Here is a 123,021-nt window from a genome sequence, read left to right on the forward strand (position 1 = left end):
AACACTGGAGTATTTAAAGGATCTCCTCACACAATGCAGCAGCACCAATTTTTAAACAATCTCTGCTCAAAAATTTTTAAACTGAATGCTCATTCAGTTTAGGTCTGCTGATTCTTAATTGCCAAGAATGCTTTCAAACAAACCATCCCTGGCACTGCCAAACCAACACAGCATGAGAGAGGTTTTTTTTTAATGGTATGAAAAGGAAAGGAAAGGGAAATAGAAAACATAGCTAGGTTATAAATGCTACATGACAATGCTTGGAGTCTGATTGGGTTCTCTAAATGAGTCAAGGAGAATTGTAACTCATCTGGAGACCATCTGTGATACCTTTGTTTGGGAAACAGATTCTTTGCATTGGCATCTTTAAGTGAAGTTTAAGAGTTGGAAATTGTAAGAGTTGGAAAAGGAAGATAAAATTCATATTTTCGTTCTATTCTTTTTTGGTTATTTGAGAATAGAATATAACAAGAAAGAGAAGGAAGACAAGGAGAAGTCTTACATTTATGCATTAAGAGACACAAGCAGAATTCAAATTGGCTGGGAATTTCACAAAACTGGTTATGTGAGTTATCTTTGGATTGCCTATGGCCAGTAACTCAAGCAGCAACTTGAACCTGAGTTGGGTAATTTGAAGTTACCGCTTGCTAATTACTTTGCTGTACCCAAGACAGAAAACAGAGGAAAAATACATCAATTTGCCTATCAACATTTTTCTGAGTAAGTAAATAAACTTTGCATGCTTTTTTTCTGAAGTTATATATACAAAGAGCCCAATATTAATGAACAACAAGAAAATGATTTCTGGTGCGGTATCTGATTATGGAAATGAAACATTAAATCCACAATTTGGTCAAAGATCTGCAGTTCTTTCTAGATTTTCCTATCTAGTGTTTGTGAATATAAAATAATAAAATGCAATTTAGGATAATAATATCATTTAGCAGATTACCAGAAGATCTAGGCTGGAAGAATCCTAATAACTACTAGATGACAGAAAAGAACTAGTATTCTATGTAACTTTGTTGACATCTGGTAGTCATGTGGATTTTTCTAGCCCAGATTCAGTAGCCCTACTGAAATTTATGTAACGGATTAATTTTACAAAAATGACAAGGCAGTATTGCTGGAGAGGGAGGGACAGAGGAAGAAGAAAGAGGGAGGAGTACATAGATACATACACTGTATTTCTTTGGAAATATATCACACTTTATTAAATGAATTATATTATATAAAGACTTGGCTCTCTGGAAAATGCTGCAATTTGGCGAAAGGTGGAAAGAAAGACCAGCAACAAGGTGGATGGATTGGGTTACAGTAGTGATGAATGCAACATTGGAAGATCCAGGTTAAGGGTAGACCATCATAGCAAATGTTTATCTATGATTTCTAGGAGCTGAAAATGATTTTTATGACAATAACCAATCAACTCTATTAAACAAATATAGAATTGCAGCCACAACATTTGATAGACAACTACCACAAATGAGTTATTGATCTGGATTATTTTCTGGTTTTTATTCACCATGTTTCCTGGTCTCCTGAAACCATGGTACTTCTGGAGCTGTTGTCTAAGACCAGTTCAAAGGATTGATCCAAGATCCAGTTGAACAAGTGAAACCACCTGCCTCTTCTGAGCTAGGAGACCTATCCCAACAAGCAATTTTGGTTTGGTTTAACTCTTGTAAGGTTAGCAACTTCTTAAGAGCTGAATTGCAAGTTTTAACTCAGTAGAGGGCCTTGATGGGCTTCTTAAGATCACAGTGGCTGGGCTCCAGTTCAGTTTGGGGGATCAGAGGATTTGGCTTCAGAGGGGTTCAAAAGGTTTCTCTTTGAGATAAGCAAAAAGCTGTCAAGTGATAAATAAAGCTGAGGACTCTGTCTCTCTCTAGTCCTCCAGTCTGAGGACTCTCAACTCTCTACAGTTGAGTGACTTCAGCCGTAGATGAAATGAACTGACAATTGAAATTTTCCTTCTTTTATGAGAATTTCTTCCCTGAGGCTGAAATATTACTAGGACAGGTAGCTCAGGTTGGAAACTGAAAACAGATCTCAAAATTTGCTGCAAAACAAGCCACACCCACAGTGATGTCTGCAGATGGGGGGGGGAATAAAACATCTGCCTCTTTTGTACGTACTTTCTGACATTGCACACACAGACAAAAGGGGGAGAGCTTGTGGTGTGAAGCCACAATAGTGCTTTTGTTATTTTGTTAAAAACAACAAGCGGCTGAAGATACTCGATCTGCCCATATATGTCATACAGCCCTACCAGTCAACTGTTGTCCACAAAATGCTTACAGCTTGAATCAGCTGCTTCAGACAAGCAGGTTCGGGGAAGCATAGACCTTGTGTTCTAGGTAAGCTTTTTTGCATTCCAAAACAATGGAGGAGGATGTTCTAGCCGCAGAATATTTAAATGATTCTGCTCAATTTTTAACAGGAAATTGGGAAGAGAGAGATGCCCTATATTATCCTTTTTTTCCCCTGAATTCATATAGTTTCATGCTAGGCTTGTGGGATTCAGTTCGGTAATCAAGCCAAATCAGAAATGCTTCTCCAAAGAATTTTGAAAATTACTGCCTGGAAGATCCTATTGTGCATACGTGTGTATGCCTTTACATAAGAAAGGATTTATTCAGCATTGCACATGTTTTATTGTGCCTGGATATTGTAGCCAATGAAGATAAGCATAATTCAAGCCAAGCCAGCACATGTTTGGGGCTAGGCTTTCCCACATGATGCATTGAGTGAGTTGGGCTGGTTGGGAATGAATTCAAAAGATAGGAATGTGACTCACAAGTAGTACAATTTTATTCCGTTGGATAAATGAAGTCCTGGTTAGGCCGTATAATATGCTCTTACTAACCTGATTCCCCTTGGGTAGATAAGACTGGGAACCTCACTGTTCCCAATTAAAACTGTAGGTCAACCATCTAGGGAAGGCTGGGCAGGGAGAGACCAAATCTACCACATTTCTAGCCTTCAAAGGTAGCTTTTGAATTAACCATTCACTTGGAAGCTCTTCACTCGCAGCTGGAGAGCAAAGTATCAACCAATCCTTTTCTTTAATTACTTGTCTTATGAGAGACAAGAAAACATATATTCTTCTCAGTATGTGCAGACTGTCTTCCTGTCAACCCTATCCAAGCTGGCTCTCTAGTAAAGAAAGGATGAGGGTCACTCTGGAGAATCCTTTCATCCCATTCTTCTTTCCGGCTGATGCCCATCTACCACATAGGTCTCACCTCTGCCTCTCCTGCCTACTCCAAGGGCTCTGTCCAGCCATGGAGTCTGGGAGCCTCCTCTCTCCAGGTGTCAGCCTCCTCTTGGTCACTCTCGTGAGACAATATCTGTAATGCGGTAGCTTGGTGGCTCCGGGTTGACCAGTTTTGCAGACATTAGGCCTAATGTCAGCCCTGTCCCAGCTGGCTCTCTAGGAAAGAAATACGCTTGACTCCATCTGAAGGTTACAAGGATATTTTTACTAGAAACAACTGGATGCAGCAAAAGCAAAGCCAGTTCTGAAGAAAATCCATGCAAATTGTTACCTTGTTTCAAACCCTTAGTGGTCTCCCCTTCATTAGTCCATCATGGTAGGATGGCAGCTGGCTGTTTTGAGAACAGGACACTTTGAGAAGCAGTTAAGATTTCATTCCCAGGTCCTGAGTGCCCCAAAGTCCTTGAAGTGACCAGATTAAACTGGCTCACACCTCTGCTTCCTGTTTGTCTGGTCTCCCCCCCCCTCAGTTTCCCCTTTTTTTCAACAAGTACTCTTACCCCTCCCCACCACCACCACCACCATCCCTCTCCCTCTCAGGATTGTGGCAGGCTGCAGAACAAGTGCAGCTTGACGTTTCTTTTACCCATAAAAGGCTATAGCAAGCTTGTGCAGATCCAGAATAGATGGTCTACATCACAGCACTTGGTCTTCTTGATGAACATGTTCTAGAATTTATTTCTGCTAGAAAGGAAAATTCTGTTGCTTCACCACAGCTGATAAATCCTGAAAGCGTGTCTTTTTTATACTATTGTAAGAGTTAGGTTTTTTTTAAAAAAAAATCAGTACTACTGCTAATAAACTCTATTAAATGAAATGAATTGCCGGAGTACAAATGTGAAATTAAGCACTTAAATAATCTTAGATGAGCAAGATTTATGTTCTTTCTCTAGACACATGCACACACACAAATACACACAATCTTTCTTTTTTTGAAAATAATTTTTTATTTTAAAACAAAAACAAAACAATTACAAACAATTACAGACAGTGTGTCGATCGGTTAACATTCTTTTGTGCTTAATCCCATTTCCAAAGTACCAATTTGTGATAAAAGCTTATTTCTCATAAAAAAGAACTTCACATATTTTAACTTTACATCAACCTCATATTTCATATTTCATCTCCATGTTTTATTGTCTATCCATTGATAAGACAAATCCCATATCAAATAATATTATCTTCCTGTTCTCTAATTTCAAATGTCAATTTACTCATTTCAGCACATTCCATAATTTTCTTAATAACCTCTTCCTCAGTAGGTAACTTCTCTCCTTTCCAATTTTTAGCAAATACGATTCTAGCCGCTGTTAGAACATTCACAATTAAATATTGCAATTCTCTATTATATAGTTCTGGTATAATCCCTAATAAAAATATTTCTGGTTTAAAGTCAATGTGTTTGTTTATCATTTTTTCCAACCACGTGTGTATCTTCGTCCAATATCTCTTAGCTTCTACACATGTCCACCACATATGGTAGTATGATCCTGGAGTTTGATGACACTTCCAACATTTCTCCGATTTATTCTTGAACATTCTGGCTATCCTCGTCGGGGGTAAATGGCACCTGTAAAACATCTTATACAAATTCTCCTTATCCTACAATGTTGTAGACATTGTCATTTTATAATTTTGCGACCACAATTTTTGCCATTTCTCTAAATCAATACCATGACCAAAATTTTCCCCATTGCTATCATTGGTTCTTTAACTTGTTCTTCTTCCAATTTTACCTCTAGCAAATATCCATATAATGTTTTAATTACATAGTCATCAGAACTCATTAAAATCTTATCTAAGTTAGTCATAACATTGTAAAAACCTTCTTGCTTAAGATCTTCTTCATGTCTAGAACGTATTTGCCAGTAAGAAAACCAATCCATTTTAAGACCTTGTTCCTCCAATTCTTGCTTCGATTTAAGTTCACCCTTTTCATCCATTAATTCATTATATCTAACAATTTGTTCCCTTCTAAATACTACTGAATATGAAAATGCTTCTATTGTAGATATCCAGACTGGAATTTTCAAATAATGTTGCTTTTTAATCTTCTCCCAATTCAGTAAAAAAGCTTCATGTAACTGATGTCTTCTAAAATACCCCTGTATTTTTGTTCCTTTATACCACAAGAAAGCATCCCACCCTGTTCTGTCCCCGTCCCCACACACACACAAACAGCCAGCCGGGGGTTAAAGAAGTACTCGGCACACACAAGGTTCGTTATCAGGAACTTGGCAGCAATACGATAACCGTCTGCCAAGTGCTTTACTACAAGAAGAGGGAGTGTTCCTCCACCAGATAACACCAACTAATACACACAGTTTTCAAAACAGTCCAGCTCAAACATGAAACCTTCAGCAGATCAGGCGTTGTACAAAGTGACTAGCCAGAAGTTAGCTTTGTCCATCACAGAGTCTAAATGGCCACCACACTCTCTTATATAGCCTGTGGGGTGTGGTCCAGTGACTCAGCTTAATCCCTGGCACGCCTCCTCATCTGCTGCAAACGTTTATCTCGCCTTCGTTGGCGTGGATCCAGGAACAACTTATCCCCCTCATCGCTGTCATCGGAGACACCTGGCTCCTGGTCAATCTCCTCTCCCTCGGCAGACACCTGAGGCATTGCCAGAGAGGAGGGGCCTGGAGAGGGAGGCCTGGCCGGCTCCTCTCCTTCATGTTCGGAGCCTTCTTCCTCCGATAAGATGGGCTCGGGGATCGGAGCCACAACACACCCCATCAACAAATCATGCCCTTCTAAATTCAATAATCTAGTATTTCTCAAAGTTATACATTCTTTAATCCACATCAAACTTGTTGCTTGATAGTAAAGTTCCCAATTAGGCAAACCAAAGCCTCCCCTCATTCTAGCATTTTGTATCAACTTTAATTTTAATCTCGCCTTCTTTCGCTGCCACAAATACACACAATCTTATTCATTTTTAACAATGCAAATAAAGGTCATATCTTTAATCTAACCTCACTGCATAGACAATCCTAACCTTTCATTATAAAATGGGACTTCAAATATTGCCTTTTTCTTCCTACCATTGATTGTCCTGCCCTCTAATTTTCCTAATGAGCACCAACATTTATTTCCTGGCACTGATATTCTTAATTTCTATCCACATCGGAACAAGAAAGCTTTTTATAACAAGACTGAGAACCTAATATCTATGTTATTGAGAGGCACCTTATGCAAGATGTTCCCTTGACCCTTGATGACCCATGTTTGACTACTTACCTGGTGTACTGATTTTCAATGAGAACACATGCAAAAAAAAAAAAAATCAGGTACTCAACTTTCCGCTCATTTTTCTTCCACAATGTCCCTTAAAACAAAATTCTGAAGATACATAAGAGCCCCGAAGAAATATGAAATATTGTATGCATATCTCCAAGCTTCAACTGAAAATGTGAAAACACATTAATACGACACATTTACCCTACAACCCATCTCAAGCTTGCAATCCAATTGCTGTAAATGCTGTTATGCCTAGAAGGCAATCTTTTTTCAGAAGCTGCAATAATTTCACAGGCTATAACTGATTTAGTTCCTTTTCTGTAACATAACAGCCTGGTTTATAATGTTATTGCTATCTGTTTGATCATAAAGTGTGCGACATTATTTTCTTACTTCAGACAACATGGCTCCAATTTTGATACAGCATTATTTAAGCTGCCAAAACCAAAAGATTAAAGAATTAAATTCATTTTATTTGTTTATTTTTATCTTGCCTTTATTATTTTTTATAAATAACTCAGGTAGGCAACATGCCTAATATGCCTTCCTCCTATTTTCTCATTGAAGACATCATTTTTAAGAGTTCGAAAAAGCATAAATCAATAACAGTCTTTGGATTTCACTTCTGATGTAGAGTTTTGTAAAATTTTATCCCCAGCAACTTTCATCTGTCACACAGAGTTGGTTTTCAGTTCTCTAACACTAGCAATTTCACTGTTTACGAAGCAGCAGCACAATAGCTGTTAGACCAGAGATCTAATATGGTTACTCTGGACACCAGAATTTATTTATTTGTTTTATATTTCAAATTTCTAGGCCAGCCATCCCCAACCTCTGAGCAGTTAACATGCAGTATAAAAAGAATAAAACAAAAGTGAAACAAAACCTAAAAACAACATTTGGAGGGGCCCATAGTGCTAAAAACAGATATAACGCTTCCAATCGTTCTAATCCAGTGGTTCCCAACCTTTTTTTGGTCATGCCCCACCTAAGCATCTCTAAAATCATGATGCCCACACACACACACCCCGTGACATATAATTCTTACTATTCAAAAAGTGAACTCCTACTCATGCGGAGGAAGCCTAAAAGGCCATTTACTTGGCTTAAACAAGTTTCCAAATTGCCCCCGTGGGGCGTGGGCCCCACATTGGGAACCATTGCTTTAATCTTAGGCTTGGGAAAATACCTGTGTTTTTAATGCTGTTTTAAAGGCTAATAATGTGGGGGGTTATGCAAGAGGTGTGGTGGCCTAGTGATGAAGATGTTCATCTTCCACTCAGAAGGTTGAGAGTTCAATCCTGGGTAATGGCAGATGTTTCTCTCCTAAGGTGCAAAGAAAATAACTGCTGTGAACTCCGTGTAACATCAGGAAGGGCATCCAGCTAGTAAATGCTCAGCTCCATCCAGTTGCCCCGATTCTACCCTGAATTAAGAGATTACAGGGTTGTGAAAAGTTTTTTTTTAATGGGGGGGCTATGCAAATCTCCAGGGAGATGCTAGTCAGAGATTAAGTGCTGTAACAGAGAAGGTCTACCTTCTGGGTTGTCCTAGATGGCATTACTTAATTGACAAAACAAAAAGAAAGCCAATTCTATCAGATCTTACAGACACAGGCAGAAACCATCATTCAGGGATCCCTTTCAGGAACGATAAGAATCAAATACTGATCAAGTTAACAGCATAAAGAATCCTGATCTTTTTAAAGAACAATATAATATAAATGGAACAATAAACTATTGTTTTCATTTGTAATCATAAATAATTAAAATGTAACAATAGGCAATTAATAAGTTCAATTCTACAACAAAATTTTCTATATAATCTGCCTACATGGCAGATGGACCATGTACTTGTGTATTATGTAGATTGAAGGTAGATAAAAATAGTGAGCAATGAGCTCTAATTATTACATGACAGAGGGCAGTGGTTAATTTAACAGAATTTTGTAATCTTTTGGAAATCATCATCAAGTGTCAAATAAGAGGAAAACAATAATTTCCTTTTCTGAATTCTCATGGAATTAATTAATATTAGAGCATGTTTAAATTCTTGTAGAAATATATATATAAACCTGGCAGGGAGGAAAAACACAGATAATGGATTCTATTTTCTCCATCAGGCAGCACCAAAATACTGGAATATTGAAAAGGAATATTATTAAATCTTCCAATTGTGATGTTGGTAAAACATCAGCTAAAATAAAGACTGGTGAGTAGAACATAAAATGATAACTGACATAACAATAACTTAAATTTTCCTCTAGATCTGCATAAAAAGTTTGCTGTTTCAGCTTAGAAAGGTTTACTTGACCCCCATGAAGGTCAGATATTGGGTGGGTAAAGTGCACAATTCTAGCTTCAAATTAGCACCTGTCATTTATGATCCATCTTTCTAAGACTACATAATATCTATATGAATATTCTATGATTTTGAATAATGAAGACAACATTTCTTCATTCCTTAAAAGAAATTGATCAATACTACATATATACTGCCCTCCCACATATTAAAAGCTGAAGTCTGTTTAAGCCAGAGTAAAGATAAGAGTAAGAAAGGTGTTTGTTCCCTATATTGGCTCTGAATAGTAAGTTTTGATTGGACAAAGAAAGGCTGAATGAGAAATGAAAATTGCAACATGGAAAAGACTTTAAACTTCTACAAGGTCCCATGATTTGAGGCCTCTGTTTAGGGAAGTAGTAGAGAGACAAACCTGCTCAAATTGGAATTCTCATTTGTGTGGAAAAATAATGAACATGGCAGAGGATGCGAATCACTGCAAATACTGAAATGCCTAAAAACCTTGCTTTCACCTTCTCCTGCTTCTTCTTTCCCAGCCAGAAGAGAAAACTAAAGCACAACCAGGTTATAACTTTTTTTTCTTGCTTCTTAGGAAGAAATAATGAATGAGAGAAAAATAGAAGAAAAAAAAAAACAGAAACTGTTCTAAGAAGTCATTAATTGTTTATAAGTAATTTGGTTCATGTTACTTTTTGTTCACATAGTTTTCTCTGTCAGTTGTTTTGATTCTAGTTGTTGCAATTGTTTATCTTGCTGCCAGTAACACATATTGTGTGCATGCTAGCTGGAAAATTTTGTGAGTTGAAGTCCACACATCTTAAAATTGCCAAGTTTGAAAAACATTGTACTAAGTAAAAATAATTCTCAATACATTAGTCTTGTTTTATAGTGTATGTTAATTCTAATATAGAAGGATTTATTACTCTAGGCTGCTGTTAAAGTTATATGGGAAAGACAAAGTAGTACAGGCCTAATAGGTATGTTTTTAATAAGAGTAATAAATTATATTGTACAAGGATGAGTTTATTGTGATTCTATGTTGTATTTTCTATGTTGTATATTCATATTTTATCTCATTTTCAGTAAAAAATAAATTTAATGGATTCAGCACAGGAGAAAACACGATCAATGGGAGGCATGCAAAGTAATTGAGAGAAATATTTGGAACATACGGTATTATTTGATTCATGAATGGTACTCAAATTATAGAGGACAATAGCAGATCTAGCTACCTTAACTTTTGTTTTTTCTCCGTTCTGCTAGTTTAGGAGGCAATGAAGAAGGGACTCATTTGGCTAAATTAGTCAGGAATCAGAATTTCTGCAACCGCTTTTATTTTTATTCATGAAATAAAACTAGTCAACACACAAAACTAGTCAAATATTAAGCAAAACAAAACCACAATATTTTACAGCACTATAGCACTTTTTTCTTGTAATTTTAATTTTTTTAGATATTTTCTTTGCTATTCCCATTTTTCCTCTTTTCCCTGTTACTTTTTTATTTCTGTTTTAATTTTTATTTTATACTTTACTTTTTAAGTAGGTAGGTTTCTTAATAAAATTTAAATGAAATGAAATGCATTAACTTTGTGAACAATTATTATTGTATACTTTTACTATCACTTGTATTGGTTGAAAATTTTTTACGTTATCTAATTTATTTAGTTTAAAAAAAACTTAAGCATTATCTCAGCTTCTTAAGGGCATATTTTATGCACTTTGAAAAGCAAAATAATAGAGGAATAAAATTCATTTTAAATCATGGCCTCAATTAATGAAGCCAATCAATATAGAAGATTGCATTTTTTACAAGTAAAAGCCTTAATACTGCATATGGCAGACAGAACTACATAAGCCAATAAATATTTGTTCCCTTGTTTACACCCTGATTTTTAAAATTCTGCACTAGAAAACCTTACCTCAGCAAATGTTTAATCTATCATGAATTCTGGCTTCTGTCCAGAATGTAACATTTTGCCTTGCCTGAAGTGATTCAGTCAAGCTGTTGTATTTGAATATGGAGTTACAAGCATTGCTTGCATTTAAAAAGACACCCTTGTTGTATTTTGCTGTATTTATAGAATAAGAAGAAATAAGAATACTGACTCATGTAGACGCACTGAAAAACATGAGCTCATGCTTCTGAACTCCCATTTTAATTACCTTGCTAATTTGTGTTTAAATGGTGTAATTCATGCTATCAGAACAGCCACCCATTAAGATCATTTTTAGAGCTGCTGCCAGAGCAAGCCCACTCCTGTTACTCTTCTACCAGCAGGGCTCTCGTTGCCCCCTCACGGCATGGCAGAAGGGAAGCCGCATAAAGGGGCGTTATGAAAGCTGCTAAGCTTTGAAATGGGGACAAGGCATTCAATATCAAAGACACATTACAAGTCAGGGGACAGACAGCTTATCCCTTACCTGTTCTTCAGCAAACTAAAGTGAAAACAAATAAGCAGGATAAAAAAAAACCACACCACAAATTCTATTGCTATTATACTTATACAGGTAGTGCTTCGACTTATGAACCCAATTGAGGCCAAAATTTCTGTTGCTAAGCAAGTCAGTTGTTAAGTGAGTTTTGCCCCAGTTTACGACCTTTCTTGCCACAGTTGTTAAGTGAATCACCACACTTGATAAGTTAGTGACCCAGTTGTTTTTTTTTTTTTATTTGATTTATATGCCCCCCTTCTCCGAAGACTCAGGGCGGCTTACAATGCTTTAAGCAATAGCCTTCATACTTTTGTATATTTATACAAAGTCAGCTTATTGCCCCCACAATCTGGGTCCTCATTTTACCTACCTTAGAAAGGATGGAAGGCTGAGTCAACCTTGAGCCTGGTGAGATTTGAACTTTGCAGTACTTGCAGGCAGCTGATGCAGTAATTGCAGGCAACTGATGTTAATAACAGTGCTTTAGTCTGCTGCGCTACCAGGGCTCTTCAAAAGTTAAAGTGAATCTAGCTTCCCCATTGACTTTGCTTGCCAGAAGGTCACAAAAGGAAATCACGTGATCCTGAGAAACTGCAACCATCATAAATACATGCCAGTTGCCAAGCATCTGAATTTTGATCATCTGACATGGGGATGCTGCAACTGACATAAGTGTGAAAAATGGTCACTTTTTTCAGTCTCATTGTAACTTCAAACAGTAACTAAACAAATGGTAATGTCAAGGACTAGCTGTACGTTAGCAGAATTACTTGCCAACTTTCTCAAGAAATAAAGATTCATTTAAGTTACCCTGGCTATATTAGAATTAACATTGTTGTAGCAAAGATCCAGCCTTGAGTGAAAGGCTGGAAGTTTTAAACTCTAGAAATGCTCTATACCAGGGATGTCAAACTGGCAGCCCACGAGCCAGATGCGCCACACATAGGCCACATCCACCCCGTGAAACATCACATGACAACATCATGATGCCGTGAGTTTGACACCCGTGCTCTATGCCATAGCTCCAATGCTTGCCTTGCTAGGAGCCTTAGTAGTTATTGCTGCCACCACCCATATTTCAGAGAGATGCCTTACTTAGTGTCTCTCTCCCTATCCCTGGCATATGATAAAGAGAATTTGTTATTCGTTATCTGCCAATAAAACAAAAAAGATAAATTTATAGGCCACTTCAGGTGGGTGACTAGGGAAATCAGCCACTTTTCCTTACCTCCTGGGCCTGAAAACAATTTACACAAAATTCCAAAAGATTAGCTTATATAGAGACAAATAATTAAAACTAAAAGTCAAGAAGTTAAACTTTAGCTAACTTTTTCCTATTTTTCTAGAGACCAAACAACTCTTGAAATGGAAATTATCTCTGTGCCAATTCGTTACCTGAAAAATAACTTTGCCCTAAAACTCCCAACGTTCATCAGAGGTTGGAGAAGAACCATGGCTCACTCATTCTCCCCCACCTCGGTGCACTACTTCTTATTCTTTTTTCCCCACAGAATTCTTCTTCAGTTGTTTTGAAGACAAAACTCATTCACCTCTAGCAAAAAAAAAGATTATCAGTCCATACACGACCTAGGCATTCAACTATTCTTCTTGCAGTTGTAGGATATGTGAATGAGATGAATGAATGTAGATTGAAACTAAGAAGCGAGAGGCTGTCAGCGTATATGAGGTAGTAGCAGCTTGCTTGCTCATTCACTATAAGTACCGTAAATTATTAAGTCATCCTTTCTGTTATGAATATCAGGTACAAGAAATCAGGAAGCAACCAATGAATACAGGTATATTGCTTCAGTGGTGGGTTGCCCCTGGTTCGCACCAGTTCTATAGAACCGGTAGTAAAACCAGCAGGAGGCCCCACCCACTGACCCTGGCATCATGAAAATGCTTCTGCGCTTGTGCAGAAGCACATGCGCGTGCGGCCCCATTGAGTACCAGTATAAAGGTAACTAGAACCCACCCCTGTATTGCTTGCTAACACTCCCTAAAAGTATTTAAACTACCAATGGTCAAAGCAAATTGGCAGTAGATAAGAGTCAGATATATGAGTAAGATCGAACAGGGAAGAGTCAAAACACAAATAAGAACATACATTACTGTTGTTTATTTGACAATATATATTTGACAAAATGTATATTTGAAATCTTTGTTTACATGTTTTGTTCTGTATGTTTTGTTGTCACTAGTTCTGTTTTGTTTGTACTTTTAAACAAATAAAAATTTATTTATTTTTTTAAAAAAAGAGTCAACAGAATTCAAGGTAGGCTGGACTTAAGTTCTGTTACAGGCACAAGGGACTTGAGACTGATGAAGCACTTATACTTATATTCACCCAAGGACACGCTTCTGGAAGAATTTTAGGAACTTAGTAATAATTCAGATGAATGATTTCCTTATGTTCTCTTCCTTTTCTCCATACATTAAATAATAATATTTACAACAATATTTTGCAAACACCTTGCAAATTTTAGGTCATGCAAGTTATCTTGCTGGTTATCTCAGGACAGAAGCCTATAGATTTTCCTATGGATTACTTTCAAAGCCACTTCAAATAGGCCATTCATTATGCTATGCATTCTTGGTGGTATCAGAATGTGTATTTTGCTTGCTGGAATGTAACAAACAATGATAGCCAACTAATCTAAAGCATCCATTCTATTTGCACTTACCTGGGAGGAAAACTGATTGAAGGCAAAATAGGATTCCCAAACATTGAAATTAGAACATAACCGTTAGCCAGAACTATATCACATCACCAGCAAATACATTTAGGTAATAGGAAAAAGAAAATAAAATAATGGGCACTGCTTTCTTTATTTCACATTAATATTTTAATATTCATAATAAACCTCAAAGACAGATGAACAAATTGCATAAAAAGCAAAATGAAGCTTTTTTCCAACTCCTGCTGTCATTATGTTCAGCATTGTTTCTCAGCAAGGAGTCTCTTCTACCGCGGAGACTCCTCAGACAATTTAGAGCCACCTTCTGTGGAGAATATGCAAATATGGAAAATCTCTCTCCTTGTTTCAGCAGTTATAAGAGCACAGAGAAAGTGAGAAGCAGGATATAACTTTCAAAGTAAGGTTAAATGTAGAGCCTCCCTGACCCTTTCACCACTGATACCAGGTTCATGTGAATCTGGTTGTGACTATAAAATTTCACATGACTAGAAATGTGGGAGCATCTATGAAAATCAGTCTCCCCAAAAAAACATCCTAATGAAATAGTGAGTGAGATGAAGCAGTAATGTAGAGGTGGAATATGAAAACAGACTAGAAAGTAAATCTGGGATGAACAAAACAGATCAAAATCAGTCTCAAAAAGCCAAGATGAATGAAGAATGAATGAATGAATGAATGAATGAACGAACGAACGAATGAATGAATGAATGAATATGAAGTAGCAATGGAGAGATGGAGTGTGAGAATAAATTAAACTAAGGATGAGCAAAAATAATTCAAAATCAAAACAATTCAAACTCAAAACAGCTGGCTCCAATCTAACAAAGTCTTTTAAAATTATTCCAAAATGATTGGAACAGCATCAGAATATACCCAGTCATTTCAGTGTTCTGAATATGAAATGTTTAACTGAGAAGTACTCTTTTCCTGAGGTATATTTGTTAATCAGATTGGCCTTAGTTTTAGTGGACTCTCTAGAAGGGCCTGAAAATGTGGCTTTGTCATCTGACCTGGGGATCTGGTAATGTGGCCATGGAGCTGGAAAAATAGCTGTCTTGCTAGGGACACTGAGTGCGCTCTCCCATAGATTTTTTTTTCATGTTTTTTAATTGCTTTTCATGTTTTTACTTATTTTTGCTGCTATGTTTTTAGTTATTTTGTTGTATTGTTTTTGTTTTTAATTTTGCACACTACCCACAATCATATATGTGGGATAGCACTATACAAATTTATGGAGTAAATATCCTGTTTCCCCCAAAATAAGACATCCCCTGATAATAAGCCCAATCGGGCTTTTGAGTACATGGTAATAAGGCTAAGCGCTTATTTCAGGGTTCAAAAAAATATAAGACAAGGTCTTATTTTTGGGGAAACACAGTAGATAAATAATCCCACCAAAATGTCCCTACCACATGTTTATTATAAGGTAATAATGCCATGGGAGAACTATGTGACATCTGGTGAGCCACAAAATACCCATATTATTAGATGGGGTGGAGGGACATCCTAAGTGGTCATTTGGGAACTTGGGATATGAAGACTTAAAGAGTTTAGCCAAAAGTCCAGCTTTAATTGTGTTACAATTGAAAATACCTAACTTGTTCTCTGTAAATATGTATATTTGTATATATGTTATTGTGTGATGTCATTATGATCCTTTTCATTGGTTCCTACTTACCTTTTGCCCTGCCTCCTCTGTATATAAGTCGTTGCTCCTGTCAGAACCTCAGCTGTCCAAATGTAATCCTGAGAAAGACAAGAAATAAATACCTTTGTTATAAGAAAGGCTTCAGTCTTTTATATTGGGTCTGACCTGAATAATTAAACAAGTAACAAATTGGTAGCAAGAGGATAGTTTGGTAGGCCCAACCAAAAATAAAAATGCAAGAATCACAAAAAGACAAAGAAGACGTGCCACTAGATATATAACAAAAAGAATGGCAGCCCAGCTGACTCCTGACAAAAACACACTAATTGAAGACATGAAGAAACACATACCATTACAAGAAAATGAACTGCTAACACAATACAAACAGCCACTAGCTGGAACAGAAGAAACCCCCTCAACCTCAAACAAAGAAGGTGAAGTAAAAAGAAAAATACTAGAATTAATAGAAACAACTACAGATAAATCAAATCTGCTTGTGAAAATCCGCAGCATGATAAACAATCACGGAACAGCAGCAGATAACGAACATAATAAACAAGAAAAATCCAAGGTAAGAAAGTCAACCCCTGACTACAAAAACAACACTGAAGATGGCGATAGTTTCCCGCCTTTTTCATGGCGGCCATCTTATCCACCTAATACTCCCAAATGGCCGACCAATCATTAAAGGAATCCCAAATTTTAAACTACAAAACAGGAAACAAAACCTACCAAGAAGATGCCTACCCGAGTCCAGAAATAAATAAAAAACAACTATTTAACCAATACAATACTCAACCTACTGAACTTGAAATAGATAATGCCATGCAGGTGTTAACTGCAGCATTCGGGACTAAACTAAAAATACCAAACAAACAATCAGAAAATGAAAAAGAAAATTCTAAACTAATACCTACCAAAAGTCAAAAAGAAATAAACTATCTAAAAGAAGAACTAGTCACCCGAGAAAAGACGCACTGGCAACCATACTTACCTGCTGAAGAACACCTTGCTGAGCGACCCGACTTCATCGCCAATAACGGCCTGCTTCGAGCTCCGCTTCCTGACCGCATCGAAGATCATGGCCGACAAGCCTCCGGTGGATTTTTCTTCAATCGCTGCAACTTCGGAGACTTCCCGACCAGCAGGACAGCATCCCGGGCATTCTTCAGTCACCAGAGGCCCTCCGGAAACAAAGCCAAAGAACAGAAGGCCGACTGGGACTTCATCCCGGGAGCTGCAGGCACAGGATCCTCCCTCGTCGACTGCTGGGGAAGAATGAGGACTGAGCATGCGCAGAACGAACCTGCAAAGAAAAAAGAAGAAGACATAAATACAAGTCAGCACAGATCCAGCCAGAACATAGAGATAAGTAAATACAGACATGCATCTACCATACCTAAGCCTTATTGCGAGTATGCTAAGGTCTTAAACCATGGACAGCTCCTGAACATAAATAACTTCTCACAACACTCAGGAACACTATCTACAGACTTTATAAAATTAAAATTAGATGGAAGCAACTTAATGGAATGGAGCCAGTGTTTACAAATTATATATTTGAGAGAAAATATTTTATTCTTTATTGATAATCCACCTGACAAGCCTTGGATTTATGTAATAGACTGCCGCCATCATAAGGCTTATTATTTATTAATTGCTTCTATTTCCCCAAGTATCCTTCCTAGTATTGAGCATAATCTAACCGTATCTGAAACATATCAAAAATTATTTAATTTGTTTTATAGCAAAAGTGTAGCCACAACCATTAAAATTTCAAGAGATTTCTATTCTGCCAGACTAAAACATGATACATCTATGAGCAAACATATCCTAAATCTGAATGCAACCAGAGCAGATCTCATCCAAAGGGGAGAAAATATTTCTGATAACACTATGAAAAGCATTATAATCAATTCATTAGACCACAGCTGGGATAACTATATTACTTTAATTGATAACTTAAGTTTAGAACAAATTACCTTAGAAAACCTTACCAATAAACTTATTGCTGAAGACAGACTTAGAAAGGAACGATTTGTACATCAAAGGGAAGGTAGAAATCAAAAAAGAACAGATTTTAGAGTCAGAAACAGATACCCACATGAATGCTCAATATGTGGATCTGAAAGACATCAAAAAAGAGACTGCCCCAAGAATGCAGAATATAGTGATACATACCATCACAAAGATAGAAGAATACATTTCCTAGATAGAACTTCTCCTGACTACAGATATAAATGCAGGGAATCACCACATTCTAAAGAAAAACAAATATACAGAAACAACCCTAGGGAAAACAAAAAAGGATCACTATATGGAATAAATGACAGTGATACATCAACATCAGATTCACTCAACACATGGCTCTTTGATTCTGGAGCCACATGTCACACAACTCACAATAGAAAAATATTAAACAACTTCACAGAAAAGGAATATTACATAAAAGTAGCAAACCAAAACGAAGTCCTAGTAAGAGGAGTAGGTGACACGCATATAAAAGGTATAGGAAAAATAGAGGGGGTGCTATTTATACCCGAAATTCCAAATAATATATTGGCAACTCTAAAACTAAGCATAGAAAATGAAGTAGAGACCACATTCAAAAGTGGAAAAGTATTTATGACTAAAAACAACAGAAACATTGGCAAACTATTCACAAATGAAGGACTAACATATCTATTACCACAAAATAACGAATTAATCTACGCAAACTATCAATTAAAAAACAAAGAGGCAGAGCCAGATAGTCATGAAGGGGGTAATAATAATATACCAACTGTTGAAACTAATATATCAGAAAATTTACACAATGGTAAACCTATACACGACAACTGTACCCATTTACTCCACAAAAAGCTAGGACATGCAAGTTTTCCTGTCATACGGAAAATGTTAGAATGTTCCGAAGACTTAAAAATAAAAAATTGTAAAAATTATTTGGAATGCTCCGTATGCAATTCATCCAAACTCAAAAACAAACCTAAGCCCAAAAAAGCCACTCGCACCACACATTCAATTTTTCAGCTAGTTCATATGGATATTGTAGGCCCAATGAAACCTTCAATTAAATATAGGAAAAGATACTTGCTCACCATAGTCGATGATTACAGCAGGTTTGGGTTTGTGTACACCCTTAATCATAAAAGTGAAGTTTTCAAAAAATTTAAGGAATTCTTTAAAATGGTAGAAACACTACATAATATTAAAATTAAACAAATAATGACCGACAGAGGGTCGGAATTTTTATCCAACGAATTTTCAAATTGGCTAAAATTACAAGGAATATTACACTTTAAATCTTGTCCCTTCTCCCCCTTTCAAAATGGAGTCTCAGAGAGAAAAAATGGTTTGCTACAAACCATGGTTAAATGTGTGTTAGACGATGCTGGTTTAAGCCAATCATTCTGGGCTGAAGCCCTTACTTATTCCAATTATACTCTAAACCGCTTATGGTCAAGTACACTCAACAAAACTCCATATGAACTCATGTATGGCAAAAAACCAAAAATTGGACATTTACACATATTTGGCGTAACTGCTGATGTATATATACCCACACAATTGAGGCGCAAAGGAAAGAAAGTATCCAAAAAACTAATATTTATGGGGTACGAATCAGGAACCAAGGGATATCGCTTCATTGATAAAAATAACCATTTCATTGTATCCAGATCTGCAGTGTTTCATGAACATGCGAATTGGTCAAAAATACACCTCAACGAGATATATCCAGAATCAAAAAACACTACACACACACACACAGAACATTATTCAAAAGATACCAACCCCAAAATTATAACAACAAACAAACTCAAATACCCAAAAATAATTAATGATGAATGGAAAAAAGGACATCCCACGTTGAAAGTAGACCAATTAACTGAAAAAGAAACTAAATATATGCATAGCAATGAACAACCTCCAAATAGACCCATTAGATCTAATAGGGGTACAATTCCTAAAAGATTAGATGATTACGTACTGTCTATCCATGCAAAATATCTGACTCCCAATACATATGATGATATACTCAAATTACCTCTAGAAGAAAAAAATAAGTGGGAGGAAGCAATGAAAAAGGAGATGGATAGTTTGAAGGAACTAAATGTATACTCACCAACAGATCTACCCACAGAAAAGTCCCCCATTGGCAGTAAATGGATATTTAAAATCAAAGAGCTAGAAGATGATAAATTCCTATATAAAGCTAGGTTAGTAGCTCAAGGGTTTGCCCAAAGATTTCCTGATGACTATGGGGACACATACTCTCCAACCGTTAGATCAGAAAGTGTGAAAACAGCATTGGTACTAGCTTCCATCTTAAATTTAGACGTATATCAGTTTGATGTACAAACTGCTTATCTACATGCTGATCCTGATAAAGAAATTTATGTAAAAGCACCCCCAGAAAAGAATACAAAAAAAGGAGAGATTTGGCTATTGAATAAGAGTCTTTACGGATTGATACAGTCTGGCAAACGGTGGTATGAATGTCTATCAAAAATACTTAAAGATAGGGGTTTTATAGCTACTTCATCTGATTTATGTTTTTTCACTAAAAGAAATAATAATTCTATTGAATATGTTTTGATTTATGTTGATGACATATTATATTTTGGACATGATAAAATTAAATGTGATGAATTTGCTGAACAATTGGGTAAACATTTCAACTTAAAAATATTAGGAAAGGTAAACAAATATTTAGGAGTCCAAATTGATAAAACCGATAAGGGGTTCAAATTGTCCCAAAAAGATAAAATTATAGAACTCATACAAAAGTGCAATATGATAAACTCAAAAATTTGTGAAACTCCCATGTCAACCGACTTCCATAGAAACATGCACAATGAACACGAGCCATTCAAAGAAAACACTTTATATCGATCAATTATTGGGTCATTATTATACATATCTAATTGGACCAGACCTGATATCACCCTTGCCGTTAATTTGTTGTCAAGACATGTAAGCAATCCTAACTTATACCATTGGGAAGGAATCAAGAGAATTCTGAGATATCTGAAATCTAGCGTTGATGTATGTCTATACTTAGAACCATTCATTTCTGAAAAGCCAACTTTGACCTGCTACGCTGATGCAGACTGGGCTGGTGACCCAAAGAGCCGAAAAAGCACCTCTGGATATGTTTTTCTTATAAATGGTTGTACGGTGCATTGGTACACTGGCAAACAAAATTTAATTGCCACCTCTACAGCAGAAGCCGAATATGTTTGCCTATTTAAAGCAGTCAATAACCTAACCTGGTTTGATGATTTGTTATCTAATATATGGGATGAACCTATTTATCCAATTATCATCAATGAAGATAATAAAGCAGCAATAGATATATCAGCTTCCGAGGCAATAGGCCAAAGATCTTGACATATCGATATCAAATACAAACATGTGAGACAATTATCGAGTATAGGATTTATTAAAGCTGTTCATTGCGATACTAGTGAACAAATTGCTGACATTCTCACTAAACCATTAGCAACCAAACAACATGTATATTTAACTTCTAAACTTAATGTACATATATAATATTAATAATTTACTATTGGTTAGGTATTTTAGAGGGGGATTTGTTACAATTGAAAATACCTAACTTGTTCTCTGTAAATATGTATATTTGTATATATGTTATTGTGTGATGTCATTATGATCCTTTTCATTGGTTCCTACTTACCTTTTGCCCCGCCTCCTCTGTATATAAGTCGTTGCTCCTGTCAGAACCTCAGCTGTCCAAATGTAATCCTGAGGAAGACAAGAAATAAATACCTTTGTTATAAGAAAGGCTTCAGTCTTTTATATTGGGCCTGACCTGAATAATTAAACAAGTAACAAATTGTACTGAAAACTTCATAGGGTGAATGGCCCAACTCACTGTGTATGACTGGCATCAGACCAAGAGTATCAACCATAAATTTAATACCTATGTCTCAAATATTTACTCCTAAGAGTTCATTGTTTGTGTCCCCACATGTCACTTCCTCACCTCTTTAATATACTTATTCATGCTGTCTATATCAGTATGATATAAGGTTAGGTGGGATTTAATATTTCTAGTGACATAATGGGCATGAGAGGATTACAGTATGAGTCTCACAAGTCAAAACTGAACCCTTTTCCAGACTTCGATTCTACATAATGACCCTGAAGTTTACACTAACATTTTCCCTTTGCAGGTAGGTGAGGCCTTTCTGAGGCACCCAGGACTTCATTAGGTGGATTTTCTTGCGTTTTTAACACATTGTTTGACTAAGACCTTAGTCATTACCTGGAACAAGGGGGCCACAGAGACTTTAGTTTGGATCGGGCCTATACAGATTCCCTGTGCACCAACCTCATTGTGCACCTTTGTTTTCAGAGGCCCTCTGGAGGATGAGGTGACAGAAAAAACTTCCAGAACCTATACTGTAGCAATAAGGATCATGAAAAACCCCTTAGATACATGTGCCTCTTGGTTGGTTAGGGGTTTCCAGAGAATGGGCATGTGGATGGATCTATACAGTGGTAAATGAAGAGAGTCTATGGCCCTCAAAGAGGTGGTGATACACAAACACACACATCAAGAGGCCATCTTTGGATCCAGCTGGTCTGGACAATTTTTATCCAGTCTCCAGCATTCCCTTTTTAGAGAAGGTGGTTGGAAAAGAAGTTGGCCTCCAACTTCAGAAGACCTTAATTTTAGTGGGTTACCTGGATACTTTTCAGTCAGGATTCAGACTAAAATGAGATGGGTTTGGTCCTGCTTATCAATTACTTGTGATTTGCTTGGGATGGGAATGTACAACTATTCTGGTTCTTTTATCTCAATGGCTCCAGATACCATCAACCATGGTACCCTTCTGCACCTACTTTGGGGGCTAAGAAAGAACATCTCTGGGGCTGTTTCAAGTCAGTATTTGTTGGAGAAGCTTACTTGTGTCTATGGACAGTACCTTATCTTCCCTACCTTTCAACACATACACCAAACCTGGACTATATTGCACAATGTGGAGTATTGCACATATGTAGATAATACCCAGTGATACATCTTCTCTGCCCCCAGTCATATAGGAAGCCATCAAAATTCTTTCCCAATGTCTGAAGGCTTTGAAGGTTTGGATGGGCAAATACAGCAAGATTAAATGGCTGTGAATCCTGGGTCCCACATATCCAGGAACTGAAGCATTTCCATCTTTAATTCTGGATGGAGTGGCACTGCCCCTTTTAGACTCATGTGTGATGTGAGAGCAATGGCAACTGTGATCATGGGGGCCTTTGTATAGCATGCATCAGTTACATCCATTACTGAATTGGAAGGTATTCCTCACGGTCATTCACATTTTAAGTCACTTCACAATTGGATTATTGCATTGCAATACACTCTACATTGGTCTACCCTTGAAGACCACTCAGAAGCTTCAGTTAGTGCAGAATGCAGTAGGTAGTTATTGCATGGGTAGTTATGTGTTCACCTCATTATAATCATATGAGACCACGATTCTGTAAGTGGCACTGCCTCCTAACAGACTTCTGTGTGCAGTTCAAGGTGTTGTTTGTCACCCTTTGTCGTACATGGAATAGAATAGGGCCACTTTCTCCCAAGAACATCTGTCCCACCCCACACATTCCAATAGCATCCTCCCATTTTTCTCTTTTAAACATTGCCATCATATGGAACCTAGGAAGTGTGCTGTTTTGTTGCTGCCTGATTTCTGGAATCTCCATCCAATATGAAACCAGTGCCCAATTCTATTTGCCTATAGAAAAACTGTTAACTCCTGGCATTTTCCCCAGATATTTGGATCCAGTTAAATGCAGAATCAGATTGGTCTAAGAGTTAAATCACTAGGCTAGAAATTGGGAGACTGTGAGTTCTAGTCTCACCTTCACTCACCATGAAGGCCAGCTGGGTGACTTTGAGCCAATCATTTTTGCTGAGCCCACAATGTCAAGCTTAAGCAACAAGCTGGCAGTCAGTCCCTGTTGCCAATGGGATCAAAATTCAGTTGATCTGAAAAATAATCTGACCCTGCACTTGTGAGAAAATACTAGGAAGTGGGGGTTGAATCAAGTTGAGTGAATCCCCTTTTGGTTGTCTAATTATCCTATTTAGCTGCCATATTGTATTTTATATATTGTTCTTTTTTAACATATTTTTGTTAGTTGCACACTAAGAGTCACTTGGTTTGAGTTAGATGGCCCTATTATAAGTCCATGAAATAAACACCTTGCCATGTCTTTTTATTGTATTTGCTATTTTAAAATACTGAGATTACATAATGTTACCTGCACCTCTGAATAGCTGAATTTCAATGTATTTTAAGGGCATAAGGTTGGGAAATCGTTGTTTTTTGTTCCCAATTAAACAAGGTCCAAGGACACATAACTGAATTTGTTCTTGTTTGTTTTATCCTCATTTTCCCCATTTCTTATATTCGTTTAACTCTTCTTTTCTCTCTCTACAGAGTACAGGTAGTCCATGACTTACAATCACAATTGAGCCCAAAATTTTTGTTATTAAGCAAAACATTTCTGAGTTCTGCCACATTTTACGACCTTTCTTGCTACAGTTCTTAAATGAATCACTGCAGTTGTTAAGTTAGTAACAAGGTTGTTAAATGAATCTGGCTTCCCCATTGACTTTGTTTGTCAGAAGGTCACAAAAGGGGATCACATGCAGGACACTGCATTCGTCATAAATATGAGTCAGTTGCCAAGCGTCTGAATTTTGATCATGTGACCCTGGGGATGCTTCAACAGTCGTGTGAAAAACAGTCATAAGTCACTTTTTTCGGTGCTGTTGTAACTTTGATCGCCACTAAACAAACTGCTGTAAGCCGAGGGCTATCTATACATGGAATATCAAATGCAAACATTTCTTGGGTACAATTTTATTTTGGATTATTTGAAAGAAATAACATGAATATTGACTGTGCAACAATAATAGAGTGATATCTCAGAGTGACTATGAAAGAAATGCCACCTACATTCCCTTGACTAAGTTTTGTTTCTAATGATGATGATTATTTCCTTGCAATTTTATTAATTTTTAAAGCAGGAATGCATTATGAAAGAAATGTGAAGACTTCCATAATTACTCTTTCAATACTTGAGAATCTAAGGATATAAAATCTTGGAAATACCATTGGCCATTTGGGCCGTCAAATCCCCTGCTAAGCATAGAAAATCAAATTAAACCAACCTTATACAAGCTGCCCAGGTTCTGCTTAAACACCACCACTGAAGGGAGCTCAGAGTATTTTTAATTAGCTCTTCTGTGTATATTCTCTCTTATGTTAGGACATTTTTCAAAATGGAATCAAAGTCTATTTTCCTATAACTGAAATCTATTCTTCCACATCCTCCAATTTAAACAGCAGGTCTTTCTTTCAGAAGATAACTCAAGATTGTTATCACAACCCTTCTCAGTCTTTTCTCAAGGTTAAACATATCCGTCTCCTTCAATCTCTTTTCGTGGGATTTCATTTCTAATCTGATCGTTCTTTTTTCTGAAACTAATGCAGTTTCTGTAAATCCTTCAAGTGTAATACCTAAAAGTGGACTCAGTAAGTGAGGTGGGCTTTGCCCAAGCAATATAAAGTGGAACAATTACTTCTGTGATTTTAACACATCATACCACCAGCTCATGCTCAGTTTGCAATCAACTATAATGGCAGATCTTTTTCACAAGTGTAGTATTTATTTCCATAAGGTTTTATTGTATGTTTGACAGGATTTTCTTTTATCAACAATGTAAAAAAATACTGAAGGAAATTTTCCCAGCCATTACACACTACCTAAATCAATGATAGCAAAACTATCAGTGTGTCAAAGGTGATCCACCATAACATTTTGGATGACACACAAGTGTTTACCAATACCCAACAACAACTATTCTCCAAAGCATGCCCTATTCTATGTGATTTTCAGAAGCTGTGGAGAGGGGTGGGTTCTACTTACCTTTACTACCAGTTCACAACGGAAACACACGTGCTTGCTTGCTTGCACGCAGGCGCTTCTGCACAAGCGCAGATCGTCAATTATTATGTCCAGGTGGTTGGGCGGAGCCTCCAGCCACTTTTACTACTGGTTCTAAAGAACCAGACGGAACCAGGAGCAACCCACCACTGCTGTGGAGGCCATGCAAGAAGGGGATGTGCTCTCGTGTAGCCTCTGGAGCCTCTAAAAATCATTTGAGAACAGGGCTTCCGTTTGCAAGGTTTTCAGAGGCTGCAAAGGAGCATTCTCTGAAGCCACTTCAAAAACAAATGCCTTGTGCGAACTGGAGTAACCTCGGGTAGGGTGCAGGGGCTTGTCAACAGAAAGAGAACACTGCCTAAAGGTAAATGGCATGCAACAGATCCTAGGGAGCACTGAGCTGCAGGAATAATTGGGCCATTCCCCAAGGCTCACATACCTTGGGAACAACGCAAGGTAGCCTTTTTGAGTGGAAGCAGCGGCACTAGGACTGAAGTCAAAGCCCAGGTCTCCATTTTAGGCCTAACCTTGACGCTGTTGCCGAGCGCCACTGTTCAGAGTGGCCTACAACTGGGGGAGATAATTTGTTTTTATTTTATTCAATATGTGTGTGTGTGTGTGAGAGAGAGAGAGAGAGAGAGAGAGAATGACATGCCAGCAATTAAGTTAGGCATTTTCTAAATTTTTGACACACCAAACCCAAAACATTCACTATCACTAGCCTAGATCATTACAATAGACAAAGTCGTGAGGAAAGTTTAGTTGTGTTCTCGATACAATCCCTTCCCACACCACCAAATCAAGAAACACAAATTAAGTACTACATCCTGTCTCGCACGGATATCCACCCTGTACAGAAAATTTATAATTTTATACACTAGAGAACCAGTTAATGAGTTTCTTGGTTAATGCTATTTATTCTAATATACACTGCTCAAAAAAATAAAGGGAACACAAGCAGAAGACATCCGAGATCTGAATGAATGAAATAGCCTTATTAAATACTTTGTTCTTTACATACAGTAGTTTATACACTGCTCAAACAACTAAAGGGAACACAAAACTACTGTATGTAACGAACAAAGTATTTAATAAGGCTATTTCATTCATTCAGATCTCGGATGTCTTCTGCTTGTGTTCTTTATTTTTTTGAGCAGTGTATATCCAAAATTTGGGATAATTAATAAGAGGATGACATGTATCTATACAATTGTTCAAGTTGTGCTTTTCTCCTAAGTATAATTCACCCTGAAGCAATGACCTGTAACCCATGAAAATTTGCATCCTAGTTCAGCAAGGTTTTCAACTAATATTGCAAGGCACTTGACCATTTGTTTCTATACCATAGTAATTTAAAAATGGCATTCATGCAGCTAGACTGATTCCATCAGACACCTACATTATGGATGGAAACTAATCAAGGAGAGAAGTTACTTGGAATTAAGGAGAAACTGCCTAATAGTGAGGACAATTAACCAGTGGAACAGCTTGCCTTCAGAAGTTGTATGTGCTTCATCACTGGAGTTTTTTTAAGAAGACTGGACAATCACTTGTCTGAAATGGTATAGGGTCTCCTGCTTGAGCAGAGGGTTGGACTAGATTCCCAATTGGGGGTGCAAGACGATATTCCAAGACTTCTAAAACTTGGGTTTAGAAGTGCATATGCATAATTCAAAACAGGTATTACTTTTGTAAGGGGTGCGAGAATATATCAGAAGCATTCTAGTGTGCAAGGTATAGAAAAGGTTGGGAACCGCCGGTCCCTTCCAACTCTATTCCGACACCTGTGTTTAGTCAGTGTTTCACGTGCTTACTACTGTCCGTTCCCTGGATTTGCACTTAGTTGACACTCGGGCTCCCACCCACCCCACATCAATCCCTGGATTCTCCTCTTGCAGCATCACCCTAATCCAGTGTTTCTCAACCTTGGTAGCTTGAAGATGGGTAGACTTCAACTCCCAGAATCCCCCAGCCAGCGCTGCTGGCTGGGGGATTCTGGGAGTTGAAGTCCACCCATCTTCAAGCTACCAAGGTTGAGAAACATTGCCCTAATCCCTCGCGCCACTGCCTCTCCTGGCCCCGCCAGCTTCGACTGGAGGAATTGCTCTCGTGCTCCCAAGCTCAAGGGCCAGCGGCGTGGCTGCCATAGAAAGGCTGGGATGGCTGTCTATCTATCCCATCTCCTGTTCAACGCGGGAAGCCTCTTAAAATCGTCTCGGACAGTTGGCCGTCTAGAGAACTGACACTCCGCCCTCCCCCGTCTGGTTAATTGCTTCCGCCATCCAAGTGTTCTGACACTGCCGGGGAATGATGACCCCTCAGCTGACCAAGAGCGCGAAAGGAGCACATGTCAACCCAAAGCCCCTTTTATCTTCCAAGACTCTATGGCTCTATCTCCCTAGAGCGGCAGGGGGTGGGTGGGAGAAACACCAAAGCGCGCGCCGCTCTGTCCCCCCCACGCGGCTGCCCGCGCGCAATGCATGCCGGGCCGCAGCTTCCTTCTCCGTCAGTCCTCCGAGGCTGCGTCGCACTGACATCCGTCTCTTCTGCCTTTTTTTTTTTTTCTCCTTCTTCAGCAAACCCGCCCCTCCCCCTCCTCTCTTCTTCTTCCTCCTCCTCCTCCTCCTCCAAGATGGTGGCGCTGCGTTCTGGTTGATCCAAGAGGAAAAGGCGGAGGCGCAGCGCGGCCCTACTCAGCCGCCACCATCTCGACAGCCACGCGCACGCCTAGAGCGCCGACGGTCTTCCCATTCCCAGGCCTCGCCTGGCCCGGCCTAGCGCCGTCCCCGCCTTAGCCTTCGGCGGCTCCCCGCGCGCTTCACGTCCTTTGCAATTGGCCGCACGGCCTAGCCTAGGCGTCGGCTGAAGGAGCAATCACCCGCCTGCCCAGCGTCCGGAGCTGGCCGGTCTCGCCAGAGCCTGAGGGCTTACAGCGGGAAACGACAGGTAAGTCGGCGGCTGGGCGAGTCGTGGTCTGGGCTCGATGTGCACGCTGCCCTTTCCGCTCGAAAGGGATCGCGCCGGTCTCGTCAGGCCTCTCTGCCCGTCAGAGCCCCTCGGACCTGCTGGCGCTGTTAAGGGGAGACGGCGGCGCCTGTCCCCGGTGCGAGGAAGGGGAGGTCGCTCTTCTCCCTGCGGAGCCGCTGCCTGCCATCCGGGGCTGAGCGAGGGGCAGCCGCTGGAAGTTCCTTGAGGCCAGGTCCTTTTATCGGCGGCGCGGTTTATAGCGCAATGCCCGCCAGGTGCCGAGAAAGAAACGTCGAGATGGTAACGTTTGGGCAACGTTAGGCCGCTGTCCCGGACACACGTTCTTGGGAGATTAGCACAACTGAACACACAATGCAACTTCGCTTCGGACGGGCGGAGGGTAGGAATGTGCTGTGAAAACGAGGAAACGGCCTTCTTGAATCGGATGGAAGGGCTTCTTCAAGCCCATCGGTTCTCGCAGACTCCGGCTGCCGATTTTGGAGCCTGGCGTTGAAAATTGGGTATTTTTGCTTGTCAGTTCAGGCCTCCTTTCCTCCATGGCCTCCACCCCACTCGCTACCCCGCCACCCATCCGCACACAATAGTGAGAACTCTATGGGGAGTTACTGTATCTGAGATTTAGAAACAATTTGCCCCTGGCACTGGGCTCCGGTGCAGTTTTTGAAATTGTGCTGAAATATAAATGGCTGCATCACACAAGAGTGAGATGGTTCATTATAGTATAAGCAGCGAAATCAACTTTTAAATTTTCACAGGGTTGTGTAGATCCTGTACAGTTGCTTTTTCGTCGTTTTTAAAAAGTTATCCAAGGCTTTGTTTGACATCCAGTATAAAATAACATAAATCAGTGCAGCGTGTGATAAGTAATGCCAAAGAAGCATAGCTTAAAACATAAACATAAAAACAAAGACTGTGTTTGGAGTCAATCTGTGTCTTGTAATGTGACAATTGCTTTTGAGAAATATTCATGCAATTTTTATTATGCTTGATTTTTTTCCCATAAAACAAGTAAGGTAATCAGGTAATCCCTATTCTGAACTATTTAGATCAGTGGGTCTCAACCTTCCTAATGCCATGACCCTTTAATACAATTCCTCATGTTGTGGTGACCCCCAACCATAAAATTATTCCTAAAACCATTGAAAATATGTGTTTTCGGATGGTCTTAGGTGACCCCTGTGAAAGGGTCATTCGACCCCCAAAGGGGTCCCGACCCACAGGTTGAGAACCACTGATTTAGATGATCAGTGTTGATATGATTTTTACCTTTTTCTGAATGCAATATGTTTTGTTTTGTTTTGTTTAGCCTTCCTAACTTGTTTGTTTATTTTTGCCAAACAGAAATCACCAATATTCAGGTAACTGACATGTAAGCTGCATTTAGTTCTTCACCTCAGGGAACATATCCAGTCTTTACTTTCAGACAACATAATATCAACAGTTCATTAGGCCTAGTTAATCTTGTGCTTTTTAAAGTTTAAAGTCAATACTCAAGTTCTAACAAACTTCAATTGTATTTATTTGTTTATCTTTCCTTTATTATTTTTGTAAGTAGCTCAAAGCAACAAACAGTACCTAATACTGGCAGTCCTCGATTTACCTCAGTTTATTTAGTGACCATTCAAAGTTACAGCAGCATTGGAATAAATTACTTACGTTGCAGCACCCCATGGTCACGTGATCAAAATTTAGATGCTTGGTAGCTGACTCATATTTATGACAATTGCAGTATTCCGGCATCATGCGATCCCCTTTTATAACCTGACAAGCAAAGTCAGTGGGAAAGCCAGATTCATTTGACAGCCATGTTGCTAACTTAACAACTGCAGTGATTCATTTAACATATGTGGCAAAAAGGTCATATAATGGGGCAAACAAACTTAACTGTCTCACTTAGTAACAGAAATTTGGAGCTCTATTGTGGTCAAGGACTACCTGTACTCCTTCCTTCTATTTTCTCTATAACAACAACACCATGAGGTGGATTGGGCTAAGAGAGCAATTGGCCCACAGTCACCCAGCATTGTAGCATGGTGCTTTAATCACTAGACTTAAGTAGTTGTTTAAGTGTGGGAAAGAAGGAATATTCTTGTATCCTCTGCTGCCCAATTGTGGTCCCAGTGGTTAGGCTTTGCCACCCACTACAGCTTGGGGTTGAATTGCTAAAGAAATGGAACCTAGTCTATATATGCATATACCATATTTTTGGGGGTATAAGACTCACTTCCCCCCCCCCCAAAGTGGGTGGAAATGTCTGTGTGTCTTATACAGCTAATGTTGCCGAAGCCCGGGATCACCACAGCACATTGCCACCTCTGCGCGTCGCGTTTTTGGCCTCCGCACACCACGTTTTTGGCCTTTGTGCATCACGTTTTCAGCCAGTTTCAGGCGGCGGGCTGAAAACGCAACACATAGAGGCCAAAACTGGGGCATGCGGAAGGCTGAAAACGCGATGCGCTGAGGCGGCGATCAGTGGCAATGTGCTGTGGTGATCTCCGCAGCCTGGAACAGCTGATTGGCGGTATTCTGGGAGGCCGATCCAACCGCCAATCAGATGCTCGTGCTGAATCAGGCTGCAATAACGTGCTGAAGCTGACCAGGCTGTTTGGTGCAAGGACGCTAGCCAGATGAATACCGATGGATGCTGGTAGGCAGAGGCAGAATTTTTTTTTCTTGTTTTCCTCCCCAAAAACTAATGTGCGTCTTATACTTTGAAAAATACAATAAGTGTTTTTTGTGAAATTAGAAACTTGTATGTAGAGATTCCTGAATTACAAGTCTCTCTGTGTTGAGCTGTTTCCACATAAAAACAATGGGGGGGGGGGGCGGGTTTCTAGCAAGATTGAACTGTAACATGAGGATTCTATCATTGGTATTACAAATGTATTATTTTTTTTCTTACCTCAGGTCAACACTCCAAATATTTGCCTGAGCAAAAAGAATACAACTGAATTTGAGTGATCTTTGTGAAGTTTAAAAAACCCTATGTAAATTAGGATTCCAAGCAGAAAAACGTTCCTGTTTTTTATAATTTGGACACGTGTGAAGTAGCTTGATGAACGCCATAACATATTAATTTTATTTAAATAAATTACTGCAACCACCAAGCAGAATCCAGATCCTTTAGTTCAGAGAAATAAAAGTGAAAGTAGAAAGCCAGTTTCCCTGCAAGTTTAATAATAATAATAATAATAATAATAATAATAATAATAATAATAATAATAATAATAATAATAATAATAATAATAATAATAATAGTAATTTTATTTCTATACCACCCTTCTCCCGAAGGACTCAGGGCGGTGTACAGCCTATTAAAAGCACAAAGACAAACAACAATTAAAATTATTTAAAATTATTAAATAATTTCGGCTCAATATTAAAACCCCAAAAAATTTAAAACTCCAATTTAAAATCATTACATTGATAGCCTGACCTGGCGGAACAGCAGGGTCTTAAGGGCACAACGAAATACCCTGAGGTCAGAGATCTTACGCATTTCCGGGGGCAGTTCATTCCACAGGTCTGGGGCTCCCACAGAGAAGATCCTCCCCCTGGGTGTCGCCAGCCGACATAATTTGGCCGATGGCACCCTGAGGAGACCCTCTCTGTGGGAGCAAACTGGCCAGTGGGAGGCTACTGGTGGCAGCAGTCGGTCTCGAAGGTACCCGGGTCCTATGCCATGGAGCGGTTTAAATGTGGCAAGCAACACCTTGAATCGCACCCGGAAGACCACTGGGAGCCAGTGCAGTTCGCACAGGAGGGGTGTCACATGGGCACAACGAGTTGCACCCATAACCACCCGCACGGACGCATTCTGGACCAGTTGGAGCCTCCGAGTGCTCTTCAAGGGGAGCCCCATGTTTATGCCATGTTATTTTTCATAACTAGATTGAAAAGGAACATGTGCATACTAGTAAATCAGGTGGCTTAAGAATAAAATTTGTTAAGGATAGAAATACCAACATTGTACGAAGATCCAATACTTTGACCATTTAATGAGAAGAGAGTACTCACTGGAAAAGACCCTAATGTTTGGGAAAGTTTGAAAGCAAAAGGAAAAGGGGATGGTAGAGGATGAGATTAAATAGTCTCATTGAAGTAATGTACATGAATGGGCACACTCCAGAAAATGGGAGGACGGGAGCCTGGTATTCTGTGGTCCACAGGATTGCAAAGAGTTGGACACACCTTAGCAACTGAACAATAACTAATTCTGTATTCTTTGTTTGATGAATACTTCTTTTCATCATCAGGAGATCCCAGGAGAGAGTACCAAAGAGCAGATTTTTTTGAAAAAATAGATTGTTCAATAGTTCATATGGTGATTCAAGTTCTGATTTTAAATATTACCAATTTCAAGAATTTGTAGAATGAGCATGGACCTCAAGCAATTTTTTCTTCAGAAACCCAAACTACAGTATGTGTCAACCTAACCATTGCTTCACTAAACATAGCTAGAAGTAAACATCAACAAAAAAAGCATATAGTTTGTTTTGGATAGTAGTGATCCATTATCCTCCAGTAGAGATCTGCATAAAATAGACAAGCATCTCATTTAAATTTTGCATTTTTTTATAATGCCTAAAAGCTCTAACCAGCAAGAATATCCACAGAATATATATATACACCAGAGTTTGGCAGATAGCAATGTAGTATTTCCATTCATAACTTAAAACCTCAGTAGTATTAACAAACTTTATATAATACACACACACATACATATACCATTTTGTATAATGGCTAACTTCAAAAGGTGACCTATCAAAACCAGGAACATACATACATGCATGCATGCATTCAGGCATTCATTCAACTTGTATGCTGCCCATTTTGCCTAGAAGTGACTCTACCCACCCTTTCTATAGCAAAGACATTATTGAAAATAGTAGTTAACTTAGTTAGCTGGCAGATGTGCAACCAAGAGTAATTTTCATCAGTTAATTTAAATCTCTAATGAGTGCAGCTACAACATCCTGTCTGATCCAGGTGAGTCAGTGACTGGAACCCATCAGCAATATATTCTTCTAAGCATATGCTTAAATAAATGGCTACTAGTTCTCATCCCCTTTTCTCTGAGAAAAACCAGTAATGGGAATGGAACTATTCTGGTTTCTGTATATAACTGGCTATGTTGGAAACATTTTAAAATCCAAAATCGATCACAGCATTCAGCACACTTCAAAGACTTGAAACTGTGTCTCTTAAAGTTTGGGTGGGGAATTTATTCAAGGCTAGGAATTCTTGCAACATAACTCTATGGTTAAAAAGGTTTTGGATATCTTCTTCTCCAAATGGTTTGGACAACAGTTGCTACAATCCACTGCATTGACTGCTGAAGGATATTAAGGTGGCTATTGAGCAGATATTACTTGTGGTTCCGGGATCTGAACTACAAAAATCCACTAGCTATCAGTGTCAACTTCAAAGCATGCTCTCAACAGTGCTTGCTTGTTTGGTTCGTCAGTCGAAATCTCAGTAGAGATTTAAAGTTGACTATATCTCTCTTCTCATATCTTCTATTGGTTGTTTGGATTTTTGTAGCCCAGGTTGCGTAACTCTAGATTAAACTAAAAACACAATCTTTCCAGCATCTCGCACATTTTTCAGTTTGACAATTTCAACAGCAAACCAGAATGACACAGGATATAAATCCTACCATTAATATTTGTGTTCCAGTGTCCAAAGCAAATATATAACTTGAGATACTTCCATAATGATCTCACAAGCATTATTTGCAACAGAGTCCCTTCACATCTTTTAATTTTTATAATAGACCTCTTGTGTTTTGTAAAGCTTAGATTTACTTTGAAAATTTTGTAATCGGAGAGACAGTAGCTCATGGCATGGGACTGGTATATGTAGAAAATTGCTTCTCCCAATTACATCACTCTGTCCCATTAGATCTGACAGAGAAGGCATGTTGCAGATACCATCTGCTACTGTCAGGCCTAGCCCAACAATGACATGGCACAATGCTGCCAAAATTCAGTTCTTTATTTGCTTACATCATATAGACTGAATCTTGCCAATCTAAACTATACTACCATAAACTAATACATATTCTCTGGGAGTTCTAGAGAGTGGCTATCCTAAATCTCTACCTCTTCACATGATCCAGCTCCAGATTGTGCATATCACCCCCATCCTTGGAATATGCTCCCTTCTTCCTGGGAAGCTGCTGGTTGCTGTTATCCATCACATTTGGACTTAAATTTGGTGGGACCCAAGAGGCTAGCTTTCTCGGCTGTGTCACCCATCTTATGAAACATTCTTCCCTCCCCACCCCAAGTCAGATTAGGCTGCATCCCTGTAAATGTTTCAGAAGTCCCTCAAGACTGATTATGACACCATGCCCGGGGATCTCAGGGAATCAGAGACATTGTAGTATTATTTACTCTGTCCATGCCTTGTAATTTGTATATTTGTTTGTATATTTGTACTTTGTATATTTTTAATTTTTACAATGTTTAATCTTTAATAATGATTTTTTAAAATTGTATAATGATTGTTCTTATATATTTGTTGTTTTATTTAATTGTGTGCTGCCCAGAGTTACTTCCTGTGAGATGGGCAATGATCTAGATTTGATCAATAAATAAAGCAGATTAGGACTATATTGTCAATATAACTAGATAAATTTCAGTGTCTTATATTTTTATTGTCATATCTGTCTTTGAACAGCCAACAAGCCATTCTGTTCTCACACCCATCCATAGGTTTAAGACAGCATATATGTGGAACTGAATTATTCTTAGGCAATGGAAAAGTGTTCTCAAGAAACCAAGTTGAGTACCCAATCGAGCCCATGAAGTGGGGAACATATCTAAGAAGTAGAGATGTCAGTGGGGAATGAGAAATATTGACCTATATCCATCCCTATTTTATTCTGACTTTATCAGAAACTGTAGTAAACTGCAGTATGATAAATATGTAACCTGGAGAGAAAAGTAAAATTGTCTTTTATATGCAAAAAGGTTTGGTGCACATTTTAGATAATTCTTTCATTTCTATGTTCCCTTAAAACTATTTCTTTGCCATGAAAATCTTAATTCTATAAATACTGCTGACTTTTTTACGTACAGAAAGTCCTCAGCAGATAACTGGTGTGACCCACCCAGAGTCATTGAGCGGGAGTGGGCAGCCATATATATATTTTCTAAATAAATAAATTTGCAAAATTATTTTTGCTTTACTCTAGTTTACATCTACATAGTTTACAAAAATTAAATAGAATGCATGTAGTGCATATGTACTTCAATAGTTTTTACAGAAGCTTCCACCAGACAATATGTTTGAAGATTTTGCTGCTAGGATAAAGAAAGCAGGACAACTATTAAACTCTAACAGAGAGAAGCAAGCTAAGTGTATGACATCTTAACTTATTTGATTGGTTTGAAGTCAGTGAAATCCCTAGCTCAACTCAAAATGGCTAAGGTTTGTCTGGAGGACAGGAGTATTTTTGCTCACTCCTGCTCTCCAGATGCTTCTGTCCAAAACCTTCATAATCTGTCACCATTGTTATGTTGGCTTGAACTAACAGAAATTTCAGACTGCCCAACAACAGTCATCCGTCAGGAGAACCAAGTCAGATTCACTACTAAACTTGCAACAACTGCAGTGATTGGTGCCATAACATCATGATAATGGTGAAATGGACTTTCAGATTTGGAGGTTTACTTTGGCTCATTATGGCTTAGTTCAAAAGGTCAAAAATATAGGAAAAATTACTCCCCCCACCCCTCCTTCAATTTCCAGGTTTCCCCCAACAAAAGTTGTTTGTGATATCAAACTATAATTTAATTTAATTTAATTTAATTTCCAATTTATATACCGCCCTTCTCCCTGAGGACTCAGGGCGGTGTACAGCCAAGATAAAAAACATAGAATACAAATATTAAAACATTTAAAAATATATATAAATTTTGGCCCGAAAATTAAGAATCACAAACTAATTAAAAGAATTTAAAAATTTCTTCTAAGCCAACCCGGCTTGCTGAAAAAGATAGGTTTTCAGGGAACGACGAAAGGCATTGAGGTCATGGATTCTTCTTATCTCCGGGGGCAACTGATTCCAGAGGGTGGGAGCCCCCACACAGAAGGCCCTCCCCCTGGGGGCCACCAGCCTACATTGTTGGCTGATGGCACCCCGAGGAGGCCCTCTCTGTGGGAGCGCACGGGTCGATGGGAGGTCGTCGGTAGCAGCAGGCGGTCTCGGAGATAGCTAGGCCCTATGCCATGGGTTATAGTTAATGCTGTTTTTTTTTTAATGGAAAAAGATACATAGATGAGAGTAGAAAGCTAAAATGTATAAATTGATGACATTAACATTTTGAACGAATATGATTATTGAATAATAGAATGATGCCATATAATTTTTTATCATTACAAGTTTTATGAGTTATATTTGTTTTTCCATATTAAATATATCTGATTGTGAAGAATTGTTTAGATTTGTGTATGACACATTGGTGTGTGATTAGTTATATATAATGGCTGGGCACACTTGGAAAATAATTAGATAAAAGGTCTTTGAATCCCTTGTGAGCATGAGATCAGCACTTATCTGCTATTCATTAAAGAAAGTCATTTTAAAGCTTCTGAGCAATGCTAAAAAGTTGTAGTTGCTTTAAGAAATCCCCTCATTAAAATTAAAGCAATTATTAAGTATAATTAATTAAGTATAATAAGTATTATTTTTGAAAGGTAAACAGCTTGAGTAATTTTTATCCTGCTCTAAGGATATAAAAGGAATGTTTGCATATAATGCTGAACTATGATTTAGCACAGTTGGGATGATGCTTTAGGAATGCAGATAAAATGTTGGACATAGATGAACATCTTTCTTGCTGGGTCCAGCTAGAAGGAGATTCTTGGCAAGTTTACTGTAATTTGTTTCAAATATTTTTTTTTTAATAAGAATTTGTATTTTGTTTAACCAGCTACCTACAAATTTTTGATTTAATATTGATTTGTTTCAACATTAACTTGAGATTTGTTTTAAACCAGGGGATTAATCCAAAATTATTTAAAAGTCAAGTTATTAGCTGAAAGTCATCCTTTGGCTGAATTTAAGGAAGAAAGACTCTTGGGAAAATAACAATATCAGAAAAATAATCTAAAATGTGCAGGCAGTCCATGGTTTGTAATCTGCATATAGTCCTAAACCCTTCAAATTCATGCCAGCAAAATTCAATATCATATTTAGAAATAAGAACACTTTTTAACTGTAAACATATATTTAATACTTTAAAAGGGCTATAGTTATTGCTGATAGTTGCCTTAGGTCCTTTAGCCTCTGAAAACAGAAAAAAATTCCTCTAGTCTATTATAGTAGAAGTATTTTTGTTATATTTTTGCTACATTTTTAATATAGTGAGTGAATTATAAAGCCTTGAATGCTATGGAAAGTTTTATTGTTGTTTGTTGAATTTTGAGTAGAGAATTTCAACTAGCATAGCCAACAATAAATGAGAGCTTCCAGTGTGTTTATTTCAAACTTTTATAAGACCATCTAATAAAATCACATCACTAAGAGAGAAAAAGCATATCCTGGATTAAAACTTTTTTGTGCTTGGATGGCAAACACAAGTTTGAATAAAGCATGCTGTAATATGTTGTTTCTTAACACCCCTTAACAATCTTAAGGATAAATTCTCCTTTCATATTGCTATTAATTATGACTCTGATAGTGGTAAAACAGTAAGAAGACTCATTCCAAAGAATCACAATGCCTAAATATACATGAAAATATGTGATCTTTTAAAAGCTTCATAAGACAAGGATGGGCAATATGCGGAGTTCTAAACTAAAACTATCAGCAACAATCACCATTGGTCATGCTGACTGAAATTGATAAGAATGTACAGGTTGCCCATTGCTACTCTTGATCTTATTGATTATAATCAATATTTATAGTCATTTTTAGAAGTGACCAGCAACTGATGAATTTGTTGTAGCAAGGAAATTGAAACCAGTTACTAAATGATTATCATATTCTGGATTAACTAAAAGTTTTCAAAACTTTTAAATATCAATGTGCTTCCTTTCAAATACTTTAAGTGAAACGTGGGTTGATATAGCTTCTCAAAGAACAAAGGAACATATATTTAAGAAAAAAAAAAGACATATATTTAGGCATTAGACTTAGCTATGGAAGTAGATTGTTGGCCACCACCAAAATTTAAGGATTAAGGGCAAATTAAGGATTAATTCACCAAACTGCGAATCAGTTCATTCAAAGGAAATATTACCCAATTGAGTTTATGGTTACAGTACATACAGTTGCATTAATTATCAGTTCCTCATTGGTGATTCAAGTATTTCCTAAATCATGCTGAATGCTAACTTAATGCTTAAATGCATACAAATGTTAGTTGTATATTAAAAATCTTAGTACAAAAGATACGTTTTTTTCAAGTTGATACCTTTCCCCACCCCAATTCCTGCTGCAATTTCAGTCCAGAAACCCAAGGTTTTGTGCACTTTGGTACAAGGATTATTTAGCTTTTGAGATGATAACAATGTACTTATGGGATATTAGATGTAGATTTTATTATAAACCATAAATTTTTATTTTTGTAAAATGAAATCTATTTCTTTTACATACTACTGTTGGAAACTTTTTTTAAAAAAATATATTAAAATATAACTTTTAATTCACAGCTTTTTTTAAAAAAAAAGCATCTTGAGTGTAGAATCAATTTCCCAAGTGAGTCTACAAAGAGGCTAGCATTGAGTTTATGTATTTTAAATTATATATCACTATTTCAAAAATTAAATAAGATAATATATTCTAGGTCTGCAACCCACCAAAAGCTATTTGGCAACTGTGCAAGAACATTCTGCTGAAGTGATAGAAAAACATGGTAAGTAGAATAGTTATATCTTGATTACTGTATTCCTAGTAACAAAAATAATTGCACTTACTAAATCTAATTTATAGAAATATTTACACAGGTATTTATAATCTTCAGTTGCTAAGTATCAGTTTTCATGTAATATACAAGTGTCTATGGAATGTAAGTATTGGCCTGTAATAATTGTAAGAAGGGAATGATAATGTTTGATAACAGCTCTACTTGAATATTATATGCCAATTGTTTGTGGATAGAATACAAATTGAGCCACTTTTATTTTAGTTTAACTGTTCAATGAACTTTCATAACACAAAAATGGATTTCATACATTTTGTATGTCTAAAATGTATGGTCATTCATCTGTTATGCTTTTTGTTCCAATAATTTATTTATACGCTAAAAATATTCCTGCTTGTTTCCTTGGAATAATGCTAAAAACTAATTTTATGGCTATTAGCTCCAATTAAATGAGTTTTGGTCTACTTTTACAACAATAAAAAGCCATCAAGCTTCTTTGTAGTTCAATTTGTTATAGCTGAAAAATTGCATGCTGAAACTGAAACACGACGTTTGCTGAAGGGAAGTTTCTAAAACACAGTTTTAAAGAATCATTTAGTCTATTTTTCTACATAAGAGCATATGGCTCTTATATCATGTTTTCTACATATTTTTATATTGCTAGCAATTTATTTTTCACTAAAGACTTATTATACCTGAGGCAAAAGATACAACTAATTCAATTATACCTCTCTTCTCTGACCAAAATTTTGGATCGTAAATGCAGCCTGTATATTGAAAATGTCCGTGCATGCAACTGCTGTTTCCAACCCAGTGCAAATAAACGAAGTTGTAGTCTTTCCAATTGGATTCCCATACATATATATATATATAGCAAAATACAAGAACCTGGCATTCTATCTATATAGGTACCCAACCAGAGGCATATGTATTTATAACATTCTCCATAATCAACGGTATACAAACAAAGCTGCTCCATTTAGATTATTAAAGCAGCAATGTCTTTTACAAGGCTTACAGAAATTGTTCTGAAATTGCTCCAAACTCTAACCCAACTGTCTCTTCATGACTTCCAATGTATAGTCACTTTCCTTCATCCATGCAAAAACCTGAACACCGTTGCTTTGTTTGCACTTCAGTGTATTGTGAAGCATCTCTTTTATTGCACAGTCATAATTTGTGAATGCCTTAAGAACATTCTTGGGATTCGAGTCAACTTAATTTTTAATTTAAGAAAAATTAAATAGTATTATCAAAGGGCAGATCATGTCACTTTACTCAACTTTACAATGTTGTCACTATTGAGCTGTTTTACTCGGTAACTGGCGTTTGATAGCCTGAACAGGCAATACTTTACAATTTTTTTATCTCTGCTTTTTGATAATCCCACTTTATAACTAGTTTATAGCTTATAGTATTCTAGCTTACAAAATGTTTTAAATTGTTAAAACAATTTAAAACCAACAATTAAGAATTATATATTAAAAGCAACAAGGTAAGGTAATAGAAACGTATAAGACATCGTCTGGTTCTGTTTCAGCAATGGATGTCTTCAGTTGGAGAGAAGAAAGCCAATGGGAGGCCTCAGGGTACTGTGGGTACGAGTATTGCTGAATAATCACTGGCTGATAGCGACATGACAGAGTAGAAGATCAGCCTTACGATTGATATCAGTGAAGCCAAACTGCAGGAAACAATTGACAAGTAAGCTTGAAACTAATGCAAATATGTGGGAAGAGTCAAAGCATGTCAAACTGTATTGCCCTCTTTTAATATTTTTTGTAAGTAGTAGAACAATGGTTATCAAACCTTACCGTAGGGTAAAAAGAATGCTGCATATCTTGTGAATGAAGACTCAGCAAGTTGCATTGAACTACACATTGCTAAGTATGCAGTCACTGAATTCATATTCTTACTATTTTTATTATGTACCTAATTTTTTATATATTCCTTGAATGTAACATTTTATATCAGTGGGGATGCAGTCCATTGACAATAAATGTCATTCTGATTAGTGGGTTAGCTAATCTGCTAATAGTGGGTTAGCTAATAGTTTTATCTGCTAGCGCACTCATAATATTTAATCCTTGTTAGCCAGCTCACATTTGTCGCCATGTAAATCAATTCAATATTTTAAAAAGACAAGTCTGAAAAAGGATTGAAAATTCATGCCAATCCCATGATTGGGCCTGAAGCTCTGTCTCATGTTATTAGAAAAACTGTGATTCTAGATCAGAGGCAGATGACCTCTAGAGGCCTGACTACAACTACTATCATCTGTAATCTTCAATCATACCAGTTGGGTTGATGAAATATTTACAAATGATGATCAAAATTTGAAAATATATGTGTGTTATTTGTAATTTATTCATCTATTGAGCTTAGGATAAATATTGAAACAGCCTTTGCAAATAAATATTTTCTGCCATTCTGATTTTACCCATGAAAATCCATCTTTCACTCACTTACAATGATTTTGAGACCAAAAAATATTCCATTGTGGGCATGAAGAATAATCTTGTGCTTTGCTGCACTTCTAAGTTGACCTATACAGGTATTCCTTGCTTAACAAGTCATTAGGGCCGGTAACACTGTCGCTCAGTGATGTAGTCATTAACGCACAATGTCATGTCACCATTGACATACAATAGTAGTTGCAACGGTTCTGGTTGCTGTGATTAAGCAAATCCTACTTGGTCATTAGGTGTGATGTCTTATGATCATTATTTGCAACCTCCTGCCAGCTTCCTTGTTGACTTTGCTTGTGGAAAGCCAGAAGTAAAGGTTGCAAATCATGTGACCACCGGATGCTGCAATCATAATTGCAAGCCAGTTGCCAGTGCCCAAATTGTGAACATATGATTGCAAGGACATTATGATAGCTTCTCCAGTAAAAATAGGGTTCAGCTCAATTCCAACAAAATAAAAAGATGTTTTTTTGATCCTCCTGCCCCAAACCAAAACGTATAAAATTTAAGAAAGTTTCTTAAGAAACTTAAGAAAGTGCCTATCCTGAAACTCAAAAGACAACTGTTTAACTATTATTCTTTTTCAAAAGGAAGGTCTTAATTTTATTAGAAAAGGTCTTATTAAACCAATGAAGCTAATTCTTTAGATATAAGGAGGAATTTCTTGCAATGAGAAATAAAAGGAAAAAAACAAAAGAATTCACACTCAGTGATTTCCATAAGGGATCTGTTCAGTCATCTTAGCTAAACCAGTTATTACGTTGCAGAAGGTCCGGAGGTTTTACTGTGTATTCAGAATTCTTTGCAAGGAGTTTGCATTAAAATAAGCCATATGAATTTACTGTTCAGATGTTGATAGGCAGACTCTCTTAATCCTTCATCTTCTCTTCTGAGTACTATTCTGTTTTATAGAACATGAAGCTAGCCCCTTTAGGCTTTATTGCATAGTCAAGAAAAAAGTTCATCTCTAGCCAGAAAAATCACAAATCACTTGATGACTAAACTCACCTTCTTAATCTTTGGTACAAACTGGAAGCAAACCGATTTCAGCAGTTACATTGCTGTACAAATGGGATTATGCAGGAAAAGCTTTCAGGGAAAGCGAAAGTTAATTGTCATGTATTTGGACCTCTTTATATGGTACCAACTTCACAAGCTTTAGATGGCATTACTGGATCATAGCAACGACTAGGTCTCTTTTACATATTTGTGTACCAAAAGGAGCAGGCTTCAGATCTTTATAGAATTTTGCAGATATGAAATGTTGAACTAATCATGTTTTCAAAATGACTTCTGTCAGGAATGGCTTTTTACTGACCTGACAAATATTCCTTGTTCAAGAATATTTCAGAATTGATTATAGAAGTCAAAATACCTCTTAAAAACTGAACTATTGGGGGGGAAATGGATACAGAGTATATCAATTAATTACCATATGTTTGTTTATTTAGCATTGTTAAGCCTATGCTTGGCTCAGTACAAGAAGACTGGCGAGAACGTATTTTTAATCAACGACACAAAATTGTGATCACCCCAATGTCACCGAATGGCCACAGCTTGTAAAAGGTAAATATCAAGATAAAGCAAAACTTTTATAAAACAAATATTTTAAATACAAATCAACTGCATTCATAACTATTTAATTACTAAATTTTAGGAGGACACTATCAAGGCAAGTAAATTAGAGATGACAATCCCTTTTTGTATAATTTTGAACGTTCGTGATAATATTTAAAATATTATCATTTCAGAATTATCATTGGAAGATACTTATCTTGGTCCACCATATAGTTGGTGGAGCCCACCACTGTCTAAATCTGTTTGAATTTTTTTTAAAGAGAAAAATCCTTCATATAACAAACAAATTTTATCTTTTGCTTTAAAATTTTGTTTTGTTAGGAAACTTGGTAATCTTGCTAAATGCAGCAAACTTGCATACCTTTGCTTTTTCTTTCCTAGGGAGTTACAGTGGAGGTAAAAGGAGTGGCTTGCAGAATGGAGAAGTTGCTCCGAGGGTTTTTGGAAGTGAGCCACCATTTGAAATTGCTAGTTCATGCTGCAGTGTTCAGATTAGTGGGTGTGTGTTGTGATCACATTTTCTGCAGTATATTTCAGGGCTGAAAATTTAAAGCATTTGTGATAAAATTATATTAAATACGTAACAACTAAAAAGGTTTGCAAGTGCTTTATGCTGAACATTTGATTACTCTGTAGTTCTTTCTGGATTACTTAATATAACGAAATTTTTAGAATTTCAAAGTTTTCATACAAATTCCCTGCAGGACACATTGAAGCTGATCAGCATTAATTTAAATAGTTTTTATAAAATCAATAATTTTACATTTTTTGATGATGAAAACCAGGTCAGCTGTGTTTCTGAAAAATTTAAAAAGACAAACAAAACAAAACACTTGTTTTGTAACATGGAAATTATTTTTCATCTCAGTTGATACTTACGGACTAACAAGAAAAATAAATACACCTTTGAATCAAGGGTATATTTGATGCTCCGTGGAAAGAGGTTTTGAAGAAGCATTTAGGATATAAAAATAAAATGTCATGTAATTTTTTTTTTTACAATAACCTTGTTAGACCATCATAAGTAACACAAAATAGTTGCTAAACTTTTGTGTTCTCCAGTACTCTTCATCAGACTAAGTGTTAAAAGCAGGAAAAAGGGAACATTCTGGCCAATAAATCACAGAATACACATATATTCCAAACTTGAGTTTAGAAGACTGTATACTTAAATAAGAATCTGCTGGTGCTGTTTAAAAATCTGGAAATTAAGATTTATTTTTTAATTTTATAGGTCATCCAAATCCACCCTAGTTTTGAACTTGAAATGTCTAATAAAATAAAATAATATTGGTATGCTAAGTCATTGACTCAAACATGACCCAAAGTCAAATTTAATGGCTAGTGAGTTCTCTAGGAAGGACCTCAAGGGTTTTACATTTCATCTTCCCTTCAGCATTGAAATTGAGCCTGGTTTATGGCAAACCATTGTTTGTTGTTTACAGCTGGACCGAAATTGTTATTTAGGAGACACTAACAAGATCAATGAGAATGAAAGGTTAGTTTTTATAACTATTAAAAATTAATTTTAAACATCAAATCAAATTGTTAGAATTTTGGAGCTTATTTTATCCAAAAATATAACAATCACATATACATCATCATATTATTTCAGAAATTTCAACATTTTTTTATTCTGTTCAGAATGCTTCTGGATGACTTTTCTTTCTCATTTTTAGTGTTAGATTTAACAAACTTTTCAAAATTTTACTACAGTTGCCCAAATAGATCCTAGTTTCCATTATATAGATATTAACAATTTCATTATGTGATACACAATTCTTTAGACAAGCTGGAGCAATTTACCATGGAATAAAACCATAGGCAAAAGTATATTCATAATGAGCTTTCTGTTATTTCTTAAAAAGTTATTTAACATGCTCTCCTTGCTAAAGAATATGTCATTTCTAGTTCTAGCCCCTAAAAATCTTAAAGACAAGGCAAAAAGAGGAACCCAAATAGACAACAATAGCAATAAACAAACTGTTTTGAATGTGAAACACCTTGCATGTGAAATTAGCTATTTTTATCTTGATTTGCACTTGAAACAGCTGTCCCACATTCAAAACATTTTGTATATTCCTAGGTAACAAATTTCATTGCTTCAGCTGTAGTACTATTCAAATAAACAGTTCAGCTGAACTTTGCCTCAAATAATGACATAATATTTGTATAATCAACTAACGTTCATGGATCTGAAGCTTTGCAGTTCAGAAGAGGAAAATTGATATATTCTGAAATTTAATCTCCATACTTGGAGGTTTTGGAGGTTTTCATTAGCTCTTTTTTTTTACAAATTTTATTTGCCTTATAAAATGATATTTAAAGCAGTTAATTGTAAGCAATATGATCAGAGCTTGTATTTATCCTTCTCCTGGCTGTAGGCATCCTTATTTGTAAACATCTTTCCTATGAAAACTAGGTATTAGTGAAGCATTAACATCACATAATATAGAGCCATATCACATTCTTCTTACCTACATACAAAGTTTCTTAAGTTTTTATTTAAACATTTCAGATCACCAGGAGAACCTCACTCTGAAAACATTGAAACTAGCCGAATGTAAGTATAAATAGCATTACTAAAGAATGCATTTGATATATTGTGTGTTAAAGCCAGATGCAACTTCAGGGTTGTATTATGGCAGTTTTGTAACAGCTACCTTTACCTTTAAATTGTATTTCAGAGAAATTACTCAACACTGAAATCCTATAGACTGTATTCAACTTTATCTAATGGGGTGGTGCTTATGCAACAGAACTTTCTTTGAATTTCCTCCCACTGTCTTCCCTGTCTGTGCTCCAAAATTTATTCCAGAGAGTCCCCATGGTGCTGGACAAGATTTGAGAAATGGAGGAGTGGGTATAAATTCAGTTGCTTCTTCTAATTGGAAAGCTTGTTTCTCCCAGCAGAATGACAGAAATAATGCCCATTATGGATAATAAGGATATTAAGATCCTAATGTGCTATAAAATCCAGCTTTCAGAAAGTTATATTTTCAAATATAACACTATAGTTTAGTGCTTGAGTAATATTCAATGTCCCATTCAATTCAAATCTTTATTGTCAGTGCACAACATATATGTGCAATGAGATTGGTTGAACCCTATTAACTAAAATTAAAGTATACAATTTATTAGGGCTTATACAAGTCCTTCTAAAGAGGCGCAGATCTCCTTTTGAAGGTTCTGCATAGTCCTACAATTTATACATATGTGTAATATTTGTGTACAGTTTCCTACATCAGATTGTTTGAAAATGATGTACATATAGTTAATAGGCAGTTACTTCATAAGTGGAATAAGATATTGATAGTCAGGCACCCACTTGGAAGCGTAACCACTGCATTCTGTAGCAGCTGCAATCTTTGGAATACAACATGGATAGCTCCAGATGAAGTGCCTATGGTAGTTTTGGTAGTGTTAATTTTCCACCTTCAAACCAGTAAGGTAAGCTGTTTCTAAACAGCCATAGTTTCCTACTACTCATTATGTGCAACTACAATTGAGCCGTGTCCTGGTTTTTTAACCATAACTTGGATATTTCCAAACTTTTGAAGCTTGAGGGCATTTTAGTAACGTCATACATAAAATTATTAACAACGTGCCCTTAAAATTAAAAGAAGAAAAGATCATGGTAAACTGCATCATAAAAAAAATCAGTTTTTAAAAAATGACTAATTTTTTTTTAATCCAAAAAAGAGTAATTTAAATAGAACATATTTCAGACATCCATTGCTGCAGATTTAGCAACAATATAGATTTAGTCTTAAAGTATAAAGTTAAATTTAAGGTGGTATACAATTCAACTTTTATTTAACTGATTGTTTTGGGAGAAAGGGGTCCATTAAACGTCAGTGCCTCTTTAATTTATGTGTATGTAAATGGAATAATTTGAATAATAACACAATTGATATTTTTGTCTTCCATCAAAAGCTTCTCAAAATCCAATAAAATAATGGCTGCTGGGTTTTCACTATTTGGAGTTTAAAGTAACTTAATTATGAATCTAATATTATCAGAAGCTTAATGGCTTAACAAATCCAGTTTATACAGATTTGTCAGAAAAGCTGAACCAACAAGTAAGGTCACTATTAAAATTGTAGCATTCACATAGATGGGGAAAAATTATATAATTGCACTATATGGTTGGATTCTTGTCAAGCTTGGATTCTTGTCAAGATAAGCTTTAATAGTTCCCTCATTGAAGGTAAAGCATGAGACTGTCTTTGAAAAAGATAAACCTAGCTTGCTTTGTGTATCATCGGTGCACTCTACCCAAATTTTATAAAATTCATTACAAACACAGTTCCTGAGACAGAACATCTCAGTTGTTGTAGAAAAGCATCTTTGTCATCATCGTCTGTTAAAAATGTGTAACTACATAATTTAGAATGTTTTTCTTAAAAGCACTTGATCTAATACCTGTTTTTATTTGCTAAAGTGCATCTAATAGAGAACTACATGGCTTAATTGTCTAAAAATTACTGAAATTTCTCTTCCTTTTCTAAATATTGTTGCATGATAAAATGCAAGAAAAATTCTATTTCAGAGCCCTTAAGCTTCCTAAGCTATAATTAGCAGATATTAAAGATCCGTATCCCTAAGGAGCATGCCTGAAGCATTGCCAGTACTTTAATTTTCTCATCTAGAGATTTAACTTTAAATGATTCTTCTTTAAGAAGCATAAATAATAATATGCCAATGAATAAATGCTTTTGCCGTCTCATGCCAAAGCAGTTTTCTGTTAATATAAAATAATGGACTTTCTCCTAATACATTAGCTTAATAAATTGTTTATTATTTAACTGAGATCCACTTATAATATATTTATATTCTAAAAAGCTATCACATAAAATCAGTTTCATTGATACACAGTCAGAAACAATAGCATGTTTTAATTTTAATGTGTCACACTTTAGATACTAAAAAATGAAATGCCAGGAAAAATATTTTTTCTCCATAGAATAAAAGAAAGCTAATTCATAGTTGGCATGACTGTTAGAACACCAAAAATCACACCATAGAATATAATTTGACTCAGGTTTGGACGGATTTGATTCAGAACTCTTCTACCATAGTTCTAATAAACCACTGACTTGGGCATACAGATGTTCAAAACAATTACAAGTACCCTTGCTTAATGATCATTTGTTCAGCAGCTATTCAGAGTTACAGTGCAACTGAATAAATCGTAGTTATAGCCATTTCTGGCTATTGCAGTGCCTCCAGAATTACGTGATCAAAATTTGGACGCTTTGCAACCCAACTGCACTTATGACGAAAGAGTACTTCAATTCCTCCCACCCATCTATCTCTCCCCCCCCCCCATCTCTGCTTTTTTGGCTGTCTTACACTTCACTGCCTCTGTCTCCCTATACTCCTTTGGCCTTGCTGCCTTGGGCCCCACCCCACTCATTCTACTGCCCCACTGACCTTTATTTTCTTCTTCCTGCTGCTGATCAGGCACACTTAGCCTGGCCTTTCACAAGATCCTGCTGGCTGTGCCTTCTTCCCAGAGCTGTGTGCATCCTTGTCCAAGGCATCTGGCCTTCTTGCAAGGCTTTGGAACCTTCCAAAGTCTTTCAAGAAGGCTGCATGTTATTTGGACAAGGGTGGCAGGGCCAAACCAGGCATGCCTTGGCAGCAGCGTGAGGAAAAAAATGGTGAAAGTCCGTTAGGGTGGCAAGGCAAGAAGAGCCAAGGCAGTAGGTAGCAGAGGGCAGAGCGGCCAAAAAGGCAGAAATGGGGGACGATAGATGGTGGGGGATGTTGTAGAGGACGCAATCTCTTACCTTACTTAGGTTAATGACAGCAATTCCTAAGCAGTGTGGTAAAATGACATCACTGCATCACTTAATGATAGAAATTCTGGTTCCAGTTACCATAATTAACAGAGGCTTACTTGTATGCATTTATTCCAGGGAATGGATGCAGTAATGCTAAGTGGTTTTTAATCTAACTTTAAGTACAAGTAGTTGTACTACTATTGGGTTATCACATCCAAGGAGAGCCAGTGGAGACTGCAGGTATGGGGTTCTATGGGCATGAGAAAAAATGGGAACAACTTACCAGAGCAATTTTCAAAATGTTCCCTCCTGGCTTCCCAAATGACTTTTCTTGTGTGAAGCCAGCAGGGGAATTCACAAATGGTGATCACATGACAGGGATGCTATGATGGCCAGAACTTTGAGAACTTGTCATAACTTCCATTTTTTTCAATGCCACCATAATTTTGAACAGTTACTGAACAAATGTATATCAGCCTGTATTAAAAATTAAGATAATCAAAAATTATCTTCATCTGATATTTCTTCTTCAAAAACCAGTTTAGAAAATCTAATCCTATGCTTTATTGCATTTGCCATTTTTAACTTTTATCTTTTATTTATTTTATTGTAATTTCTTTTATTATTGTTGGGCAGTGTAGATGTTTAGCCTGGATTTGGCATTTTTTTTTGTTCCCAAGCACCTGGGATAGGCAGATGTCTGATGGTGTTAAAGGTATTACGACAAGATATAAGCTCTTCCAAGTAAAGATGCCTTTTGCAATTGACTGATGGTGATTTTGTCTTTATTGTTATCATATGCACAAGAATGTGAAATTACAGCTGCCAGTTCTTTAACTGGAGTTGACCTTCGTGCACATCCTGTTCTCAAGAATTTAGAATGTTATTGTAATGTATCACCATAATTTACTGTATGTGCAGACCCAAGCATTTTGTAATTGTCAAAAGGAAATTTTGTCAATGTGCATATTTTCTAAGTGCCATCTAAGATTTTTTGGTATGGTACCTATTGTTGTTGTTGATTTAATCTTCAATTCGATTCTGACTTTACAGTTCAAGTCCTTTACAGATTCAAAACTTTACAGTTCAAGTCCTAACCAAGGACCCTTTAAGAGCTGTTAAGGTAACATCTGAGTATATAGGCAGTTCCAAGTAAGATGGTTTTTTGCAAACTCAGAATATTCAGATCTAATAAATTAATCTGATAAATTTGCATATATCTAGACAACCCTTTGGGTATCGTTGCAATTTGTCAATGCCATTGCATTTCAGTGTCTCTACTGAATCAAAAAAGTTCTTCCAGTTGTTAGCTTTTTGATGTTTCCAGAATCTGATTCATCTGGCTTGCTAATCTTGCATGCAAACTTGTTAATAATTTCAACAGAATCCATGCAGCTCATCTAAACCATGGGCACATCAGTTCTTGACTTTCTTTGCTTGTTTTTGCACTATTTCTGTTGTTATGTGAACATTCTTCCATTCTAGTCACTTTTATAGTGTTTTCAACCTGCTTGATCCTCTTTCCATTGCCATTGTGCTTTTTGTTGTTTTTCCACAAGTTCTTCCAAAATTTTAGGGTATTTTCCTTGTTAGGTTTTTCACTTGTGGTAGCACCATGTATTGTAAAACCTGTTGTGTGTTATTTCACTTACATACATCTTCCCAAACCAAACTTTCTAAAAGCTTTGTTAAACTTAGGTAAACGTTTGCCAATATTTAGAAAGGGAATGCATCCTTTTGCTGTTCCATTCTAAAACTACATAAAGAAGACACTTCATATACCAAAAGTGCTTTTCCAAAAGGCAAGTGGACTCTTGGTTTTTTTACCTGGAAAACATTTTGTTTCTCATCCAAGAAGCTTCTTCAGTTCAGTTCTGATTTCAGCTTCTTGGATGAGAAGCAAACATAACCCAAATTACTGTATAAAAAAATGTTTGTTTTCAACACTAGATTGTCAGTTACTTTATTGCTTTTTTTCTTTCTGATATTCAGATAAGCAAGATTGACTTCATTAGTTATTCAAACTATAATGTTAAATTGATTTTTAGTCTCATAATCTTATCTCATCTTGCATTGCCTCTATCATAATTTCTCTTGAAACAAAATAAATATTTTAATTGTTCATAGTACAAAGAAGATGAGGGCAATGTTTTGTGCTAATTTATCCATTTGGAATATTAATAACTACTAGTCATTAAACATCTTTTAGATCACATGCTGGTAAAGTTGCTTTCATCTTCTGCCTTTAGATTACTCTCTACCATCTCGAGTTCATTTTGTTTCTGTTTCTGGCCTGCTTAGATAACTCACTTGCAAATCGAGCACTGGGCTACCGCCCTCCATGGTTTTTTTTTTCCCCTCGGGACCCAGGACCCAGAGGCATTCTTGCACTTAAACTTGATGCTAAAAAATGCCCCTTTGAGAGGAATATAAAATCCAGTAAAGCATTTCCAAGGTGGCTGAAATGTAGGAGCCTGTATGAAATGAAAAACCATTGCGTGCTGTTCCTTTTGGGTTGGTTGTGATTTGACAGAAATGAATCCCCAAATTTATTATTTATTAATTCAATTTGTACGCCGCCCCGCTCCAAACACTCAGGGTGGCTCACAATGCATTTAAAATCATTATAAAAAACATTTAAAAATTAAAAACATTAAAAACATTAAAACTCATTCACACCATTCATGGCCGGATATTCTGGTTGTTCCAGATTTTATCCAAACATAATATGAAGGGACGATAGTGATTTTACAGGGCAAGACAGGTATATGCTTCCCAACCACAGCTGCCCCTTCCTCTTCTGCATCGTCTGCATGGAGCTCTCCTGCCACCTGATTCTTCCTAGAGCCCCCCAAGCCTCATTTCCCTGTTGCCACTGCTATTACTGATGTCTGCATGGGATATACCTTGGCTTTGACTTTTCCCCATTTCCTGCCTCGTACCACCAGCAATAGCATTTCTTTCTGAAACAATCTCATTCCAGTCCTCATCCGGAACAAAATGTATCTGCTTCATTCTCTGTGCAGAACCAGGCATCACAAGAACATATGTCATTACGAGCATGAATCACCTAAAACCAGCTATTCTGTGCATGGAATGGCTCATAACACAAAATGTTTTGTATATCCTAACATCGCATCACACTCGTGTCAGAAGCACCAAGGCGCTTCCAGGTTGAAAAGATTAGGTTGAAAAGACATCATCTTTGCCCAGGGGGACACCTATTTGAGGGCTCCTTTCATGTCCCTTGCAGGAGCTGGAGCAAAGGACAGGAGCTCATCCCGTTCCACAGAAGCACTTGGATCTCAAAGGCTGCTTGTCAATCCAGCATCCTACCTATACGAAGCAGTGTACTCCTTACATCCTAACATCAAATAACATATTCATGCTATACTAAAATCAGTTTAATGTAGTGGCTAAGATACTGGGTTACAAACTGGCAGACTGAGTTCTAGTTCCTCCCCACCCCCACCCCCCCCTTAGGCACTAAGCCAGCTGTATGACCTTGGGCCAGTTACTCATAGCCCTAGGAAAGACAGTGTCAGGCCACTCTGAAATCTTTCCAAGAAAACTGCAGGGTCCAGGAAGTTGCCAGGAGTCAATGACTTGAAGGCACCTGCACATGTAGAGACACATTTCATAAGCATGACTAGGCCATTGTAGATAAAAGAAAAACATGTAGTTGTACCTCATATGTACAATAAAAGAGGAATCGCCCCTAGCAAAACCTGTACAGAAGACCTCAGATTTGCTCTGTTTTTTTGCAGAAACAGTCCAAATTCTTTACCAGAATAAATTTCAAATTCCAGCTTTGCCTTTGAATTCTGTCTGGAAGCAAACTTAATTGTAATACTGTTATTGTAAAATGGTACCTGTTTGCCCTTAGAGTTGCAACTGTAAGGGCAACTCTATAAATATAAAATATAAACAAAGCTAACCAAATATAAATATAAAATAAACAAAGCTAACTAAATTCTATGTGACTTAGATGATTACTTACTTATGTTATTTTATTTTCATTTTTTGTTTTGGTTCTATGTTATTCTGCTGTTTCAATATTTTTATACTTTATGTAAACTGTCAGGAGTCATGATTGAGCCAGATAGCATAAAAGTAGTATAAATAAATAAATCTATCCAAAAACTGTAACTGATCTAAATCCAATTTAGTTCATTGTTTTTTGGGGGAAATCCATAGTCTCTATGCCACAAAAAAATTGTGAAAGATCTTGCCAGTCTTAAAGATTGATGATTCTCATTTTTTATTTACCATATGAACTTACGGCATGCTATAAATTACCTAATATTCTTCTTTAGTATTTCCTCGCATGTAAAATCTCATTGTATAAAGCTGACAAAAAGCTCTGCATGAGGTTGTTCTGAAATATTTCTTTAGTCAATGAAACTGATTTTAAAGTATTAATGTTTTTTGCATATTGAGAATTTATTTTTATAAATATTTGAACCTCTCCTATTTAAGGGATTTACAATTCTTTTCTTCTTGAAAGTTGGATTGGATCAATTCAAATAGTATTTTTGTTTTATTTAAGAAATGTGTCTAATTATAGGCAAATTTGAAACTTTCTCTCCTGCATAGTATCCTATTAAGCTGTGGAGGTAACATACTAGCTAAGACAAGCCCACCAAAACCTTCCATAGTTATTTGATTCTGGTAAAAAAGCTATTCAAAACAAAGCATTTTAATTATTCTTGTATCCCAGTCTCTCAATACCAATCTTGTTACATACTAACTTCTCTGTTATTTTAAGTAAAATACAGTACTAAAAATCTGGATATATAGCAAACAGTTGTCTTTACATCCAAGTCTGTCCCAGTTGGGAATAACATAGACAATCCAGTTTAAAGAAAAATTGGCAGATGAGTGATGCTAAGTCCCATACCAGATATTTTCAAACTAAACTCTCGTGATTTCTATTATTCATTCTGATTTTGAAGGAGGCATAGTCTGAAACATCTAAGAAGCATCAGATTGCATACTCCTACTATCCCTATCTTACTGCTTCAGTTCCCCCATCTCCTGCCAGTATCTTTATCCTGGGACAAAGCAGCAGCATTAATGCATTTGGGGGAGTACCAAGTGATCAGGTATATTACAAGAGGATTAATCCTTGTACTCAGCCATTTGTCATACTCTTAAAATCAAATGTTCCTTAGTTAATATTGTATAAGATTGGGGCATATTTAAATTGCTTTTAAAGGTGTAAGTCTGCTGCTTGTCTACTTTGATTTTAAATTAAATTTAAATTCAAAGTGAGTATTTAGAGATTTTAAGAAGCCACAATTATAAAACAGTATCAAACCATGTTTTTATGGTCATTTACAAGGTATAAGGTTAGTTCACTGTGATAAGATTTGTCAGACAGTCAGATTGGTCTAGTGGCTAAGGCACTAGGCTAGAAATTGGGAAACCATGAGTTCCAGTCCTTTCTCAGCCCTGTAAGCCTGTTTGGTGACTTTGGGCCAGTCACTTAGTCTCTCAGTATATAGCAATAGCACTTATATACCACTCCATAATGTTTTACGGCACTCTGAGTGGTTTACAGAGTCAGCATATTGTCCCCAACAACCTGGGTCCTCATTTTATCAGCCTTGGAAGGATAGAAAGCTGAGTCAATCATGAGCCTTTCAGGAACAAACTTCAGACAGGGGCAGAGTTAGCCTGCAATGCTGTGTTCTAGCTACTGCACCACCAGGGCTTCTCAGCCCAACCTTCCTCACAGAGTTGTGAAGAAAATAGGAGGAGGAAGTGGTTGGATATATGTTTACCACCTTGAGTTATTAGTAAAAATAATAAAGATAGGCTACAAATGAATAAATAAATAAATCTAAATTTTTAGACAATCTTAAAGAGATAAATTAGCTCATTTTTGGACATATTTTGGGTCACATGTTCTTATCTGTGTACAATCATATTACTATTTTGTGTGCTCACAAATCCATTCTGAGAACAAGGCAAAATTCAGGCCAAATCATTTAATTACCTATAAATTCATGTGAAATTATTACCAGCTTTATCAAAAATCATCATCTTAAGTCATCGCTCATTCCTACTGGTTTTTTTTTAAAAAAAATTCTCTTGTTCTTTGCCAAATATGCAAATTATTATAAAATTAAAATTAATGTACTGCTTTTATAGAGTCATCCATAATTGAATCAGTAGATTTTAAATCACAACCATGTACTAATATGTTTGTTTATCATACATACTGTGTACCTCTTTATAATGGATTAAGTCCAGATATTGCACAAACAGGAGGTTCCTTCTACTTATAGAAATGAATTTAGTTCAGTAGAATCTCTCATTCAGATAATTAGTTGCTAAAAAGAGAACACTTTTAGTTCGTTCCCCTTTCTGCTTGCAGCTCCCAGTTACCTCCATGTTGTTCCAGCAGATGTTTGAAAGCCTAAAAGGGTTGCTGTGGAAAGAAGGGATCCCTTTTCTGCCTGCAGCAGTTTGCAGATTTTTTTTCTTGTGTAATTGTGGATCTAATTTCTTGTATCTCAGACAAGATTTGAACAGAGTTTCTTCTTTAAAGTTTTATTTTGAACTTAGAACAGAAGAGATACTTGGCACTTTCTACTACAACCTTTTAAGTGTTTTGTTAAAACAAAAACTGCTAGAACAAATGTCAAAAATCTTTCCAGTGTTCTGCCATGGAGAATAATGGGGATGTAAAACACACTTCTTTATTGTTCATCCTAGGCCACTAAAGTAAATGGAATTTACTTTAGTTGCTGACTGCTAAGTCTCACCCAACCTACAGACATTTTGGCCAAGATCATGTTTGTTTATGCAAAATGAATATCCCCATAGCAAGCAGTGACAGCAAATGCTAAGTGGGGTGGGTTGGTTGAGTTTTGTTTTTATTTTTATTTTTTTGGGGGGCATGCAAACCTGCACAAATATTCACAAGTTTGAGTCCACTAATTTATCAGGCCCAAAACCAAGAATAATGTGATTTTTTCCTAGCTGAGTTCTTTATTGTTTTTACACCAGTAGACAAAATCTTGCCAGACTCAAGACTCTACTGTCCACATCTACAATATACCCCATGAACTATTAGGGAGGGACTGTCTACCCTCTTTCTCTCATACACAATATTTGTATTGAGTTGCCTCTTACTCCTCTGGAATGCACTCCCTCCAGTCTGGGAATCCACCTCTTTACTACATTCCATTACAGTAATGAAGCAGCAATAATTGAGTCATTTCAGTGTAGCCCATTACAGTAGTAAAATTATGCATACTGGCTTGAAGCTTCTTTATAATGTAAATGTGTAGTGTGCACTTGTATTTAACAACATGACAACTCAGCATCATAGGAAGTCTATAATGCACATATACTGTAAATGATCACCAAGAGATACCTTTCATGCAATTTTAGATTACTTCAGATTCTTTTAACCTGACCCCAGACTGGACTCAACATTACTTTAATGAGTGCCCAAGTATAATAATTAGAAATATTAAGGTGGAAGAACTATTGCCTTGGTAGGTAATAGTTAACAATAAATGTTCAGGTCCATCTGTGATCTCCAATTTATGCCAGGGTCTCCACAAAACAGCAGTCCAGAATGATGGTTCTTAGTAATAGAACCTGTGCTTAAAACACTCTCTGTCATTTACCTCCTTTTTTTAAGAGGCTCCATCCACAGACAGCAGAAATCAAACTTGTGCCTGCTGTTTTATTGGTAAATGCATTCTTCAAATTTCCATGGCTTAGAACAGGAATGAGCACATAACTAACATCAATCGGAAGGGGTCGCATGAGAAACTGGAACTGTTGTAGACAGTTGAAGCAGTTGGGCTGTGAAGGTGTATAGGCACGCATGTAGGTGCCTATTTCCACATATATAAACTGGGGGAAATAGTAATTGCCTTCAAAGTAAAAGCAACACAGTTGTATTGTGTACTTTATTTATATTCTATTTTTAATTTCCAGTTGATGTAATGTCAGCCAGACAGGGACAACCAAAGGACTAGATGTGACCTGGAGCTGGTAAAATGCCTAGGTCTGGCTTAGAATATTTTTGTAAACCAATTATGGGGAAATGGAACATTGGAGAAACAACATGGAACAAAATATGTCATTTTTATCCTGAGCTTGATCATAACTCCAGAAAAGGAATTGACTCTGCCTGAGACTTTTTTTATACCTTAGTTTCTGTTACTTATACAGGTAGTCCTCGACTTGCAACAGTTCATTTAGTGACTGTCCGAAGTTACAATGTCACTGTAAAGTGCCTTATGACAATTTTTCACACTTATGAGCGTTAAAGCAACCCCATGGTCAGTTGATCAAAATTCAGACACTTGGCAGCTGACTGATATTTTTGATGGTTGCAGGGTCACCTGATTCCCTTTTGTGACCTTCTGACAAGCAAAATCAATGGGGTAACCAGATTCATTTAACAACCCTGTTACTAACTTAACAACTGCAGTGATTCACTTAATTGTGGCAAGAAAGGTCATAAAATCAGACAAAATTCACTTAACAACTGTCTCACTTAGCAACATAAATTTTGGGCTCAATTGTGGGCTTAAGTCAACTACCTGTAGCAAGGTTATGTGTTGTTTTCTGGGTAGTGGTTGCACTTAACTTGCACTGTTTGATGGATCGAATTTCTGTACCGCCTATCTGCTTTTCAATAGTCAAGGCAGCTTGCAGAAATAAACTGCTATGAACTGATTCCAAAAAAGAAGATATTTCATTTCATTTTTACATGGTTTTAACTAAAATTCCATACAATGAAGACAATTACTCTTCTGTCATGGAGCTTAGGCCTTAGTTTAAGGATTTCTTCCTTAGATTTTTGTTAATGAAATGAATTGAAAGTTAATGTTTAATTAAGCTTTGTCTAAGAAATACTGCTTTCTTAAACACTATATAATTTTTAAAAAAACCACTAGGCCAAGCTATACAGAATTAAACATAAAATTACATTTTATTTTATTTACTAGATACATCTTATAATTCTAGATCTCTTAAACTGAGAGAGATTATTTGAGAGCTTTACTAATCTGTGCTTTGCTGACCAATTGAATGAGGTTGTATATGCAAGCCATACTAATCCATGTACTTACTGTTTGAATGTTTGGTACAGGAAGCGAGCAGCTGCAAAGCATCTAATAGAACGCTATTACCATCAGTTAACTGAGGGTTGTGGAAATGAAGCCTGCACGAATGAATTTTGTGCTTCCTGTCCAACTTTTCTGCGTATGGATAACAATGCAGCAGCCATTAAAGCCCTCGACCTTTATAAGATTAATGCAAAACTCTGTGATCCTCATCCCTCCAAGAAAGGAACAAGCTCGGCTTACTTAGAAAATAATTCCAAAGGTGCCCACAACAACGCCTGCACTGACAGAAAAATGAACAAGAAGGAAATGCAAGGTCCAAGAGATGACTTTAAAGGTAAGCATTACAGAATGTTCAGCAAGGATGCAACATTGGATACAACTTTGTATAGTCTGCGTTGTATCATACAACAGAGCAACTTATTATCCTGATTATATATAATAATACAGATAGTTCTCACTCAATGATCATTCGTTCAGCAACTGTTTGACATTGTAATGGCGCTGAACAAAGGGACTCACAACCTCCATTGGAATCTCTGGATTCTGCAGCAGTCTTGCAGTCACATAATTATGATCTGGATGCTTGGTGATGTGTTTGCACTTACGACAGGTCACCAAGCACCCTGCGATCATGTGATCACTATTTGTAATCTTTCTTGTGGCTTCCCCAGAAAGTCAACAGGGAAGGTCACAACACACTGCCACCTAGAGGTTTGCTGAAAAAGATCTGTCTGGAAATCCAAGATTGGATTTCTGCTTGGATTTCTGGATAAACCTTTTTCAGCCAGCCTCCTTAAATCCAAAAAAGCTACTTAACAGACTCCAGTCTCCAGCAAATATTGGTTTTGCTGCCTCTTTGAAAACAAAAGCATTGCTTGACAGGCTTGGGTCCCTCCATTAGTCAGCATTTTTGCTCTCAAAGTAGTTGGGTGAGAAAGTCCATTTTCACCCAGCGTCTTTGAGACCAAAAATGCTGCCCTATGGAGAAACCTTGCCCCAAACAAGGTGGAATCTCTCTGGCAAGTAGCATTTTTGCTGTCAAGGAAGCTGAATAAAAATGGAGGGGGTTTTTTATCCAGCTTCTTTGAGAGCAAAAGCTCAGCCTGATGGATTGATTTCATCCTGTGTAAGACTAAGTCTGGCCAGCAGGCAGGAGGGGAACTGCAGCGCTAGGCTGAAGAAGCTAGGATTACAAAGAAAGTCAGGATGCAGTTCTAAAGTTGGGTCAGGTCACATGCCAATGCACTCTTCAATCACAATTAATTACCATAATTACAAGATCAATTATAATCATAAATCAAGGATTACCTGTAACTTGATTATGATTTTTATGTTAACAAAAAAATCAATCTCTCATTCTAGCATAATTTTTAAAAATATATCTATATATCAGGTTGGGATCATTTATTCCTCCATTCAGAATTTAGAACCAGAATACTTTTAAACGTTTGTAAAGGGAAACTTAATTAACAGATGTAAGGTATACAGTTTCTGTAAGTAGGAAACTCTAAGTTGTGTGTTCTGATTGCAGAAACTTAATTACTGCTGAAGGTTGTAAATAGTCATTCTTTTAATGCCTTCTATGTAAATGTATTTAACTTGACCTCAAGAATATTTTTGTTTTTGTTTTTAAATATCTAGATGTGACTTTTTTAACAGAAGAAAAAGTATATGAAATTCTTGAACTATGTAGAGAAAAAGAAGACTATTCTCCCTTAATCCGTGTCGTTGGGAGAGTATTTTCTAGTGCTGAGGCCTTGGTACAGAGTTTTCGAAAAGCCAAGCAGCATACTAAGGAAGAATTGAAGTCTTTACAAGGAAAAGATGAAGATAAAGATGAAGATGAAAAAGAAAAGGCTGCATGTTCTTCTGCCATGGAAGAAGATTTAGTTGCACCATCATCATCATCCTCGTCGTCATCAAGAATGGGTGACAGTACACAGGGGGATAACAACCTACAAAAATTAGGCCCAGATGAAGTATCTGTAGATATCGATGCAATCAGACGGGTCTACAATAGATTACTTTCTAATGAAAAGATAGAAACTGCCTTTTTAAATGCACTTGTGTACTTGTCACCCAATGTTGAATGTGACTTGACTTATCATAATGTGTACTCTCGAGATCCTAACTATCTCAACTTGTTTATTATTGTTATGGAAAATGGCAATCTTCATAGTCCTGAGTACCTGGAAATGGCACTACCGTTGTTTTGCAAAGCAATGAGTAAGCTACCCCTTGCAGCTCAAGCAAAATTGGTCAGACTGTGGTCAAAGTACAGCGCAGACCAGATTCGACGAATGATGGAAACTTTTCAGCAGCTTATAACCTACAAAGTCATAAGCAATGAATTCAATAGTCGTAACTTAGTGAATGATGATGATGCTATTGTTGCTGCTTCAAAGTGCTTAAAAATGGTTTACTATGCAAATGTAGTAGGAGGAGATATAGACACAGATCATAATGAAGAGGAGGATGAAGAGCCTATCCCAGAATCTAGTGAATTAACTCTACAAGAACTCCTGGGTGAGGAAAGAAGAAATAAAAAAGGACCTCGGGTAGACCCTCTGGAAACTGAACTTGGCGTAAAAACTATAGATTGCCGAAAGCCACTTATCCCCTTCGAAGAGTTTATCAATGAACCACTGAATGATGTTCTAGAAATGGACAAAGATTATACATTTTTCAAGGTAGAAACAGAAAATAAATTCTCCTTTATGACATGCCCCTTTATACTGAATGCCGTTACCAAGAACCTGGGATTGTATTATGACAACAGAATCCGTATGTACAGTGAACGTCGTATAACTGTCCTTTACAGTTTAGTTCAAGGCCAGCAGTTAAACCCATATTTGCGACTCAAAGTCAGACGTGATCACATCATAGATGATGCTCTTGTTCGGGTAAGTGGCTTGATATATAAAACATATATTGCTGTTTTTTAAAAAAAATTAGGAGCCTTAATGTTTTGTTGATATTCTTTGGGGTCTTCTGGACATATTCAAAATGATATGTATCTTAAAAATTATTTACACACTAGATAGAGTTTCTGACCAAAGAACAAAAGTTTTGGTGCAGTAGAATGAAAATCATTCCATATTCTGCTTGGTTCAAATTTAACCGAAAAAAAATAGTTGATAGCTTGTCTTTGACCAAGACCAAAGCAATTAGCTATGAACATTTCTACAGTATTTTGTTTCAGTTTTCATTCCAAATATAATTATTCAAACAAAGTGTAAGCATTTTGAACTTGACTTTACAAAGATGAAATAATTGCACTACATACATTTTTTTGAAAGATAAGTTTGGAATATATACAATAGTAGCTATGGGTTAACATATCATGATAACCTCATCATATTGATGTATCCATGGAAAACGATACAAGAGTAAAAAAGGAAATCACTACCATCTTTGTTTTAATATGGATCTGAAAAGCAGATTTTTTGGAAAATGTGCTTTTCAGTTCAGGAAGTTATTGCCTTTTTTTCAGTGTTTTTTTCAGTTATTGCCTTTTTTATATTGAGCAAGTGGTACAGTTTTGTTAAATCATGAATATTGCCAGTTATTAGCTCTGATGGACTCCTTAAATTTTAATTGTTTAAGTACATGCTATTTGACTTAGCTGATTTTCATTTGTTAATTAATTCTTATATATTTTTTAAAAAAACATTTTTTCCATTTTGCAATCCAGTAATACAGTTATTTTTCTGAAAATATGGACTGAATAGGTTAAAACATAAAGTGCTGCTACTGTGTTAAGCAATTGTTTGTTTAATCTTAACTTAGGCTAAATTGTTTATTGTCACATATTATGTTGATCCACATCCAAGTCATACCTAACCATTAGTGATTAGAATATGTTGAAATCAAGATTCTCAAGAGAATTCCTTTTCCCAGGGAAAACTTTACATTCCTTTTAAATGGTGCATTCATGGAAAAGGAGAAAGACACCAATAGTAGAATATGCAAAACAAAAGTATTTGTTTGTTGATATTTTAATATATGATTGATCCCAGATGCTTCGGACTAATTGGGTATATCCTGAAATTCATTGAGTTTCTTGCAGCATATAGGTAGTCCTCAACTTACAACACTTCATTTAGTGACCGTTCAAAGTTACAACAGCATTGAAAAATGTGACTTATGATTGTTTTTCACAATTACGACCTTTGCAGCATCCCCATGATCATGTGACCAAAATTCAGATGACTGGCAAGTGGTTCATATTTATGACCATTGCTGTGCCCCAAGGTCATGTGATCACTTTTTGCAGCCTTCTGACAATCAAAATGGGGAAGCCAGATTCGCTTAACAACTGGGTTACTAACTTACCAAGTGCAGCGATTCACTTACCAACTGTGGCAAAAAAAAAAATCATAAAATGGGGCAACATTTAAGAAAATATTACCTGCACTTTCCTGAAAATGTCATTCTGTACAGTGGAGACTTTCATGGTGGTACTGGATGCAGAAATATCTCTCTCTCTCTCTCTCTCTCTCTCCCTCTCCCTCTCCCTCTCCCTCTCCCTCTCTCTCTCTCTCTCTCTCTCTCTCTCTCTCTCTCTCTCTCTTCCCCCCCTCCCTCCCTTTGAGTGGGGACAGTGGAAAAGTACAGAAGACTGCAATGCTAGGCCTCTCTAAGGAAAGTTAGTCGCAGCTGACAGAAGATGCAGTCTTTTGAAAGCTAACCCAGAATGAAGATTAGTGAAAATAGTGATACCACAATTTGATTCTCACTCTTTGGCAGTAATCTGATAAACAGTTTATAAAGCAAGTTACTATTTTATATGTCCTTTTTCCACACCTATCTCACTGAAATGTCACCCATGTGGTGTATTTCTACCATGCTTCTAACCCTTGAGTTTCAACCCAGTTAATTTAATTGCATGCTTCTCGACAAGGTAAGCCAAAAACAGGTTCCTTGTGTATCCCTTCCCTTGTAAATTCATTATGACCCTATTCTCTCTAGCAGAGTAAAATTATATTATAAAAACCCATTGTAGCTATTCCCCAAAATGAAGTTGCAGTGTTTTCAGTATGTACTTTAAAAAGATGTTTTTGAAGCTTTGGCATTGTATCGTTCGATGATTTTAAAATTACATTCCTGTCCAATGATATGCACTTACTCAAAGATTATTTTATTTCTCACCCTGTAGTTAGAAATGATTGCAATGGAAAATCCAGCTGATTTGAAAAAGCAATTGTATGTAGAATTTGAAGGAGAACAAGGGGTTGATGAAGGAGGAGTTTCCAAAGAATTTTTTCAACTAGTTGTAGAAGAAATCTTCAACCCCGATATTGGTAAGTAAGTAATTTTCATGGTTAGTGTGTGGTTAATTGCACTCTACCATTTTCTCACTGCATGTTCTGTGATTAAAGTATTATGCCAAGACTGAGGATACCCAACCTGAAGTCCATCCCCTCTCATAAGATATTTGCTGGATGAGGGCCACACTCACCAGCCCAGTCTTGCTGTTCTGAGGAAAAAGTGAATAAAGATCTCCTTGTAAGCTACTTTGAGCTGATTTCGGGCAGGAAAATGAGATAAAAATCTACCAAATAAATAAAGCATTTACCCATGACATCATTGGGTGGAATCTGCTGACTTCAAATAAAAATGAAATTGATATAGTTTCATGCAATACCCAAATTATTGAAATACCTTTAAGTTTTTATATGATTTTATGAGTTTGCAGCCACTATTATTATTACCTAAATTGATTGTTGATTCCTGCTGTGATTGAATGCTTTTGCTTTAAATCTATTTAATACAGAAGATGGAAATTATTCATTTTCTTATCTCAGAAAAGTTTGCTTTCTATTCACTCAGTGATGATTGGGTTTTGTTGAAATTTTTTTTAAAAAATCTACTTCAGTAAAATTACATAATATCCTTCTAAAAAAGATACATGTGATTTTTGCCTGTAAAAATGCACATAAAATGTCTCCTTCAGCAGAAATATCTTGCACACTCAAAGATAGTTACAGTTTAATGTTTCCCTGAAATGTTAGAAAAAGTGTGCAGGTTGTTTTTGACATAGGTTTTTAATAAGGAATTTTATATCATGCTCTCTTCCATTGTGCTTTGTATACATATACAAAAGTTTGGAACATGTGTACTATATCTTTTTCCTGAATCTCTATAATGTTAAAGATACATACAAAAGTCATTTGTTACACTTGATAAAAGCCTGGACTCTTGGCTGTTTTCTCTCAATGCTCAGTTTTTTAAGTTCTATTCATTTAAAATGAATATTAGGGAACAATAGTGGCGTTATCATTTTGGGCTTTTGTATAAAGTGCAGATGTCTATTCAATGTGCTGAACAGTATATTGTGAATTAAAGTGACTAAATAACACATGGAATTTAAAAGTGAAAAATTCATAATCAGAAATTGGCTGGTTATTGAACTGTTCTCATTAAATCTGAAATCCTGTAACTTTTTTTTATATAGGAATGTTCACTTACGATGAGTCCACAAAATTGTTTTGGTTTAACCCATCCTCTTTTGAAACTGAGGGACAGTTTACACTGATTGGGATTGTATTGGGCCTGGCTATTTACAATAATTGCATTCTGGATGTCCATTTTCCAATGGTTGTCTACAGGAAATTAATGGGCAAAAAAGGAACTTTTCGTGATCTGGCAGACTCTCATCCTGTAAGTCCTTTAAAGTTTTCCTACTGTTTGGAAGTTCGCACTTCTGTGTTGTTATATTTTAAACCTGGTGACACTATAGTATATTCTGAATGTTTACCTTTGTATGGGTGTGTTAACATCTCTTCTTTTTAATTAAAAAAATATGTGAAATGAGGATCAATATTGTCTCAGAATTTCATAGAGAAGTAATAATAATTTGCTGAGATTGTTTCTGGCACTGCATTTATACAGGCTATCAATCATATGACTGCTAATGTGGAGTTTAAGAATGTTAGTATCAAATAAGATTTGTACACATCTAATAAATATACTCTAGAACTCTCTGCTAACCTTGAAAAAGATGACCACACACTGTTATTTGTCCGAAACAGAATTCAGCATTCACAGGCTTAATTTATAAAAACACTGCCATGACCGGCAGTGATGTGGCTAAGAAATGTATAATGTGGCTTTTCCTCAGGATGCCTTAATTAACAAAGGTTCTTTGTTATTTCTTTTTAAATGGCTGTGTAATCTTAACATTGCACACTAGCTTGTTCCAGGTGAAACAGGCTAGCGGAGTATGAGATAGCAAAGCCACATTTTGAGGAGGGGACAGCTCCCAGGTTCATTAGCTTCTGAAGCATAATTAGTTGTGATTAAGTTATCAGTATGCTCCCAATATTGCATAGGTTTTTAAATGAGGAAAAACGGTGTGTCTGATTAGAGGATTGGTGATGAGTGATTTAAATTTTGTGGCTTGCCATCTTTTTTCCAGCTATTGAAAGCAGTATTTTCCCAGGATATGAAAAAAAACAGCTTTTAAAGGGTAGCTTCATTAAAACAAGGCATCTCTTGGGGAAAGAAACAAATTAAGGCACTTCCTTCTTCTCTCATCAAATTCTCAATCTCCAACAGTTACTTTTAATATTCAAATGACTGTTACAAGTAGATGCCTACATCTAGCTTGGTTCTTAATGTTTGTACACCTTCTATGCATCAGGCTTCTTGTAAGTGCTTTTTAAGGCTTCATGAAATATATTTACTGTTTTAGGTTCTCTACCAGAGCTTAAGAGACTTGTTGCAGTATGAGGGAAGTGTGGAAGATGATATGATGATAACCTTCCAGATATCTCATACAGATCTCTTTGGTAATCCAATGATGCATGATTTAAAGGAAAATGGAGACAAAATCCCTATTACAAATGAAAACAGAAAGGTAATATAATATGGCTGCCACCAATTATACAGTGATTATCTAAGTAAGTGGTATTCTAAAACTGCAAAGATAGCATATTGAGTAAATACATTCTGCATCCTGTTTGTATTATGCAAATTTATCTTTTTCAGGATCTTTGCTTATATGATTTGCGTTGTTTTGAATACTACAATGACCCATGCCACAGTAGGGACAAAAAGTACATGGAGCGCTAAAATCTGCTCCCAAACTTTTTTTAACCATTCCACGTATTGTCATAAGCTTTCAACTAGAGCTTCATAAGAGCTAGAATTTTACTTCAGATAAGTGAAGTTTGTGCCTGACTAGAAGCTGAATTTCTCTGATTTTCTAACTGCATTTCTGATGCATCTTGGTATTCATGATATATATCCATTTGGCTTCCAAACAGGCATTGAGATTACAACTTTCAGAATTCCTAACTATTACCTAGAATGCACTAAATTGAGGGGAAATGGTAATGGTTATGTGTTCTAAGCTTAGATTTTCATTTACAGATATTTCATTACCTACTTAAATCTATCTTTAGTCCTGAAGATGTTATGGAAAGAGGGGTGTAATGAAACAAGTGCCAATGAGAAACTAAGCCCAGAGAATCCTAGCGACCCAAACCTTCAGCCCTGAGCTACATATATTCTCTATCATCAGAAGAATAGTATATAAGGAAAAGAACCATGAGTGCACCCTGTGCTTTGATGTAAAATAAGGATTTCTGTTTTTTTTTAAAGTAATATTTTTTAATTTAAGAGTAAAATAAGAGAATGACAAATAATGTAAAAGCAAGTCAGGAAAGCACATCAGTAACTTTGATTTTTAGTTACTAATTAAGTTCAGTTAATTGACAATCATAGCATGTGAAGTGAAGAGGCTACTCTGAATAAAAATATATCTTGTGTTAGATAGGGACTCCTTTGTTAAGGAATCGAAAGCCACTGTTCACTAGCAACTTAACTTAAGAAAAATTCTAATAACTTCATTAGATTTTAGCTTTGTAGAGGTGAATGGTAAATAAAGAAAACATGAAATACTTGTTTATGAAATAGTTTGAAGAATCTGTAAAATCTTATAGATGTGTAAGTCTTAGGGGTACTAAACAAGAGGAAGTTCATATCTAGTTTTTGAGAGGATGGTGGGAAGAGCATAGTTAGCTTTATTTGAGACAAAGGCTCATACCTGACTTAGTAAAGAAGCTTGGTGTGTCTGCTTTTTTTATTAAACAGGAATTTGTTAATCTGTATTCTGACTACATTCTGAACAAATCAGTGGAAAAACAATTTAAGGCCTTTCGAAGAGGATTCCACATGGTAACCAACGAATCTCCCCTAAAATATTTATTTAGACCTGAGGAGATTGAATTGCTTATTTGCGGAAGTAGGGTAAGGCATTTTAATTGAATGGGGAAAAAATATTGATTTTGCTGTTGGTGCTAAATTGTATAATGGTGATACAGTATATTCTATTTACAGAATCTAGACTTCCAAGCCCTAGAAGAAACCACAGAATATGATGGTGGCTACACCAGAGATTCTCTTATAATTAGGTATGGGGAATAAGCTTTTCTTTGTATAGTTACAGAAAGTGGTACTTATATCTCCAAACAAGGAGAATAGCCAAAGGGCTATTTCCAAGGGGAAAACTTGAAAGTGTTCAATCTTTAGCTAGACTCTCAGACAAGACATTTCAAGTGATGGGCATGGTTGTTAAAATAAAAGTAGTAAAAATTGGAGTGATCTCCATTTCCTGTTTTTCAAACTGCCAGATCCTATAAAGCGGTGAAATGCTACCGGTTCGTTCTGGTTCGGGTGAACCAATAGCGATAAAAACTATTGGTTGAGGCGAACCGGTAGTAAAAAAATGCTTTAAAAAGTTTTTTTAAAAAAAGGTTTTGATGATCACAGCTGTGCCATGCAATCATCAGAACCTTTTTTTTTTACTTTTTAAAAGCATTTTTTTACTACCGGTTCAGGCGAATAGGTAGTAAAAAATGCTTTAAAAAGTTAAAAAAAAAAAAAAAGTTGACCACGCTCGCCCAGTCACATGACCTCCCCACCAAGCCACGCCCACAGAACCGGTAGCAAAAAAAATTGCATTTCACCACTGCTATAAAGCATCAGTTAACTCTCCGTATGTATATATTGGAGTCACAATCAGTCTCTTTACGCCTTAAAATTTATTATTTTAGGTATCGTATATAAATAACTTATATTTCATAACTGCCTTGAGTGGCTGATAAAGTTAGTTGTGTTGGCTCTTGGGCTTTTCCAAAAAAGAGGACAAAACCAAGTTGTCTCACCATTCCTGTATTTTCTACCAGCTAGCAGTGTTTGCTTACTAGCATTTCAACATGTTTGGACTGTATAAGGGAGACATTAGAAATCTCTTTTCTAACAGTGAGTAAAGCTTTCTTACTCTCAACTGAGTAACTTGAGAGTTTTACTGTATTGGTGAAAGCGAGCTATTTGCATCCCTCAAAAGAGGGTAATTAGAAAGTCACCAGTATTAAAGATGGAATCTGGTCATAGTAAGATCCATGTGGATATATGAGATACTCTGTTTATGCAGGCATCATAATTGACCTATTGTAGTCACCATACATAGAAGGATTTAAATTTTGACAGTCACTTTCATATAATTTTGAAATACCCCAATCAATTATTCCTAAAAAGAAAATAAATCTATGCTGAGCTTTCTGAACTCCACATATTTTAGCTGGACTGATGTAACCAGATTTCCTTCTGTATAAATTATCTTAGAGATTATGTCTTTAATGAGACAGAAAGTTATATTTTATATTATAATCTTGTGCCTATGGAGATTCTCAGTCATCCAAATCATGGTTGTCCCAAAGGTGCCTTCTCAAGGTCCAGCTGGACTTTCTGGTTATTCTTTGAAGACATTTCATTTCTCATCCAAGAAGCTTCTTCAGCTCTGGCTGGATGGGGAGGAATGGAAGGATTTATACTCCTTTCAGACAGCTGGTCAAATGAGTATGAGCATGTTAGACTGTTGCAAGGAGTATAAATCCTTCCATTCCCCACCATCCAGTCAGAGCTGAAGAAGCTTCTTGGATGAGAAGCAAAAATGTCTTCAAAGAAAAACCAGAAAGTCCAATTGCCTCTTGAAAAAGCACCTTTGGGATGATTATAATCTTGTATTGGCTATTTCTGAAGCAAATGTCAAAAGGCAAGTTTTATGCAGATTATCTCTAAGCATTCATTTGTATTATTTGCACTGCATAGTTTCTTTTTCTGTTTAATTTTCACTTCTGCAGGGAATTTTGGGAAATAGTCCATTCATTTACAGATGAGCAAAAAAGACTCTTCCTCCAGTTTACAACAGGGACAGACAGGGCACCAGTAGGAGGACTTGGAAAACTAAAGATGATTATAGCCAAAAATGGCCCTGACACCGAAAGGTAAAGTCTTTAAAATTCAGAAATAGGTAGAAAATGTACTTAAGCAATAGGTTTTCAACTTTATCCCAAATGAGGGTTACATAAACTCACCCATAACAGCTTTTGAATAACCTAATTCTTTAAAAAGTGAAAAATAAAACATGGATAAAATATCAGTATTTCTTTTTCTTTCTTTTTTTTAATCTTTTTTTTTATTTTTTCAAACATAAACATAAAATATATCTTTCAAGAACGAAGTCTTGATCCGGTCATAGATAGGTACAACTGCTTACATTTCTTTTAACAAGCTCATATCAATATTTCTTATGCTAAGCTAATAGAACTGTTTATATTTCAAGACAATTCTGAGACTCAGTTCTTTTCTTTCTCCAGGTTACCTACATCTCATACATGCTTTAATGTCCTCTTGCTTCCGGAATATTCCAGCAAAGAGAAACTTAAGGAGAGATTGTTGAAGGCCATCACATATGCCAAAGGATTTGGCATGCTGTAATGAATTAAATAAAAGGGATAAAACGATTGGTGGCAATGTGTCCCTGTCCAAAAAATCAATAAGAGAAAACCCACAAAAGGCCATAAGCTATAGCAAGCAAGCTACCGTAGTCACCTGTATTTGGGCCTCCCTTCTTCACTTGGGGACTCTGGGCTGGAACAGCAGATTTCAGCTGCTTCTATGAACAAATTATTTTCTTTTAGCGTGAAAGTGTTACATATTCTTTCACTTGTATGTACAGAGAGGTTTTCCTGAATATTTATTTTAAAGGGTTAAATCACTTTTGCTTGTGTTTTATTACTGCTTGAAGTTGAGCCTTTTTGAGTATTTACAAGAAAACAAAACTGTACTCTCCCAAGGAAAATATTGCCATCATTTGTAGATTGTGTAACCTTTAAGTATGTGCTACATTTTTGTCCCAGTTATCAAATCAAAATCGGGAACTGTACTTTTTGAACAGTTTTGCTTTTGAAACTTGAAGTCTTGGAAAACAAAATGGTGTGATGCAATGACTGCTGTTCTAGCCCCCAAAGACATTTGTGGAAAAGCATTAGAATCAATAAAGATGGAAGGGAGAACTTGGAATGTTAAATTACAGCCTTCAGACCTTTACTTTTAGCCACAGCACAACAATTAAACAAAAACAAAAAGTCATTTCATTATATATGTTGTCTTTCACATGTCTTGTAGCATACCGGGTTTTTAATTAGCAAGATTTCTAGCCATATAGAAATGTGAGCATAGTTAATTTCACCTTTTTTCTTTTTAAGGAAATATTTACTGGGAAAAGTGCATTTCAGCCAAACAACTTTAGAATATAGGAATATGGAAGAAATCAGAATGTTGGGTCTATAAACAAAAGCATGTGAAGTGCACTTAAAAAGAAGCTATTGGTTTCTCTTTCATTAACATTTTAAATAGATAATTCAGTCTTCCCTGCAAGCTTTTTTTAAAAAAATATACTGCTGTTTCTTTATCAAGGCATATGATCAGTGCTACAGCAAGGAGATGCCTTTTTTCCCCCCTCATCTAGCAATAGGGGGAAATGATTTTTTAAAGGACATTTGCATTGTAATACTCCAAGTTATTCATTCAATGTGTAGAAAGTAAATCCTAAATTCACTTCTCTCTTTTACATGGCATATCATAAGTTCAGAATGTAAAACATTTACCTTTCTACAGAGCATCCCTACACACTGCTCATTGCTGCTATTACAGTATGAATAAAAGGATCATACATGCTTTATCAAGACAATACAGATGGTTTTCCTCTCACTGTAAATGTCAGCTGGTGTGCAGAAGTGAGCTTGTGCCTTGGTGATAGCAATAGAAACAGACAATTCTTCTGTAACTACAGTGTCAAATAAAATAACAATGCTGGTTCAGTGACAAATTTAAAAAAAAGTAATGTTCTTAGTATGATATTAGGTTCGAATATCATTGGAATTTCTTGGTGAAGAAGAATAAAATCATAGAATAGAAAGACAAAGGCATAGAATCAAGATCACGTGAAATGTTAATACCACTTTATAATGCCTTGGTAAGGCCACACTTGGAATACTGCATTCAGTTTTGGTCACCACAATGTAAAAAATATATTGAGACTCCAGAAAGAATGCAGAGAAGAGCAACAAAGATGATTAGGGGACGAGGCTAAAACATATAAAGAACGGTTGCTGGAAGTGGGTATATCTAGTTTGACGAGAAGGACTAGAAGTGACATAATAGCAGTATTCCAAGCTCAGGAGCTGCCACAAAAAAGGAGTCAAGCTATTCTCCAAAGCACCTGAGGGCAGGACAAGAAGCAATGGGTAGAAACTAATCAAGGAGAGAAGCAACCTAAAACTAAGGAGAAATTTCCTGAGAGAACAATTAATCAGTGGAACAACTTGCCTCTAGAAGTTGTAAATGCTCCAAAACTGAAAGTTTTTAAGAAGAGATTGGATAACCATTTGTCTGAAATGCTATAGGGTTTCCTGCCTAACCAGGGGGTTGGACTAGAAGACCTCAAAGGTCCCTTTCAACTCTATTATTCTATTCTAATCTATTCTTCAGTGTTAGTGTAAAGCTTGGCCTCACAATCAGTATATTAAAAATTGGCTGATGGTTTTCGCCACTCAAATATTTCTTGAAATAAATGGAATGAGAAATGGTGGAAATAAGTGGAATGTTTACTCACATTAAACATGCCAGTAGGAAAGAAGCAAAATATTTTGTTTAGTGATCACTTGCCAATAATTATGAGATACATACAGTAATATTTTAAATTACAGAAGGCAGAAAGCAAAAACTAATATCAAAGTTTTCTTGTAATTCTCACTTGTACAATAAGATTTGCATAGCTAGGATCCTGTTTTCTGTTTTCAAAAAATACAAGACTACATTAATAGTCCTTAAACAGAAATGTTACGTTAATCTAGAATTACACACAGTAAATATCTCATTTTTATGTAAATGAAAATGATTGCTAATTTCTTTTATAAGCTAAGGATTTATACTGCAATTACTTTCAATGTGCTAAAAATAGCAGTTGTGGGAATCTTGACAAATGATATACATTCATGAGTGAAGTGAATGGCTACAAGTACTCTCAAAAGAATTGAGCCCAAAGTTACAGTCGTAATTTGAATATACAACCTGCTTTTACAATGGTCATTAAGCAAATGCATTTTTCCCCAATAGTTGTTTTTTTTTTTTTGCCAGAAATCAAAAGTAAACACCAAAAATGATTTTTTAAAAAGTCACAAAGTTATGTGACTGCAGGACACTGCAAACTGCTGTATATTGAGCCAGTTGCCAAGTGCCCAAAATGTAGTTACATGATTATGGAAGGGGTGTATGACCTTTATAAGTCTGAAAGAGAGTTGTAAGTAGCTCTGGGATGGTCCATTGTAACTTTGAACAGTTGTTAAGTGACCTCTTGCAAGTCAAGGACTGCCTGTACTAATTTGTCCAACCACACACACTCCAGACCATGGAAAAACCTCTCCATGGAACTGGTCCCTGGTGCACAAAAGGTTGGGGGCTGCCTTAAGGTCTGAGAATGACCATAGTATTAGGAAGATGCTCAGATTGGCTCCTCCCTGACACATTGGTGTATGAGAGTGGAAAAGTAAAACATTAGCAGCCTTCCAAGATTGATGTCAGCTATAGGAGATAGACCAGCTCAGGAAAGGAAGGCTAGGATTATGCTAGATTGGTTTAGGATAAAGTCTTCCTGTGGGAATAGTTTCTGAGCTGGCCTAGGAGAGCTGACACCAGCAGCTGCTTTAAATTGCTGAGAATTTTCCCGTTCCAAGACCTCCACTTGAGTTATAAGACCCATGTTTGATTCCATGTATGACAATTGTATGGCAAAGAATTATAATAGGTTAAAATTACATGGATTGCATGTAATTCTGATTTAAACAGTAACAACCAAGAAGTTTTTTGGGATGTACTAGAACTATTGATTTTCCTTACTAGGCTCATGCACAGTCTTAAGTATTAAAAAAATAAAGGCTTCAGTTTTAGTCCAGTACCAGAAATTTCATCCTGGGATAAACTCAAAGAGAATAAGTTAAGAAAGAGCCATTTTCATTTTAATACAAGATCAACATGGCATACATGGATTATGTGCCCATAGACATTTCTGGGGCCAGCCTGCCCTGGTCTTCTATTCATATTAAGAGGGAGGAAAAGTGTGCCATTTTCTGAGTGGCCTTAGTTTTCATTTCATCACAGGCCTATAAGTGTTCAAAAATAAAATGACAAAAGTACAGGATAATTTTGAGATTCAAAAAAAGGTGTTGCACCTGGTTCTAATGCATTTGATGTAATAAAAGTTCACAGGCTAAATCATTTAAATGACTATGAAAATTAATTCTTAACCTGTTTTTATTTACATAAATCGCATACTTGCATATTAATAGAGACAGAAAAATAATTATAGTAGTAAATTGCAACTGTTCCAAGAAATGGAGAGGCTGAGAGCTGATTACTACATCCAACCCCTTCCTTCACAAGTTTAATTTTTCATACAATCAAAAATACAATAAAAAAAACTGAACTATAATCAATGATTTTAGAATTTAGCAGCATCAAATTCTTAAAAATGATAAGAAAAAGCAACTTGAAAAGGACACCAAGAGGATCCCAGCATTATTGTTACTTTTGCTAAATGGTCAGATCTGATTTAAATATATGATTTTTTTTTTATATTAAAAGAATACTTTCTTGATCTATAATATGCTATGGCTGAAATGTCCCAGTTTAATTTTTGCTTCAAATTAAGCTCTCAACTTTTAAGAAGTAATTATATTTTTTTACAATCATGAGGTTTAAATGCATGTTGATCTTCAATATAAGTAATATAATCAATTTTTATTCTACACTTTCACGATTCAGGTTACTCAAATCAATACAATCTGAATGGTGACAAAGTGTAGAATAAAAATTGATTACTTATACTGAAGATCAACATGCATTTAAACCAACTAATAGGAATATGGTGCAGAAAAGATAGGAAATGTCTGTTTCCACAAGCTTGAACTTTAACTTAAAAAACTTTAAAAGTACATGATTTTCACATATTTTTTATATTTATTAATCAAATGTATAGAAGATTGGTAAGGATCATTCTAAAATACGACAGTTAAGATCACTAACTTTCCCTGCCTGTTTTTCACAGGGCAGGAATTGAAAACATTTGCAGAAGATATTCCCAATATATACTTAGATTCTAGTAAATGATGCAGCATCCCTTAAGAAACCTAAAAGGATAGTCTGTTTTAGTCAATATTAATCCCGAACAGCTCCTAATCTTGGAAAGAAAATTGTCCAAGTCTTATTTTGTGACCAGATGATTAGGGTTATTATTCAGCCAATGTCTTTCAATGAGATTCTCTTCAGTAAGTAATTTATTGTAATTTTCCCATATTAAAATATCTAATGGCTTGTCTTTTTTGGTGAAATCCATGTCCAGTTTCTTTATTGTAATGCTTCGATGGTTGATCTCTGAACCTATTGTATTCCATTTTCTCTGTTCCTGAGTGTTATCCCATACAAAATCCCGATTTATCTGACATTTCTGCCCTATCTGTTCCTGCAATCTGTCAGAGTAATAGTCCTGTAAATGGCAGACTCGTTCTTGTTTTAAAGTGGCAAACTTCTCAAGAAAGAGCTTGATCTTATCATTTAAAGAGTTATAATTGTGTACTTCTAAATTTTTACTCTTGCTGTTGCATATTTCTAAAGGCATGTAGTCCAAATTCAAGAAAAGACTCCTTGAATTTGGTCTCCATTTGTGACTTCTGCTCTTCACATTTGGGCATTTTTCTTTCGAAAAATCCCCTTCTGGACATCTCAGGGATGAAGACATACTAGGATCCGTAGCCTGATGTGTCAAATGCAATGGCTGGGGATAGATTTTTACAAAGCCATGCTTCACAGAGGACAATCTGCCATTTTCTTGATGACAGGAAGTGTGGGACCTTTTGCATGTAGCAGTGCTGGCAGGTTGGATAAAAACAAGCTGACCTTCAGAAACTCCTTTAGCACCTGAGGTGACCCTCTTCTGACATTGCAGTTGAGCATTCATTTCCATTGTAGCTGGAACGGAATTCTGTTGCTCTTTAACTTCAGCTTCCTTACCTTGCCAGATTTTGTAGTTGCTGTGACTGTTAGTGACAGAGACGGCAGCTTGCTGCTTCTGAATTCTACATGGAGCTGAAATAGCTCTGGAGACTTCTGTATTCTGCAATAGAGCTCCAATCGCTTTCTTACTATCATCAGTCACAACAGAATGCAGATTTGGAAAGAGACTCCGAGAGAGCTGTTTGACAAGCTCTCGATCACCAAATAGCTTGGCATGAGCCACTTCAGATTTCCTGAGCTTCATCGTGAATCTGTTGTACAAGATCCTTTGGTCAAGAATTATGGAATTTTCAGCCTGTTTCTTCATGGAGTTTAGAATCCTAAGCTGTTTATTTAACAGGATCTCTTCTTTTTCATTATAAGAGAAAGTCAGCTGAGATTTCTCTCCATCTCTGAATTTAGCTTTTTCATCCATCGTGAAACAGGAGCCTGGAAATTTAGATCTGAAGCCACAACTCATGCTTAGGTTTTATAATCTTTTGACTGCTCATTCTTCTTTTCACAGCAAATCATATTTAGCTTTCAACAATGTCTGTTACTGGAGTGATGTGTTTTTGGACTTCCCCCAAGACTGATTGTGAATCACAAGAAACCTTGACCGGCTATATCAACAGTCAAGGGTTTGTTGATCGGATCAAGTTCCTTTTCTTTGTTGTTAAGGAAGCAAAAATGAAAGCCTTCTCTTGAAAGTAATACCTGGGGTGGTGGGTTTATTTGATTCCTGCCATCAAAGACCTTCTGTAGCTAACAAACTATTGAATTTTGCAAGAGTATGCTACCGTTTTCTATAACACTAGATTAAATGTTATACATTAGATTTCATTTTTTTAAAGAAATTGTTCTAATTTCAAAGATCAAGTCTTGCAAACTAAGAACTAAACATAAGAACTAACCTATGTATGTATGTATATGAATGTAAAGAAGCCATACCTTTGGCTCTAATTCTAAGTCAGTTCCTATTTATTTCACTCCTGATGACTTTGTGGAGATTTTTAAAAATACAATAGTACATGGCATCAATAGGAATCAAACGAATGACTGTTAGACTTGTTTTAAGTTATAGTAGTTCCTAGACCAGTTGTCTGACCTTGGCAGCACTTGAAAAGCAAAACAGGATCAGTGAAAGAACACCAAGACTATAGATCAGTGGTGGGTTGCCCCCGGTTCTCATTGTAGAACCAGTAGTAAAACCGGCAGGAGGCCCCGCCCACCAACCCCGACATAACTAAAATGCTTCTGTGCATGCGCGTGCATGGCCCCGCTGCAAACCGGTAGTAAAGGTAAGTAGAACCCACCTCTGCTATAGATGGGGAAGTGGTGGGAAACATTCAGAAGAAAGCAAGGACCTTCTTAAAAAATGAAGAGAGCCAGTTTGGTATAGTATTTTAAAGTGCTGGACTAGGAATAAGGAAGCCTAAATTATAGTCTTCAGACCCAGAAACCAGCATATAACTTTGGGACAGTCTCTCCCTCTTAGCCCTAGGAAAAAAACATCAAAAGATTTCCAATAAAACTCTGGACCTGTCCAAGTAATCTCCAGATGCCAATATTTACTCAAAAGACTATAACAACCATAACTTCTAACAAATATAATGACTAAAAGTGTTTCCCCACCCCCACTCCAAATAAACTGCTTGGAGATCTCTGAGTTTCCGTAATATAAAACCTGGGATTTGAAAACTTGAATAGTTAAAAAGGGAGTAGTAAACCTCCTCCACCCACAAACCTAATAGTCCTTCCATTGAGGGATTATGTGTTTGAAGTCAATATAATAGGTGTCTTCCCATTCTGTTATTCTCCTCCCTTTAAAGAACTTGAGCAAAGGTGCCATATAAACATCATGCAATAAATTATTTTATTCCCTTTCTCTGACATTCTCCCCCACTGTTCAGTAAATAAGCTTTTACGCATTGATTCCCTTTCTACCTTAGCACCCTGCTTGCAGATCAAATTGCACACAATAGGAAACCAGGCCTTTTAATATAGAATTGCTGGAAGGGGTGAGGGAAGCCAGTTAAGCCACACTCCATTGCCTAAGCAGTCATGAACAAAATTGACTGTGTCTATGAAGGCAAGGGAGGTGTAGGGAAGAAAAGAGGGACTGTAGATTAAGTGGGGACATAGAAAATGAATTGCTTTCAGTGTAGCCTCAGGCAAGGAGAATTTTCCCATGTTCTTCGACAACCTGCTCAGAGCCATTTCTTTATGATGTGATGATTGTTTCATGCTAAGGCAAGAGTGGTCCTATAGTTCAGGTTTCCCCACACCAGAAACTGGTCTGTTCAAACAAATGAAGCCCCATCCATGAAATGCAGGCAGCACACGAAGCCACACCCCCTCCGGTCTGTGGAAAAAACTTTTCTCCACAGAACCGATCCCTGACACCCAAAAAGTTGGAGGATGCTGCTATAGATCACTACGTTTGTTTATATGTGCCTTATGAGTGAGATGTACTTTTAACGTGTAGCTTTCAAATTGAAGCTTGCATCTTCCATAGCATAAATTCCTTCTATCTGCATCATCTTATTCTTTCATTGTCCTGAACAAGAGGTGTGGGTGGTGATAGTGGTGGTGATGACTTGCACAAAAAACTATATTTCAAGCTATTAAGTAATATTTTTGTTTTGGGAATGTATTGCCTTGGGCTTACTGTGTGTATAAGGGAAGCTATTAGGACTGTTCAGAAAATTACCACAAAAGTATGAAGGGTATTAGAAGACTTTTTTCTAAAAACACCATAAATATTCTGTTTTTTAACCCAGGCTATAAACCTGGAGTATGTAGCTTAAAGATAACTTATTTCCTTTCCCTCTGTTTCCTTGAAACCTATGAAATTTGAGAGAAAAGATGTGCCAGACTTTGAGTGGGTACAAATATTAGCTGAAAGGAGAATCAGTTGGTTTGTCTGCTGTTTCACTAGTTTCAGAGAAAAAACTAGTATTAAATCCTGAAATCCTTACATGTCCCAGATCAGGGGTGTCAAACTCGATTCAGCCCGCAATGTGGTCAGATCTGGCCCACAGGACTGTCCTGGAAAATGTAAGGGGCTATTCCACTTCACTTCTGCCCAGTCTACCCAGTGTGAAGAGAAAACATTGGGCCAGCGTCTCTTCGGCCCGGTCTACCCAATGTGAAGACGGAACATGCCAGCAGTTTGGGGAGTGGCATCAAGCTGGCCACACCCATTCAGTCGGCCATGCCTGCCAGGCCCACCCCAGGTCAATCACAGCCCTGATGTAGCCCTCAATGAAATTGACTTTGACATCTCTGTTCCAGATAGACAGTTTCTTGAGGTGGAAACTCTGTATGACAGGAGACTAAGCAATAGAATAGCAGGCTTGGAAAATCCTGTTTCTTGACTTTATTAAAGTACTACTTTATTTACTACATTTTGCTCTTACATCAGAAGAATATTTGTACAGTCAATTCCATATTTATAGGAGAGTAAGTCATTAGCAGATATGGGCTGCAAAAATCTTTGAGTTTTTTGTGGTTGCCTGGATTCTTATAAATTTGATAAATTTGATATGGCAAACTCACTAATCACCTTCAGCATCTTACACCTAGTAAATGGAATGGGGGGGTATGTTTATCACTCCCCCTCCTCTGTGAGAATTTTAATCAAAGGCATAAAAATGTGTCCCCCCCCCCCCCCGGGCCATTGACAATGAGAGCAAATTAATAAGTCTGCAATGCTATGATTTGTTTCATGCTTATATGAAAGTAAGGATAGCATGAGTTTTTGTGAGAGTTCCTGTGTACGTATATAATGTGCACTTCTGTATATTATTGAAGAGGGGGAAAATAATCTGTGGTTAAGACAGAAGTGAAGAAGGGCTGAAATTTGGCTCATAACTTCAAATTTAACTACAACTAGAAGCATTTTGGTGATCGTTATAATCAGAAAACTAAAAGTCATTCAAGATGTGAAATTGCCCTTCTTTCTGCCCATCCAAAGGACCATTTTTATTTTAGATCCAGATAAAATCACGACACAGTTGGGAACAACTCTATTAAGAGGTACTTTTTGGACATCTTTAAGACCACACTGAAAAAATAGAAGAGGATGGAATTAGCTTCTAAAATGTATTTTTGAAAAGACTAACTAGAAATTTCAAGGCTGTTTTGAAACTCATTCTAATTTTCAGGCCTTGAAAAATCAGAGGAATCTGGGGAAGGGGAGAAATAATTTAAGTTGTATAGATGGAGATATTCAAATTCACCTTTCAAGAGAAGTGTAAGATTAATTTGGAATAAAAAATGACAATAGCAGTAAAGTGATTTTACTTTTGTCTACCATCAGCAAGTATTGGGGAAACAGAAATTAATTTTCATGGAAGCTTTTTTTGGAAGAATATGATAGGAAATTGCCATCACTGAGCCACTTTGAAGACTTAGGCAGAATTGTAAAAAAAATTAACAGCTCATATGTTCTTCCTAGGACAGATTTTGAACAGTTCTTTTGTAGATTAATCTCACTTCAGAAAAATAAATAGTAATAAAAGTCGGCCTTAGAGTCACTTTTTTTTTTTATCTTTGCATCTCTCTCTTCAGTTATTACTTATTTCTGCAAAAAGCCCCCATCCTTTCCTGTTCCAGGAACCTATAATCTTCCTGCAAATTTCCCTTTGTTGTCTTTTTAGAGTACTTTCTGGATTATTTCAATGGGAAATTAAGTGTAAATTAAATTTGTACTGCTTATGAATTATGTTACTTTCCAGAACTTTACGTGTGTTAAAGTAGGCCTTATACCTTTGTAACTTTGACATTGATCAGGGACTTTTTAAAGAAATGTACAGAGCAAGCATTATATCCTTTTTCCCCCCTCACATTCTGTCTTAATTTCTATCTTTCACAGCCATACAGCTATGGAATTCTAGGAGTTGAAATCCACATATCTTAAAGTTGCTGAGATTGAGCAACACTGATTTAGACTAATACACTCTGGGCTTTTATCATCTTTTTTGTCTGTAAGTTCAGTTCTTTCTTAACTGCTTCTGTGCAGTTCAGGTTTTCAGATGACTTGCTCTGTCTTTGTCATAGAGAAGAATAGATTACAGATTAGCTATAGATGCGCTGAAGTTGCTAATGAAGTTTCCTAAACAAAGCTTAGCTTATTTTCTTTCATGCAGGCACCTGCTCCAACAATACTTTAGGAGGGCTATTGTAAAAAGACATGGAGTTACTTGCCAAGACACTGTCAATCCCTGGCACATTCTACTGAAGAGTTTCTCAGGCTAGTGGTTCATCTGTCTTCCTTTAGCATGCAAAAAATGACAAAAACATGGAAAAGCTGTTTGCCTTGCACCGTCTGCCTTGTGTAATGGGCAAGATAGGCAAGCAGTGATTGTAATAATGAAAAGAGGGCTCATTAAGCAGATCTTGCTCTAGACCTCTGAAAACCTAAAGCCAATTCTGTCTGTTATGGGCCATTTATCATCTTTTCTTTAAACATACATTTAAACCTTTGAAAGTCTTACTTTCTTCTAAATGGAACCACCATCCATTCTGTATGACTGATTACCACTTTTCTGCCTTCTCTCCTTCTAATGTACAATACGGAGGTAAAAGGTTCTGACTAAATGTAATACTATGAATGCTAAATTTGGCCACTGCTGCCCCTTGTTCTTCAAGTAGGAGCTTTGAGTTCAGAACCAAAGATGTAGTTGGTCTTTGGAGTCAGAGGACTTCTATCTTGCTGAATTCAGTCTGAGCTTCTTCCTCATCCAGACTCAACAATCTTCAGACATCAGAATATGGCACTATCACAACCTCTACTTAAATATCTGGGTATCATCAGTATGCTTTTAAAACTGACCGTCTTGTCAATATATTTCATGTATACTCTATGTTAAATAGTAAGGATGCTAGCATTGGCCCTTGATGGTACCTCCAAAAGAGGGTTGGAGGATACAATGTTTTCCCAACCATCATTGGTTGGAACCTTTAGGAAAAAAAGAAGAATGGTCCATTAGGATACTTTAATCAAAAAATATCCAAAGCCATGAAGTGCTTTAGCAGGAAATACAAATGATTACCTTGAATACCTTCCAGGTCATCCATAAGACCAATCACTGTGGGTTTGGTAAACTTTACAGGAGTAAAATTAGACTAAAAAGAGTATTTTACCAAACCTTAGAAGCTTTAAGCTTCCACTTAACAGAGACTTCTCATTGTTGAGTTCTATGAGACTTACTTATGTGTAGCGGTCCATAAGGATCAGATTATCCATCTCATGCAACCCATTCACTCTTCAGAATCAATAGGAGAACCATTTGATTCTGAATGGATATTATATTTGTTATTTTTATACAATCTAAAGAAAGGAATATGAAAAACAGCTTCAAGCACCAAAATCAGGAGAAGTGGCTTTTGTTAAAATGAAAATGGATGAAAGATGTCATAATTAGAACCACCTAAAATAAAAATGTGTAACAGTTCAATTCGATTCAGAGATTCTCCACAATGTTTTCTGCTGCTGATCTTTTGGAACTGAATGTACACATTATTGTATGTTTGGAAAAAATTTTTTCAAAAAATCCTGAAAGAAGGCAAAAGCAAACTCTTCCATCAGAGGTATCCATAGGGGGTGGGGGTAGAGGGGAAGAGGGCAATAATAAGTATGCAATCTTGGTCACATGATTGTAGCTATCATCTTGATTTTTTTATTACCCACCCCCACCCCACACTCACATATGTCTCTGTTACTAAGAAAACTACTTGATCATGAATTTTTTTTTATCTTTTCTTGCATGAAAACTATTCTATGTACAGGGTTTAATGGAAAGGAAAATTTCCATTAAACTGGTGGCTAACATAATCTAGCTAGAGTTAATCTGCTGTTCTGGGTGACAGTGTAACTGCCTCTAAAGCAGTGATGAAATCCAAATTTTTTTACTACCAGTTCTGAGGGCGTGGCTTGGTGGGCGTGGTGTGACTTGGTGGGCGTGGCTTGGTGGGTATGGCAGGGGAAGGATACTACAAAATCCCCATTCCCTCCCCTCTCCTGGGGGAAGGATATTGCAAAATCTCCACTCCCACCCCACTCTGGGGCCAGCCAGAGGTGGCATTTGGTGGTTCGAACTACTCAAAATTTCCGCTACCGGTTCTCCAGAACCTGTCAAAACCTGCTGGATTTCACCCCTGCTCTAAAGCCCATCCGCTGGGACACTAGTGGCCTCCTCGTGTAGTTGGTCGTTCACTCTGAGAACAGACCCCCTGGACTAGGTGGACTGATCCAGGAGGGTACTGTTTATTAAAAGAATTCCAGTTCATTTCAATGAGAAAGATGCAGATTCTTTCACCCTTCTGCAAGTCTATAGAAAATATAAACAAACCTTATGCTTTATTTTTCTACCAGTGTAAAACCATCAGTTGTAAACAGCCATAGATTTCCTATGTCACTTCTGTTTAAATGATAGTATGCATATAGAGGAAATATATATACAAAAACAACACACATTTTAACACAAGCATTATAATAGACTGTTAAAAACATATTTTGTTTTCAAAAAGCAGACTGTTTATGGATACATGTTTTCACATGGTTTAGACAATAATTTTTAAGGTGCTAGATTCAGATTCTGAATTATTGAATTGCAATTTTACAAAAATCAACTAAGTTAATAACGGAGTCTTAGCTGTCTGGAGTTGCCAGAAGCAGCAAGATGAAGAGTATATATAAATTAAATAGTAATCTTATTCCCTATATTGCAACTGGAGGATGGATTGAGACTGGTTGAGAATAACAGAGGTTTAGTTAAGCCCAGCTTCTGAGTTTGAGTCAGAAGTAAGAATCAAACAGATATTCTGATTTCTAACTCTTTTTAGCCAGTATAGAAAGTGGTTTATTTTTTGAGATGTAGCCAGTTTCAAAAGAACCTTTCCCAACAATTTTCAAAAATGGGGGAAAAAATACTGAATGAGGTGAGTTGCACTTTCTGCCTTTGGTCAGAAACAGAATTCTTGGTGATGGGGTAAACTGATCTCTTTCTAAATGGTGAGTTATGATTGCTCACTCACTCTCTTTCTTCCTTTTTAAACCATCCCAGGTCATCTTAACTTCTGACTGCAATTTTATTTTGTATTGTTTAACTGGAAGAATTGTATTAATTTTTGTTTGAACACCAGGAGCATCAAGCAATATCAATTAAAGCGAAAGCCACTAGCAACTTCCAAATGTGCCAGAATTCAACTCCCAGCCAGCATAATCCATGACCTTGTTGGCTGGAAATTTGGGAATTGAAGGCCAGAACAAATTAGAGATGCTGCTGTAAAGAGCCAACAATTCCAGCTGTCCTCAGTAATTTTAGGATTGTGCAAAGCACACAGAAGTACCCCTCCCCAAAGCATTAAAATCAGTGTAACAGCTCCAGCTGCCTTTGAGCCTGATATTGGGTGAGTGGGAACAGAATAAATATCCCCCAAAAAATCAGCAAAAGCACTTCTACAGCTGCTCACCACTGCTCAACTCATGTATATTTATAGATCTACATTCTACAACAACAAACAAAAACTTGGCATTTCATCAGGCCTTTTCACTGGGATGAGAGTATCAATAGGAAAAAGATCATTTTTGAAATAAGCATACAAATATTCATTGTTCAGGCCTCTACATGATATTTGTTTGTTTGTTTATTACTATTATTATATAATGCTGAACTATAAAAAAAAAGTAAGTAGTTCACAAAACATACTAATAAAAACATAATAAAACCACATTCAGCCATACCAAAGTATATAAAATACTACACATTCCTAAAATAAGACATGACTTTCCATGAATTCCTGAATCTCAGAAGTTTGCAGTTGAGTTCCCAAGGCTTTGAATCATGAATGATTTTGACCCTCATGCCCTAGAAGTGTTCTCATGTAGTATATGATACTTGTGGTTAGCATTAGCTTCTCTCAAGCAATCACAGTCTGATACATTGGGCCCATGCTTGATCTGGTCTTTATTTCAGCACAGATGAGACTTGGTCTGAAAATGGAGAATTTTAATATCTGTCCTTCAAGATCATTTTCTTGTCAGCTTGGATCACAACATCCCTAGGCACCTAATCAAGTCAGAAGGTTTCCCAAAGACACTGGAGGAATGACTGTACAACTTGTATATGTAATGTCCCTACAACTTGGTGGCAGCACCGTCTTTGGCCTGCTTGAATGTGAAAAATGGGAGTAGCCAAAGCATTGGATGAGATCACTCTAGCAAGTTTCACTGATCTCATGCGGTGATGGCAAAGATAGTGAAAAGTCAAAGGTGGGCACCATTGAGCAAAAAGCTCAAGTTTGAGCCTACGCAGATAATCCAAAAGGTACAGCTGGGCAAGTCGTGTTGCTAGATTCCTCCTGGAACAACCCTAAAAGGTAAAGAATAACCCTTATCTTGAAGTCACTGCACTGCCTCCAATAGGCTTCCAAATCCAGTGGTTTGGTCATCGCCTTTGAAAGCCCTTTATGGTACAGATTACATCAGTCCACACCTTTTCTGTAGCAGGTTCACTCAATAGAATTTTCTCCCCAGAATTCTCTTCCCACAGAGAGATACAGATAGCTCCAACCCTGCGGCTAGTTTTGTCCCTTAGATTTTTTTGGCATTTTTGCTTATGATAATACTTATCTGCTATTTATATGAACATTGTTGTTTTATAGTTTTTTTAATATTTTGATTATGACTTTTTAGTAGACTACCCGGTCTGTATAAGGATTGAGATAGACCATAAATATTGCTAAATTAACAAATAAGGAATGCACATCCCATCCTGGATGCTAATCTCTAAAAATTTGTCTGAAAAGCCAAATTTAACACTCTCATGAAGATAGCAAGGCTGGGTCTCATGTAGATCTTGGGTGGAGAGAAGTTCCAGAGGATCAGGACAGGGGTAGTGAAATATGGTTTCCAAGTTCCTTTGCCTCCCAAGTTGAAATGTCATATAACTGTCAGCATCCCAGCACTGACATATATAAGGAGAGGAGAAGCTTGAATTTTTGCCTACTAAATCCCTTTGAAGATTCTGTCTCCTCGGAGATGGGAGGGGGGAGACATTCCTGTGATCTGACGAAGAAGATTTGAGGAAAGTGGCTTGGAAGATAGCCAATGAGAAGCAGAGAATTGGGGATTGGAAAGGGAGGGATTGGGGGGTAAAGGTCAGTACTGACCACGAAAGAGCCAGGATCAGATCGCTATGCTCAATAAAGAGAAAATTTCCTCAAAGATCGGCAGTTTGGAAATTCATTTATTTTGAGATAGCATCGAAACCTGACAATAACATCTTTCCCAGGTAGAGTGGACAGGTTGGCTAGAATATTAGGGATCAGGCAGTCATAAAATAGAGACTTATATTTGGGTAGTGGTTAAGGCACCAGGCTAGAAACCAGGATACTTGCGATCACTAATCCTGCCTTAAGCACAAATCCAGCTGCATGACCTTGGGGCAGTAACTCTCTCTCAGGCCAGGGAAGGAAGCAATGGCAAACCATTTCTGAAAAACTTTGTCAAGGTAATTGTTCAGGTACTTGTTGGGAATCAACATTGACCCAAAGGAATGCACAAGCCATAGGAAATCTGGGCATGAACCCTGTGGCGCTTTAAAGAGCAATTACAACACTGAATTGCACTCCAAAGCCTACTAGAAACTAGTGCAGCATTCACAATTTAGAAGCTATTCTAATGAATTTGCTCTCTGTACTCAACATGCAGGTTGCTGCATGCTGTATCAGTTATGGTTTCTAAATATTCCTCAATGTCAGCTTTAGGATGTGTGCATTGTACTAGTCTAATCTAAAGATAATGAGGATGTGGATAATAGTTTTTGAGAGGTCCAGATCCAAGAAATGACACAATTGGCATACTGATCATGACTGGGCAAAAACACCCTAGCCACGGTCTGCACCTGATGGTCTAGGTGTAGTTGTGAGTTAAAGAACTTACCTAAGTGGCCGATCTGCTACTCTGGGGAGATCACTATCCCTCTAAACCACCTGTCATGTGACTGCAGGATACACAATTATTCCATTGTGATGGCATTCAACTTCATGTTCTTTCATCCCGTTCTATACTTAGAATCATCAGATATCAAATACCTGGATATCAGCAGCATGCCAATGGTACCTCAATCTAAATACATTCAGTTTTATTTATTTTATTTTATTTTACTCTCCCAGCAATTTTATGTAGATATAAATGAGGAGACTATCGCATGCTGTGGCATCCAAATGGAGAGCCTAAGGATATGACCATTCATCCCTCACCAATATTAAATGGTACCTCCCAGAAGGTGTGGATCATTGTAGAAAACCCATTCTCTAACTCTCCAAGATGGTCTAGAACAGGGCTGTCAAAGTCCCAGCCCATGGACTTTGGGACCCAGCCACACCCACACCCGGTTTAGTGAAGGGGGGGAAAGTCCTGATACATCACGTGATGCCATCGTGACGCCGGGAGTTTGACACCCCTGGTCTAGAAGGAAAGAACAACTCATGCTATCACAAACACCTGAAGAGCTGCCCTTCCATCATCCAGATTCCAATAGAGGCCATTCATGAGAGCATTTCAGTGGTGGGTTTCAAAATTTTTTACTACCGGTTCTGTGGGTGTGGCTTGGTGGGTGTGGCACCAAGCTCTAAAATCTCCATTCCCTCCCCAATCCAGGGAAAGGTTACTGCAAGATCCCCATTTCCTCCTGATCAGCTGGGACTTGGGAGGCAGAGAATAGATGGGGGCGGGACCAGTCAGAATTTTTACTACCGGTTCTCTGAACTACTCAAAATTTCCACTACCGGTTCTCCAGAACTGGACAGAACCTGGTGAAACCCACCTCTGGAGCATTTGTGTCGGAAGGCATTTCTGGATTAAAAGGATTAGCCGGTGACATCACCATTGCCAAGGGGACCTCCAAGGGGGTTCCTTTCATGTCCCTGCTGTCCATGCCCAGAACTGAACTATGATTATAAGGAATTAAAATAGTCAGCTTCATCTTTGCAATGAAGCTCTACCATCACCTTCACCAGAATGTTCCCAAAAAGTGAAGATCAGAGATTGGATAGAAGTTGTCTAATATTGTAGGATTGAGAGTGGGTCCTTTCAAGAAGCGTATACGCTATCAGGTTGGAGGAGAAGGTACCATTTCCTCCCTCAAAGAGGCATTAATCACCTCTTGAACTCATTCCCTCATAGTCCACAGGTAGCAGAACTCATGTTAACCTTCTTAGTTCTTTGACATTTGTCAAAGTAGCATCCAACTCTGAGCAAACATGAGTGACTTTGTCAGGAAAATGTTGAGCATGAAACCCCCATCAGGATGTGAGTCATAAACAGGGTTGCTGGATGGATTTTTCTGCTGATGCAATATGATAAAGCAGGGGTTTCCAACCTTGGTAACTTTAAGACTTGTGGACTTCAACTCCTAGAGTTGAAGCAAAGCTGGCTGAGGAACTCTAGGAGTTGAAGTCCACAAGTCTTAAAGTTGCCAAGGTTGGAGACCCCTGTGATAGAGTAATGTGGATAGTTTGCTGTTACACATGTCTGCATTTGGACAAACCCACTCTGTTTTCCATCACACACATTCTAGGCAACATATTCTAGACAACATCTCCTAGGCATTAAGGGTTTTTTTAATGAGAAAAAAAAACGTAATGTAAAATGTATGCATTATATTAATGGAAAAACTGCTATTTCAAGAAAGGAAATGGGCAAGTCATGTTGTATTTATGCATCCGTATCATAAAGTCTGTTCCATTCAGAGAAGTATTGCTTTGCAGCAGGTGCTTGTTGCAAAGCTATAAAGATAAATGTGATGTGGTCTACTGTATACAAACACCTAATAATAAGATGTGATCATCATCACTCATAGAAAATCTTCCCCCAATACAAAATAAATAAAAGAAATGTGGAAATCTATTTCTAAAAAGATCAAAAAAAAGTTCAGCATTTACTATTTAGAAGACAATCGCTTCAGTTAAAAACTATACAAACTTGCTGATTCCAGAGGATAAAAAACAATCCTGTTCACATATTTGCAAGTGTGTTCATATTTTTGGGTGCAGTAGTTCTGTGCTAAATGAAGATGACCATACATACTTAATTCTTTTTTTGCTCTTCTGGTTTTCCAGCTTCGCCTGGTACATCTAACAAAGCATCACTTTCAGGTTTCTTCACTTTGGTCTCAACTTCTACAAGTCTCTGCTTGAGTTTAGACTGTGAGGCCGTGTATTCTGCTAAAAGTCTAGCAAACCTTGTCTGAAGAATATCCATAGCTGCTTCAAGTTTATCTACTTTCTCTTCCAGGTCTTTTGTGTCAGCTCCTGCTTTAGCTGCCTCTTCATCAATCAAGTTATCTTTCAACAAAATTTGCCGCCCTTTTTCTTCCAGTGCCTTTTTGGCATCAGGATATTCAGTGAGAGCTTCCATCAGGTCATCCTTAGACAAACAGAATAGATCAGAGTAACCTATGCTTCTGATATTTGCAGTTCTCCTGTTGCCAGCTTTGCTGCCTTTGATGTTCAAGATGCTGATTTCTCCAAAGTAACTGCCATCACTTAGAACCACAAACTGCGTCACCCCATCATCTGCCACAACAGCCAGTTTCCCTTCTTTGATAATATACATCTCTCTTCCAATATCACCTTTTTTGCATATATAATCTCCAGGACTGAAAACAGTAGGTTTTAATTTCAATACCAATTCAATCAGGAGTCCAGCTTCACAATCTTGGAAGATCCGCACTTTCCTTAGTGTGTCCATATGGACATTTATGGCAATCTCAGCCTTCAGCTTATCAGGGAGGTATCTCAGGACTTTTGTTTCTTCTACTGTTTTCTTATTGGTCCACAGATAATCAAACCATTTAATCACTCTTGCTTCCAATTCTTTAGTGACCTTTCGAAACTGCAAGTATTGCTTGATGGAATCAACCTTGGCCTGGAACTCTGTCCTAGAGGCATTCATGTTAGAAATCATAGCGCCTACATTACCCACGATGGTAGCAAAGATAAGCACACCCACTAAAAAGTCCATGACCACAAACAGATACTCTTCATCTTTCACTGGAGGTGGAGTTTCTCCGATAGTTGTCAATGTTAACGTTGACCAGTATAAGCTGTAAATATACTTTCTGGACAGTCGTCCGTGTTCTGGATGGGAGATATTGGGATAAACCCAGGTGTCAGTCCCAAATCCAATTAGTTTGGAAATGGAGTAATATACACATGCATTCCAGTGAATAATAATGAGAATGTACAAGACAAGGTTCCCAATACGAAATATATTTGGATAGTTTGTTCTTGTTTCTGTACGATCAAAAAATTCAAATAGCCGGGGAAGTCTCAGCAACCGGTTAAATCGCAGTTCAGGATAGTTCATTCCAAAGTATAAAAACCCCAAATCAGTTGGGAAAAGGGACAACAGGTCCAACTTGAACTGCAAAGTTGATTTATAAAATTCTTTTAATTTCTTTTCATCTTTAACGAGTAGTCCTTGTTCAAGGAAACCTTAAAGTAGAATAAAGAAAAAAGGCAAGAAATGTTTTGAGCAGAAATGCCTAAATCATAGTTTTCCATACTAACTTGCAAGTGCAAAATATGTTGCAGTGACCTATCATTTTATCTCCTCTTAGGTATCTTCCTCTTTTACACATTTATATGCTGAAAAGAGCATAAAGAGCTTTGCCTTCTGAAGGATATCATCAAAGAAAGCAAAGTCCTTTTTTTCCAAATTAAAACATACTTTAGCCCTGTTAAGGACATGTGTTATTGTTGACTTTTGCTGTCAGTTGTACCTCTATGTTTTACAGTTTTCAATTCATGTAATACCTGCTATCTTAAAGGTGCTTTTTTCAGGTGGCAACTGGACTTGCTTGTTTTTTTTCTTTTGAAGACATTTTGCTTCTCATCCAAGAAGCTTCTTCAACTCTGACAGGAGAGTGGGGAATGGGAGGATTTACCATATATTCCTTGCAGACAGCTGGTAATTTGTATCCTTTTAGAGAGTCCTTGAAGCACTTGGAGGTTTAACTGTGTACTTAGGGTCACCTTTCAGGTGGTTCAAAGAAAAATTGTTCAAAGTTCAATGTTCAAAGGGAAAAAAAAGGAAAGGAAAAAGGAAAAAACAAGGAAGTCCAGTTGCCTCCTGAAAAGAGCATCTTTAGAACAATCATGACCTGGAAGACTGAGAATATCTGCAGACATAGAAGCTGCTACTTTTCTCTTTTTATTACATTTTTAGTTTAATCTTTATTTTATGACTTGCCAAGAAAGTTTTGGCTATCGGGAGGAACAGACTGCAATCTTCCAATCAATCTAAAATCTCTCCCCTTTTAAAACATAGTTTCCTAATAACAGGTTTGTTTGTTCTAACTCCCAAATACACAAGTTTTGTTATCTGGAGAGTGACCGCAGGCAATTGTCTAGGGTGTCAAAGCTGCTGTTTAAATTGGAGCCAAAACTTTGTGAAGAATGGAGTTCAAGGATTTTAAGGGGTGAAAAGTCTTAAATTTATGCAACACTTAAAATTACCCATTTGTCCTATTGAATCCCCATTCCATAAAATAGAATTAGGGAACAAAATCATAGAGATGCTATGATGTGTTACTGTATGCAGGGAAGGTTTAGCAGCATGCAAGGTTTCTGAACTAAAGAATATTTAAAAATTATGCATCCCAGAGAGAGCTTGAATCTCAAAAATAATGCCCACACTCTCCACAAAGAACTGGGTTAGATTTTATTAAAGAGGAAGGAAAGCAAGGAAAGTTTTTTAAAAATGAAAGCAGAAAATGAATGCAAAACCAATGAAGGAAAGAGTAGAAGTCATTGGGGAAATAGCATTTTACCAGCACTGCAAGTAACCAAAGAGCTAGAAATGGGACACCATATTTGCAAACAGATTTTAGGGAAAAGGAAAACGTCTTTGGGGAAAGAGAGGGTTGTGTCAAAAAGGCAAGACAGCACAATTGAACATTGCTCCTTGTGCATGGGACAAATGTGGGACTTTGAATGGACTTGCAACCGCCATCCTGATTATTTTGACATCACTCTGCATGGACAGCAGGCAAGTCCCACCTATGCTCTGTAGAATAGTGGTCTCCAACCTTGGCAACTTTAAGCCTGGCAGACTTCAACTCCCAGAATTCCCCAGCCAGCAAAGCAAAGCTGGCTGGGGAATTCTGGGAGTTGAAGTCCGTCAGGCTTAAAGTTGCCAAAGTTGGAGACTCCTGCTGTAGAAGACCCTTGTCTTTGGATACACCAAGGGATGCAGGAGGAGGGGTACTGGCACAAATGGGGAGAATTGGGGAGGCAGAAATTCAGTGGGAGAAGGAAAGAAAAGGAAAAGGGGGATTGAAAAGCGAGCCTATAGGTAAGGTGAGATCAGGTGAGGAACAGAGAAAGACTTAATTATAGATAAGAAGTGAGAATGGATCAGAGAAAGAAGGGCTTGTCTGTGCTTTCATTCATTGAGGAGAAGGGATTGATAATGCTTCCAGGAGTTCATGGAGGATGGAGAAGACTGCAAAATTAATTTCCCTTCTTTCTGATCTGCCCGAAAACCAAAGCTTTATGCTGTGCCACCCGATTGGGTTGTTAGAGGGACTTCAGAGTCATTCCTCTCTCAGAAGCAAGTTCACAAATGTTTCTCAGCTCTGATTGCCTTAAAATGTACCATCATCATCCTCTTACAGTGAAGATGATAGCATTGATTAAATGTTAATCATTGAAGCAGCCTTTCAATCTACTGTATACAATATATTCAACTATTTGGTCTATTTCTCTACAACAGATGTTTTATTCTGTATCGCTATTGGCATTATTAGCACTAAACCTGGACTAAATGCTACATTTGCAAGGGGGGAGTAAGGAAAAGAGAATTACTCATAGGTTCTGCCTTGTAGTAATCATTTCTCCAATATCTACCATGCAATATTGGAATTTTCTCGGGTCAAGCTAAAGGAGAAGAGGGTTTCTGATAAACTGGTGACTTCACTCCATGTAGTCAATATTCTTAAGAAATTAATTGATGCGTGTAGACAAATGCACACCTGTCCTGAACTTGACAAATGTGTCCATGAGGTAGATAACATCAGAGGAATAATCCAAGAACAGCCAAAGTGCAAGATGATTCATCTGAAGCTCATCAAAGCAGGCCCTAGATAAACCAGATGATCTGGTTAGAGTTAGAATAGAAACAAATAAATACGATACAATAATCATATGTTTCTTGCAAGAAATAGGCAAATTGGGAGGATTGGAGCACAGTTAGAATTTTTAGAACACGGTGTGATTGGGTATTCTCACAATACGATTTGCCTAATTAGAAAATAACTTCAGTGATAGATGTGGCCAATCACAAAACGTTTGTTTACCAAAGAACAACTGATGAGATGATTTCCTGTCTATCCATTTAGCCGCCTGAAATATTCCCTATCACTCTATTTTCTCTGCTGGTGCACACTTCTAAACAATTTACTGGAATGCATCTCCCCACAATTAATGGTTCTTAATAATATGCCTCCAAGCCAGTAGCTGATTTTGCAGCAGATCAACCTCTCATTTGCTTACAGTATTTATAAATGAAACACTCTTTTAAAAAAACAATAAAGCCTAACAGGATTGAAAACTAAATAAGCACCAAGTCCTGTAACCACAAAATCATTAGTTCCCATGCCTTCAGCTGACAATGTCTTTGTTAATATATTTTTTTTATTTAAAAAGTTTTACAAATACATTTTCTCCCCCCCCCCAAGCCCCCCATACCCTCCCTAGCCCTCCCCTTTCCCCCCCCCCCGGACTTCCACAATATAAAATCCTAATCTTTGTTAATATTTTTATTGAAAAGATCTGTTTGCAAATCCCAAAGGTGCTTTTTTCAAAAGGCAACTGGACTTTCTTTGTTTTTACTTGAAGATGTTTCACTCCTCGTCCAAGAAGCTTCAGAATTGAAGAAGATTCTTGGATGAAAAGCAAAACATCTTCAAGCAGCAACGAAGTCCAGTTACCCTTTGAAAAAGCACCTTTGGGATAACTATGACCTGGATGGCTGAGAATCTGAATAGACATCGGTTTGCAAAGGTTTGCATTGCCAACAAGATGGCCATTTTTTAAAAAAAGCAAGCTGCTCTTTCTCTCTATCTTTATGAATGCATTTGCTGATTTACTTCTAAATGACTCCAGGTGGCACTTATTTATTTATTTGTATTTGTATGGCTGCCCCTCATCAAAGGGACTCTGGGCAGTGAACAAACACTACAGTCCTGTAACTGAATGAAAAGACCAAGGCAGAGTGTTAGCCCATATAAGGAACGTAGCCGTTCCTTGTTGACAAATGACTCCACCAGGTGGCGCCTAAAGGCTGCTTCAAACATGGCATTTTCGGATTCACTGTGTATGGATCAAAAGACTCTGATACACGGACATAATTAAGCAAAGAATCCAAACCATTGTCTTCTTGTGCTCAGAATGAATAGTTAGCTAGACAGAGATTTGTATATTATTTGGTTGGTTTGCTAAGTATGCTGTGTGAACCTGACTGTTGTGTTTTTGCAGTTCTTAGTTTCTTGCTTCGTTTGTGAGAATTGAGTCATTTGGGGTTTATTCAGCTAACAGAGTGAAAACAAACCACAGAGCTGTGTGTGTCAATCTCATCCAAGACTGTCTTTAGTTGATTACTGAAATATTAAATAATCATTAAAGAAAGCCTATCTTCAGTGCAATTCACTCATGTCCTCTTGTTTCAGTTCTACCTCATCCAGGTTTTAGTGAGAAATGTTGTGTTCTCAGAAAGCCCACAGTATCTCTTTCAAACTATTTTTAAAGCATACACAACCTCACTTGCTGCAGTATTGTGATTGCCTAAAATGGAGCTGATGCAAATAAATGTTTTGTGAGGGACAGACAGACAGATTAAATTTCAGAACCAGAAGCAACTGCAGAGGAGTGGAGTATCAGGATGCTGGCGGGAACTGTACAATTGAAGCGCCTTCTCTTTTCATGTGAATCATATATGTAACACGTGTAGATAACTGCAGAGCTTTGATTTCTAGCCACAATCTTGACTTTTTTTTAAATCACCACCATCACCCCAGATGCCAGTGACAAAAATACCAGTAACAGCACAGGGATGCATTGAAAATCATCCTTACCTACATACCAATATACAGAAGTTATAGAATACAGGTACTGCAATGATTCCCAACCACCTATAATACAGGTTGCTTGAAGGATCTATCACAAAGATTTCTTTCTTTTTCCTGGAAATGAAAAAAAAAAGGAGGTTTATGGGCTCATCAAGAACTCTCATCAAAGAAATATATTTTACCAATAAAGGAGAACATTTGTAGCTCAGGACTGAAATGAGAGGCCTGGGTGCTCTCTGACTTTGGTTGTTTTCTTGCAAGACATTTCATTACTCAAACTATGGTAGGTAACATTGTCATTAGCGCTGGTGTTAGTTACTTAGTTTGGATAATGAAATGGAGACAAGAAAACAACCAAGCTAGGAGAGCACCAAAGGCAGATGTCTGCAGCTAGGAAAGAAATCCTTTATAGCTGGTATTGACCATTCAATCAATAAACATTCTTAAATTGAAAGTGGCAAATTTATATTTTCAATCACTAGAACAAGGGTTTCAATAATATATGTAACAGCCTTGAATTCCAGTTGACTGAGTCCTCCCTCATCCATGATAGAACTAACTCAGTTGGTCTCCTGCCATTCTGGGCCCAGGACAGACCCAAATGCCCTGTTTCCATGATTTTGCTATCCCATCTAAAAAGCAGTTATTAAGGCAAATACTGATGGTCTGATGGATCACTCTGACTTGAGGACAGTCCTCTTGGTCCTTTAATCTAATATTCTACCAAGTTCCCTGCAAACAAGAGACAAACTTTAATAAATACATCCTCTTTTTTTAATGCTAGTTCCGTTGCAGCATCCATCCATTCATTCATTCATTCACTCACTTATGAATCATATTTTCAATCACTGCAATCTCTCAGACTCTTGGCAGCTCATAGTAATTAAGAGTAAACAAAGGACGATGTAGTGAAAAATCAGGCCATCCCCAATAAGAAGAAGATGAAAAGTTAAAAAAAACATGAAAAGATAAAACTGTCAAGATAAAATCTTGAGAATCCTATGACTCATTATAAGCCTTCAACAATTCCCAGGAAGATAAAACCATCTGTACCAGCCTGATTTTGACTAGGAGGTGACTTCATAGTAGCATAAGGCAGTGTCACCATAAAGCAGCAATTGCAGATGTCAGCACTATCAGTATCACAGAAAGGAGGATCAGTAGCAGGATACAAAATGCAGGCAGGTCAATTCCAACTGGTGGAGGGAGTCCTGCAAGTGTCTCAGTGCCAAGCCAGCTAAGGCTTTCTAGATACAGGTAGTCGTCGACTTACAACCACAATTGAGCCCCAAATTTTTGTTGCTAAGTTATTAAGTGAATTTTGGTCCATTTTATGACCTTTCTGGTCACTATTGTTAGGTGAATCACTGCAGTTGTTAAATTAGTAATGTGGCTGTTAAGTGAATCTGGATTCTCCATTGACTTTGCTTGTCAAAAAGTTGCAAAAGATGATCACATGACCCCGGGACAATTGCAACCGTCACAAATATGAACAAGTAGCCAAGCGTCTAAATTTTGATCACATGACCATGGGGATGCTGCAATGGTCATAAGCCATATTTTTCAGTGACATTGCAACTTCAAACTGTAATGACCAGCACTTTGAAGTCAAAATGAAGTCATTACAGGCCCCAAACCAAAGGTGAGTTGCTGCTTCAAGAGTACTTTGCCCCAGGGAGGATCATATCTAATATATATACCATTGGTGGGCAAAGACCTTGATCTCTACCTGGCCATTAAAGAGGAAGACCTCTGAATCTTAGACCTGCTTTTTGACAGTCAACATTAAGGCAGCTCAGTGGACAAATTGCAACTCTATCATGCAGGGAGTCATTCTCAACCAGTTTGTCTTATTTATATCCTAACCCCAGCCTCTACACAGCAAGACAAGATGTTGACAAGACCTCCTACTCAACCTGTGATGATGACCAACAGCTGAGTATCATCAGCATACAAGACACTGCCCACCCCAAACCAATGATCGATGACTTGTCCTTGCAGTTTCATGCAGGTATTAAAAGGCAAGAGGGAAAATAGTGAAACCTGCAGTCAACTGCTTGCTTAATCACTCTGTGTGCCCCTACTTATTGGAACCACTCTCTTAGGAAGTACCGCCAATATCCAACCTTCACCAGAGGTTCAAAAACATATTACGATCAGTGGTATCAAAAATGATTCAGCCTATCTCCAGCCAAGTTCGAACAAGACAAATGATAATTCCAACAAGACAAATATTAATTAAACACACACACACACACACAATATATATATATATAAATATATATTTATTGACAAAGAAATAAAGGGAGACTTTGTCAGTAAATATAAATTTAACACAAAATAGTTTGTCGTGCATGTGACTGCCTGAGGGGCTGGATTGGGGCTGAAATGCGAAAGGAAGCAGTATGTTCCTTCCCATATTTGGGTAGACCAGTGAAAAGTTTGAAATTTACATTGTTATAATCTTACAGATAATTTTTTATAAAATGATATACTTTTGGTATTCGTCACCAGAAAAAAAGTATAAAATGTATAAAGGAAGAGAGGACTTTTTACCATGCTTGGTGGATATGTTAAAAAGCCAATCTTAATCTAATACAGTTATTTTAAGAATAACAAGTGCTGGCTTTATCCCATGCCCAAGGCTGAAAGCTGACTGGAAGGTGCCTGATAATCCATTTCATCTTTGGGTGCTTCTGAGTTGTCCACTGACTGAAAGTTCAAAAACATTCCCTCACAAGAGTAGCTTAGAGATAGAATATTAATTAACAAGAACCGCTGGATCCAGGAAAGACCTGCTAAACAGGCAGAGCATTACAGCTTCTTTCAAGACAGCCAGTATTTCTATCCTTTGAGGCTCTAATTATCTCTCAAACTAGCTTATCTTCATAGACATCCATGCCCCATAAAGGAGCCAGGAGAAGCATGGATCCATGCCATAAGTGACTGAGGGTATCTCGAAGACTATCTTATCCTCTTCTTCAAAGACCATAGGCCCAGGTGGTCCAGGGTAACACGACAAAGCATTTCCCCAGTCACCACATCACAGTCAAGAACTTGAGCCCTCAGGTCCACAATGTCATGCACCAACTGATCACAGAGGCCAGGCAGGAACAAAAGTTTATGGCCTCCTCCCAAAAAGGAAGTTGGCCAGCCTAAACAAGGTCACCAGCTGGTAACCCCCCAATGCAGTCAGAAAGAAATATTATAACCATTTACCATTCTTATTGCCACAGGATAGGATCAAACATGAATTCACAACTACACTTGGTCAGACTCCCATCCAGTGGTGGGATTCAGCCAGTTCGCACCACTTCGGGAGAACCGGTTGTTAACTTTCTGAGCTGTTTGGTGAACTGGTTGTTGGAAGAAATCATTAGGACAGAGAACCGGTTGTTAAATTACTTGAATCCCACCACTGCTCCCATCTTATCTTTTTTCCCCAGTTGTTCCAGATGTCTCTTCTGATCTTCATCTGCCAGAGTTTCAGAATCGTATCCTGACATCACCCATCTAACTTTACATTGTTATTCAAGATCAAAAATATATGGTCTGTATCAATCACATGCTCACAGGTCTGAAGGTCCCCTAGGAAGCTTTAATCTAACCTTCTGCAACCCCTCTTAATGTGCCACTGATTATTTTTTTCCTGGCCAGATCCATTTTTTGAATAGGTGGCCTTCGCCTATTCTACAAGATTGAATATGTTCTACAGTCTCCCCAAAAATACTGCCAAGCAGTATGAAGGTGGTGTGCTTTTGTTGTTGTTTTATGCTTCGGAGGAAAAATGACAGTGCAAATTATATAGAAATGAAATGAATAGCATAAGGAGAGAGAGTAGGAGCAAACAACTTTTAAAAGAATGCATTATATATGATAATATTCATTGTATTTAAACATGAACAGACATCTGGGCAAAACTTCACAAAATCTACTTAATATAGTAAGCCCAAGTAATAAAACAAGCATTAATGAAGACAAGGATTTTTTTTAAAATCAAATCTGTGACAACTTTCAAATTTGCATTATTGGCAACCTCTAACAAGGAAAGGGCTAGTTTGTTACTACAAGGGCCACTTGTCCATTATGAAAATTTTAGCTGAATCAGGTTTTCAAAAGTAAGGAACAAAGGAACTCCCTTACAACTGTAGCAGCCTATTTACAAAGTGAAAACTAGGAAAGATTAGACAAAATTGTCCACGTTGTATCTGCTCTCTGCTGGTGTTGAAGCAGTTGGTATTAAATCTGGCCAAATGGATGAATATATCAATGAATACACATACACATGAAAAAAAAAATGAGCAAAACCAGTAAATCTTCCTGGCCACTGTATGTGTAAGCATCCATCTTTCTCTCTGTCTGTCTGTCTGTCTATCTCTCTCTCACTTTCTCTCTGTTTCACACATACATTCTAGCCTCCATCACTGGTTCAACTGTTAGTCTTCCCATAATGCTGAAAAAATAAAGAAGACAACTTTAATAACAAGGTTAAGCTCCATTACAGAATTATCCAGGACATCACCTTAGTCACATGTTGCCAAACACTTTTGTGTTGAAGATCTGGCTATTTATAGAAAGCATTTGGCTGGGATACTCAAGAAGTTTCATCGTCATAGTTGAATTATGAAATCTGCTGGACAGCCAGCAGAAATATCCACTTCTGCTACAAACTCATAGGAGATAAGAAGCATATATCTAACTCTCATAATATCTAACACTAATAAAAATATTTAACTCCAGGGGGGAAGAAAACATCACATACTCAAACACCCATTATATATATATATATATATTCCCAAAAAAGGGGGGGTCCATGGAAAATACGAATGTTAATATGAAATGGGAGCTTGCACAACTTAAAATAGGGTCTTTCATCCAGACTAAGATTCATTAGTTCCCCGTTAGTCATAAATTAACTTAAGAAAACTGATTTATATAATTAATCATCCAGTAATCTTCTGTTTCTTTCTTTTTCAGCACTTAGTATACAAACCAGGAGAACAGAGATTGGTTACTTGGCTAATTTAGGACAATAGAATATTGCTCCTATTCTAACAGAATAAGTCAATCAGCTAGTATTCAAATCTATGTGTATATATGTGCATGTAAATAAATGTTTATATATTAGATTTCTTCACTAAACCCGATTCTTCTAGAAACAAGTCTATTTATTTTTCTGCAGGTTAGCCCTGTTAAAAGTACATATATTTTCACTGAAGCAGCATCCTCTTACTTTTTCGGATTGTCTTTCCCATCCTTCTTTGGCTCAGCTTTGTTGTCTTTGTTTTCTCCCCCTTGAGCCTCAACTGAAGAATCAGATGTTTGGCCATCTCGACGTAAGTGCTTTCTGAACCAGTTTCTCACCGATGAGAAAAACCCTGAGGACCTGAAAGGAAAAACGGAACATGCCAGCAATGCAAAGGGCCAATATTAACAACTTCATCTTTGCCATTTGCAATCTAACACTTGCTAACTAGCATTAACAGCTAGACTGGCTTTCCCAGCCTGGTGACCTCCAAATGTGTCAAATCACCCCAGCCAAGAGCAGATGTGGATGATGGAAGTTGGAACAAATCTGTTCCAACAAATCTATTCCAACTGGACTGATCCAACTGTCCATCTGTTCCAAGTGGACTGATGAGACATGTGGAATGATTTTCCCCAATATATTCATTTGATGAATTGAATGTGTATGTACCAATTTCAGATAACAAATCTATATCCAGATATACAGTATTTTCACCACAATACACAAAGTGTTGAGAATATTATGCTCTGTAAGAAGTTAGTGAAGCTTCACCCAGCCACACTTTATTCAGCAATGAGACAAGATTCATTAAGCTTTGATTGTTCTCATGATCATGACTCATCACCTCCTAGAAAGATTGGGAAATGGGAGTTTGATTATCCTTAATGTCACATGTGTTAGTCTAGCTCTGATTAAAAGCTAAATAAAGTTTTCCCAGTAATATATAAATTACACTATCACTCTATGTTCTTCAGTTGAGCCAGATAACACACTTCCCATCTGCTGCAACTCATCCTTCATCATACTCACACACTAGACCAGTGTTTCCCAAGCTTGGGAACTTTAAGATGCATGGCCTTCATCTCCCATAATTCCCTACTCAACACATTTTAAAGTTCCCAAAGCTGAGAAACATTGGTCCAGACTGACTTAATAGTATAAACCAAGATCAACTTATTCTTCTCTTCATCCCTTTCATTTCTGGCTTCATGAAGACAAAATTCATTGCATTAACAATATTGTTATCTACTTTTATTTCATTCTTTTGCTTCCAAACAAGGTCCTAATAATCTTTTACAAGGTCATTTTCCAGACATAGTATAAATGAAGCTTACGTGTTTGTTGATCCTTCTGCGGATGTATCCCCTCCTGCTTCCGCCATGGAAATGACACTCTCTAATTTTGAAGATCTATCCTCACCCGGGGATGGGGTCCTTCAAAATCAAGCAGAAAGACATTTAGTCACAGTTCAATGTGTGCTTGCTTCAAGCTTTTCCAATCAGGCACCTGTGAAAGAATGTGCATTCCTTGATCAGTCACCAATATATTACTGTCATAAGTGATACTGAGGGAGAATAGATAATATATTAATCATTTTTGCCCTAGTTCAATATTTTTCAGCACCTAAAGCCTTTCCGGAAAAACATTACAATATTTGTACTTGTCTGATTTTTTTCACTTGTCCCATTTCAGGTGATCATAGTAGAAAAAAGCAACAAGGAAAGAAATTCTGAGAGGAATCAAAAACTAAATAACTCAACAGATGCTGTCATTCACACTAAGACAGGGGTCTCCAACCTTGGCAACTTTAAGCCTGGCGGACTTCAACTCCTGAAATTCCCCAGCCAGCAAAGCTCCAATTCTGGGAGTTGAAGTTCGCCAGGCTTAAAGTTGCCAGTGTTAGAGACCCCTGCTCTAAGATGATGGAAGGGAAGGAAATGTTGTTTCCAAGTGACATTTATATCTGACGTTTATAAAAGTTAATTATAAGTTTCAAATATAAATTGAAACAGCCATTGGTTTATCATATTTTCAGTTGTTTCAGTTTTATCTTCTTTATTAGATCAGGTTCACCATCTATAACAGAGTGAGGGTAGGTGTCTCTCTTCGTAGTTTACTGTGAGAGCAAATGTGGAAATATGGAACAGTTTAACTTATATAAACTGTCAAAGATTTCTAGCTTTCCCATATTATTTTTTTCCTGCCTATTTAGTGTTATATTCTGGCTTCCTCTTATGCATTCATCAGTCCAAATGATTAAATTTCATTTCAGTGATTCAAAAGTCATTCAGTGAATTGAAACCTGCTATTATATGGGACTTTTATAATGCCCGTATCATACTGTTACATACTACACTTATCCTCTTTGTTGAAATAGGGTGGGTGAATGAATATGTATGTGAAATGAAAAATAAGCTTGAAGAGTATATCTACTCAGATTATCTCTTTTCTGGAATAGATATGATCTTGCTGACATTTCAGAATTGTGGCAGATTATAAGTTAAGGCCTCTAGAAAAAGTTTTTGACTAGGAAAGAAGAAAAGCTTATCTTGATAAATGTTAGTCCTTTATTATTTTGGTATCTTCAACAAAAAAAACAACTTTGCTACACTTATACAAAAAAGTGCACATGCATGCAAATAGATCCCACTTTAAATAGAGAATGAATTTATTATATAAAAATATTAGGGTTAATACATCGTATTCTTAAATGTGAATTGTTTTGCATGTGGACAAAACTAATGGTGCATAGAAATGTATATGGTTCCAACAGTATTCCTACAAAGCCCCTGTTCTAAAAACTAAAAATCCATTGGGTTTTTTTCTTTCTTGATAACGAAGTAAGACTGGATTCCTTAACAAACAGGTTTTATATCTTACTTAACAACTCTAAGTATACACAGTTTGGAAGAAGTGGACATTACAAGAAAATAACAAAATAAATAAAAACCTATTTCTGAACTAGGTATAGCATCTATTTATCTATTATTGAACACTCACTGAGTAACTCTGGATGGTTATTTTATTTATTTATTTATTTGTGCCTTTGAATCAGCATTGATACCTGGCAACTGCCTGGACAAGTCCCTTCAGTTTACTTTGCAAGATTTCAAAAATGGTTTGCCATTGCCTCTTTCCCAGGGCTGAGAGAGAGTAACTGGCCAAGGGCACTCACCTGTCTTTATGCTTAAGGCAGGACTAGAACTCATGGTGCTTTAGTTTCTAGCCTGATGCCTTTAACCCCTATACTAAACTGACTCTCTCTGGATGGCTATCCAGCATTTAAAATAATCAGGAACATGTTAATCATTAAAATAATAAATAATAGTAAAATAAAATATACTGCATACACTGTATAGCTCCAGAACATATGGCTCCAATCAGCTCCTGTCTAGTACCTGGGCTAAGAACCAGTTTTCAGCAACTTTTTAAAGGGGGAGAGGATTGGATCAAACTAATTTGGGGAAGAGGTTATGTACCTTTATCGACTTATGCCGCTGAATTCTGGATCAACTGTAGCTTCCAAGTGGCTTCAAGGGCAACCCCACATATAACAAATACTCCGAATGAGAGGCAATAAGCGATTGCCTCCTTAGCAATCCAGGAACTGACACAATTGACACACAAGAAGAATAAGTACACATTCCATCCTAGGGATAGTTACTATTTGCTAGTCAAGCAGGAGCCGTGAACCATTCGCAAACCCCAAATTGGATACCAGTCCCGTCTGTGGTAGTTCAAGCCCATCCTGAACAAACAATGAAAAATATCTAGGGCCAGGTGGCCTCAAAATCCATAGCCACATTGTCTTACCAGGCGTGACGCTAAACCTGTTTGTCTTGTTCCAAACTCTCACAGCTTCCGGACACTGAGAGTAACCTTATCACTATCACTTGGTCAGCCTGCATACAGATACAGGTAGCCTTCAATTTGTGACCACAAATGGGACCAGAATTTTTGTTGCTAACAAGGCAGTTGTTAAGTGACTTTTGTGCCACCATTATTAAGCAAGCAAATCATGGCAGTTATTAAGTGAATCATGTGGTCATTAATCAAACTCAGCTTCTCCCATTGACTTTGTTTGTTGGAAGCCATATGGAGTCACAGATGGAGATCATGTTTGAGATACTGCAACAATCATAAATACGTACATGCCAGTTGCCAAGCCCCCCAAATTTTGATCACTTGACCATGGGGATACTGTGACAGCCATAAGCACAAGGCCTGGTATAAGTCACTTTTTTTAGTGCCATTGTAACTTCAGTCAGTTGTAAATTGAGAACTACCTCTATATAACTGGGTATCAACAGCATGCTATTGACAATGCTTAATCCCATGTTCCCAGATAACTTCATCCAGTAGCTTCATATAGATGTTAAATAGGAGCCGTGAGAACGATGAACCCTAAGGCCCACTCCTACATACTTGGGTAACCCTAGATGTGTCTACCCCATCAAAACTGATTAGAACTAGCACCAGAAGAAGGGAGAGAAGAGAACCACCTAACATGATAACATGATAGTAATATATGTCTAGATGCACGTTTAAGTAGCAAAGACTATATAATTGAAAAAATGTAACAAAATTAGGACTGTTTTCAAGAGAGATAGGATTGATCATATTTATTCTGACATTCAATAAATGTTCTTTAAATTGTCACTGTCGCCACTCCCAAATGATAGCTTTAATAGATCTCAGCATGGCAGCCACAGGGGGCATGAAAAGAGTCAAGTAGATGGCCATTATCATTGCCTTCCATTTTCATGTGCATGAAATAACTTTTCTCTGCATTTACCTCCATGACATTGCTTTTATCTCATGCTCAGTCCATGAATGAGACAAACTTAACGAAATCAATGTTTTCCCCCATTTTTTTTTTCTGATATTGTCCAAGGGCAGTTTCAAGATGTGCTGAATCTGTCAAACATAACCTTTTCATTACCTTGGAAGGAGATCAGGTGATTAACAAGGACAGAACAGAGACAATGTAGGGTTACTGACAATGATGATGACAAATGTTATGCTGGTATGATTTTGTGCAAGTTCACAGATGAATGGATAGCTATACAATTTGGTAGGAAAGAAAGGAGTTTTTTTTTTTAGCTATCTAGCTTCTTTTCTGCTTAAGGAAAGGCCCGCTAATGTTTCTAATTCTTTCCAATAGAACAGTTCCATCAAGTGACTACTTGAAAAGACCACCCTGTTTGAAAGCACACTCTCTAATTAAAGGATATAGATATAGAAGTAAATGGGAACAGTCTTCTCAAAGTTAGCCTCCTTTAATTCCTGTTGATAATAAAAAGGGAAATTATCTGTTGCCTAGAAATATAGAAGAAAGACAGAAGGCAACAAGACAGTCCGAGACCTGCGGAAAGGAAGCTCCAAATGATAAATCCCTTTGCAAGTTAGGAATTTGCTATTAAACTTTATGGAGTTGCTTCTGAGAAAGTATGTTAGGGTAATAAAGATGTAAAGCTGACCAACCGCTGTAAGGCTGTGGACCAGGATGAGTCAGCAGGGCTATTGCCGCTTTAAGACTGAGGATGAGTCAGCAGGGTTATTGCCGCTTTAAGATGTCTATATAAGGGAGGCCATGAGAGGGCGTATCTCTCTCTCCTCATATATCTCTCTCCTTGTCGTATTCTATCTGCACTGTAGCTCTCCGTGTAGAGTTGAAAATTGCTTGCTTGCTGGTATGTGCCTACCACATCTATGTCTGTACATAGAAGTCTTGTATATAAACCACTGTTTATACACAAAACCTCTATGTCCTGTATTTTGCTCCTGGGTTGTCTCAGAATAGTAGTCACGCTGTAAACACTCTGACAAAGTAAATAATAAGGGTGCATATTTAAATTTCAGTGGTCGGCAAACTGTATTTATGGATATGTGTTTTAAGAATGGAATTTATTTTTTTCCCATTCTTTGCCTTCGCATCTCCATAAAATTCCTCTCCTCTCCTTAAATAAAAAAATATTTATTTATTTATTTATTCATCTATTTAATTGCTATAGCCACTCATCTTGAACAAGTGACAATTGGGTGGTGAACAATCATGAAACTTCTCTGATGATGGTGGTGATGGTGATGGGCTGAATCCATTACCTCTTAATTCCATTTTCAAGTCTACCAGGGTCATCGCTAACAGTCTTCCCAGAAGATCTATGGGCAGCAGGGTAGGAGTGATAAGTGTTAACTTTAGCCATTTTGCTTAATGTATCAGCCACCAAATTATACCTGTGATACAAGGAGAAAATATTAGAAACTCTGTAGAATAGAATGACATTTAAAAAAAAAAGAGGAAAAGAAAGTTCCCAAGAATCTTTTCTTAGAAATCAATTGTATTTAATTCAAAGATATTTACTGTTCATTTCTATAGAAGTCTTCTCAAACGTAAATTTTATTGAATTCAGTGAAACTTTCTTCTAGGTAAGTGTGAGTGTTTGAGATGGCAACAGGCAAAAACAGATCCTTTAAGTCAGGTGTGTCCAACCTTGGCAACTTTAAAACTTGTGGACTCCCGGAATTCCCCACCCAGCAATTCTAACACTTGACGTCTACAGATCTTAAAGTTGCCAAGGTTGGACACCCTTACCTTAAGTGTTGTTGGGCTGCAAATCTCACAGCTTTGATTTCTTAGATGGGATGGGAACTGCATAAATAAGGTGGATAGAATTATGCATAGTAGGGAATAAATCAAAAAATTGTTTCAGTTTTCACAGTATTAGAACTTTGACTATCCAGTGAAGCTGAATAAAGAAAATGAAGAATTTCAAACAAAATGCATCCAGTTTGTAAAATTTGCTTCTGCAAGAATCTGCAACTTGAATGGCTTAAAAGATTATTCCAATTTCATGGAGGAAAAGACTATCATTTATAACTACACTTCATGTTCTTAAATATACCTAGTCAACACTGTTTCCCTCAATCTTCAGTATATTTTAGTTTGCCAGGAATTGTTTATAGGCCAAATAAATATTTAAAATTTCACACGACTCTGCAGATAAAGCAGGAGTGGCACATTGTACGATTACAATTAATTTTTTTTTATTTTCAGTTCTCATTTACTTATGAAATATAGAGTAACATATTTATTGAAACAAAAGTGTTAGAAGTGTATGAACATTTTATTACCTAAGGCTTAGCCAATTATCCACTATAGCATTTTATTTTCCCCCTGTAACATACATGAACCCTTAAATTAAATAGGAACAAGAGAAGAAAATAATAGGCTGGATCAATATTGAAAATATGGCTGCATTCATCTTTGACTCATAGGTATCATTTGTCAAGACATAGATCAAAAGTTCAGGGGGGGTTTTTGCCTATAAGAATTTGACATTGCAAAAACACAAACATACACACAAATATACAATAAGTGGATCACTGTATTTCCATGTCATAGTCTGTACTTGCAACACCACATGCTATAAAATATTATGCAATTGTCTGCAAGTACTCTCTGAGCTTAGCTGTTTTCTTGGAGACGTTTCATTATCAAACTAGATTATATCATCAATGCTACCTAATGCTACCCAGTGCTGTAAAATATTAAGTGGAAAGAGGGCAAATGTATAAAATAAACACATTCCTAACAAGCATGTTAAAAACACATAAGTATGCTTCTTAATATTCATTTTGTTTTTCTTTCCATAAAAAAGCATTCCCTACATGCAGTAAACCAAAGTGTGCTTAGCAAGCCTTTAAACTATGCACAAGTATGCAAATATCAGGGATAAAAAGTATGGCACCTGGAACTTCCTGCACATTTGTCATCTCTCACAATTTCATCTGTGAACAGACCACACACAAACACACAAATTTTAAAAAAGATAGACTGAAATTCACCAAATGTTGATAATTTTAGGAGTGGGAGTTTGAGGTATGTAAATATCGTTGAGCCTATGTTGAGATGCATATGTGATGTGCATCTAAGTGATAAATAGCAATCAGTTTGAGAGAGAATTGTAAGGCTTTTTAGAAAGATAAAATCAATTGTCACTACTAATAATGTTCTTTGTTCCAGCTCAAAAAATGCTGTCACTTAAACCAAGCTCAAACTGCAGGATTTGGGGGGGGCTGTTGTGGGAGAGGAATATTTCACACTGGGTAACAGTGATTCACTGAAGGCATTTAACAGAGACTGCTTTGACCATCTGTCAGAGTCATTTCAATTGCCTCCTGTGTAGCAGAGAAAGGAATTAAACTTAGATGCCTTCCAGGGTCTTTTCGAAATCTATGATTCTAAAACAATGTCCATTTAGCCAGAAAACACTTGTAACGCTTCCCACTGTGGAGAAAAATGAAAGCAAGCTGTAAAGAGTATACTTAGAAACAGTCAGGAATAATCACTGAATGGAGGCAATCCATAACTCTCCATTCTTTGCTTTAAAGCCAATGGTGTGTTTAGCTTAGTGAAAACTGTGGAGGATGGGTGCAAATCCCTTTGCATAACAATGTTATCCTTCAAAGAGCTGGTCACGAGGTAATGAATATGTTTAAATGATGAGCTGAGCAGAAATCGTTCTATTCAGCACAGTCACTTCTAGGATTAACAATGGCACAAAAGTAAGCGGTTTGCACTTTCTGCCTTTGGACCGCATGAGGAGTAACTATTAAAGCTGATCTGTTATGAAGGCAGAGGTAAGGCACAGAATCCATGAAAGGATTATGTTCTATGAAGAGAGACGAAGAGGACAACTTGAAAATGTCAGTAACAGGAGCCAAATCCTTCCATAATAATCTGGTTCCCAGCTCAGTTCTGGCCTGTTAAATCTCTTCAAAGTTTTTCATGTCACTTGAGCCTTACATAGTCATCCTTTTTACGGCAATTTCATGTTTTTAAAATTCTTGGCTGGAACTCTTAATTCCACAAAAAAAAAAAAAAAAAAAACCAGATGTGGCACCAAAAATGTTCAGGGCAGGCCTTCTCAGTAGAACCTGGAATCACTTTAGGTAACTTCTGTTCTTTCCTATGCTTTGTTCAAACATCCCAACTGCAGCCACTTACAATCAGGCTTTCATAATATGTCTGCAATTGTCAGCCCCAAAGAACTAAGAAGAATGATACAGTAAAGCAACTGAATTACTTCTGAATAGTTCCTTTATTGCTGTTCATCTACAATTAGAAATCTTGCCAGAATAAAGCAATTACCAATAGCCCTAGCAATAGCACTTAGACTTACTGGTATATACCGCTTCATAGTGCTTTGCAGCACTCTCTAAGTAGTTTACAGAATCAGCATATTGCCCCCAACAATCTGGGTCCTCATTTTACCAACCTCAGAAGGATGGAAGGCTGAGTCAACCTTGAACCAGTCAGGATCAAACTCCTGGCAGTGGACAGAGCCAGCCTGCAATGCTGCATTCTAACCACTTGCACCATCACGGCTCCTACCTGCAATAACTATATATATGCTCTGTGAATTGTTGGGGAGGGTCCTCCTTGATCTATTCCTGCCCACCAGATATTCCAAACTACAATGTCTCTTTGCTCTCTCCCTCCTGCGACTCTGGACAACATTCCACCACAGCAATGATGTGCGCAAAGTTATTTGATGCTTAGCTCAGCATACATCTGAAATGCTGTTTTTTGCATGACTGGTTTAATCTATAGCTATGGAATGAGAAGCAGATTAACATGTCTCAAATGGTTATGAGAATAAAATCTTAATCAGTGCTTTCATTCCTGATCAGAAATGGTCTTGGCTGTAGATAACAGTGGCTTGTTGGATATACAATTCTGTTTTTCATTGCAGTCTTTTAAAAATTTGGAGACAGTTTAAGAGACATTGTCAAGAATATAGTGCTACCTTCATAATCTCATGTATTCCATATGCATTGGCCTATAACATCCACAATTCTCCAAAGGTACTGGATTGGCGAGAAGTGAGTTACTATAATCTGGATATAATTTTTACTGGCTGTAATAAAAAATACAATCCTTTAAATAAAATATTTGGAACCCAGGTATTTCAGAGCCAAATTCTGCTACCAAGCTTATAGTACTTAATTGATAGATCATTAGTAACCAACTGCACAAGCAGACTACTCCACCACAATGGTTCTATACTGTCTGAAATCTATGAGTAAAATTATGTATGTAAGTAAGTAGGTATGTAAGTATGTATGTATGTATTTTATTTAGGATCATCTGCTGGAATGAACTTGTTGTTTAGACTGTGACCATAATTCATTAATGTTTGTCTCTAGTCAAAAACCCAAATCCCACAAATTTTTTGTGAAAGATGCATGCTAATAAGTAAATCCTTTTAATTCAAAGTTGATAAGGGGAAGCATAGATTGGGGTTTTCCTAAGACCACCACCATTTTAAAGGATACATGATACTGCAGATATTGGTGAAATATATACTTTAAAAAGTCTGCCTAGGATAATTTTACATCAAAAAAGAAGTCATGATACAAATTTGACATAAGAGGTTTGTCGGAGATTTTATCTTGAAAAGCACATGTAATTACAGTTCAATAAAAAGATGACACTTTTATGAATTATTCCCTTTTGAAAAATCCTTTCAAATCTTATCTTACTCACACAAAATAGAAAATGAAATGGATGTATTTCCATCTATGCATCCATGAATAGAGAATGAGATGAGGAAATTTGAAGGAAGAGAAATGGGCTAATGAAGCTTGAGAAAAAGGACAGAGGAAGAAAACTAAGGTAAGACATGGCTTAAGATGTTGGGCTTGTCAGCTGGAAGGTGAGCGGCCCAGGTTCAAGACCTAAGCGCCACACAATGATGTAAGCTCCTATCCTCACCCTGGCTCCTACCCACCTAGCAGTTCGAAAATATGCAAATGCGAGCTGATAAATAGGTGGGAAGATAACAGTGCTCCATGACATCATGCCTGCCACATGCCCATGGAAATGGCTTCAGACAGATGGCATATGCCCCCTGAGAAACTGGCAATAATGTTTAAAAATAAATCAGCTAAATGTTGGAAATGCCACCAGTTACCAGGTTCATATTACCACATTCAGAACATGCCCTGAAGCAAAAATCTATTGGAATAAAATTAAGTTATGGTTGGAGGAAATGATACAACAACGAATGGATTTAAAACCAGAGCTATTCCTATTGGGTATCTTACCAGAGAAAATTAGTAAAGATCATATATATTTGATTATACATGTAATAACGGCGACAAGGATTGTTTATGCACAAAACTGGAAAGCAGAGAATATACCATCGGAGGGAGAAGTAATTTAAAAAAATTTAGATTGTGCAGAAATGAATAGATTAACTATGACGATAAAGAAAAGAGAAGATTCAGAATATTTTAAGATATGGAATCAATTTTATTATTGGTTAGAAAAGAGATACAAATAAGTTTTAAAAGAGATTGGAAAAAATTGTTGTAATTAGAATACTATATTAGTGGAAAATCTTTGTAACGGATTTGGTAAGATTGAAGACAGAAGAGATAGAGAAGAGAAGAAACTTTTTGAAGGTAGCCCCGAAATGTCACATGGAAGAAATGAATTATGTACTAAATGTTTGTTTAGTACATACTTAAAAAAAAACAAAACTTTTTTTAAAAAAAGGAAATGGCTTCAAACAGCACTGGCTCAGTGCCCTTGAAATGAAGATGAGCACCCACCCACCCCCGATATTCAGCAACCACTAGCAGAATAAAATCTTCAGGGACTCCATTTACACTTATGGCTGAAGATCAGGAGTTAATATAGCATTCTGAAATATTAGAGGGAAGACTATTACAAAGACACAAGATAAATGAATGCAATAGAACAATAAAGGTAGTGGCATGAAAAGCAGAAACTTTAGAATAGAATAAGAGAAATAACAGAAAAAAGACCAAAGCAAAACTTTAGTTGGACCTGAGCCATATGGAAGAGAACAAAAAATATGAGTAATGGAAATTTGCCAGATGCGTCATGTGCTGGCCATGCCCACCTGTTTCAGTGAAGGGGGGGGAAGTCGCGACACATTATGTGATGACAACATGACAACAAGAGTTTGACACCCCTGAAATAGAAGATCTGCTCCATCTATATGACAACCCTACTCAAAGAGTTTTGTCAGCTCTGTGGAGCAATCAGAATTGACAGGTAAGCATGAAATCTGTAGCAGGATCTGGAAATTATCACCTAGTCTGGGTGAAAAAGAAATCTCTATTCTCCCTAAATAAGAAGTATAGATCAAACCATCCATTATTTGAAACAGTTCAGATTTTAAGAAGTAGATTATTCTTGTTGCAGGCAGGGGAAAAATATCTTTACTTTGAAGCAACTCATTGGATAAGACGAACCAGTTGTTTCTTCTAACAAATTAAATGCAACTTACCAAAAGAGTCAATTTTACAACCTAAATACATTTTGCAGGCCCAATATATCGTGTTTCCCCGAAAATAAGACCCTGTCTTGTATGTTTTTGAACCCTGAAATAAGCGCTTGGCCTTATTGCCATGCACTCAAAAGCCCAATTGGGCTTATTATCAGGGGATGTCTTATTATGGGGGAAACAGGGTAGTCTCAGTAGCTTTGTGAGTTTTCAAGCAAAGTGAAACAAATTTAAGGCAATATTAATTAGTACAAGAATCCCATATTTATCAAATAAAAGTGGAAGTGGAAACAGTACCTTTTACAGTACCCCCTTTAGAAGTAAAAGTTCACATTATAATATTGGAAAGACCAATAACAAGCCCTCTATGCATCAGTGAAAAATGATCTCATAGAACTTTCTGTGCATCACTGTACCTCTTACTGTCTTTAATATATACACAAATCTTTGAAAATCCCATTAACATATAGACATTTCTTTAATATAAACTGGCAATCCATTCAGGGTCCCAACTGCATATGAGTCCCACTTACCCAACTTTTATAGCCTTCTACTCTCTGGGGAACCTAGGAATGTTTCGCAGTAATTTGGTAGTCGCTTTTGAAACTGTCACTTTCTCATGATTAAAAAACAAATAAGGGAGATGAATTTTATGCTTTATACACTGACTAACCTCCATGTGCTTCATTTGTTTGATGTTCCTTTGTCCAGCAGCTTTTCTTCTTTTTCTCTCACTCAATGTTTGTTTGATTTTGGTAGGAGAGGATCTTTTAAGACACCAGAACTGTAGAGAGTGAGAGAGAGAGATAAGAGGGCAAAATCCGAAGAGCCAAATGAAAATCAGGTATATCCTTTAAATATTTATTAAGAGGCACTAGAGGGAAATGAAATGGTATATCCTTGAAAACGGCATATTTAGAAGATTGGATCTCTAAGCAGAAACACTTCTATGAGAAAAACTGGCCCATTTGTAGTTTTAGTTCCTGACAGGAGAAGACAATAATAGGGCTTTTACTATCATTACAACATCCTGAAGCATCCTTGTAGCATCCTGAAGGAAAGATGTTAGTGAAGATAGAAAACTGATCAATGTGTTGTAAGCAGAGATCACTGATTTGCATATTGCCAGAAACTTTATTGAATTGAGCAAGCAGTAGCTAATTCCACTCCTTAGACACAACCTGCTCATTTATAGCTAGACTGGTCCTACTCTGATAGCTTTTATTTAAGTGCCTGTGAAATGTTCTCACTCTGGATGGATGTGCCATAGAATTCACAGCTCTTTATAATTAAGAAGAGATTGTTTTGAATAAGGTCAGTACTTAGTACAACTCCATCCCTTCATTGGAATAACCTCAGTTTGGGTTCTATTTCTTTACATATGTAAAACAAAGCAGAAATCAAAGACTTTTCTAAAATTAGGCTTTTGACCATGCATCTAAATAAGTATGAAGAAACCATTACTGAGAGAAGAGGGGAAGCTGTCAATAGCAGAATGACTACCTGATCCACTTTCTATGGTCCTATGGTTTTATGTGCCAAATTTTTAAAAAAGAAGATTTGACACATCGATCAGTTTTAGTTGTTACTCTGTTCCCACCTAGTTCTGCATGAAAAATTAAACCTGGTTCAGAAGGCATGCATCGCTTTTCAGAAAAGAACACAAATACAACTAATATTTTTCATGTAGTTTCAGAGAAAAGGAAATAGGTGCCATCAAAAAGTAACATGAGAATTAGAATCTGTCAGAAAAAAAGCTGATGGGATAGCACGTGCACAGCTACTTGGGGCATAGATATGGGGAGCGGGAATTGTCAAAACTAGGTTCAGAAGGAAAAGGAAAATAAGAAAGTATTGCAGCTGATAAATGAGAAAATAGAGGAGATACCAGTGGAGCTCCCTTACCTGGAGAGAGTATGGAAGTCAGGGAGCTCTGAATTCTGCAGGAGAACCTCTCTGATTCTCACATTATGGAGAGAGAGAAAGAAAGAAAGGGGGGAGGGAGGGAGGGAGGGAGGGAGGGAGAGAGAGAGAGAGAGAGAGAGAGATGGGTTAAAACCAGCTAAAAGGAAAAGCAGCTTTTAGCTTTGACTATCTCGTTAAGGACTTTGCAAGGATCAAACAGTCAAGCCATGAGCTCTGAGTGCATTTCTAGCCACCTCATAACAATAGGTTTAAATGCCTGAAGAAATTTTGATATGGTTTGAGAGGCTTGTATATGAGTTTTCTCTTTAGGGAGATTGTCTCTGTGTGCATATATTTTAGAGAGAACATCTCTAAAACACAATGGGAATCATGCCCCAGAAGCCCTTCCATGTTATTCCTACAAACCTAGATTCTTAATGTATCAGTTTAGCAATGAGCCCAAGAACAGTTGGCACCTGCTTAGAGAAACATTTTCCCCCTCATTCCAGACATCCCAGATCTCAGCCCAAATAGTGAGAACTTTCCACTAATAATAATTACTACGTGGGTCATATTTTCCTTTGTAACTGAACAGTGTGCAGATACTTCTTTATAGCTGTATGTGTGCTAGGCAGCTGAGAGACCTTGTTTTAATTTTTTTTTTTAAAAAAGAGCCCCTATAGATTGGTGAGTATATCCCATTTCTTTGATACTCCTTCATAAATTTAAATACTTTGCTGGAGTTGTCAGCAAGTTTCCTACCTGCTCTGATCCAATGGATGCTAACTGCAGGCACAGCATGGCTTACCCTCTTGCAACAATGGAGGTAAGATGGAAAACAAAGCAAAAGAAAAAGCAGGAAAAAGCAAACCGAGCAGCTGTAATCCGAGGGCAGCCTTCAAGACTCGCCCTAAAGGAGCGCAACCCTGGATCTATCCCGAGGCGAATCTTCCCAGACTCACAATCCTCCATGCGTGCTCCTCTCCCCTTTCAGGTAATTCCTTTTAAGAGCAAAGCTTCAATTTGCTATTCTGGAAACTCGCCCCTCCCTGCTACCTTTTAGCAGCAAAGGGAATAAATGGCCGGTCTCTTGTTCCAGTTTGGGGACTCGGCTCCGAAGAGGTTCAGCACCAGTGGCCACAGACAGCATCCAACAGAAGCGCAAGGTGGAACAAGAGGGATTACAGAGGCGCCAGCAGGAGCTGTTCCCTCACCTTCCTTCCCTCTCTTTATCTCTCTCGGATTCTTTAAGCCCTGCTTCTTTCCCCTTCCTCTGTCTGCTTCAGGAGTCCAGCGGATATGCTCATAGCTGAGCCCAGCAAAATCTTCCACATTCAAACAGCACAACTCTGCCCCCTTGCTCAGCCTGAGATCTCTTGTGGCCACTTCCCAGAAGGCAAAGCTAAAGCTTCCAGGGGTGAGTGAATGAGCTGGTCAAGTCAGTTTCTACAAAAGGTTTGACCCTTTTCATTCAGGGTGCTGAACGGGCTAGAAGGATGAATTGCCATTTGAACAACTAGTATTGGATACAAAGATTGGGTCAAAGATACTGCATCTTTGAATGCAGTATCTGCATTTAAATTAAATCTCTGAGTAATCCTCAGTAGATGCACAAAAGTTTTCTAACCCCTGTTTATTTAACAATAGCAATGTATAAATAGCTTCAACAAAAATAAGTTGGCTGAAGAAGTTAAAATGGAAGAAAATAGGAGTGGGTTTTTATTTGAAATGCCTGCTAAATATAAGTGTCTGTCAGGATCTTGAAATCAAGAAAGGCAAGCGATGATTCTTCCAATCAGATTTCTTTATTGTTTCACACCTATAGACAGAATCTAGTCAAAATGAAACAGACTATATCCGGGGTGACAAACTCTATTTCATTGAGGGCAGCATCAGGGTTGTGTTTGACCTCAGGGGGTTGGGGTGGGCGTGGCCAGTTCAACATCACTTGTGTCGGGGGCACCTGTGGTGGCCCAAGTGCTCTGCCAGTGAAAACAGCTCCTGAGTTCCGTTTTCAGCTGCGACGGCCTCCTGCCACCCTCTGCCAGCAAAAACAGAGCTTGGGAGAGCCACATGAGACCCTCGCAAGCTCCGCTTTTGGCTGCAACAGCCTCCTGCAACCCTTTGCCAGTGAAAATGGAGTTTGGGAGGGCTGCACACCCGTTTTTGCTGGCGGAGGCATCACAGGCCAGTCCTTCGCTGTTTCCAGGACAACCCTGTGGACCAGATCTAAGCACCTGGTGGGCCGGATCTGGCCCCCGGGCCTTGAGTTTGACACCCCTGGTCTACATGAAGCATGTACCCTGGGAACTATTAGGGAGGGGGCTGGCCTCACCTTCTTTCCTACAAACTTCTGAACTGAGTGGAGCTTGCATCCTATTAATACTATATAACTTTAGTAGATCTCCCTCCCCCGCTCCCTAGTGAACTGGAAGTGGTAAAAAAAAAATCCTGATTTGATTAGTTGTCTCTTTGAAGACTACCTGTATATTATCAAATCCCATGATTCCCAAGATTAGCAACATTATATACATACATGGCATGTACAAATGAAAAATCCACAGTAAATTAACACTAAAACATTCACCGTCAGAAGGGTCTAAAGGGGGAAGGGGTCAAAAAAGTCATAATGATAGGCCCAAAATATTTGCTTCAACCCTTTAGTTGAAGCTGTTATTTTCAGCCTTTGAGTTTGCACCACAAAATGTAGAGTTCCTTGAAGCAAAATATATTCACTTCTCTTGCAAAAAGGTGTTAGTCCAGCAATCATAACCTGACTAGCTAATGCTGGCCTTTCATGTCAGGAAAAGGTGTAGCATGCTAGGAGCAGTCAAGAGCTTTCTCTCTAACCTAAGAAGTACCTACAAGTGCAGCCACGTTGTATTAAGTAAATTGTCTGGATATTTCAAGGACCAGCATGATAGATACTCTTCACCAGTGCTTCAGTCCTAGCTTTCACATTGCTTCATCTTGCCTTCTTGCAAACAGCTCAGCAGTTCCTCAGTGGAATAGAGGGTGCAATCAGGGAAAAACCATAGCCTATTGTTGGGGGAATAATCCCCAGATACTTATCTTTTTTGTTGCAAGGAATGCAATCCAGCCTGCAATCCAGGGAATTGACTTACTACCTGAGGTACATTTACTTTTCTTGCTGAGGCAATTATGATGACACTACCACTTTTACAATCCTGCTGCAGGAGTTTTTCTATCCCTGTACTCTAAGGACTCCAGGCAGCACAACAATTTTTCCTCCAAAATTTTTCCTCGTTCACTTTTCATATTGGGAACAGCTCTCTCAGACTTCGCATAAATTGAGGATGAGAAACTGGAAAAATGGAATAAAGTTATGGTAGTAAGTTATTTCTAGCCTGTATCTAGATTCCAGCACTTTTCTATGGTATGCTTACAATATTTATCCCTTAAGAGGCATAGAATAATCACAGATGCCCCTGGAGTGCTCATCATTCTTTCTCTGCATGCTGTCCTCAAACCAGAGGTCCTTCTGATTCTTCTGAACTTGTCCTGCATGAATTTATCTCCTTTGAAAGCTATCCAATTTAATAGCCATTGCTATGTGCTCTGAAAATGAATTCCAAAGATTATTTAAGTAAGAAAAAGTGTTTTCTTTTGTCTGTTTTAAATTTCTGTCCCATCAACTTCATTGGATCTTGTCTTCCATTAAGACGAACATCTTCCTATCTGCTTCCTCACTCCCTTCTTGCAATCAGCATCTTGATAATAAAAATTAGATATTATTACATACAAATCTTCTCAGTTCTCCAAGACTTGAGCATTGGCCAATGGCTTACCATGGTTAGTTTTGAAGTAGATCCACCTAGGCTTATAGAATTTTTAGGCTGTTGGTTTGAGCTCTGAGCTTGGCAATTTGGTTGCATAGAATGTTTGTTATTCAAACCCAGGTATAGCTGCTGTACATACTATTGAGTTCATAGCATTCATTTTAAGAACTGTTGTTGCCCCTGGTTTATAGCAGAACTTCTGAAAATCAGAATATTGATTGTCACAAAAACCAAGCACATCATTGGAGTCATTTTTGGAACCACGAACTGCAATTTTCTGTTTTCTCCAAATTCATCATGATTCTTAGGGAAATGGGAGAGAAGAGAACTGAATAGGCAGAATGGGTCTTGAGCTTCTTTTCTTAGAAGGATCTTTGTTTATCCCCTAAACCTACTAGATGTATCTCCTTTTTAAAATAATTCTCCTATTTACTGCATACTTTTTATTTACTAAGATCACAGCTAAAAGAATATTTAAATAGGGAATTAGCCTCATCAGACTTGATGCTTACCTCTAGATGAACATAAATAGGATCCAGCAGCAAAACATGGTCTTTGCTCAATGAAATTTCTTTGAAAGTAGCAAGTTATTCTATATATGTAAACTGATTCTATATTCAACACTATTAGAACCTTGTAAGCTAATATCTATGTAAAAATCAATATAGCTCAGTTATGTGATTACCTCTGAAGCCTCATTCCTGAGTCTAAATATTATAACTGTTTTAACTTGTTAACAGAAATGGAGAAATTAATTGTATAGAACCGTGATGGTGAACCTATGGCACGGGTGCCACAGCTGGCATGCGGAGCCATATCTGTGGACACGTGAGCGTTGCCCTAGCTCAGCTCCAGTGCACATGTGCGTACCGGCCAGCTGATTTTTGGGTCTTCTGGGCCCACTGGAAGTCGGGAAATGGGCCATTTCCGGCCTCCGGAGGGCCTCTGCAGGGGTGGAGAAGGCTGTTTTCACCCTCCCCAGGCTCCAAGGAAGCCTCTGGAGTCTGGGGAGGGCGAAAAACGAGTCTACCGGGCCCACCATTAACCTTTTTGCTGTCCCGTGCCAAAAGCGGGGGTAGCACAGGGGGGGGTCATGTGCGGATGCACGGGGGTGTGGGGGGCATTGAATTACGGGTGTGGGCACGCGAGCGCACAATCCCCCCCATGCTCCCCATGCTTTTGGCACGCGATGGGAAAAAGGTTGGCCATCACTGGTATAGAATAATAAAGTTTCTCACTTGACATAACTGTGTGAGAAAAAGCTAAACTATAACCATAATGAATAAAGTTACATTGAAGTTTTATTAATGCATTTTCTTAAATATATTTAGTATCTATGTGTTATTTTAGTATAATTATTCAGCTCTCTCTTACACTCATACATGCTCATTGAACATTCCGTTATTTTTTAGATAGCACAGAACAATCCTCTATTTATTAGTCGCATTTCTATGCCACCCAACTCCCTAGGGACTCTAGAATCCGACTTTCCAAATATAGAGCTGATTATTCAATATGAAGTTTTCTTCTATAGTAACAGTATCATCTACTACTCCCAAATAGTGATTTTTATTATTATCATTTTGATGCCATCAGCAGGCAGTTTGAGGCCCGAGAGCTGCCTTATATTCCCCAACTCCTTTTTCAAGACTCAATTCAGACCAGCTGTAGCTTTTGGGTAGTCTTCAGGGACAACACTAGTGATGAAATCCAAATTTTTTTACTACTGGTTCTGTGGGCATGGCTTGGTGGGCATGATGTGGCTTGGTGGGCGTGGCAAGGGAAGGATATTGCAAAATCTCCATTCCCACCCCACTCCAGGAGAAGGATACTGCAAAATCCCCGTTCCCTCCCCACTCTGGGGCCAGCCAGAGGTGGTATTTGCTGGTTCTCTGAACTGCACAAAATTTCCACTACCGGTTCTCCAGAACCTGTCAGAACTTGCTGGATTTCACACCTGGACAGCACCTTGTACATGTCATAGCAGTAGTCCATTTGTGAAGTGATTAAGGCATGGTTAGCAATCTGAAAGGCCTCCAGATGCAGAAGTCTCAATAAAGCCTACACCTCTGAGGATCCAATAAGCTGTATAAGAGGGGAAATCCTGGAACCTGGACTTTAGAATTGTTCTTAAGTAGCAGTCCTGGCATCCGTGGGAGTGGGTCTCTCCCTGAGATCTTCACCATCCCTATCTACTCACCTACCCACAAATGGATTGGATGTGGTGTAAAGGTGATGCAAAGTGTGTGTGGGGGGATAGGCTGCCTTATTGTGACCCTTTGTCTCTGGGATGGTATTCACTTACCTTTGCTACCAGTTCGTAAATGTGAGTGTGCAAGCCTGCACGCATGCTCCGCTCACACGGGCTACCTCTATGCATGTGCAGGGCCTTCCATACATGTGTAGAGCATCAAAAACAGGACGTGATGACATCCTGGTGGGTGGGCAGAGGCTCCCGCAGCTGCTGCTACCAGTTTGCTGAATACTGGCTGAATACCACCACTGCTTTGTCTTCTCCTTTAAATATGTTGTATGCCCTGCAGCTACTAAATGTTTGTTTCCCCTATAAAAGAGAGGGGGGGAAGAAGGAAGGAAGGAAGGAAGGAAGGAAGGAAGGAAGGAAGGAAGGAAGGAAGGAAGGAAGGAAGGAAGGAAGGAAGGAAGGAAGGAAGGAAGGAAGGAAGGAATTTCCAAAATAAATACTTGTGATTCTATGGACAGGCAAGCCCCACCGAACTCAAAGAGTAAACATGTATAAGAAAGCAAGTCTGCTATGTTTTTAGAGGGGCAGAAAAGAGCACATGTTCCAAAAGTGGAGAAAATGTGTAAAAAGTGTGGCGATTACTTTGCAAGAAAGAGGGGGCGGGGAGAATTATCTGAGGAAGAATGGAGCAGGGGTATGGGCTTCAATATACAGTAGCTCATCACACATTAAAATGTAAAACATGATAAATAACAAATTATAACCAAGCCTTGCGACATAGGATTTCTGAATGCATTTTGATGCAATTATCTTTCCTTTTCCTCTATAAATTTGCTCTTGTTCGATTAATAGACTTCATTGAGAATCATATTTGCTCATTGATTATCATGAAGCATGGCCGCTTAATGCAATGGCTGAAAACAGGACAGGAAAACTATACTCTGCCGGAAAAAAATATACTATTTGCAACGGCAAGAGTTAATTATCTCCTTTGCAGCAAAATACATACATACATACATCTACTTGACAAGTTACTTGCGGGTCAAATGCACAGATCTCTTAAGTTAAAAAGAAATTTTTCGTGAGCTGAGGAACGCAGCTGACAAGCAGTTTAACATAAATATGTTTCAGGAATAGACATTCATATGCAATACACCATCAGTTAAAAAAAATACAGATTACAGGTAGTCTATGATTTACGACCACAACTGAGCCCAACATTTCTGTTCCTAATGAGACGTTTGTCAAGTGATTTTCCCCAGGGGTGAAATCAGTGGTGGGTTCCTCCCAGTTCTGCTTGGTTCTGCCGAGCCAGTAGCGGTGACGATATGACGTCACCGAACCCGTTCTGCCCCCTCACCGCCCCCCGCTCCCCCACCCCCCATGTTATTCTTACCTTTTATTTGGCCCCACCCCAATCTATTGCTGCCTCCTGAGTCCCAGTTGGTCAGCTAGAGGGAAAAAAATTGTTTAAACTCTTGCTGCGGGGCTTCAAAGGGCCACCCTACAGCTGATCAGTGTTAAAAGAAAACAAATGAGTAGACCAGTGCCTGCAAAAATAAATGGGTAGATCGGTACAGCTATGCAAGCAGTTAAAAGCCTGGTAGACCAGTACCTCTGCTAAATCCTAAATAATTGTCACATGACCATCAAGCCACGCCCACAAAATAAGCCACACCCAAGAACCAGTAGTAAAAAAAATTAGAATCCACCCTTGGGTGAAATCCAGCAGGTTTTGACAGGTCCTGGAGAATCGGTAGCGGAAATTTTGAGCAGTTCAGAGAACCAGCAGATACCACCTCTGGCTGGTCCCAAAGTGGGGAAGGAATGGGGATTTTGCAGTATCCTTCCCCTGGAGTGGGGTGGGAATGGAGATTTTGCAGTATCCTTCCCCTGCCATGCCCACCAAGCCATGCCCACGAAGCCACACCACGCCCACCAAGCCATGCCCAAAGAACTGGTAGTAAAAAAAATTGGATTTCACCATTGCTTTCCCCCCCTTTTACGAACTTTCTGGCCACCTTCGTTAAAGGAATCACTGCAGTTGTTAAGTTAGCAACACGACTGTTAAATGACTGTCTGGCTTCCCCATTGACTTTGCTTGTCAGCAGGTCACAAAAGGGGATCACACGACCCCAGGACACTGCAACCGTCATAAATATGAGTCAATTGCCAAGTGACAGAATTTTGATCACATGACCATGGGAATGCTGCCACCGTCATCCGTATGAAAAATGGTCATAACAAAGTGCCGTTCTAACATTGAACGGTCACTAAGTGAACTGTCGTAAGTCAAGTACTACCCGTATTACAAGGCATATTGTTACTAGTAGTAGAACTGGATGTATAATGGCCAAAAGACATGCATTTGTATTTGATAGGCAAAGAGTGTTTTTTTAAAAAATTGCTGCTGACAAAATCCTGAAGGAAATTCTCTTGGGACAGAGCAATGGTTTCTTTTCAAGGACAAGTGTTCTGACACCTCTGTTTCCAGCACTCCCAGTGAACAAAATGCTTTGTTGTTTCTTTCCCATGCTTATTGCCAAATGCTGTTTTTTAAAAATATGCAGTTAGTTTTAGATTCTTTAACTTCAGTATAGATATTCAGTGCCTGTCTGTAGAAAGAGGAAAGAAGGTCCCTTACGCATTCTCTTGAATGACAGGAGAATGAGTAGAATAATAGAATCACTGACACAGGGGTGAAATGCTATCGGTTTGGGCCAGCTCGCCCGAATCGGTAGTTAAAAAATGCTTTAAAAAGTAAAAAAAAAGTTCCGACGATCAGCTGTGCGACAATCAGCTGTGCCAGGCAATCGTGGGAACTTTTTTAAACT

At 37.4% G+C, this 123,021-nt stretch overlaps 2 protein-coding genes and 2 long non-coding RNA genes across 16 annotated transcripts; 3 read left to right on the forward strand and 1 right to left on the reverse strand.

Annotated features, from left to right (window-relative positions):
• The first annotated feature begins 249 nt into the window (after positions 1-249).
• On the forward strand, positions 250-9,839 carry LOC117673758 (uncharacterized). 3 transcript variants are annotated; one of them, XR_015734531.1, is made up of 3 exons: positions 250-720; positions 8,646-8,734; positions 9,417-9,839. It is a non-coding gene; the product is annotated as an uncharacterized LOC117673758 (long non-coding RNA). The 3 variants fall into 3 exon arrangements; XR_004593561.3 differs by lacking the exon at positions 250-720 and adding an exon at positions 734-1,689; XR_004593560.3 differs by lacking the exon at positions 250-720 and adding an exon at positions 2,174-2,360.
• An 18,145-nt stretch (positions 9,840-27,984) lies between these two features.
• UBE3A (ubiquitin protein ligase E3A) lies at positions 27,985-70,764 on the forward strand. Of its 8 annotated transcripts, XM_087895335.1 has the most exons (16): positions 28,054-28,530; positions 39,372-39,440; positions 40,990-41,153; positions 43,369-43,483; positions 43,877-43,942; positions 44,941-44,993; positions 46,014-46,058; positions 58,409-58,719; positions 60,027-61,288; positions 63,544-63,688; positions 64,843-65,048; positions 66,082-66,246; positions 67,485-67,640; positions 67,731-67,804; positions 69,536-69,679; positions 70,052-70,764. In XM_087895335.1, exons 5-16 carry the CDS (start codon positions 43,913-43,915, stop codon positions 70,170-70,172), a joined length of 2,712 nt encoding a protein of 903 aa, XP_087751461.1. In that variant the 5' UTR covers positions 28,054-28,530; positions 39,372-39,440; positions 40,990-41,153; positions 43,369-43,483; positions 43,877-43,912; the 3' UTR covers positions 70,173-70,764. The 8 variants fall into 8 exon arrangements, with proteins under 8 accessions (XP_034287252.1, XP_087751462.1, XP_087751461.1 ...); XM_087895336.1 differs by lacking the exon at positions 44,941-44,993 and having other exon boundaries at positions 28,042-28,530; positions 43,877-43,994; XM_087895337.1 differs by lacking the exon at positions 44,941-44,993.
• A 17,644-nt stretch (positions 70,765-88,408) lies between these two features.
• CNGA3 (cyclic nucleotide gated channel subunit alpha 3) lies at positions 88,409-115,507 on the reverse strand. 4 transcript variants are annotated; one of them, XM_087895342.1, is made up of 8 exons: positions 114,947-115,507; positions 112,953-113,063; positions 106,062-106,193; positions 101,291-101,389; positions 100,161-100,313; positions 94,934-95,041; positions 92,834-92,940; positions 88,409-90,293 (listed from the first exon to the last, which is right to left on the reverse strand). In XM_087895342.1, exons 3-8 carry the CDS (start codon positions 106,160-106,162, stop codon positions 88,885-88,887), a joined length of 1,977 nt encoding a protein of 658 aa, XP_087751468.1. In that variant the 5' UTR covers positions 106,163-106,193; positions 112,953-113,063; positions 114,947-115,507; the 3' UTR covers positions 88,409-88,884. The 4 variants fall into 4 exon arrangements, with proteins under 4 accessions (XP_087751468.1, XP_087751467.1, XP_087751469.1 ...); XM_087895341.1 differs by lacking the exon at positions 114,947-115,507 and adding an exon at positions 114,185-114,274; XM_087895343.1 differs by lacking the exons at positions 106,062-106,193; positions 114,947-115,507 and adding an exon at positions 114,185-114,274.
• Positions 96,094-96,992, forward strand: LOC117673755 (uncharacterized). The gene is made up of 2 exons (XR_004593559.2): positions 96,094-96,184; positions 96,799-96,992. It is a non-coding gene; the product is annotated as an uncharacterized LOC117673755 (long non-coding RNA).
• Positions 115,508-123,021: the final 7,514 nt, after the last annotated feature.

The sequence above is a fragment of the Pantherophis guttatus genome, chromosome 5, assembly GCF_059756535.1.
Source record: "Pantherophis guttatus breed Tessera chromosome 5, ASM5975653v1, whole genome shotgun sequence".
NCBI classification, from domain to species: Eukaryota; Metazoa; Chordata; class Lepidosauria; order Squamata; family Colubridae; genus Pantherophis; species Pantherophis guttatus.

Excerpts from the sequence above, each read along its gene's own strand:
- UBE3A (XM_087895335.1), top strand. The coding sequence starts at position 43,913 with ATGGAGAAGTTGCTCCGAGGGTTTTTGGAA. Across the intron at positions 58,720-60,026 it reads TCCAAGAGATGACTTTAAAG|ATGTGACTTTTTTAACAGAA; the intron begins GTAAGCATTACA and ends TTAAATATCTAG. Across the intron at positions 67,641-67,730 it reads TGCTTATTTGCGGAAGTAGG|AATCTAGACTTCCAAGCCCT; the intron begins GTAAGGCATTTT and ends TTCTATTTACAG.
- CNGA3 (XM_087895342.1), bottom strand. The coding sequence starts at position 106,162 with ATGGCTAAAGTTAACACTTATCACTCCTACCCTGCTGCCCATAGATCT. Across the intron at positions 101,390-106,061 it reads CTTGAAAATGGAATTAAGAG|GACCCCATCCCCGGGTGAGG; the intron begins GTAATGGATTCA and ends TTGATTTTGAAG. Across the intron at positions 95,042-100,160 it reads GGGAAAGACAATCCGAAAAA|GAAAAAGAAAGAAATCTTTG; the intron begins GTAAGAGGATGC and ends TTTCATTTCCAG.